Source organism: Pelobates fuscus, chromosome 1 (assembly GCF_036172605.1).
Source record: "Pelobates fuscus isolate aPelFus1 chromosome 1, aPelFus1.pri, whole genome shotgun sequence".
Lineage (NCBI taxonomy): Eukaryota > Metazoa > Chordata > Amphibia > Anura > Pelobatidae > Pelobates > Pelobates fuscus.
In genome coordinates this window covers 278,336,874-278,481,052 of record NC_086317.1, presented here as the reverse complement: position 1 = coordinate 278,481,052, position 144,179 = coordinate 278,336,874, and the positions used below count along the sequence as shown (strand labels likewise).

Below are 144,179 nucleotides of genomic sequence, written 5' to 3'. Positions count from 1 at the left end.
GGAGGCAATAAGGGAACTGATGGCGGAACACCACCAAAAAATCTCGGGCGATGTGGCTTCACTCAGGGAGGCCTTGCAGGGCCTAGACGGCAGGCTCAGGGTGGTAGACACCACCATAGAAACCCACGGCGGCCAAATAAAGGAGCTGCAGCAAGCTATTACAGAGCAAAACGAAATGGCTGAGCTGAAGCTCGCCACGATGGAAAACAACCGCCGCCTGAAACACTTAAAGATCAGGGGCGTTAAGGACGATATACCTGATGCTGAACTGCCTCATTTCGCACGCAGGCTCCTCACAGCACTGCTGACCCCGAAGTCTGCTAAGGCAGTGACGCTGGAAAGCTTATTCCGCATCCCAAAGCCTGCAACAGCCCCAACCACGGCTACAAAAGACGTGATCCTTCAATTCCAAACCCAGAGGGACAGAACCGCAGTCCAGACAGCTGCCAGAGAACACCCAACCTACCTTTTCGAAGACATGAACCTTGAGTTCTATGCGGATCTCTCTGGGGCCACCCTGGCGTGGAGGAGAGCCCTGCGGCCATTTACTGCCCACCTGCGAACACACCACGTGAAGTACCGCTGGGGCCCTGCGCACACCCTGCAGGTTACCAAAGGCGAATCCATGCACACCATTCGGTCCCTGCAGGAATCAACGATGGCCCTGAGGCACCTAGACCTACCCCTGGACATGCCTAACTTGTCTAAGCCTCCAAAGAGTCTCACACACCCTCCACGCTGGGCAACTGCTAACGCCCCGGAATTTGTCCCCAGGCGGCCATCTGAATTACCGGCAGATGCGGCCACAACCTGAACTTCAATGAAGGCTGAAGGCCCCATAGCCCAGGGTTCTTGCCCATACCCACAGGAACTTTTGCCTGAACAACTGCCTGCATTTCTGAGGTTCTTATGTTCCCGGTCCCGAATGTTCATGTGCCCACTACCAGGGCAATTACCGCCCCACCATATATATAGCACTTCAGGACAGCTGGCTGACAGAACCCTGCGCTCCCAAACACGACCTCCACCACGCTGAGCCACGGACTGACCTACCTACATAAGCGAGCGAATAGTGTCGGGGGACGGCTTGCAGCTCCTTTTATTATTATACAAGCGCCCATCCGGGTGAGAGCAGGATTTATTAAGTGCATATGTAGTTTTTATGCGCTGTATACCTAGCGGCGGTTATGTTCCCTTCTTTTTGTTCTAGCGGTAGGACAGCCTGCCACCACACATCTCACACTGCCCCCTTGCTTGGGAGGCCTGACGTACCTCATGCACCTAACACTGCAAGCCCAATCCTTACACACTATAATCCGGTTTTTATTTATCCCGTTTTAGCTAACGCTTCTCGCTAGCATACTGTAAATATATCTCACTAAATTACTAGCCTAGCCGACTGAACCCCGGACATCATAGCCCAGTTAAACGTCAGCCTGCTTATGACATATAAACGTACAAAGCTTTTCATGCAGCTGCTTCACTAATAAAGACCACTCGGCTTCATTTAAGCCTGTTTTTCTAACATGCATGACATGCCATCTACCCTCTTCCTCACTCTCCCAGACAGGGCACAGCAACACTAGCATTGATAGCGCGACTGTCTACCCGAGTCCAGATGTTACACAGGGCATAACTCTTCTCGTCCACCTACACTGTACTTGTGCATTATGATCGTTGACCTTGCTATTATTTTACCTATTTTATCATCCATCACGACTTGTATATATGCTTTTCTTTAACTTCTGTGTACAAACATTCGACGTTTATGTATTGCCTATTTACCTCTCAACCTAAAAAAATGCTAATATTTAAATGACATACCTGTGAAATGCTGTAATACTTTCCGACTTGCAAATGCTATTGTGGCATAGTGAGTTGCTATGTTTACGTTAGCACACAAAAATAAAGAATTAAAAAAAAAAAAAAAAAAAAAAAAAAAAATGATACGTCTTACCGGGCCTTAGAATGGCCGGACTCAATGTAGTATAGAGAAATGACAGAGTCAGGAACGAGCCGAGGTCAAGGGAACAGAGAGACAGCGAAAACAAGAACTAGCCAAGGTCTGGTACACATCAGTCAGGAAGCCGGCAAACAAGACAAAGCAGGGATGAAGAGAAAAATGGAGGTACAAAGCCAACCTCAAGCACGAAAAAACCTATACAGGACGAAACAAGCACTAAAGGGAACTGAGGCAGAAACCACAATAGGGCAGGGAGCTAAGGTGAGTATAAATACCATAGAGTTTAATTTGATTGGCCCCTGTCACATCCACGCCCCCAAACGTGAGTGTATGTGGAATGACATGGGCCGATGGGAGACCGTTTTACATTTCGGCTCCCACTGTCCCTTTAAAAGTGCGCCCGAGACGCGCGGCGCGCTCCCAGAGCCAGGCGAGTCACGTGGCCCCGTCTCACGAGCCGCGCGCGGCTTGTTCAGATGCAGGACTGTGTGCGACAGGGACAGAGGACCTCGTCCGGCCCCCGGAGAGGGTAAGTACCACTACAGTTCGTATAGGTGGACTGAAAATAGAACGGGCAGCAGTCTAAGTTTTACTGGCGTTTCACGCGAGTGCCTAGCCAAAAAGAGTTCCAGGCACTCGACGACCAAGTAACGCTGCCCACATTCGGGAGACAAGGTGGCCTCCACTCTTTTATCTGCCATGTGTTCGTTATACGAAATGGCAGCCACCCAGAGGAAGCACTCATTCATTTCTTCACTTGCGGTTTAGCACTTAAGTGTTCAGTGTCAACGTTCTAATGGGCTACAGGAGTGGTCCTCGTTCAGGATACAAAATAATTCTGTCCGTATAAAGTCTCCCGAACGGAAAAAGGATGAAACATGCTAAATAAAAGGGAAAAGTATATATAAAAGCATTAGGAGTTCTCCATTCTGCTACAACTGCTGCATGGTGCTACAACTAGTGCAAGGAAGTCTAAGCATCACTGTACAAGTTAAGTGGTTATGGTGCCAATAGGCTGCGAGAAGCAAGAGGAATTTGGCTGCAGTATAATGAGAGTAGAGGGGAAAAGTATGGTTAGTAAGAGAAATAAGGGGCGCGAGAGAATAGAGTTGACTAAGATTTCTGGAAATTAGTTTAGAGCGAACAAAGCTGCCAAAAAATTTGAGGCGATGTAACAAAGACTAGGCAAGTAATTGAGTCTGATCACTCTAAACAATTACACCTTTTAATTTTTTAGTTACATATGATTTAGAACCCCAGCTGGTTGGTTAAAATCTAGTCCACATAAGTAAAGAAAACTGGCAAACTGGGATAAAGTTTACTCACAAAATTCAGAATTGTAGCATTGTATCTGAAAGTAGTGATGTCGCGAACATGAAATTTTCCGTTCGCAAACAGCGAACGCGAACTTCCGCAAATATTCGCGAACAGGCGAACCGGGCGAACCGCCATAGACTTCAAAAGGCAGGCGAATTTTAAAACACACAGTCCTTGTAGGGGACTGGGCATAAAAGCCGTGTGTGACCAAATAAAGTTCAATTGTACTCCCAGAACTGTGTGTCGTCCAGTTGCTGGGGAGAAGGTGGGATATTTATTCTGCTCTTTTTCTTGTTCCTGATAGTACTTTGATGGATCCAGCCGAAAAGAGTCCCTGCCAGGACTAGGGCTCCACTACACTATTAAACTAATGTGCAATGCAGAAGTGTAATATGCATATCTAAAACTGCGGCTCCATCGGGTGGTCCATGCACTTAGGGCCATCCAATGGGCAAGTGTCTTTAGGGGCCCCGTTGTGCATTTCAGCCCTTTTACAGTGCCCTTTAAGGGCCCCTGTAATAATGTAATGGCAGCGCTTGAAGGAAATGAAAGCCAGTAATTTCCTCCTAGTTAATACAGAAACATGCAGGAGAGATAGAGAGGATAAGACGCAGATTGGGAGAGCCAGCACCTAACTCCCAACAACATCAGCCAGCATAATCCATCCTCCTGCACCCAAAAGGAAAGTAACAGCAGAGTGGCTGAAAATGTGTACATTTTGACCTGCATATGCGTCATTGTGTATCAGTCTGTGTACCTGTATGTGTATCAGTATATGTCAGTGTTTGTGTAACTGCATGTGTGTGTGTAACTGTGTATCTGCATCTATGTCACTGTGTGTGTCTATGTATCTGCATGCATCTGTGTATTTGCATGTGTGCCAGTGTGTGTATATGCACATTAGAGATGTCGCGAACACAAAATTTTCCGTTCGCGAATGGCGAACGCGAACTTCCGCAAATGTTCGCGAACCGGCGAACCGCCATAGACTTCAATAGGCAGGCAAATTTTAAAACCCACAGGGACTCTCTGGCCACAATAGTGATGGAAAAGTTGTTTCAAGGGGACTAACACCTGGACTGTGGCATGCCGGAGGGGGATCCATGGCAAAACTCCCATGGAAAATTACATAGTTGATGCAGAGTCTGGTTTTAATCCATAAAGGGCATAAATCACCTAACATTACTAAATTGTTTGGAATAACGTGCTTTAAAACATCAGGTATGATGTTGTATTGATCAGGTAGTGTAAGGGTTACGCCCGCTTCACAGTGACAGACCAAACTCCCCGTTTAACGCACCGCAAACAACCGCAAACAGTCCATTTGCACAAACGCAAACTCCCCATTTGCACAAGGTTGGATACCAAGCTAGCCATGTCCCGTTCCTTGTCCTCACTGATGTCATTGAAGGTCTCTTCCTCCATCCAGCCACGTACAACACCAAGGGTTCCCGAAAAGTAACAACAAGCCCCCTGTATTTTTTTTCAAATGTACACTACTGTTACACCAGATATGAGTTGCACTGGTGTGACACTGTGCCCTGGCAGGCCCTGAAACACATACGTGTGAAGGAAACTGACTGCTATTATATTACAGTCAAAAAAGTTTTTGTTTTTTTTTAAATGCAAGCTATTGTGACACCAGATATGAGTGGTGGCACTGGGACCACCTTAAAAATATTGGATATCGCTAAAAATCATGATCATTATATACTAGACATGTGCAATTCGTTTCGGTCTGAATTAAAATTCAGATAATTCGGACATTCGGGTGCTTCCGAATGTCCGAATAGTTAAATTGCCGAAGTGCCGAATTGCTGAAGTCCTGAAGTGCCGAAATTACCGAATTTCCGAAGTGTAGTAGTGCCGAAGTGCCGAAGTGCTGAAGTGCCGAAGTTCCGAGGTGTCAAAGTGCCGAAGTTCCGAAGTTCCAAAGCACAGTATTGCCTAAGTACGAATATACTTACCCAGTGAAAGAAGAAGAATGTTACACTGTATACAATTTCAAATAAAAAGTATACAAACATAGACAGGATTCAGCTGTAAGCATTTGCAACGTTTACAACAATCAAGTAACACACATTCATATAAAATGTAAATTACTAAGCCAGTCAGTGTAATGACAGGAATTAATAAGTAGATAACTCCCTAATTCCCATGGTATTAGGGAACTATCTACTAAAAGGCTGAAATACCTAAATTGGTCTTTCAGCCAAATGTACTAATACTAAGTAAAAATTACTTAGTATTAGTAAATTATGCAAAGAGATAGAAAATAAGTGGAGCACTGAAATACCTGTACAAATGTATAAATGATGTATATGGATGACACAGACCCATTTGCATCTTTACCTTTCCTTTGGAAGTGGAAGATACCAGGAGGATACAAGAAAAGGGTAGTGGATCCCCTTTAAAGATCCCGAGGCGTATACCACTAGAGCCAGGTGACCCTGTGGCTCTATATTTGTGAGTTTAAAATTCATATGCGTTCTGTACTCTATTTTTCTTTTGTAATACATATATCTGCACTATGATTTGGTTGTCTGTCATTTGCAGGCTGTAATACAGTGTCATCCATATACATCATTTATACATTTGTACAGGTATTTCAGTGCTCCACTTATTTTCTATCTTTTAGTAAATTATGCCCCTATTCGCTATACTGCGAGTAGGGGCATGTCTATTAAACAGTGAGCAGTCTGTGGCTGCTCACTGTTAAAAAAAAAAAAAAAAAAAAAAAGTCCCCCCTCCCTGAGCGGGTGGGGGCCCTAAAGGAAAAAAAGGGAGGGAGGGCCTATTGTCCTCCCCACCGGCTCCCACCCCTGAGCGGCAGGTGGGGGCCCTAAAGTAAAAAAAGGGGGGAGGACCTATTGTCATGTTTAACATGACTCTCCACATTTGTTTGCTAAGATTTTAAGTAGCACCACTACTTAGAAATGCATGTTCTGGTTGTGCCCAAAATTCCCCTTTTTTCCTGTGTTAGAATCCAGACCAGATTCCTACTGGTACTGGGCTGAGCACTCCACCCATCCATTTTAAGCGTGCTTAACACAATATGGCCATATGGTATAACAAATTGACATCGCACGTACAAGAATATTTAGGGCACGGCTGTCTTGTCAACCTTGTGCCTTGCAAGCAACACACCAGAGGATGTTTACCTGCTGCCAATCCATTGAACCAAACACGGTCTGATGAAATAGCCAAGCGGTACAAGTTGATAGTCCAATATTCACGCCATCGTCAAACAGGGATGAGAGAAAATTGCCAGTCACCAACTATCCAAAAAGCGCCAGGCTGTGTGGTAAAACTTTTAGGAGCCCATGAACCTGCCAGAATTTTGTCGAGTACGAAATTCCTGTGGAATCTCAAGGTCCCCTGAGATGCTCCTCACCAGAAGGGACAAGTGTCAGGAGAGGGTGAGGGTGACCGTTCGGGTCGCGCAGGAGAATGGGATGAGGTGGGAGCAGTAGGGGAGGGTCTAAGGCCAGTCCCATAGATGTGGAAACCTTGTTTGAGAAGACCAGAATGGTCAATCAGTAGGGCTTTTGTCATTTGCTGCCTGAGCTCGAGGGGAATCCTGGGAATCGTGGAAAATGGGGGGAGGCATAATGGCAGTTCCCTAATCAATCCTGAACTAAGGAGTCTAATGCCATTGCCTCCAGATCTGGGTGCCAGCTGTACAATAAAGGCATCTTGGTGTTCAGTTGGAAGGCAAAGAGATCAAAGTGAAAGTGAGCCCATAACTGCAAGAGGGCTGTAACGGTTCCTTTAAATGGTTCACTTCACTTTCCAATCTATCACTTTAAGAGTCTAAGTGAAATTTATGGATCCACCTATTTAAACCTTCAACTTTAATGTCTCAGTGCACAATTAATGTGTCTCTACCCGTGTTCAGTTGACACTTATTTACTCTGCTACAGGTACTTTTCTACCAAGTCCCAGTGACTCTTCCAATTCCCCTCAAAGTTAAATACCAGTTAAAATTATTTGCTTATTACTTGTTACCGACTCAGATTGGACTTTGACACTTCTTACGGATTCTCCTTATATACTTTTTAATTTTTGCTGAACCAGTTTAGATTGGACCCTTCTCCTGGATATTCCTATGGACTGATTTACTGTTGCCAAACCGGATTAGACTTTAACAAACCTTCTTGATTTTCCCTATTATATTCAAAGTAACCAGATTCTCACCTAAACATCGCTCTCAATCCTGGTGATTATCCTCTATTTTCCCACACCGACCTCTCATATTGGTGAGTAGTCTGTATTTTTAATTTGTTTGACAAATATATTGTTTAAAATATTACAAGGCCATTGAAAATTCACAAGATCCTCATAGTAGCAAACCCTGGCAACCAACTGGAGGAACTCTAGTTGCCTGTAACAGAGAAGGTGTCACTTCTCCCAGTTGATCAGGCAACCCAAGTGGGTCAAGTGATCCATCGTCCAGTCCAAGTGTTAAAGAAGCTTTGCATGAGCTTGTGATAAAAGAAGGATGTCATCAAGGTATATTATTTGATGAAACCATCTGCTGCGGAGGAGCACCAAAACCGGTATGACTGGGATACGTGTCCTTCATATCCAACTTATCTAATCCTGAGATAGGAGAAGATCCCACAGTAGATTTACTCCTCCTTTTTGAACTGTCAATAGCGCATGGTGCCATTTAACGAGCAAAGATTGGAAACCAGATGCATCTGCCCTCCTTTTTTCTGTACCAAAAAGATGTTCCTCCAGGGGTACCGTTCTATGGCATTTCCCCCCAGAATTTGGACAAACCTGCGTCTATGAGACTGGCCAACTAGTCAGAGAATACAAGTCTGGGAGACATGTAAGTCTGAATAGGCACCTGGACAAAATCTATATGATAACCCTGCACTGTTTCCAGAACCCAGGCATCTTATGTGATTGTTACCCAGGTGAGAGTTCCCCCTACAGGATACCAGAAAGAAAGGTGCATTAGATACAGACTCCCCATTAGGACATCTTGTGTATTGGCATCCATGAAATTCCATGGCATGACATCTTGTGTATTGGCATCCATCTAGTGTCCATATTTATTCTATGAGCTCTCCAAGGGAATTCCCTCTGGATGAATGAGGTAATCTTATTTGGAAGTGGCCTTGGGAAGGCAAGAGGCTTCTGGTCTGTCTGAATAAAATGGAAGCTGCAGTGTCTTGGAATAAAATTCAGAATTGACATAAGATCAGGAAGCAGGAGGGTGGCTAAAATATGGATGCTGTGACATATTTCTGTGTGTATATATATTGGTATCAATTTATGTATCAGTGTATACAGGGAGTGCAGAATTATTAGGCAAGTTGTATTTTTGAGGATTAATTTTATTATTGAACAACAACCATGTTCTCAATGAACCCAAAAAACTCAATATCAAAGCTGAATATTTTTGGAAGTAGTTTTTAGTTTGTTTTTAGTTATAGCTATTTTAGGGGGATATCTGTGTGTGCAGGTGACTATTACTGTGCATAATTATTAGGCAACTTAACAAAAAACAAATATATACCCATTTCAATTATTTATTTTTACCAGTGAAACCAATATAACATCTCAACATTCACAAATATACATTTCTGACATTCAAAAACAAAACAAAAACAAATCAGTGACCAATATAGCCACCTTTCTTTGCAAGGACACTCAAAAGCCTGCCATTCATGGATTATGTCAGTGTTTTGATCTGTTCACCATCAACATTGCGTGCAGCAGCAACCACAGCCTCCCAGACACTGTTCAGAGAGGTGTACTGTTTTCCCTCCTTGTAAATCTCACATTTGATGATGGACCACAGGTTCTCAATGGGGTTCAGATCAGGTGAACAAGGAGGCCATGTCATTAGATTTTCTTCTTTTATACCCTTTCTTGCCAGCCACGCTGTGGAGTACTTGGACGCGTTTGATGGAGCATTGTCCTGCATGAAAATCATGTTTTTCTTGAAGGATGCAGACTTCTTCCTGTACCACTGCTTGAAGAAGTGTCTTCCAGAAACTGGCAGTAGGACTGGGAGTTGAGCTTGACTCCATCCTCAACCTGAAAAGGCCCCACAAGCTCATCTTTGATGATACCAGCCCAAACCAGTACTCCACCTCCACCTTGCTGGCGTCTGAGTCGGACTGGAGCTCTCTGCCCTTTACCAATCCAGCCACGGGCCCATCCATCTGGCCCATCAAGACTCACTCTCATTTCATCAGTCCATAAAACCTTAGAAAAATCAGTCTTGAGATATTTCTTGGCCCAGTCTTGACGTTTCAGCTTGTGTGTCTTGTTCAGTGGTGGTCGTCTTTCAGCCTTTCTTACCTTGGCCATGTCTCTGAGTATTGCACACCTTGTGCTTTTGGGCACTCCAGTGATGTTGCAGCTCTGAAATATGGCCAAACTGGTGGCAAGTGGCATCTTGGCAGCTGCACGCTTGACTTTTCTCAGTTCATGGGCAGTTATTTTGCGCCTTGGTTTCTCCACACGCTTCTTGCGACCCTGTTGACTATTTTGAATGAAAGGCTTGATTGTTCGATGATCACGCTTCAGAAGCTTTGCAATTTTAAGAGTGCTGCATCCCTCTGCAAGATATCTCACTATTTTTGACTTTTCTGAGCCTGTCAAGAAAGGAGGTTGCCTAATAATTATGCACACCTGATATAGGGTGTTGATGTCATTAGACCACACCCCTTCTCATTACAGAGATGCACATCACCTAATATGCTTAATTGGTAGTAGGCTTTCGAGCCTATACAGCTTGGAGTAAGACAACATGCATAAAGAGGATGATGTGGTCAAAATACTAATTTGCCTAATAATTCTGCACTCCCTGTATATATATATATATATATGTGTCATGTGTATATCTTTGTGTGTGTATCTGAGTGTGTCAGTGTGTGTACGGATCTGTGTGTAAGCAAATGGCTGGTCCACAGCTAGCATTGTGCGAGTTGTATGATGACAGTTGAGGATCTACGTTTTGGCCATCCATGCTCTAAAACATGATGTCTTGTACCCAGGCCCTCTCTTTGGTAGTTCAGCTTATGGGGGAAAGGGAAGATTTCAAGCATGCAGCCCAGAGGTGACGGAGAAAAGACTTTAAACTGAAAGAGAAGGAAGGGAGACAGCATTTGAGTGGAAAGCTGACTTCAACAATATCATGTAATCAGTGGAGCAAGGGACAGGGTGACAGTCTGCACAGCTATGCCCTTAAACATTCAACTCTGGCACTGCCTGTCATTGCTCCGTGGTACTGATGACGAGGACTAGTAGCGGACTGGCAACATTTTGTCCTGAGGACTTCCCTAATAGGATATAGTAATGCTATAATTAATTAAGGGAAACAATGGCCATTAATTTAGCCTAAACTGTGTAAGTAATCAAATAGATAATGCATTAACAATTATGTAAACAATATTAATTGTCTTTAATGATCTTAGGTAGATGCTGCAGCTGGAAGACTCCATCCTTAGCAAGAACCAACTCCAGAACTGCTTTATACGATGATAGCAGCTCTTCCAATCCTTATACAGTGATTTGCAATTTTGTAAACCAGTCTCTGTGTAGCAATCTTTACATGGCCATGGCTTTGGCTCTCCTTAGTGAAAGAAAGAGGTATGTCTTATTTGTGTGGTGAGCACATTCTGTATGCACAAATTAGAGACCCACTGCCATCTAGTGTTCATATTCATGTGTTGCAACCTTCACGAAATTATTTTATATACTCTTTTTCTATCGCACATCACCAATCCCCCTACATGTGAACCGCTCTGGACACCATTTTTTCCCAAAAGTGATCTCCCAGTCAAAATCTCACATGGAATATCTTAAACTTTCCTTGCTTTACAGTAGGAAAAGGACATTTACTTTGAATTCAATACAATTCTCAATTTAGTGAATAACCTGGTGAGTGGTGATTTCATGTCATAGCCTAGTCCATCTCTCTATGTCTGCCTCCCAAACGCCAGAAAAGGATCTCAGGAACTGGTCTGTGACCAGCTCCCTTATTGCATTGCACCACTACACCACTAGATATGAGAGATTATTAAAGTGGGCGGTAATCTTGGTGAAATCAGATTAGTAATTGTTACTGGAACTGGATGTGATAGAATTAAAGATGGGTAATGTGATCAGGGCTGACAGTGATGATTTTGAGGATGGGTAATGTGATTGGGGGTGGGAGGGCGAGGATTAGGGATGGGCAATGTGTTTATGGTAGTGACAAGACGGAAATCTTATTTTGGCATGGTAGTATCATTGAGGATGGAACGTGATTGGTGTTGGGAGTATTACGATTATTGCTTGAGTTAATGTGTATGAGAATGGTGGCGGGGAAGAGATTATAAAAATAGGATAATTAGGGGATTTAAAGACTGTGGTGAGGGAAGAGATTATGGAGATAGGTGTTTGTGGTTATTTGAATTTTGATGAAGGAATTATCGGGCTGTGTTGAATGACATTGGGGTGTGAGGATCTTAGGGCTGTGTGAAGAGATTAAGGCGATAAAGAGAGGGATTATGATGATGGGGTAATGTGATAATGAGTGTATTTTAAAGGTGGGATAATGTTATTGGGATCTTTGATGATGAAGGATTACAAGGATTGGGGTGAGGTTTTTATTTATAAATTGAAAAGGATTAAGGTAATGTGATGAGGATTCATGGGGAAAGAGTAATGTGATGTTAGAGATTATAAAGGGTTTATGAAAAATTAGTGATGTGGTGGTTGGTTGAGGGTTTGGAGGGATGGGGCTAATGATGGGATTAGTGGTATTATTTTATAAAATTATGACTTCTGGATGGGAGATGAGGACGGTATAAAGGAGTTAGGGGGACTTATGAGACAGATGGAGGAGGGGATTGTAAGTCTCATATTGGAACTTTGCCTAAGGCATAATTATAACTAGAGCTGCCTCTGATCCTTACTATGTATTTGTCTGAGTGCTCACCCCTTGTAATGCAGGCTGCTATTCACAAGTGCTGTCAAGACTGAGCTGTGTAGATATGAAATGGGGTGTGTGGCTAAAGAGAAATTCTTAATGTGACGGACTGCCTGGCACCCCGACTGGGTACCTCCGTCAATCGCTGCTTCCTAATAATCCTTGAGTACCATAAGCACCACACCAGACACCATAACCACCGTGAACCCCACAAACTGCCGCAGCTTGGTTGGGGTCTCGCTGTCCTCCACCAACCCATGGCCAGGATCCAGCTTCCAGTAGGTAGACCTCTCTTAGTCCAGAGAGGGAATCAGGCTGCTCTTACAAGAGCAATTGTGGTGATCCAAGGGAGTATAGTGATTATTGCAATCCCCAGAGTGAATATAGCTCCCCAATCCCCCAAATATGAGCCTAGACTTCATGAAGGGTAAAACAAATCTTAGTTTAATGGTAGCCACAACTGGTCTTTTATGACTGTCCCCATGCAAGGGGCACATCTTCCTGGACCTGAGAGTAAACTACAGTAGAAACAAATACACAATCACATTGGCTCTCAGGTCCAGGACACTCCTATACAAAATAGGTAAATCCTTCCCCTATGCCTGGGACATAATTGAGTGAAGCACTATATGAAACTCAATTATCTCCAAACACAAAAAACACACATTTTTACAAACTCCCAAAAATACCTTAAAGCACACAAAACCCCCAGTTACATCCCCTGATAGCCCTGATCTGGGTGACCAACATATCCAAAAACCACCCAGATCAGTTCAGGGTTTCAGGAATTTCCAGGAAGTCTTATTTTTGACCGACCGCCCACCCACATGGTACCATGCCCAAAACAGTTCCAGAGAATCAGGGCTTGCGGTTGGTCTAGTTCGGTAGTTTAAAAACCGAGAAAACAACCAAACATAGTCAATGTTCTTACCCTGGAGCTTGTTTCCCTCGTCCAGGTGAACGATTTCACCGAACAGTGCCCCTCTAAATCGTATAGAACTGAACGCAGGTGATGATGGAAGTCCAGCGGTGTTCGGGAGTTTCTGTGTCTGATTTTAGTTCCATGAGATTCATGCCCAAACACCGCTGCCTGCATTCATGCGAACAAGACGGCCACCACCTCGTGGTTGTCCATAGGAATTGCGGCCACCCAGACGAAGAATTAGAACACCGCGTGGTCCCTTGTTCGTGCTGTTGTTCGGTAGTTGAACGGGACAATGTTAGAATAGGAGGGGAATGCAATCTACCGAACAGAATAGCAAAAAGGCACGAACAAGGTCTTTTATGAGCCTTTTTGCATGACTCATAGTCCTGAGACAGGAGGCTGGCAAACAGGCCCCTCCAAGAACACATGACGAGGCTCAGTTCATCACACTTCATCTAGTGTTTCTGGTGTCTATAGCATGTACCTTCAGGCTAAGCATTGTAAATGTTGCCTCTTCAGAGAAAGGCTGCCTAGTGACACCTCTAGTGGCTGTCAATCAACACCTTGTTCCAAATTATTATGCAAATTCTATTTAAGTGTCACAAAGATTAAATATTTTGTTTTTCAGTTTAACTCATGGATGACATTGTGTCTCAGGGCTCTTTTGATCACTGAAAACAATCTCGGACACCTGTGATAATTAGATTGATAGGTGAGCCCAATTTAAGGAAAAACTACTAAAGGAGGGTGTTCCACATTATTAAGCAGAGCACCATTTTCATGCAATATGTGGAAGAGAAAGGATCTCTCTGCTGCCGAAAAGAGTAAAATAGTTCAATGCCTTGGACGTGGTATGAAAACATTAGATATTTCACAAAACTTAAGCGTGATCATCGCATTATTAAGAGATTTGTGGCTGATTCAGAGCACAGACAAGTTTGTGCAGATAAAGGCACATTGAGGAAGATTTCTGCCAGATCCATGCATTGGATCAAGAGAGCAGCTGCTAAAACACCATTATATAGCAGCAAACAGATATTTGAAGCTGCTGGTGCCTCTGGGGTCCCACAGATATCAAGGTGTAGTAGAGTCCTCCAGAGTCTTGCAACTGTGCATAAACCTTGTATTCGGCCACAACTAACCAATGCTCACAAGCAGAAACGGCTGCATTGGGCAGAAAAATACATGAAGACTTATTTTCAAACAGTCCTGTTCACTGATGAGTGCCATGCAACACTGGATGGTCCAGATGGTTGGAGTAGTGGATGGTTGGTGGACGGCCACCCTGTTACAACAAGGCTACGACATCAGCAAGGCGGTGGTGGAGTCATGTTTTGGGCCGGAATCATGGGAAGAGAGCTGGTCAGCCCCTTTAGGGTCCCCAAAGGTGTAAAGATGACCTCTGCAAAGTATGAAGAGTTTCTGACTGACCACTTTCTTCCCTGGTACAGAAGGAAGAACTATGCTTTTTCGTAATAAAATCATCTGCATCATGCTGCAAAGAATATCTCTGCATCAATGGATGCTATGGGCATAAAAGAAGAGAAAGTCATGGTGTGGCCTCCATCCTCCCCTGACCTCAATCCTATTGAGAACCTTTGGAGCATCTTCAAGCAAAAGATCTATGAGGGTGGGAGGCAGTTTACATCCAAACAGCAGCTCTGGGAGGATATTCTGACATCTTGCAAACAAATTCAAGCAGAAACTGTCCAAAAACTCAAGACTTGTGAAGCTGCTATCAAATAACTTTCTGCAAAAACATATTTGTTTATATTCCAAAAACCAGATAACCTGTTAGATCCACAAATATTTTGTTGATGCCTTAAGTGTCCCTTTAATAATACCCCCATTCCCTTTCCATTTACCTAAATTCAACAACTGCCTATTGTTCTTTTTTTTTTTTCTTCTTAAATAAAATACTATTTTACATTGAATACTGGTTTGTTTAATTACACTTTCATGTGTACAATTTCCATGAAATGTCCACTAATGTCCAACTGAATTTAAAAGTTTAGGTCAACAAACTGGGAATAAAATCAAAAAGCATAATTTTCATTTTGTCTAAAATGTGGAGTCTTTATTTAAAATGAATCTTCCACAAGTCGTGTGAATGCTTTGTTTATATGCAATTACAGTGGCAATCAAATTTATTCAACCCCCATTGAAAATCAGGTTTATTGTCTAAATTGCAGACTTTCAGCTGTTTGCAGTGAACAGATCAAATAAAACAATTGAAATCGCTCAACACAACTAATTCTTTAAGTGGTTTCGCCAAATTCAACTGAAAATGCAACTTACAATGACTTCTCCAGTCTCAAAATTATTCAACCTCTTCATGGCAAGCATCTTTAGCATTTCATTGAGCAACCTTTTGATGTAATGACCTGGTGCAAGCCAGATGCATAGCCAGACACCAGCTTCTTAGAGTGTTCTTGAGGAATCTTAGCCCATTTCTCATGAGCAATGGCCTCCAGTTCAGTAATATTCTTGGGTTTGCATGCTGCAACCTCCTTCTTCAAATCAAACCAGAGATTTTCTATGGGGTTCAAGTCAGGTGTGTCAGGGCTTACCTGGGTGTGGGAGTCCGGCAGGCAGAGAAGTATGCTCACCCTTGCAAGAAAACACAGGCCAAGGTGATCAGGCAAGAATTCACCTGACCTGTGAGTCGGTGCACGGGGGCTGTGCAGGGTAAATCCAGAACGCGGTACAGGAACAATAAACCAGGAGAATAGTCGTGGGAAGCCAAGGGTCAAAGGAAGCCAGAAGTCAGGATAATCGGTGTACCAAGCCAGAGGTCAATAACAAACTGGAGAACAGGAAACAGCAGGATGATCACCAGAGTCAAGGAACTGACACTGCCTTCTGGGAGAGGCAGTGTTATATACCTGGCTAACGAGACATCAGGCTCAGGTGTAACTTGAGTGACAGGAGAAGTTCCAACAAATGTCCAGCTTCAGTACTAAATACTAGACAGGGCTAGATACAGGAAACAGAAGCGGAGAGATGGCTCAGAGGTAAGCCAAAGCACCAGAGCTGCCAAGGTCCCAGGTTCGAATCCTGACAAGGTGACTGTGATGGCCACTGTAGAATTTTCCAGTACTTCTTCTGCAAATTCTACAGTGGCCACCACAGTCACCTGACGCCCAAGCTTCAGCTTCCTCACACACAAAATTATGTTTTCTCTTAGGATTTCATGATACTTTAATAAATCTATCTTGCTTTCCACAGGCTGCAGGTTTGCAGTGCCAGAGGATGCAAAGCAGCCCCAGTGCATCACTGAGCCACCACCATGCTTAACTGTAGGCAGAGTGTTTTTTTCAGCATATGTTTCATTCTTTTTCCTCCAGACATGCCACTGATCCATTCGGCCAAAAAGTTCCAGTTTTGCTTGATCGATTCACAGAACAGAACCAGAAAACGTCTATGTCTAATGAATTTGATTTGAGCATATTGGAGCTGAGTTTTCTTTTGCTTTTGGGTCAGTAGTGGTGTTCTGGCATAAAAACCATCTGTATTTAGTACACACCTTACTGTGCTCACTGAAACCTCAGTACCTGTTGCCACCAAGTCTTGCTGAAGGTCTTTTGCAGTCATTCAATATTTTTTTAAAACCTACCTTCTCAGAAATCTGGCTGCATCCATTGATAGATTTCTTTTTCTGACCCATCCAGGTAGTGTAACCAATGTTCCATCAACTTTGAACTTGCAAACTAGGCTTCCACTGGTGTCTCTAGCAACATTCAGTGCATTCTCTATCTTTTTGTATCCTGTTCCTTGTTTGTGAAGGGTGATGCTCTGTTCTCTTAACTTTGTGAACCATTAATTTGACTTAGCCATATTTCTATTATGTAGTCAATTGTGACACTCAACAAACCCCAAGCTAGGTCAGGTATTTCTGGTGTTCTAGATTAAGCACACGAAGCCCTTGATTAGTTGCATCAGGTGTGCTTGAGACTGCACCTGTTTTGCAAATTTGTGCAGTTGTGAGGGATTCAATACAGGGGGTTGCTCACTTGCATTTTCAGTTGAATTTGGGGAAACCACTTGAAGCATTAGTCGTGTTGAGCTATTTCAATTACTTTTGATAGATTTTTTTTTAATTGCAAACACCTGAAAGACTTTAAACGTCGACAATAAACCTAATTTTCAATGGGTGTTGAATAATTTTGATTATGATTGTAAGTATAGATTAAGTCTATACTTTAGATTTGCAAAATTAATTTGTGACACCGACACAAGGGGACTCATTAACATGACAACAAAATCAAACTAATTTACATATAATAACTCCATACATTGGCTCACAATCTGAGTAGCACAACATTTGTCTTATATAATATAATACAAGTGACCATGTGGTTATGATTTTGATTCCTAAAAGCATAAAATAGAATAGTTTTTTTTTATTTTTAAAAAATAATTTATAAAAATTTATAAAATGAATGAAAATAAACCAAGGGAGTTCTAATCACTTTACAGCATGTTTGACTTGAAGACAAACTTCACAATTTTAGATTTAAAAACAACTGAACTGGGAAAAACTCTATGTGTGCCCACACATCTAAATATACTTTTTCTTTTAAGTTTTGGTCACAGAGTGCCACCCTCAGCCCTGGGAATCTGTATTTCATTTTTTCCATGCATTCTCTTGGGAATATGTTCTCTTGAATAAAATATTAGCTGCTCTGCTCCAGCCAAGAAGGGAAGCAACCATTACCAGCTGGTGAACCCCAGACTTTTTAATGGCGTGTTTAACATCTCCTCCCTTTGCATTAGTTTGAGGGGTTGCTTTTTTTTGTGAATACTGTGGTTTATTTATTTTTAAAATTTCAGCATATGTCCAAGAGGATGGAAATAACACTATAAATAGCCAGCTTTTTTAAATTACATTCAGTAAAGAGAAAAAAGCTACAACTTTCACACCTCCTGTATTCTGAAAACAAAATAAAACATGTAGTAAAAAGTGATATTACTGGAGACCAAAAAGTTATATAGTATTTGCTAGTTCCTTTGATATAATTGAGGCCAAATATACAAATATTTGCATTATTTACACACACACATTCACTGACAGACACACAGACTCACTGACAGACGCACACATACACTCAAATATACAAATATTTGCATTATTTACACACACACATTCACTGACAGACCCACTCACACATTCACTGACAGACACACAGACTCACTGACAGACACACAGGGCCAATGCAAGCATTTTTGGCGCCCTAGGCAAAACACACTGACTCAAGTAGACACACACTGACCATGCAAACTGACACACACGCACTAACCCATGTAGGCTGCCCATCACGTCCTTTCTCTGCACATTTCCTGTTATGCTCCAGCCCACTTCTCCCCACGTACAGAGGAAGCGGTGAAGCGAGCAATTGAAGCGTCTGCGTGCTGCCGCAATGCATGTCTGGGAAGGGGGGCCTGGCTGAGCGGGCTGTGGTGGATGCCGCTGGACCTGTGTTCTACCGGGCGATAGTGAGCAACAATATAAGTGCTTCCAAGCGCCCGGTAAAATGGCCGGCGGCATACTCAAAATAATCGAATTTGATGATGGGGCAGCCGCGGCACCAACATAAAGCCAGGGCCTGCAGACACACACTCAGTAACAAACACAAACACTCATTCACTGACAGACACCGCCCCTAAATGCTTGTGCAGATGCTGTGTAATCTTTGTGTCATGAGAGGCCCAAGAGCTGACTGCTGACCACCTTAAGGAGGTGAGGGAGCACTATCCATTGAGCAGAGCAAGAAGTGCTCAGTGTAGCAGAGCCCTAGTCCGGGCAGGGACTCTTCTCTGCTGGATCCACCAAAGTACCATCAGGAACAAAAGAATCAATATATCCCACCTCCTTCCCGGCAACTGGACAACACACAGTTCTGGAAGTACAACTGAAGTTTATTGTCACACACACGGCTTTTATGCCCAGTCCCATACAAGGGGTTTTCCACACAATAATACAAGGGTTTCAATCCCAAGATCCTTTGTGTTGTGAGATAATGGCGTGAGAAAAATCCTCTAATTTAATTATCTCTCAGGTACAGAAAATCCAACAACATTTTCCAATGTGAACACCATGCAAGGGAATTTCTTCATTTCAGAATACGAATGCTCCCCCTGTTTGGTAGTTCATATCTCCCGAACGTCGTTCATATAGGTGGTCTGGAAATAAAACAGGCAGATGTCTAAGTTTTACTGGCGTTCGCGCGACTGCCTAGCCGAGAGGAGTTCCAGGTACTCGATGACCAAGTACCACTACTCACGTTCGGGAGACAAGATGGCCACTACGCTTTTGTCTGCCACGTGTTATCTGTTATACGAAATGGTGGCCACCCAGGGGAAGCATTCATTAATTACTTCCCTTGCGGTTTCGCACTTAAGTTGTGGTGTCAATGTTCTTATGGGGTACAGAGGTGGTCCTCATTCAGGAGATGAAAGAATTCTGTTCGTATGACGTCTCCCGGACAGAAAAAGGATGAAACAGGCAAATACAAGGGGAAAGTATATATATATACGTATTTGGAGGTCTACATTCTGCTACAATCAGAGGACAGTGCCCCTTGATATATATATTTTCAAACCCTTAGACAGACCTTAAAATGTACAATTGTAAACTAATATCCGGTATTAAAATGTATTAGCCCAACAAGCATACAAGGCAAGTATTTTGTCACTGACGGGGACTGGTTATTAGGATAGTGTCATAACCAAACTCTCACAGCAGCTCTTCTACTTCTTTTTCTGTTTCTTTTCTTCTCTTTTATCTCTTTCTTACCCTTTTTTTTACCCTCCTAAATGTGAAACATCATTGAATTTCTGTTCCAGTATTTGCTAAACTAATCTATAATTTTCATAAAATTACAGTGATGAAGTGCAGTCTTGTTTGACCATCTTGATAATCATTGTTTATGTGAATATACTTCTGGCTGTACTGTGTGGTTGTCCATAAATAAAGAATAAAAAAGACAAAAGAATTTTGGTTTTCAATCACAGTTTGTCTACAAGATGGCGTGTCAGTAATGGTTTTTCTCACTAAACTTTAGCTAAATAGAATCCAAAATATTTGCAGCAACAGATAGTTTACAAACCTTTCTCCATTCAGCATGGGTATTTTAGCCTACATTTTGTCATTTGAAATATATATTTTTTTCTTTTATTGAGTTTTTTGAATAATCCCATGTGTTTGTGCATGCAAGAGTGCTTTGTTGAGTGACACAGTCACTACGCCGCCAACTAATTGTAAACTGTAGCAATCAGACCCTCAGTTACTGTTCCCTCTTGTAACTATCCTTTTCTAATTGTCACAGCCCCAGCTGTTCTCCTCCATAACATCCCTTCTCCTCTAACTGTTAAATCCCCACCACCTTCCTATTAGGGGTCTCCCTGCCTCCACTACATTCAACAAAGAGCTGGATGCTCTCTGTCTGAGCTACGCCTGGCAGTGTAGAGCTTCACTTATTGATTGAAAGCCATCAGCCTATGCTCTCAGGCAATGAGCTAATTCTGCACTGCGGGGCTTAGGTCATGAAAATTAACAGAACTCCTAAGCAGGAGCTTCTGGATCTTTATTGGATGTAGAGGTGGCAGGTAGCAGCAACCAATGTACCCCAGGTAAAAATTCAAACCAATCTAAAAGAGTTTATTTACAATTGTAGAGTATTTATACTACTCCTGGCACCACAACTTCCTGTAACTGTCGCTGTCCCCACTCTAGTTGCCTTGCCATTCTAATTTGTTCTCTATGGTAGCAATGTAGGAAATGCCTTTCTCAGAAAAGGCAATGTTTACACTGCTGATGCTGCAAGGACCATCTCTATGGCCCAGAACCACTACATTAAGCTAGAATGGTTCTGGTGACAATAGGGCTCCTTTAACGGCAAATCCCCTTGTCCTAGTTCATATAATTTCCAATAATAAAAAAGATAACACCTGTGCCTACAAGTTGCAGATCAATTTCAATCTACTCTACTCTTCTTTACGTTACTCTTCTTCTCTCTACTTACATTTCTTAGTAGCTCACAGACAAAATTGTTCTCTTTGATGCCCTTCATTTTCCCTAGCTGTGAAATAATTTTACTCTACTGCCACCTTTTCATGATAACCCACGTTAACCTCAGATAATACACATCTGGGTTTGATTCCTAAACATTTTGTATAGTGCAGCTACAAAGTGGTTATAAAACGTATAAAAGCTGGAATCTCTATTTCAGATTTACTATTATGATTTATTATTTTCTCTGTAACTTCCCTTGTTGTGAATCATTTATAAATTCTGTAAAGCACCCTGAATAATGGTGCTATACAAGAAATATTAAGTTAATTATCAAAATGATGTTTGGAATTTAAGCACAGCTTACGCAAATGAAACCATCCCCTGATAAATATAACAAAGAAAATTCACATTCTAACTCTGCATTAGTTAAACATCAAATGGCTGCATTCATTTGTCATTACAAAAGGTGACAAAAGCTGCGTTCAGTAGAATTCAGCAACTGTGGGTGACCTTTCATAAAATATCAGATCTCTCAACTGGTATGTATTACTTTGTTTATAATTTCTACGACTTGATGTTACTTAACAGACTGTTATGTCTTCATTTGAAAGTGATGTGTCTTCTGTGTCTATGTCTAATAGTTTATTCTGTAAAACCTTACAAACACAAAATAAATAAATATGAGATCTTTGTTTTATCTAAACTAAAATTGCAACTCTACTCACAAACATTGTTTTTTTTAAAATTTGTTTTCTAATTTTGTTTGAATATCTAACCCTGCTCTCAACCATGTATATGGCCTCAAGCACAAACTTGAAAATGAAACAGAACGTTTTGTTGTCGAAGGACACTTTTCAGAGACTCGGAAAGTCAAAATTTTAAAAGCGAGCACATCGAAAACCCTGCACATTTAAAGGGTAATGCTAATGACATCTTAATAAAATAAATACATTTCTAGAAAGCTCCATCTTTTCAATTGTATGCTAATCCAATATCTAAAATGTTACCATAACTGTATTACTCACTTCTTTTTCATCTGGCTTTGTGAACTAGAGGTTTCAGTAATTTAACATGTTCTATATGTTCTTTTTTAAGTACTTTGTGTTCAGCCCTATTTATTGTGTGTGTATTGAATTTGGGCTATGCAATGAATGTTTAAAGTGTCACTCTAAGCACTGGAATAATTCCTTTACATTGGTTAGAGTGCAACGACAAAAATATACAAGTAAGAGTCTGTGGTGCTGGTGCCTAGGAGTAATCTTTAAACTTATTAAAATTGATTGTATTAGAGAGTGCAAAGACCATGCATCCTTTATTTTTTTTAAAACAACCCTGAATATGCATTCAGGAGATGCATATTTTTTCTTTATTTGTGTGTAGGCCCACCTCCCTAGGATGTCAATTAGCTAACTGGAATACTCTCTTCCAGCTTAGTGCAACATTTGGTGCTGGAGTCAGCATATGCAGCAGACATTTTGGACAGACTGAAAGAATGTTTACTAGCCGATATACTATTCCCCCGAAGACTTATAGATGAAAGTTTAGAGACCTGTAGAGAAAGGAACAAGATTCATGTGGAATGGGCTTATCAATTACACAAGTCTTGTCTCTATTATTTAGGAGGCATGGCAACAGAGTCTGCAAACCTTTGTGCTCAGAGTTGAATCACAAAAACAGTGTTGGAAGAACCTAGAGGAGTTATGCCCTGCCTGTAAAAATTGAGTTGTCAGAAGAGGTGCTATCTGCCTGTTGAGTGGGTAGAGCACAATATCTTATCTTGAAGAATTATGATGGTGGTTGTCAGACATAAGGACATGGGGGGGGGGGGGGACACACAAAAGGACTGGGGGGAAGAGACACACTAAGGGGCTGGGGAGAATGAGACATGCAAAGGGACCAGTTACGGAAGCAACACAGAAAATGACTGGGAGAGAAGGAGACACTCAAATGGGAAAAAGAGACACTCAAAAAAACTGGGGGGACAAGACACACTAAAGGGGCTGGGAGAGAAAGGGACACACAAAGGGGCTAAAGGAGGCAAGAAAAGGATGAAAGCAACTTAAAAGAGAGGCTAAAAGTGAAAACACGTTTCAGAGGGTGGCAAAATGCATCTTTGCCTGTGTAGCAAAAAATCCTTGCACAGACCTTGGTTCCTAGAAGAGAAATGCATTCATCAACAAAGTGCTAATAATTCCTGGAGAATAAATCTTGCTAAAGGAGACTTCAATTTAGTTTTGTAAGGCAAATTAAAAATACATCTATACTCAATATTGATAGTGAATGAGTTAAAGCAGGCATCAGATGGTACTAATTAAAATATACGCATTCATGTAAGAACACTGAATTTCAACCAATGATGCCTTTATTTTAAAGGGACACTATAGTCACACAGACCACTTCATCTCAATGAAGTGGTTCTGTCCTATTAAACCTGTACTATGAAAGAGTTTTGGTTAAATTCAACTCTAGTGAATGACAGCCACTAGAGGAACTTCCACTGCACTGACCAAGTAAATCTTCACATCACGGAAGCCCCCATAGATAATTGATTTTATACATTCCCATGGGAAAGTTTGAATTTGACACACATGTGCCTTAGGTCCTCAATGCTCGTCTGTGGAGAAGGCCATGCCATGACGATGTGGGAAACAGAAAGGTGGGCAGCACCAAGGTACCTTAGCAATAGAAGAAGGTAAGTAAAACTTTCTCCATTAATGCACATGGGGGAGGGGGAGGGGGAGGGGGCGGGGGTGTTAATACAGTAGCACAGGTTTGCATTCCTGGCACTATAGAGTTCTTAATCAAGTTTGTCTCTCTGATATCTGTTTGGAGTAGTGGTCACTGCATGTGGGGTGACTGTTTGTGATATGTGTGGGGCTGGCTGTGTGGTCTCTGTGTGTGTGTGTGTGTGTGTGTGTGTAGGCTGTGTATGCTGTGTGGAGAGGCTATGTGTGCTGTGAGGCTGTCACTGTGTGTGGGAAGGCTGTGTGGGGTGTCAGTATATGGGCATTGATTGTCGTTTTGTATGAGGTGGCTGTGTGTAGTGTTTGTCACTGTATATGTGGTGGCACTCTGTCTTTTGATGCTGTCACCGTGTATGGGCTGTCTCTTTGTAAGGGTGTGTCACTGTGTGTGGAGTGACTGACACAGTATGTGGGGTATTGAGCAAACAAGGGTGTGATCATAGTGATGATGCAGACCAGGTTACCAGCAATCTAGATATATATGTCCAGGTCTCAGGCATACCTATCTGTTCTGAGATGGGTTGGCCTGGGTAGCATTTAACTATTTAAGGGGCCAATAATGACCCCTGGGCCAGAACTGTGAGAGCCCTGTTTTTAATAAGAACTTAATAAATAATTGCTATGCTTTCACATGGGTGTAACAATGTTACTTTATAAAAGTATATATTGTAATCTGCACTTTTTGTAACATGAAAAGGGAGGACACACTTTTACACATAAAGCACTGCATCATGCTAAAGTGCCTTACATATTGGGTGTGTTCCTTTAGATGACATTCTCTATTGCAGGGAAGGGTAAGAGCTATGTTTATTAAATTCTAAATCTAAAATGATTTTAGTAAAATTAAATAAGATTTTTTTTTTAAGTGCACGCTTATATATAGTGTAAATCTATATAGCATATTTAATTAAGAAAATCGTATATGTGAATCATACTAAAAAACATGATTTATAAATGAGCGTTCTCTGTCCTTAATTTTATGTGTATCAATCCTAGTCTGTCTCTGTCTGTCTGTCTATCTATTATTAGTAGTAGTAGTATTTATATAGCGCCAACTAATTCTGCAGTGCTTTACAATATTATGAAAGGGGGGCAAATTTACAATAAATGAGACAATTACACAGGAACACAGGAACAATAGGTAGATGAGGACCCTGCTCAAAAGAACTGGGGTACAAATACACAACAGGGCATCTATGATATATTATCACCTTGCAGAGCATACTATTGCCCATCATATGGCTAGTTATGGCATGGTATAGTGCAGAAGTCTAAGGAAATATTGGTCAATCTGCTATTGTGGTTTTCTTGAAATCCGCCCTCCCTCTCGGTTTTCTGCACAAGAGCAAATCTGGGAAACAGAAGCCTCCATTCTCTGCTGCCTCATAAAAACAGCTGGATTCCCCTCCTCCCCTTGACTGCTGCTCTCCCCTCTGCTTCCTCTTTTGTTTCATACATTCAGTAAAACAGACCGAGTCCATAGCAGCCAAGCTAGGAGGAAGCAGCAGCTTCAGCTCAGCTCTCTCTCTTTCCAAGGCTGCTCCTACGGCCAAGGCTAAGCATCAGCCTCCAGCCAGTTATCCCTGCACTGATACTGTTACAATTCTCCGTTCCAAACACCACGTTCTACGTTCTCAATATTAAACAGCTTCTGTTTGTCCACGAAGCGGATACCCTTTACTCCCAAGAAAGCAGGGGGTGTAAGTTGGGATGTGTGGCCGTTGAGGGCTGCTGCTGTCATTGCTTTGCCCACTCTGGAAACTGGTTTCCTCCCCCACTTTCTCTCCTATGCCTGCAGGGAGTGGCTGATCACAGAGCTAAGGCAGACTGCAGGGCAGGGCTGATGCTAGGATCCCTCTTCTAAAGTGGTGGCGGTGGGCGCTGGCATGCCAAGAGGTAAGGGGAAGGGTATGTGGGCATTGTTGGGGTGATGGTGCTGGCGAGGGGTGTGCGTGGATGGTGGCCACATCACTGATGTGTAACAAAAGAGGTAGGATTACAGATCCAGGTTGGCATGGCTGGCCAGCTCCATGCTGCCTGTCACAGATACAGGGAAGGGTGCATAGTGCTAAATACTAGCAAGCCAGAACACACAGACACCCATCTGCATCCTCTGATGCACACATGCTTGTCAGATGAATGCATTGATTTATGTTGTAGGTTACATTATGTTAGTGCATTAATATATTCAATAATCAATATCATCATGTGCAGCATGTGGTATGAAACAATGATGCTTAAAGGTAATGTTGTCTGTATTCGGTGTAATGTGACAGAATACTCTGATGCACACGTTAATCTGTACTAATAGATGGCAATTTAACGTACCATAGAGTGCATGCTATTTAGACATGGTTTGTACAGACTCCATTTGTAAAGAACAATAGATGCAAAGGCAGTTGTTTTAGCTCTCTTTTAGCTTTAGTCAACTTGGCTAAGCGTGATGGGGATTGTACTATATGTCTGAAGGGGTGTCAGGCCATTTCCATCTGTCTGTACCCCTGCGGGTTCATTAAGTGGATCACACTAAATGCTGCATAAAGAAAATGGCAAATAGCATGCATGGGTTATATCTAGTGTAACCATAACCGAATGACTTCCAGTATTTTTCTATGAGTTCTTCTGATCCCTGATTTTTATAAAAAGGTATAATATTTACTATTGAGAATATTTTGCTATTATGAAATTTTTTTATTATGCTAGCATTTGCACTTATGCAGGCATATTAATGAGCAATCACACAGATAATTCAATTATTTGGGTGTCAAAGTTCAAAATTCTAAAAAGGATGGATTTGCAAAGCTTACTGAAAACTGACAATTCAGTATAACCAAAAAAATAAAACTAGGGAGGAAGGGGGTCATTGTCCCAGTTCTCATTTACATGTTTTCTATGAAATGCATGTGATGGAGTATACATCTCTTGTGTTAAAATTAATTTCATTCTGCTAAACCCATTCTCCAGATCAGATCCATAATGTGTACATCATTATTTATTATATATTATGTTTATATATGGGTATATATTAATGAACAAAGGTATGAATGGAGAGTTGTCCATAGCCATTTGTTTATACAGGCTAGTCTGAATTTTGATATTCTTGTAAAAGGCCACCCATAGTATTCTAAGCAATGAGTCAAACCAATGCCCTCCATTGCATTCCACTCTGATATCTCATTGGTGTTAATAGAGTTGATGACAGCCCAAAGCAGACCACATACTGGCCTGGGACTGAGATATTAGGAAATGCATGATTCTACTGTTACTCTTCCAAATTGGGTAAATAAATGTTTGTATTTTATTTTTGTTTTTGCCTGTGAAAAATGTTTTTCAAAGCTTAGGGGACTATTGGCTTTACTCAGAATAGTGAGGAATTGGAAAGGGAATTGCACATTGGAGGCCAAATAAACTGACAAAATAGTTTAGGTGGTGAGTTTTGACTTGATCTTTTTAACATAAACCTCCTGCTTTGCCAGTATGTTAGTTCTGTCAAATAAAGTTTTATTATATTACTTCACCTATCCAAACTGTTGATGAACTTCAACTACTGTAAATCACTAAAATGAAATTATAAACTTTGTAGTTGGACAACTCCTGTTAAAATATATTCATTGTAGCTAGGGCTTTACTAATGATAAAGCCATATAATTAATATCACCATTAACAATAAAATCTCTTATTATAAACATGCACTACTAATTACAAAATGATATACTGTTTTGCTTCTAGAAAATCAAACTGTTTATTACTGTAGTAATTTGAGTGGTAATTCATTCTTCACACCCAGTACCAAGAGAATTAAAAAATGATAACAAAAGTAAATTTTAGGAAATTTGTAAACATCACTAATCATTCATACATTTCCCAATAAACACCATAATTAGATTTATTATATCGGAGGTTTATTCACCAGCTGCCAAAATGCAATCAGAGAAATTCTATGGATTATACAGTGCATTTTTGTTTTCTATAATTACAGTTTGTCCTGAAACTCTTCATCTGAACATCTAAGAAGGAAGCTTTAGAGAGGCTTTAGCTGTATCCAGGGTAATGCAGTCACACTCTGAGATTTCAGTTTGGAGACAAGCACTCCCTCAGGGTGTGTGAAGTCTGCAGTGTACTGTGTGTTTTATGACATTACCAATTTCCTGCTGAGGTCCTTAGATTATTGGATTCTTTATCTTTCATATGTTAAGTGGTTTTCTTAGTTCTTAACATTTGTTTGAAGTTGAATGTACATTTATTTATTGGAAATAGGTATAGTGTATGTGATTTCAAAGTGTATCCCAAACATCAATGCAAACCGGATTTATAAAACACATACAATGTGTATACATAGTGTATACATCCATTTTTAGTTTCATCAAAGGAAGACCAAATGCTTTGAAAGGATTAGAGTCTTTCATTCTGGTAGCTCAAGCTATAAACACTATAAACTGTAAAGTAAAGGCAAGACACTTTTTTGTGTTTAACCCATTAAGGACCAATGGTTGTTTATGTAGTAATCTTATCAATTTGCTTTTAAAGGATCTGACTCTAAACAGTTCATTTCATACTAGACCAGATTCTTGTAATGGTGAAGTTCAATGTTTTATCTTAAAGGGACACTATAGTCACCTGAACAACTTTAGCTTAATGAAGCAGTTTTGGTGTATAGAACATGCCCCTGCAGCCTCACTGCTCAATCCTCTGCCATTTAGGAGTTAAATCCCTTTGTTTATGAACCCTAGTCACACCTCCCTGCATGTGACTTGCACAGCCTTCCATAAACACTTCCTGTAAAGAGAGCCCTATTTAGGCTTTCTTTATTGCAAGTTCTGTTTAATTAAGATTTTCTTATCCCCTGCTATGTTAATAGCTTGCTAGATCCTGCAAGAGCCTCCTGTATGTGATTAAAGTTCAATTTAGAGATTGAGATACAATTATTTAAGGTAAATTACATCTGTTTGAAAGTGAAACCAGTTTTTTTTTTCATGCAGGCTCTGTCAATCATAGCCAGGGGAGGTGTGGCTAGGGCTGCATTAACAGAAACAAAGTGATTTAACTCCTAAATGACAGTGAACTGAGCAGTGAAATTGCAGGGGAATGATCTATACACTAAAACTGCTTTATTTAGCTAATGTAATTTAGGTGACTATAGTGTTCCTTTAAGGGGTTTAATGCACACAAGGTATCAAATAAATAGCCCGTGTCATAGTACTAATCACCAATATAGTACGGTACATGGGATAGTTTCAGACAGGTTCTTTATCAAATGTGAATGTCCCTGTTCTAGGTGTAAACATGAGTAAGACATTTAAGAGATTATTGTCATTGTCCTTATTTTTTATTTATAAAGCACCAATATTCAAAATGACAAGTTTGATTAGCATGAAAAAAACAGATAGCGAGGGCCCTGCCTAAATGAGCTATCTAAAGGATTGCTTTGTTCCTGTAGTCAAATGTATTGCTGCACTTGTAATTTAAATTGTTCAGTTTTTTAAAAAAAACTAATCTTGCTGGAATACTGCATCATGGAAACCTGCAGGGCATATGTGTCAGCCCTTGTTACTGATAGTTTGTGAAATACATTTCTCCTAATGCTTAGCCATCTTTTAGGAAGGACTATAAAGAAATCTGGATATCGTGGACACAAATAAAAATGAATTTATTATTTTACAAACCCATTAAAATGTTTTAGTGACGTTTACTTTTAAAAAAAAAATCATCTCTGTGTCGCTGTTGGATTAAAATTGTGTTTAAATCCAGCAAGAGCTGATATGTAAAAAAAACAACAAAATAATGTAATAGGTTACTTACTCATTCATTATCAGAAAACAAAATCTGATACATGTACTACACATTTAATAAGTGTGATAAACAGGGGTGATTTGTTTTAATTTTGTAGTTATTTATAATGCTTTCAATAGTTCCTTGTGTAGTGTATACAAAGAAGTTTGACTAAAAAACAGCACCTTGCATACTCCTTAGATAATGTGTACATTTCAGCTTCATCTTATCAATCCAATGAAGTCTAAGCTAGGTTGGCAAACAGGTATAAAGTGCTAATTTAGACAATTAGAAGGTAAACTGCATTATGTGTGGGGCAGGTGTTTTTTCAAAGCATTTCAAACAGTTTAAGTATAACCAGCAGGGTGACACCCAAAAGACTAAGCTAGTTGTTGCAATGTTTACAGTGTCCCTTTGACATATACTACACTAGATCAAAAGTGATGTTCAAGATGTTTCACTGTTAAGTCGCTTTTCTATAGGCATCAAATAGTTTCTTTAGAGTATTCAGTTCAGTCACTTTAAATGCTGTAAACATATTTTAAGCAGCACTTTGTGTAAAACCTACAAAATAAGCTAAAGTTATTTTTTTCCCTTTACTTACTCTAATTTCTAATATTGGCATGCTGCAATACTATTCATGACTTCAGAAGTGGATTTGATGATGTGGCACACATTAACAGCTTTACAAGGAGACAGAGTAGGAACACACATCTGTATCATTTTAATGGAATAGTAAAGCTACATTCTAAATTTGGAATTGAAAAGTGAAACCGTTCATGTTTATTTTTCATTAATGGTAAGATGCATTTTGATATGTGGAGGCATGACTGCTATGAGGGAGTCAGCAAACAGATATGGGATTTGCTGATTTCTGTGACTTGCTAGTGTTATAAATGTGTGTCTCCCCTTATCAGATCAGATTAATAAACTACAGAGGTGTGAATAGCTTGCTGGTTGATACTGAGAGGCCCTTTGGTATACCTTTGTGGCTCTGGCAGTGATTTCATATCCCTTCCTTACCATGGAAGCCATTCTACATTTAAGAAGAAAGCAGCTTACAGTGTATGTGTGAGTCTGGTATTGTGCATTTGTATGTGTATGGCAGTGTGTATTTGTGTGACAGCGTTTATGTGGAATTGTGTATCTTTATGTGTGTGTGTGTCTGTCAGAATGTATCTGTGTGGCAGGGTGTGTTTGTGTGTATCTAACAATGTGCAATTCTATGTAAAACTGTGAAAATGTATGTGTGAGTTTATGGATCTGCATGTGGAATTGAATGTGTGAATGTGTCTGGGAGTGTGTGTCAATGAGGTAACCAGTCAGTGGTTTTGTAAGGGGCCCTGAGTTCTGAAGATCATATTACCTCTGCCTCCTGTATTGAGTGCATTGAGTGGTTGAGTATGAAATATCATTTACGCTTGTGGTTGAAGCTCTGCTTCAGCCATGTATCACAGGTGTGTCGATGTGTGTGTAGAGAGAGTCATATAACTGTTGTATTTTTTGCAAATCACTGCATCTCTAATTTATAAAAAACAGACACAGGTATTTAAGTATTTATGATGTTTCCCGTTAATAATGCCTTGATAGATTACCCTGCACAACTAATATACTGTTCCTTGGGGCATGTTGTCAAGAATTTGAACCTGGCATTCAAAGGACCACTAAAGGCACCTAGACCACGTCATCTCAATAAAGTGGTTTGGGTGCAGTGGTCATGTACTTTTAACCCCACTATGTAAAACGTTGAAGTTATGTCGAAGCTGCAAAGTTTCCATTGAATAGTTAAACACACCTCTAGTGGCTGTAGTGGTTATGGTGCCATGAGTGCCCTGCCCCGCAATGTAAGTAGTTTGCTTACTGTTTGACAGCTTACTTGACAGGTTTACCTGTGACTTCCTCTATTGAGAGCAGAAAGCTCCTGCATGGATTTTAGCTCTCTTGACCAAAACCCTCCCAATACAATTCCAGCTCATTGGCTGAAAGTGTTAACGGTTTGACCTGCCCCACCTGGTTTAGCTCAACACAGAGAGCTTCCAGCTCTCATGGAAGAGGTGACTGGCACCCGGAGGAACCCAGGTAGGTTTTAAAACTGTTTGCAAAATGTTTGACTACTTACATTGAGGAGGTTGTCTGTGAACTCCTGGAACCATAACCAGTACAGCGCACTGCAAAGTTATGGTGCTTGAAGTGTTCATTGACTTTGCAGTTTAAATAACATTGATATATCTCTTTTACTCTTATTCAATATGTGAAGCCATGCAATGTATGCTACCTAGGACATCTCTAGGAAATATATATCCATAGCTTGAATCACAATGTTGAAAGCTAACTTAGGTCTTTGTACATTCTACTTCATTTGTTTCTTGGTAACCTGATAAATTGCATCTGTGAGACCTTGCTCTGTGCTGCATAATGGTATTTTATGAAATGAACAAGCAATAAAAGTGCAGTTGTTCGAAGTCTTGTATTACCTAGTTTGCAGAATAGATCAAATAAAGAATAATCCAGGACGTTCGAAAGCTACTGTGTTATGCCAGTTAAAAAAAAATATATATATATTTTATATATTTATATGTTTTTCATATATTTATCTCTTGAGGGTTCTGGAGATGTTGTGGACTGTAATTCCATTACTCTCAGGCAAGCATTTAGACTTTAATTAACCTAATTCTAAGTCTCCTACCCCTAATCTTTTCTGTATTACATTCTTGACAATAGTGAAGTTTAAAGGGTTATTCAAATCACCATGACCAATTCTGCTTTTACAAATTGTCTTGGTAGTTGGAATTGTTAAGCGCAACGTTTCTGCTTGAGAGATGAAGTTGCACCCCCGGCACAAATGACTCAGTTAGCCCGGAACTCTGTGGCGTCTAATATGAATTCTTTACAAAAATGATGTTTGTCATCAGTGCACATTGCAATAAGCTTTTATCCTTTAAAGGCAGTAATGGGAGTGCGCCTGAAGCTTCATTCTCCTCTCTCCCATTTGCCATCCTAGCTTCACTTTATTTCTTATGTTTTGCCCATTTATTTTAGTTCTCCTCCCTCCCTTGTCCACCCTCATCCCACCCTCCCTTAACTGGCTCAGAGGTCATGTATGTGGTCTGAGTTTGGGAGAATGGTCCAATCAAATGCTTGCACCGAGAAGCACTTGATTGTACCACAGAGCGGGAAGTAGTGACATCATACGGGGCATAGAATGAGCTAGGGGAGTTTCATCCAGTGATGGATTCCTGGTAAATTATAGATTATAGTACAGGTTTCTAAAGGGTGGACCTAATTACTAATGCCCAATAGCGCTAGTAAATAAAATAAATTGTTAGCCCTAGCTGTCTGAATTGATCTGTTTTTAAATCCCTCTGTTAATGACTTCTAAATCACCAATTCTTCGTAGAACCATTACCTGCTGCTATTAATGTTTGTTAGAACAGTTCCTCTGTATTTGGTAAGGCATCTCTCATGTAGCAGGATATGAGGGTCCTGGAGGATGGCGTTTAGGGTTTATGAAGCAATTATTCTGGCAGGCTACATTTCCATTCAGACTTTTAAATAGTCTCCACTGCTCCTGGGCAAAGGAACAGATTGTAACAGACCGTGCTAAACCATATGCATTGTCTGGCATGTTACAACAGCAACATGGCCCGTCAGAGCTCCAGGGTTTAAAACTTAGTATCTGTACTCGCATCAGGCTGCTTGCTAAAATAAAGTTCAGTGACTTGAGTTGTGAGGATAATTTAACTGTACATTCTTTTTGCCATTAGTCCTGATTTTATTCATAACTATTGACAGCTGCTTGCATTAGCATGATAGGTTTTGAGACCCCAAACCCAAATATGTATTTGTAGAATTTTGCTTTTAATTCAAATAAGTATAATTTATCGTAACAATTATCAGAGAACAATTCCTCCTGCAGAATTTCAGAGGCTTTGTGTTCAAACTGTCATAGAGAAGTTAGAAGCTATTGGAAAAGATGGAGGCATTTGTATTGGGATACCTAGATAAAAATGTCTGCACTGATGAGCAGAACTGTATGTAATATTAAAACCTTGAGGGCCAGAAGGAAATAATAATAACAAAGTATTTAAGCAGGAAAGGTGCGTTCAGATTACTCTGGTTTCTAAGTATGTCTTGGGCTTGTTACTGTTACCCAATTTAATGGTACTCATTTTATCTACTTCAGAATGATGAAGGGCTGAGACAAGCCTGCAAGAATTTGAACGCTCAAGGGCTGAAAAACTTCCTCTGATGGTGCAGTAGCCCACTGAGCTGTCTCAAGCAAATTGTTTATATATAATGCAACATTTAACAACAATAATACATGTACAGTAAAACACATAAAATAACACATATCTCACATAATTGCCCAAAATGTGTCAATAGATTATAGACTGATACAAATGGTAATTAGATCATCGGCAGAAATGATTGATTTGTTTATTCGCTACTCAGTTCTTCCTTAGCAGCTCGTGCTTTCTTCATGTTTGCAGGTATTGTCAACCTTGTTGACATGGTAACATGTGGCAAATCACGAGTCTTCTGCTTGGTGTTCAGACTCCTCCTCTGGTGTGTAGATGTGGTCCGTATCACTTCCATTTTGTGTAGGTAGATGAACTATTTATTAAAATGTTTATACCATTACCAGATATGATGATATGAGAGTTGAGTGAATATATAAATTACTCAGTAGTCATGACATATAAATCTTTAATTACAGGGATGGCTTGTATCCTCCTGTATCCATAACAATGGTTAATGTCTGATATCGCTTAGTCTGGTGTATTTGCTTGAGGGGACTGTTTCAAATGCAAGAAATAAAATAAAAATAGAGAGCTTGACTAAGCCTGATGAGTTGCTCTTCTAGCTTTAGCCTCTTTATAGGTCTTGGTGTTCAGGGGGAGCCTTTGCATTAATAGCTGCAATATTCCGTAGGATGAGCCCTAAGGGTATTGTGGCCATTGGGAGTTTGCAGATGAATGATTTAGTATTTAATTGAAGATAGAGTATACTTTTAGAGTGCCCTGTCATTATATCCCATATAGGGTGCTCTCATGGGAGTGTTGGCCACTAGTACGAGGGGTTGTGAACTAGTGCCTTGCAGTATTCCTTTGATGATAATAACATGATAATAAAATGATAAAAAATAATAGGAGCTGCTGGGGTATCTGTTGGCAGAGTACAGCAGGAGTGAGACAGCAGGCAGGATTTGTGCAGGTCTTTGCCAGCCTAGCACTGTATTAATTTGTGCATTGGCTGGTTGCCCGTAATCTAGTGCTCTGCAGACCTGGATTGACCCATTGGGATCTTTCCCAGGAGACTGCAGTATCTGGGGTTGGCCAGGCTGTCAGTCTATGATGAGTATTATGGGGTTCAGGAGGTGTTTAAAGGTGACTACAGGATGAGATGGGACTTATGACTCTTATAACACAATAATTGTCACTGGTCGTGAAAGAGTCAGTGGAAAAAAAGCATGTGTATCTTAGGGTAGCACAGATTTATATGGTCTTTCCTGAGTCCTGCTACACGTCCTACTGATGGAACTTGCAGGAATATGGTGTCACACCTCCTGCAGCCCCTGTCAATCAATCAAGTATACAGTCCCTGTATGCAGGTTATATTGGTGTCTACCTGCACTGAGTGAATTGCTAATGGTGTAATTGATACAAGGGACCCAACCAGATCACCTGTGCTGATTTCATCTTAAAACAACCATTTTGTCACAAGTCACAGAGAAAGAACTTCATGGAGTGATTTATAATTGTCAACAGCCAACAATGTATTCACCACTTTCACACTTCCCACTATTTTGAAAGGACAAATAGGGACACTTTAATATTAGGCATGTGGGTGTGGAAAGTAGTGGGACTGTTCTGAGAAATTGCAGGTGACTTACTAATAACAATTTATACAACTAAAATGTAATTCACAACAAGGACAATGTATCTTATGTACACAGATTGATTTCTGAACACATTTATTGCAGCATAAAGACACATTACTGTGAGTATTATTGTTGTATACTCAGACACACCAACAAAATGGAGCTCCTACAAAAGAGGGACAATAGGACAGAAAAGAGGGACTGAGAGATTTGGACCCAAAATAGGGACTGTATCTCCTAAATAGGGACACTTGGTTGGTATGTTAAGGGCGAATGCAGCCTGAGGAGATCTCAGGAGGTGGTGAATGTCAGTGTAATAATACTCAGGCCTCACTAGGAGTTACAGAAACAAAAGTTAAAGTTACTCTGAAAAACTAGTTTAATCTCTTCAACAGCTGCCCAAAATAAAAAACAGTAATATATAGTAACTGCTTTGGCGTGCAGAAGATGCACTGTTTTGGAAGTTACTCAAGAAAGCTTTTGACTTTGTACCAATTTACAATGTTGGTATACCTTCGATAGGACGCTCATTTCTATATAGCTCATGCTTACTATCAAAATTTACAGAAAATGCATGCTGCAGGACAGCTTCTAAGTTGCCTTGCAACTTTATATTTTAAGGTCCCATGTTGCCATCCTATTCATTAGATACCATATGCAAATTATAACCATGTTAGACTAATGTTGTTTGTTATATTAATGTTGATATCTCCACAATTACATGCTTTTCTTACATAATTCATAATTTTTAAAAAATTATTATCGTGTGTTTGTTTGTTTTCAGTTATTGAAACAGTGCATTAGTCGTTAAGCATCTGCAGTGTAGAATGGCATAAATCTGGGTCATAACCTGCTTGCTGAATTCTACGCAGCCAGCTAACTCCAGTGTTATCAATTACCGGAGAAGGACTTTGTTGGGAAGCTATTTTTAGTGGACATTATCAGATGTGTATTTTATGCTTCCTGTCTGCGTGTGAGGAATTCCAGACGATGTAGATACTATGAAAGCTGGGCTCCATTTTTGTTAACACTTTAGGGATTATTCACTAAGGACTCTTTTTCAATGTTGCCTGTAAGTTTCCGTGTAGTGGTTGTTTCCCAGTTACAAAATCTCTGCCCTAGTGACTCTGAATTAGCAGCTGGTGTTACTGTTAATGCCTCCCATCGAGTATAGTGAGTGGAACATTCAGCGCATCCATGTAGAGTATGGAGCGAAAGGATCTAAGTGACTTTGACAAGGGCCAAATAGTGATGGCTGGACAACTGGATCAAGGCATCTCCACAATGGCAAGTCTTCTGGCATGTTCCCGGTATGCATTGGTTAGTACCTACCAAAAGTTGTGTAAAAAAGGACAACTGGTGAACCGGCGTCAGGGTCATGTGCGCCCAAGGCTCATTGATACACGTGGAGAGCAAAGGCTAGCCAGTCTGGTCAGATCACACAGAAGAACTACTGTAGCTCAAATGATTAATTGCTGCATATGGGGCTGCATATCAGCAGACTGGTCAGAGTGTCCATGATTACCCCTGACCACTGCCAAAAGTAACTTCAATGAGGATGTGAGCATCGGAACTGGAGCAATGGAAGAAGGTTGCCTAGTCAGATTTTCTCTTAGATCAGGTGGATGACCAGGTCTGTGTGCATCCATTACCGGGGGAAAAAATGGTAGCTGGATGCCATATGGAAAGAAAGCAGGCTGGCAGAGGTAGTGTTATGCTTTGTACTCTTGTGGAGTCCGTGGCTTGATGCATTACAGCTGTTTTTGCAGCACAAGGGGGAAATATTATATATTTGGATTATAGGTATGTATTATACCTTTGTGACTGTTTTACTTACAGGCACTTTCAATGTGGCCATCCAGGGTGGAGAATAGCCAACATTCTTTCAGTCACTACATTCTGGACTCCTATTCTCATAAGGGCTGGCATTTATTTTGCAGCTTTGAATGCTGCAGGATAAAACGAGCCAGTAATTCACAATGCAAAAGCAATTCGTTTAACTGTTTGGAATTAGTGATGTCCCGAACAGTTCGCCGGGAACTGTTCGCCAGCGAACACACGCGATGTTATAATGGTGGTATTTTAATACAGAGGTATGCTTGTATGTAGTTTTAATGTTTGAATGCAGGAGTGTAGTGTTTAGTGTTGGCAAGATGATGAGAACATCTCAAGGAGATGTATGTGCATTAGAGATGTCCCGAATGGTTCGCTGGCGAATAGTTCCCGGCGAACATCGCGTGTTCACGTCCGCCGCGGACCGCGAACATATGCGATGTTCGGTCCGCCCCCTATTTGTCATCATTGAGTAAACTTTGACCCTGTACCTCACAGTCAGCAGACACAGTCCAGCCAATCAGCAGCAGACCCTCCCACCTCCATGACGAATAGGGGGTGGACCGAACATCTCGCTATGTTCGCCGGCGAACGGTTCCTGGCGAACTGTTCGGGACATCACCCTTTGGGATGCATTCCAGTACCTAGTGTCTGTTCTTTTAAAGTAGCAAAATAGCACATAAAATTTATGGATAAGATGCAGCGGACATATGCAGAAAATGCTTGTTTAAACCTTACACACAGCTTAAGTATTCCTAATGGTCTGGCTTACCGGGACACTGTAATTGCTACAACCACTACAGTTTAATGTAGTGGTTTTGGTGTCCTTTGCCTATCCTGACGGGCTCAGCGCTGTAAACGCTGCGATGTCAGAGAAAAGGCTTGTTTACATAGCTGCCTAGGAACCCCTCTAGTGGCAGTTACTCAGACAGCCACTAAAGGGTGCTTTCAATTTCAGTGCCGCACATTGTGCAGCATTGACGTTCAGCGTCTCCACTCTCTGCATGGAGGTGCTGAACGTTCCCCATAGAAATGCATTAATTTAACGCATCTCTATGAGGAGATACTGATTGGCACAGCCCAACGCTTTGCCTCACATGTGCAATAGCCTCCCAATGCTTTCCTATGGGTAAGAAGATCTCTGCCAAGGAAACCACAGTGGGGACTGTGGACATCCACCACAGAGCTCCAGTGTACTAATATACTTGTTTGCAACACCTTACTATTAGTGTGGAGGCATGGAGGCAGAGCCAGACTGGGCCAGCCACGGCAAGACTGTCATGGTGTGAGAAAGAAAGGTACATTTAAGCACCTTTCCCATGCAATCAGAGGGGAGCTGGTCGCCTAAATAGTTAGTTAAACACTATCGTGTCAGAAATAGATGTTTTATACACTATAGTATTCCTTTAAGCCTGTGCTCATAAACATAGGGCATTGATGCTGGACATGAGTGAATCTGACTCCATTTAATGGTGCTTGGTGCGAATAGTTCAGCTTTATTAGCTTTCATTTGTATTCAGTGTGAGTGCCCTGTGACTGCATTACACATTCACAGCCTTCAATCACAGTCTGTGTGCAGCACAGACCTCTCTATGGGCTGATACTCACCAATTTAAAAACAGTTCCGGCTTGCAGGTCATTTGAAATGGAGAAAGGTCATTGTAGTCAGTATCACAGTCTGTGTATGGTTGGAAGTGAACTTAGTTAAAGTGGCCTTCATGATTAATTACATGCTTTTCTGCTACTGCAAGTATAACAATACCTGTTTAAAAAGTGAAATATTAACCTGGGGGGGGGGGGGGGGGGGAATTCCTTTAAAACAATTCATGTGACCTTTGTAACTCTAAGTAACGTTATTTCATGTGACCACTTCAGATTAGTTTGGCAAAAACTGGGTCACAACACTGCCACTAGATTACTTTCCACCACAGCTGTCATTCGGACACCTAAAACTCTAATTTCTGGGCTTCCTGTATTAAAGGAACACTATAGGGTCAGGAACACAAACATGTATTCCTGACCCTATAGTGTTTAACCCACCTTTTAGGTGGCTCCCCAATCCCCACCCCCCCTTTGCCCCCCTATAAAAGTTTACAACTCACCTTATTTCCAGCGCTGCGCTGGTCCCCTGGCGCTGGCTTCGCCCCCTTTGTGACATCATCAAAATGGCCGATTTTTAGCCAATCCAATGCTATCCCATCGAGGGTCCCAATCAGGACCTCCTCATAAAGATGCATTGAATCAATGCATCTCTATGAGGAAAATGCAGCGTCTCCATGCAGCAGTGACCCAGGAAGCCCCTCCAGTCGCCATCTAAGGAGTGGCCACTTGGAGGTGTCCGTAGAGGCAATGTAAACACTGCCTTTTCTCTGAAAAGGCAGTGTTTACATGAAAAAGCCTGAAGGGAGCTATTACACTCAGCAGAACAACTACATTAAGCTGTAGTTGTTCTGGTGACTATAGTGTCTCTTTAATGTTGTCCATTTGTCCCAATTTTGTGGGAATGAGTACTCTCTTCTACTGTGAGAAAGAAACTTGGTTTTGGACCCTGCATTTCTAGACCACAGCTCTGCTGCTTGGTGGATACAGCCTGGTTCACTTAGCAGTGAACCTGGCTGTGTGTATACTATTAGCAGCCACGTTGTGGCTGAAGGCAATTTGCAGAGTAGTTACATTCACCCCACTGTATTTGACAAGGCTGGTACTAGGATTCTTGGCTATAGAAAGGCCAGATAATGATGATCCAAGTCCACCTGCTGTGCATGGACACAAGGCTCTGCCAACAGCAACAGTAGAAAAAAAAAGTCCAGTCAGTCCCAATCTCCAAACCTCAAGTTTCATAAAGACCATGTTTAGCCAAACGTTAATATCCATAATCCACAAAGGATTTATCGCTACACAGACAAAGATGCATGCTGCCGCCTTCCCCCAAATACATAGTGCTTCACCAAATTCAAAATCACAGTAATATGCATAATGTATGCACACCCTTAATTTACACATTGTTGCAGAGGCAGTGTACCAGACTATGTTAGAATCACTCACATCACACATAGATAAATGTTCTCTGGTCTGATGAGACAAAAATTAAACACTCTGAGAACACCATCCCCAGAAAGACGCATGGTTGATCGAGCTTTATATTGTCATGATACCTTTCATTGGGACTGGTAAACTGGTCAGGATTCTAAAAGGAAATCTGTTTCTTATGGAAGACTGTGGCAGATATTCACTAAATAAAAAAATATTACTCTATGGAGATTGCATGGTTGTGTCATTGATTTTATACAAAAGTTAAAATCCAGAACTTGCTAACCCACTATACTACATGCATTGTACACCTTCTTTTATTGGAAAATAGTTGAATTTAATGGCATGTATGAAAACTATGTAGGAAGGAGAATCATAGTTCTTGTGGTAGTAAATAAAATGGATATGGAGTAGATTCTGCCTTATATCATTAGAAGGTAAAGAAAATGGTGGTAAAAAATATGGTAAGGGGCCATTTTAAAGGACTGTAATAAAAGAGTGAACAACGGCAAAGCAAACATCTCTGAAATCTTCAGTTTCCTCTGAGGCTTCCATTTTGCAGAGATTGGACTGTTGTGATTGATTTTCTTGTGCACTGTAATCTCAAACCCATCCCTAGGCCTATATGAAGCATTTATAAAGTTTGACAGTTTATCTCCGATGATTCCTTGCATCTTCTTCTATAAAATCAGTACATATTGTACAATTATAGATAGCATTACTAGACACCCTGGCCAATTAGTAACTGCTATTTGTAAATTGGTGGTTGGGCAGTGATGTTTTTCTCAAAGCTATACTGAGAAAGATTGTTTTAGTTGCAATTGCATTCCACCCCAAAACTAGTCTTTTATTTGAGTGACTGTGAGTTATAGATAGTGACTGGGAAAGTAGTGTAAAACTCATTGCTATACAAGCACTGGTCATGCATATTCTGTTATGAGTACATTTAGAGGAATGCTACAAGTAATTTATTTAGAAGGCAAGGGCTGAACATATCAATAGTTCAAGGTCAGAGCATTAATTTCCCAGAGAAATTAGTCTTGCATCAACAGAATGCTTTAGACTTCCTCAATAGTGGATTATCTATCACAGAGTGCAGACAGAGGATGTGGAGAACTGAGTGGGAGGGGGCTGGATTACACTTACTAAACTGGTTCTTATTTATTGTCTCTTGTATTTGTGTTTGGTGACAGGATAAACTATATTTTATTGAAACTAACATGGTTTAGGAACCTGCTCAAAAGGTTCATTAAGATATATTAATTATACAAAGCACCGTAGTGAATAAAAACCCAGATTTTAAAATCTAGACAAAAAAAAAAAGATTTGGAAACACATCTCAGGCTCAGCTATAGTCTCAACTTGGTTATTTTAGTCTAAATTCTGCAATTTTGCTTTCAAATCACAACTGAATAAACTCAATAAGTGAAACCTAAATTAAACAGTTGAATCCTCAGTGGATACAGCACAAACTTTATTTAAGTTCAAGAATCATCACCTGTCACTTGTTCAAACTAGTTATTCATATTTTGTTTCCTGATTATAATGAACCCTACACATATTCTGTAGAGCAGTATGTATTCAGGGCTAGCAGAAGACATTATGTTGCGTGCGTCAAAGAACAATTTGCTGGCCCCACCACTTCCCAATGCACTCATCAAAACCCACTCTCACACATCCTGTGTCTCCTGTTGTTTCAGCCAACATTTGTGTCTCTTCCCTACTCTACTGTTTTGTGTAGCAGAGCTGAGCAACAGCAGAGTGTCCAGTTTTGTCAGAATTCTTCATGATAGGTGTTGAGTGCTAGGTGGAGGGAATGGGGATGGAATATAACATTATATCACTGCTCCCTATATAGACACACACACAGCACCTTGGTACTTACAGGGGCAGGGGGGAGGGCAGCATTTGCTTCCTTATCCAGGGCACCTTGCCCTGAGGTGGCATTCACTCTGAGAAGGATGGCAAAGACAAGAACCAAGTGGGACCCTTTATGGTCTGTCGCTGAGTACAATGGAGAAACAAATCATATAAGTAATTGTGTCAAAACATGTTTAAAAACATACGTCCACATGTGGTGGGAATGCCCACAGATGAGCACATTTTGGAAAAGGGTGCAGACACTACTGACACAGGTCTTTGGCAGAGCACCAGACCTGGACCCATGGCTATTCCTTTTAAGTAGGTCTCTGGACGGCTGGACAAGGCAGGAACAAAAGCTTCTCCATAAGATTACCTTAGCAGCAAGGAGGGCCGTAGCCTCAGACTGGCTTAAGCCTATTGCAGGGGTCATCAACAGAATAAAAGAAGTCCATCTAATGGACGACCTGACAGCTAGAATAAGGGGCACCCAAAAAACGTTTCAAAAGATCTGGGAACCCTGGGAAAACTCCAACCTGAGTAACTAACACTCAACCTGACCCCGATGGCAACTTACCGGCACCAGCAGCGGATCCCCCCCTACCCTTCCCCTCCCTCCCCCACTATCCCCCTTTTCAATCTGTTCACTATCTCTTTCTTTTCCTCCAAGCCTACTTGGCAATATCAAAATATTTGACCAACGTAATGCATTCACGGGAGCAGACACATGGGACATACGGAAAACTGACACTTCGGAAGAGGGAAATGGTTGTATAGCCCTTCACAACACCAGGTGACTTGCCATGGGCAAGGCGCAAACTTTACCTAACACTAGCAAGACAATAATTGGGTCGTAATGACCAGTGATACAGTTATGTATGCTAATGTGGAGCAGCCACATAATAACGAACGCAACAAAACGTGTTCACAAGATTAATCCAGGGACCCCACGGCATGTCCGTGGAATGACCATGTTAAGTCCACGTTACTCTCTGTTAACCCATGTCTGAACCATGATAACCCTTGTTTAATCCGTGCAAGTTAATGTATGTAACATGTCGTGTCAAGACAAAATAAAGAATAAAAAAAAAAAAAAAAAAACATGTTTGAAAGATGGTGAGTGGCCTGTGCAAGGAAGCTTACAGTCTAAAGGTCCATTAGCGTACTATCCTCACAATAGATCTTATTAAAAATTAACTATTTCTATATATCTGATTTCCACATTTATGTTATGGACAATGGGCAGACATATCTGGGGCAAACAGGTGAATCAGTCCCAGTTAAGACTATAGTCCTAAATTTGCACTATATGTGTACAGTCGTTATATAGGGCCTGCACTTATGTATAGAAGGCCGACTCTGTGTCCATAATGAAAGGAATGCTATAAACTGAGATGAGTTTTACATCCTGTGTTTCAGGGAATTGCTACCAATGACATCTTCCTCTAAATTTCACAGGATTGCACCAGAATCTCTACTTGGACAAATGTTTGTGACTCATGCTAACAAAAATGATATGAGGTTTTCCAGGCTTCCTGTAAAAGCTGCCACTCATTTAATTACTAACATATGTTCTAGTCTTGTTTCCAGTAGTAAGAAATGGCAAGCAGTAATGATATATAAATTTGGGGAGAGCAGGCTTGAAAGCTGCAAGAAGAGTATAAATAGAGAAACAACATGAAAATAAAAGACAAAATATTAATACTGTATTTGTAGGTTCATATAATGCCTGCATTTAAACACTAACCGGTGATGGCTGCTGCATAATTCATGCTGTTATTAAAGCAGTTCTGTCACCGACTGGGCATGTTACATTATTTGCAATCACCCCTGACTGTGATATAGCTCCTGGGGGTCTGGTGGCCTGGGAACAGGCAAATGTAAGTGTTACCCTCGCGGGTGTCAGAATCCTCTTCCGGATAGTATTTTTCTGCTCCTGGTGCTCCATCGTCCAGTGACTGACATCACGGCTGTACTCGCTAATTCCCCGGGGGAAAAGACACTGCTTGAAGATGGTAGCTCCGCCCGGTAGTCCCTAGTTTGTCTCAGTAAATCCTTTGACTAAGTTGGAAGTTCAGTGAAATTTCTACCCAGTCAATATGAGTATTTCATAAAGATTCTACATTTAGGGTGGGAGGGGACTGACAGTGCCTCTTTAAATATATCTATGTCATATTCCCATACATGTATTCCCTGCATATTATTGCAAGAGACACACAGGATTATTCATTAAACTCCAAATTTGAATTGCAAAATGAGATAAAAATAGCTGATTTAGAGAAATACTTCAACTCATTTATGGTCATAACTTTGCTGTTTTGACCTACATTTTACCATTTTGATTTTAGCCCACAATTTAGTGAATAGCCCTGACAATTATTCACTAAATTGTAATTTGTTGGAAATCAAAAGGAACACTCAAAGCACCAAAGCCACTTTATCTAAACAAAGTGTTTGTGATGCATGTACTCCTTTTCCAACAATGTAAAACTGCTGTTTTATGAAATGGCAATGTTAACCCCTTAAGGACACATGACGTGTGTGACACGTCATGATTCCCTTTTATTCCAGAAGTTTGGTCCTTAACGGGTTAAAGGAATGTAAGGTAAATAAATCTCTTCTTTTTTTATTGCAAACTGGAGGGGGGGCAGGGGGGAGGGGGAGGGAAGCAGACACCTAAATAGCTAGAAAATACTATAACTTTTAGAAATACATTATTATAATAATACCAACAAAGGATTTAACCAGGAAAGGTACATACAGATCACTATGGTTATCAAGGACATCCTGGGGATGTTACCTTAGTCCAACATGCAGGGGTTGTTACTATTACCTAATTTAATGGTACTCATTTTATCTACCTCGGAAGGACAGATTTTACTGATGATGTATTTGAGCTGATCACCAGACTGATATCCACTAGAGGCTGTTCTTCCTTAAAATTAAAGGTATTCACATTCAGTGTCCCCACCATGCACAGTGTGTTGACATTAGAGGCATCCGGGGGTTACTCCTAGAGAAGCACTGGATTCTGTGTTTTCAATTAGACGCATCTTGATTGGTGGAGTGTGGTAATTGGACAAAAGTCATGATAACTGATGATTTCATTGGAGGTGGAGGAGATGAGTCGAAGAATTTGTCCTAGAGTTGGATTACATATGGCTTATGGACGTTTTTCCTTTTTAAAAAAACAATAACAAAACAAAACAGGAGAGGCACTAGATATTAATAGGATCACTCTTCTGCTTATATTTGTTTATTAAAAATAAATTTTTTTATGTATTTTCAAAAAATAATTATATTTATTTTTTAATTTGAAAATGTTATTGATTGGTTTTTAAAGTGAATTAAATTGGATTTCAAATTTTATGAAAACATAGTAATTCATAGTAATTTGGATTTCATAGTTGGAACATTTTTGCGTTTGGCTATTTTGGCCTAAATAATTTACACTTTCATGTCTAGAGAGGACCTTGACAAAGTTTATATTGGTGGGCTCCATTCTTCTCTTGCTTGTCTGGATTGTAGTGAAATATACTGATAGGATTGCCCATTTGAGGACTGTTTATGATCTTTCTTTATCCATTAGCAGAATACTTTCTCACAGTCCAAAAGGATCATGCTAGGATAATGCGTAAATGCATTAAAGGACCACTATAGTGCCAGGAAAACATACTCGTTTTCCTGGCACTATAGTGTCCTGAGGGTGCCCCCACCCTCAGGGACCCCCTCCCACCGGGCTCTGGGGAGAGTAAAGGGTTAAAACTTACCTTTATTCCAGTGCCGGGCGGGGAGCTCTCCTCCTCCTCTCCGCCTCCGATCCTCCCTTTTGGCTCAATGCGCATGCGCGGCAAGAGCTGCGCGCGCATTCAGCCGGTCTCATAGGAAAGCATTTACAATGCTTTCCTTTGGACGCTTGCGTGCTCTCACTGTGATTTTCACAGTGAGAATCACGCAAGCGCCTCTAGCGGCTGTCAGTGAGACAGCCACTAGAGGATTTGGAGGCTGGATTAACCCTATTATAAACATAGCAGTTTCTCTGAAACTGCTATTGATACCGGAGAAACTGACGGAAGCCAAGCACAGAGAGATGGACACAGGTTTCTTCAGGAAGGAAGAGATTCTTTATTGGATCACCGATCGGGACTCAGAGGGACTAGCGTCACCAAAATACAGCAAAGTCTGAGTACTGAATACATAGAGTACATTCCTTATATAGCACTGTAGCTCCTCCCACAATTAACTACACCCACACATACCCTTAACCTATTTAATAAATAGAGTCTAAACTCATCCATCCGGTCTAACCACGTGGCTCATCTGATACAAAGGAGAGGGACGCGTAATTCCAGTTCTTACATTCCTGCACCTGGTCAGTACAGTGATGACAGTATCTTAGCTACGTGTTATTAACTAACTGATACTACAAACACATATACATACATATGCCTTGTGGCAATCTTAGCCTGCTAAACTTGTATTTTACTGGAATTACATCACATTCCCCCCTTTGATGCCTCTGATATTTCACAATTACTTGAGGCATCACTTAACCTTGGTTTGCATATACCTCAGGTTACCATGAACCAGACCAGACTTATCTTATGATGTGAATCTTTTAACACTCATCTTCCTGCATTGGTTCTCCTTGATCTAGAGCCTTATACTTATATATCGCCATTATCTGTGCAGCAGCCTTCCTCTCTGCTATACTTCCTATCAGGCTTTGCACAGACCTAACTACTAAGGGTATAAGACACGGTAGGAGTAGACACAACAGTAAAATCAGTAGGACTCCACCTACCACTGCCTTAAGCCCTCCAAACCACTCATACCAGCTACCAAACCAACTACTTGGATTGTACCCTTTCCATACCTGAGTAGGCACATGCACTAGTTTAACCATATGGCTAGTAAGCTCAGCTATTGCTTGCCCTTCGTCATCTATTTGAAGACAGCAATTACTTAGGTTAAACTTCCCACATACACCTCCCTCTACTGCCAAAAGGTAATCCAAGGCTAATCTATTTTGGTAGACTGCTGTCCTCATCCTGGTGTTATGCTTCGCTAGAAGATTGAGCGCTTGTGATGTCTCATTTGTGATAATCTCAACCACCGCCTGTAATCTTATAATACGGTTGAGCATATAAATAGGGGTTCTATAACCAAAGGTACCATCCTCAGCCCACGTGGCTGGCCCATAGTAATCTATAATACGCTGGGGAGGCCATTCATCATCTTCCCAGGTGCCTATCTCTATGGGTCCCCTTTTCTTCCTATGATTCACATCATACACTTTAACACCTAAAGTCTCACCTGTTTCAATCGGTAACAAGAAGAAGGATGGTTTGAGCATACCCAACACACATGCCCCTTCCCAGTCCTGTGGCAGCTCCGAATAGGCTTTCTTACCACAGATCCAGTACAAATTTGCTGGGGCTCTCCAGGTAGATGTGATGGATAAATCAAACCACACATCCTTTAAACTGGCATATCTAGCAAACGGGTTAGATGGTTCTGAGACATTTGAAGCCGACCACCAAGTTGTATTTTTAGTATCATCATCATAAGCTTTTTGCCCTAGACAAGTTAATTCTCCTACAGAAGTATTATACATTATTCCTTTCCTTGCTATGCAAACATAACCTATGATGGAGGTCTTTAATCTCCACTCAGATTTACCTCTAACACTCATATGATAATCGGCTTGTGTAGATATTAGTTGGTCAACTGCCTCAGAACCGGACATTACCTCCTTTGCTTCCCAAGGCCATTGGTCTCCCATGTTAGTACCTCCACACACATAGCAGTTGGTAACATTAAGACTACCGGCAATACTTTCAGCTAAATCGATGAACAGGTTTTTAGCATTATGGGGGATCTTATTATCTATACTCATCTCTTCATAAAAGGAATGGTATACTTGATGAGTCTGGGAGGATACCGTATCAGTCTCTATTCCTATAAACAATAATGTCCCAGGATCTAAACCCGTCCCGTATATTTGAAACCCAAATAAATTTCCATACTTATCTAAGAACTTGTCGGGGTTATTAATAAGTATATGGACTGGGTTGCATTCCATAGACTTACAATAAGGGCTAGTCGGCAACTTAGTCACTATCATGTCTTTGTCTACTGTCTGTCCCCAAGTCGCCCACCCCACACAAGACCAATATGGGCAAAAGTTATAATCTCTATTTGGGCATCTAGGACTTACATATTTATTTTTGCTACTGAGACAAATATATTTATCGTTAGACCCATACGTCCTCTCCCATCTAAGATCCCCACATACATTCCACGGCTTTCTACCACTCGATATCGCTTTACACGCATCAAATAGCAGAACACCCGAAGAATGTACGGATTCTAACACCGTTTTATTAATTAGGGTCCCCTGAGGATCTCCATTCCTGAGAGTCAACCAGATTGTACGAGGCTGATACTCCGGACTGAAGCACTTAGGTTCTCCTACTCTTAAATGGCACACACTATAATCTATATTTAAGTATTTACATCTCGATACATCTCCTTTACATTCGTATTGTGAATGCCAAATTAGGGTTTGGGAAATATGGTTACCTGTTCTCGTAGTCTTAATGCATACCTCACAGCTAGGAGTGTCGGTACCTCTACCTTCCTGAATATAAAAACACATATAAATAAACACTATCAAAAGCACATCTTTCGCCGTCATCCTCAGTCTTCGTCCGTGCGATGGCGCCTCAGCTTCCAGGATGTGAGGGGCTGCAGGGAATGGAGTTCTGCTCATCTTCACAGGTGTCCCTTCGAGACTTGCCTGGCTTATACACTATGTGATGGTAAGCGGACAGGCTTTATTATGGCCTTCTCACTCACACCTGTAACAATAAAATTTGTAATCCACAATAATTCCTCGTTACTCCGACTGAGTAGTGCGTTTTAACCGGATCTTGCAGGGATTCTCTGGATCTGCTGTAACTTGCCAAGAATCGACTGCTGCTGGTTTAACCCTGGAGTGATGTATCCACGGAGTTACTTCGGCTACTTTTATCGCTGTAGGGGTAGACAAAAGAACAACATAAGGACCTCTCCACTTGGGCCCTAACGGTACATTATTCCACTCTTTAATCCACACTTGATCTCCTGGATGATAACTATGAACAGGGGGATAAATATTCACAGGTAATCTATCTTGTACCCATTTCTGTACCTCCTCCATAGTCTTACCCAACTCTACAACCTGCTGCCGGGTAATTCCTTCTCCCAACTGACTCAAGTCCCCCCTTAAGTTACCAAGTACGGGAGGTGGTCGCCCATACATGATTTCAAAAGGAGAGAGGCCCATCCTTCTGGTAGGGGTACTGCGGATTCGCAATAAGGCTATAGGTAAGAGAACGTTCCACTTAAGTTGGGTTTCCTGACACATTTTAGCCAACTGGTTCTTTATAGTTCTATTCATTCTCTCTACCTTACCAGAACTCTGGGGTCTATATGCAGTATGAAGCCTCCACTTTATACCAAGCATATGAGTCAGTTGTTGTAGGCACTGGTGAACAAAAGCTGGACCATTGTCCGATCCTATAGAACAGGGTAGTCCATATCGGGGTATTATTTCTCGTAGCAGGAATCTCACAACTTCTCCTGCTTTCTCTGTACGAGTAGGACATGCTTCTACCCAGCCTGAATAGGTGCACACAATTACCAGCAGGTAACGATGTCCACCCGACTTAGGCATCACTGTAAAGTCTATTTGTAGATCGGACATGGGGAGTCCCCCCATAAACTGAACTCCTGGTGGCTTTACTGGTCCTTGTCTTGCATTATTCTTAGCACACGTTACACATCTGCGTACAATGGCCTGAGTCAAGTTGGACAATCTTGGTATGTAGAAATGTTTCCTGAGAGATTCTTCAGTACTGTCTCTCCCAGAATGTGTCCCGTTGTGATAATTTTGGACAATTTCTACCGCTAGTGATGCTGGTATGACTATTCTTCCATCTTCTAGCTGATACCACTTGTTCTCCAAATACTTTCCCGGTTCAGTCTTTAACCACTCCTCTTCTTGAGCTGTATAAACTGGAGTCCATTGGGACAGTGGAGTTGGTATAAGAGCAGCTATATGCCCCACATACTCCTGTCTTCCTGATTCAGCAGCACGCTTAGCTGCACTATCTGCCATCCGATTTCCCTTGGTTACATCACCATCTCCTCTCAGATGCGCTCGACAATGTATGATACCGACTTCTTTCGGCTCCCACACTGCTTCCAATAGTTGTAGGATTTCGGCTGCGTACTTGATTTCTTTGCCTTCTGAATTCAGTAGTCCTCTTTCTTTATACAAAGCTCCGTGGGCATGAGTGGTTAAAAACGCATACTTAGAGTCCGTATAGATATTTACTCTTAAACCTTCAGCCAATTGTAACGCTCGTGTTAGTGCTATTAATTCTGCCTTTTGTGCTGATGTTCCTTTCGCCAGTGGCCGAGCTTCTATCACCTTGTCTATTGTTGTCACTGCATATCCTGCATAGCGGATCCCTTCTTTCACATAACTACTGCCGTCGGTGTAATATTGAACATCGGGGTTCTGGATGGGAAAATCACGAAGATCTGGTCTACTTGAGAATACTTCATCCATTACTTCCAAACAATCATGTTGACTTTCAGTAGGTTGTGGCAAAAGGGTAGCTGGATTTAAGGTGTTTACAGTCTCTAAATGCACTCTTGGGTTTTCACACAACATTGCTTGATACTTGGTCATACGGCTGTTACTAAACCAATGATTTCCTTTGTAATCCAACAACGTCTGTACTGCATGTGGGACTCGTACATAAAGTTCTTGACCCAGAGTGAGTTTATCGGCTTCAGCTACTAGCAGGGCGGCTGCAGCTACGGCTCTTAGACAAGGTGGAAGTCCGCTGGCCACTGCATCCAGTTGCTTAGACATGTAGGCAACAGGTCTTTGCCATGATCCCAAGTACTGTGTCAATACTCCCACAGCCATTCTTCTTTGCTCGTGTACATATAAGTAGAATGGTCGTGTGTGATCAGGTAGACCTAATGCTGGGGCACTCATCAAAGCCTTCTTCACATCTTCAAATGCCGTTTGCTGTTCTTGGGTCCATAAGAAGGGGTCGTGCCCTGTACCTTTGATGGCTGCGTACAGAGGTTTTGCCAGTATCGCATAGCTGGGAATCCATATCCTACAGAAGCCTGCTGCCCCCAAGAATTCTCGCACTTGTCTTCTATTCTTGGGTATTGGTATTTGGCAGACAGCTTCTTTTCTCTCTGGCCCCATAATCCTTTGACCTTCAGAGATATGGAATCCCAGATACTTGACAGTTGGCAAACACAACTGAGCCTTCTTCCTGGACACCTTGTATCCTGCCTTCCAGAGAATATGTAGTAGATCGTGCGTTGCTTGCTGACATTTTTCTTTTGTAACTGCTGCTATCAACAAGTCATCTACATATTGTAACAATACACATTCTCCTGGGATAGACTCGAAATCCAGTAGATCTTGACTTAGAGCTGAACCAAATAGGGTAGGTGAATTTTTAAACCCTTGGGGCAGTCTTGTCCAAGTCATTTGGCGTTTTGAGCCCGTTACAGCGTTCTCCCATTGGAAAGCGAAAATACATTGGCTTTCTGCGGCAATTCGGAGGCAAAAGAAGGCATCTTTGAGATCTAAGACTGTGAAGTAAGTAGCCCCGCCCGGAATTAAAGCAAGCAGGTTATATGGATTGGGTACAACTGGATGTATACTAACAACCGCATCATTGACTGCTCTTAAGTCCTGCACAGGTCGATACTCATCTGTGCCGGGCTTTTGAACAGGCAGCAATGGGGTGTTCCAGGGGGAAGTACAGAATTTTAGGATACCATACCGTATGAACTTATCCAGATAGGATTGGATGTTCTTCTTAGCCTTCTGCGGAATGTGATATTGTCTTAGGCTCACTGGATAAACCCCATGTTTCAGTTCAATTTTTATTGGTGGAATATTGCGGGCCAGTCCTGGTGGGTTGTTCTCTGCCCAAACTCCTGGTATGTTAAACAATGTCTCATCACTCCTAGGGTTTTGGCTAGTCAACACTGTATAAAGTCGCCACTCTTCTTCCTTTGGTACGGATAAAGTCATAATACCTGAAGGTCCATTAAACTTTAAGGATGTTGTTCCATTTGGTAGGAACGTAATCTGCGCTTGTAATTTTGATAGCATATCACGTCCCAGTAATTGGACTGGACATTCAGGCATATAAAGGAATTGGTGTTTTACTACGTGGCCTCCCAATGTACAGAGTCGACTTTTAAGAACCGGTTTTTCAGCACTTCTTCCAGTTGCTCCTATCACAGTAATAGTCCTTCCAGATGGAGGAGCAACTAGATTAGTCACCACTGAATGTTCAGCACCAGTGTCGATCATGAACGCACTCCTTTTCCCCCCTATTGATACATCGACCATAGGCTCCGCTCGACCAAGGGGGATGGAGCCCGGTCGGTATCAATAGTCCTCCATGACCGTGTCAGCCAATCCTACGAAGTCCCTACCTTCTCTATCGCGGGACCTTTGCGCTGCTGGAATATACCTATCTTCCCTAACACTTCCTCTGTTCCCATTACTCCCTCTATACCCATTACTCCCTCCGGGGCCTCCTCTACCTCTCGCTCTGCCTCTAAAGTTTCCGTAGCCTGCCCTGGGTTGGTCTCTCTCGTACTGCTCTCTTTGCGGACATTCGTTCCTCCAATGCCCTTCTTCCTTGCAATACGCACATTGATCCCTACTCAAAGGCTCCCTACTCCATCTATTATTGCCTCTATCTGGGCCCCGTTTATCTACGCCTGCGATCGCTACCGCTAGCATATCAGCCTTTTTACGCATCTTGCGCTCTTCCTCTTTCTTACTTTCTGTATCCCTGTTCATATAGACCTTATTTGCTACCTCCATTAGTTGGGTGATGGACATACCTGCAAACCCTTCTAACTTTTGTAGCTTGCGCTTAATATCTCCGTATGCTTGGCTGACAAAGGCGGAGTTAACCATTCGGGAATTGTCTGCGTCTTCCGGATTAAAGGGGGTATACAAGCGGTATGCCTCCAATAATCGGTCATAAAAGACACTGGGCGCTTCATCGCTTTTCTGGATCACCTCAACTGTCTTCGACATGTTAATGGCTTTCTTTCCTCCGGCTTTCATGCCAGCAATTATAGCGTCTCTATAGGCTCTGAGTTGAACCATATCAGCACCATTTACGTTCCAATCGGGATCAGTGTTGGGATAATGTGTTGCGGCCCATGCTGCTGGATTAGCTTGGTTCAAAGCACGGGCTCTATCCTCTAATGCTTTAATGGCTGCTTGATTTATTCTTGTCCTTTCCTCATTGTTAAATAAAGTCATTAATAACTGCTGGCAATCAGCCCATGTCGGATTATGCGTCTGTACTATTGAGGTGAACAGATCAGTCATGGCTTGTGGTTTCTCAGTATACGAGGAATTGTGGGTCTTCCAGTTTAAAAGATCGGTTGTAGTGAAGGGAACATATACGAAGACAGGGTCAGCTTGTGCCATTTGACCTGCGGCATTAATATAGGCTGACCCGGGATTCAGACGAAGAGGCATCTGATAGTGTCTCAATTGTTGGGCACCGGTCAACTGTCGGGTCTGTATGGGGCTACGTGGAGGGGCGTCAGTCATGGGTTCCGGTCGGGGAGAGATAGGGTATGGGGATGTGGGAGGTTGGTTTTGGGAAAAGGTGGTAAATAGAACACTTCGGGCCGAGCTAGATGAAGCTTGACCGGAAGTCTGAAGTGGCGCCAAATCAGGATATTCGTTTCTAATGGGGGTGGGTTCTGGTTCCGGAAGGGGAGATTTAGTACGAGGGGGGGTGGATCCTGTACTGGAGGAGGAAGCGGAAGTGGATGAGGGTAATGAGGGAAGGGTTACAGGACTTCCTGTATTTGCGTCACTTCCTCTTACCGGAAAGTAAGGGGGCGGCAAAGGGATCTCGGACTCAGGGGGCGTGTCCAAAATGGGCCTAACACCAGTCCTAGTGGACGAGCAAGTCCTAGCTACCATGAGGCGACACTGCTCCTCGTGGCATGTCTGGAGCCATTTTGGCGAGTCATTTACGGCCTGTCTCCAACAGTCAATATAAGGAAACTGGCCGTAAAGTTCAGGCCTACCCGATACAGCCACGTGTAAGCGCTGTACCAGAGTTGGATCCAAACTGCCACGTGGCGGCCATGCCGCAACCAAAGTAGGCCACTCCCTAGTACACAAAGTGACCAAACGTACAGGAGACATCTTTACCCCAAAATCACAAACTTTGAATCCCTTTTTAAAATTCTTAACCATACATCCTAAGGGATCCGGAATCGTTGACTGCGACGCACCCATACTTAACAATGGAACGTCGTCGACAACGAATACTATACACGCGTACTATTCAACAGTCACACCCGTTTCCTCTGGCAACAGCACCACGTGGTACGGTTACCAAGTGAAACGTACACAATAACAATAAACACTCAGGGAATTCCCGTACACACACAGCTGTTACACCAGTCACTATATAATCAATATTATGCCCTTTGGCGTAACTATACAGTCACCCACGCTATAATTCTCTATATACGAATTACCCGTCTATAACACACCCCAGTAACATCGTCTTTTACAAATAGCGGTTACAGTACGGTTAGCATAGGTCAAAGCACAAGTTAAGGTCACAATACAATTATTAGTGGTTATGGTGTTAAACATGCAATGGACGACAATGATTAGTACTTATTATATAATGTCAGTAAATATACAGGGTTATGGTACCGTGCACTATAATACAGCAACACACTATTAACACTCTCGCTAGACGGCTGAGCTCGCGCTATCTAACAAGATATACACTTTACTAAAACAATCGTTAACACATTTACAATTCCCAACTAAACTATTGGCCAGTACCTTGAATGGACTACCTAAAACTATATACACCCGTTTTGGTTAGCCACACTGCCCAATCACCACATATATAGCGAGCTAGAGAACCGAATTTACACAGGCGCCTCTTAGTCGCACTATCAAAAGTCTAGTGGGTTCCAAATTTACACGCCTTCCCACTTAGCCCAGATAGGATGAGAACTAGCGAACCGAATTTACACAGGCGCCGCTTAGTCTCCCGGTCCCTCCGACCTAGCGAACGTAATATACACCCTAGAACGCTAGTCTAGACAAGACACCGGTGTCCGGCTAGGGCTATCTTACACCAGGACCCCGCCTGACTAACCAAATCAAACGGTCTGACTAAAGAGCGTTCGATCGAGCGGTGCGCCTTCGCTCCTTCCCTCCGACAGAGGGGGCAGATACACAGATTCAAAACCCCTTTGGGCCTACCGCACAATCGGTATACCCCTAGTGGGTCCTGCCGTCTAAAACAGCAGTTGTCTTACCTCCTCGTTCCTGAACCTGAGTTCACACTCATCGACGGGGACACCCCAGCACTTCTCACGTAGAGGCCGATGAGCTCCTGGACAACAGACCAGTGGCGCCGAGACGAAGGGAGGTCCACGCAGAAGTTCAGGGGTGCAGCCGTAGAGAACGTGGGCAAAGATAGACCGTCTCACGCCTCTGCCTCTCAGCTACCGTTGAACGATGAGCTTCCCGGCCAATGCACCAAATGATACCGGAGAAACTGACGGAAGCCAAGCACAGAGAGATGGACACAGGTTTCTTCAGGAAGGAAGAGATTCTTTATTGGATCACCGATCGGGACTCAGAGGGACTAGCGTCACCAAAATACAGCAAAGTCTGAGTACTGAATACATAGAGTACATTCCTTATATAGCACTGTAGCTCCTCCCACAATTAACTACACCCACACATACCCTTAACCTATTTAATAAATAGAGTCTAAACTCATCCATCCGGTCTAACCACGTGGCTCATCTGATACAAAGGAGAGGGACGCGTAATTCCAGTTCTTACATTCCTGCACCTGGTCAGTACAGTGATGACAGTATCTTAGCTACGTGTTATTAACTAACTGATACTACAAACACATATACATACATATGCCTTGTGGCAATCTTAGCCTGCTAAACTTGTATTTTACTGGAATTACATCACACTATGGTTATAAAAAAAATGGTTAATCCTAGAGGGACCTGGCCCCCAGACCACTTCATTAAGCTGAAGTGGTCTGGGTGCCTAGAGTGGTCCTTTAAGACTGATGCTTGTGACTCTGATTGCATGTGTACAAAGCAGGGTAATGAAAGCAGTTTAATAAATGCAAAAGGATTGTTATGCATCCACAAGACCAAGTGAGCATTCTATAGTTTTGTAAGTCAGTCAGCTTACAAGTGTCAGTTGTGGGGGAATTTAAAGTGAATTTTAAATATATTGATGTAAAATAACTCAACTGAAAACATAGTTGATGTGGCTGACTTGAAGTGTTCGTCTATTTTGATTTAAACATTGGAAATCTCTGTTAAAGGAACACTATAGCGTTAGGAATAAAAATATGTACTCCTAATGCTATAGAGCCCTAGACACCATTAATTAACCATTTATTTGCTTACTTTAATCCAGCGCCGGCGCTGGTGACCTCTCCTCCTCCATCGACATAAGCTCCCGAGTGGAGCCAAATGCACATGCGCGGCCAGAGGCGCACGCATATTTAAACCTGACCATAGGAAAGCATTACTCAATGCTTTCCTATGAGTATCTTTTTTGACACTGGAGGTCCGTGAAGATGTCCAGCGTCAAATAAGTGCGATTTACTCAGTGCAAATTCTCAGAAGCTGCTGTTTTCAGCTGCAGGGATAAAACTAGGGGGACCTGGCACCCAGACCACTTAACTGAGCTGGAGTGGTTTGGGTGCCTATAGTGGTCCTTTAATTCACTCTGAATTGCCAACAATTTACAATTTAGTGAATAAATCGTTTAGTACAAACACAATTTCATTACTGTCAGGGTGCTTGTGGTATTCAGGTCAGAGGATAGAATATTACCCACCTTGTCATGGGCAATGAATAAAAAACCTTGTTTGCCAGATTGAAAATGAATACTTTACAATGAGATTTCAGCAGCTATATTTGTTAAGGAATGGTACCCAATTCCTCAGGCAGAGATACATATCTCTTTCCTGATTATCTGCTTGACTACTTTGGGAGGACCGCCTTTTTCTGATTCAAAAAGCACATTTTTTTTTACAATATTTTTTCAGATGTTAAACAAAATTGGTGATTATTAATACTTAGTTGTTTAAACTCCATTTTAATAGAGCCTTGTAGTATCTCTGAAAAAGTCCAGCAATCCAGATTTGTCATATAATCAAGAGTTTTGATCATCACCATAGTAACCATGTTACTGTGATACTAAGTTAGACTCCCTCATAGTTGGCTGGTGTGTGTTTATATGAGCAAGCAGCGAGAGTTTGTTTTTACAGAGCATTTCAAATTATAATAAATAACACTCCCTCATTTATTGGCTTGTAATATGGTACATTTACTTTGCTTTGGACCATAATGTAGCATTTGGTCATAAGATAATTTGGCACATTAATAATAGTATTGTTTTCTGACGTTGAAGTTGGAATTCATTCCTTATCTAATGGCCTTTGTGGAACTATATAATTTTTCTTCCCATCCTTAAATTTTGTTAATATACACAACTTAATTTTTTTATGATTTGTTCTTCATTTACAGAGATATATTGAGGGGATTGCAGCCTCTTTGCCCATCTCAATCCAGACTGTCTTAGCACTTATTCTAGGCATTCAATATTTCAGAGAGTGTCTGATAAATTAGCAAAGAAGAAGAAATATAATTTAGGCAGTTCTTCCAGATATTATTCTTTTTAATTCTGAGGACTTTCGAGGAATTTCACAAAATGCACCACAGAAAAGCCGAAAAATAACCTTGACGAGTCACCTTGATAAAATCACACAGAAGGTACCCACAATACCCTGAGGTTACAGTGTCTGAATTATACACAGCTGGCTAGATAAATCAAATATGACATTCTGCCTAGCATCTCTGCCGTCTGCTGACAGACCTACTAACCCAGTGTGCACCAGCTAAATGAACAGCATTTTTAATAGAAGCTTTAAATAATTCAATATATTCTGTTATTTCAAAATATTTCTAAGTGACTTTATGGCATTCAAGTTCAAAAATGATTATTGTCCCTGTTTCATGATAACTAGAAAAGCTCAAGGACAGGTAAAGTTAGAATAGTGTGGCAGTAAACTGAGTTCAAGTTGCTTGCAACAGATACAGTGTGTTCCAAATGTCCAAGAGACTGTGAATTGAATATGGTGTTATATTGTGACAAGGAACTGGATGGAATTTAAAGCGGCACTGTCATGCCGAACTTACCTTTCCTCAATCTCTTCCTCTTCTCCCCCTCTCTCGGGATCTGTTATTCTTTTCTTCCTGTCTTATTTAGTTTTCTTTAAAATTATAAGACAAAGTAGGGACTCTTTGCCTTATGGAGGATTCCTCCGCTTGACCAGCTCTGACCAGCAGAGGAGCAAAGTGTGCTTCATTTCCGCTGGTCAGAGCAATTTTCCCATAATTCTTACCTTTCCTCTGTATTCCCGCGATGCTTCCTGTAATTTTAGATGAAACTGCCGAATTGCGTTCTAACTGAATGAGAACAGTATGTTCGTTTGTTTTAGAACGCAATTCGGCACTTTGTTCGGATCGCAATTTCATTGTAATGAATGAAACTCCGATCCTATTCATTGCTGTGGCTGCATCTTGCAGCTGCTTAGTAGATAACTCCCTAATTCCCACGGTATCAGGGAGCTATCTACTAAAAGGCTGAAAGACCTAAACTGGTCTTTCAGCCAAATTTACTAACACTAAGTAAAAATGACTTAGTATTAGTAAATAATATGCCCCTACTCGCTATACCGCGAGTAGGGGCATGTCTAGTAAGCAGTGAGCAGCCTGTGGCTGCTCACTGTAAAAAAACACCTATTGCCCCCCTCCCCTAAACGAAGGGTGGGGGCCCTAAAGTAAAATAAGGGAGGGAGACCTATTGTCCCCCCCCGGCCCCCACCCCTGAGCGGTGGGTGGGGGCCATAAAGATAATGAGGGAGGGGGACCTACTGTCCTCCCCCCGGCCCCCACCCCTGCGCGGTGGGTGGGGGCCATAAATTACAATGGGGGGACCTACTGTCCTCCCCCCCCGGCCCCCACCCCTGGGCGGCGGGTGGGGGCCTTAATGGTAAAAAGGGGGGGGGACCTACTGTCCTCCCCCCCGGCCCCCACCCCTGGGCGGCGGGTGGGGGCCATAATAGTAGTGGGGGGGACCTACTGTCCTCCCGCCCAGCCCCATAAGGGGGGGGGACCTACTGTCCTCCCCCCCCCCCGGCCCCCACCCCTGGGCGGCGGGTGGGGGCCATCATAGTAATAAGGGGGGACCTACTGCCCCCCCCCAGCCCCCACCCCTGGGCGGCGGGTGGGGGCCATAATGGTAATAAGGGGGGGACCTACCGTCCTCCCCCTCCGGCCCCCACCCCTGGGCGGCGGGTGGGGGCCATAATAGTAATAAGGGGGGGGGACCTACTGTCCTCCCCCCGCCCCCACCCCTGGGCGGCGGGTGGGGGCACTAAGTAAAAAGTAAAGGGGCCCGATCGTGGTCTTAAAGGGCCGCGGCACCCGACCGGGCCCCAGTTCAGCAGTTATTGTTTCCCCGGTGCTATAATCATAGCATCGGGGAAACATTCTGTGGAGCCCCTGTGTTCACGCATTATTATTAATATTATAGCAACGGTTCCCAAACTGTGTGCCGCGGCGCACACAATTTTGAAACCGCTGCTAAAATACTGTACATTATAACTCACTCCTTCAATTCAGTTCAAAAGATTTTCCAAAGTTTCTAAGTGACAATTTGCTTTAGATTAGATGCAATGTTTGAAAAATAGTGAAACTTCTAGGTCATTCAGCTTACCGTATATATGGTTTAGATGGGGATAGAGGTTATTACACGTATTATATGTGTGCAGAGTAGGTTGCCCCTAGTCACCCACCCCCCACCCAAATAAAAATGCTCCTACCTACCCCCCTCACCCTAAAAATAGTGAGGGGGGAATACAATTGCTAACCTGTAAAGTAAAATTAAACTTACCATTCGACGTCTTCTTTTTTCTAAAATCTTCATTTTTCAGCCCAAAAAAAGGCCAAATAAAAAACCATCATACCCGTCGAACTAAAAATAAAAGAAAAAACCCGAGCGCAAAAAAAAATAATCCATCTTCACCCATGGAGGGCTCCGCGCAGACTGAGCTTCGCAAGGCGGGGGCCTTGCCCCGCCCTGCAATTAGGCTAAGAACACTCTGATTGGTGGGTTTAAGCCAATCAGAGTGCTCTTTGTCATTTTACAAGCGTGGGAAAGTTCTTTGGAATTTTCCCACGCTGTGTAAAATGACACAGAGCACTGTGATTGGGAGTGCTCTGTGTCATTTTACAAGCGTGGGAAAATTCCAAAGAACTTTCCCACGCTTGTAAAATGACAAAGAGCACTCTGATTGGCTTAAACCCACCAATCAGAGTGTTCTTAGCCTAATTGCAGGGCGGGGCAAGGCTTTATAAGCCTTCCCCCGCCCTGCGGAGCTCAGTCTGCGCGGAGCCCTCCATGGGTGAAGATGGATTATTTTTTTTGCGCTCAGGTTTTTTTCTTTTTCGTCGGTTTTTTTTTTTTGCGCTCGGGTTTTTTATTTTATTTTTAGTTCAACGGGTATGATGGTTTTTTATTTTCCCTTTTTTGGGGCTGAAAAATGAAGATTTTAGAAAAAAGAAGACGTTGAATGGTAAGTTTGATTTTACTTTACAGGTTAGCAATTTTATTCCCCCCTCACTATTTTTTAGGGTGAGGGGGGTAGGTAGGGGCATTTTTATTTGGGTGGGGGGTGGGTGACTAGGGGCTTGGGGACCCCTAGTCACCTTAATGGGGGGGGGAATTTACTTAGTGCCCCCACCCTCCGCCCAGGGGTGGGGGCCGGGGGGGAGGACAGTAGGTCCCCCCCATTACCATTATGTCCCCCACCTGCCGCCCAGGGGTGGGGGCCGGGGGGGGAGGACAGTAGGTCCCCCCCTTATTACTATTATGGCCCCCACCCGCCGCCCAGGGGTGGGGGCCGGGGGGGAGGACAGTAGGTCCCCCCCCCCCTTATTACCATTATGGCCCCCACCCGCCGCCCAGGGGTGGGGGCCGGGGGGAGGACAGTAGGTCCCACCCCCTATTACTATTATGGCCCCCACCCACCGCCCAGGGGTGGGGGCCGGGGGGGAGGACAGTAGGTCCCCCCCCTATTACCATTATGGCCCCCACCCGCCGCCCAGGGGTGGGGGCCTGGGGGCTGGGGGCCTGGGGGGGAGGACAGTAGTTCCCCCTCCCCTCATTCCCATTATGGCCCCCACCCGCCGCCCAGGGGTGGGGGCCGGCGGGGGAGGACAGTAGGTTCCCCCCCCCCATTACCATTTTTTTTTACAGTGAGCAGCCACAGGCTGCTCACTGTTTAGTGGACATGCCCCTACTTGCGGTATAGCGAGTAGGGGCATTGGGGAGATTTGAATCTCCCTTATGCTATTATGGGGGTCATATTGACCCCCATAGAGTGAGGGGGGGACCTGGGGGGCTTATGAAGTGTTGGGGAGCACAGCTCCCTGCCGCTTCTGTCTTTACATATTACAAGGAGGGAGCTGCACGCCGGTAGCTCCCTCCTTGTAATAAACCGAACAAACAAACGAACACTGATATTCGGTGTTTGTTTGTTCGTTTGATTTTTTTCTATTCATTCATTCGTCTGTCTGATGAATGAATGAATAGATGAAATTCCCGTTCGCATGTCCAGGTGTTTCACTGGGCATGTACGGGAATCTCACAGTCTGTCTAGTGTGGGCAGATGACGTGTCCCACAGGGACATCATCTACCCACACAAAGATGGCGGCGCCCTGAATATAGATCGGGGCAGAAAATAAAGAATAAAAAATAGGTAATGTGGGGGGCTTAGGGGCATTTGTGGGTGACCCAGGGGGTCGATTGGATGTAGTGGAGGCGGGAGGGGGGTTAAAAAAAAAAAACGGGATTCGGCATGACAGTGCCGCTTTAAGGCTATATTACCACAGTATGCTGTGAACATTTTAAACAAAGTTAAATCCATGATTGTTCATTTTATCCATGTTGGTATAATAAAGTTGTTAACTGGATTAACAGAGATCTGGGATGCTCCTTTTTACTGACGAAGGTGTACTGATGGCTGGTCCAATACATTTACCTGCCTTGTACCTAGAACAAGATGCTGTCACTCTTTCTTGGAGAACATGACTAAGTCACATCTTTGATGCACTGTTCCTACCAAATGTATCCTTCGGCAAGAGGTCCAATCTCTAGCCTGATTAGTAGCAGCATATGAAACTTGGGAAACATGTTTAGATTTCAGTTTGAGAAGACACACCTAGGAATCTGAGTTGATTGCAAATGAAGAAATGTTTGGTCTATAAGATACATGTTTTTTTTCTTTGTTACTCATACATGAATTGTTTTATTCAATTTCTAGATCTCTAAATATGGAAGGTGGTCTCCACTGCAGAGAAGCCTGACAAACCCTAACTGTTTGTGAGCTGGACTGAGACCGATTGCGTTTATTGCTGTAACAATGCTGAAACCAAGTGGACTTAAAATCCCAGGGAGGGGAGCGAAGCACTCCAGTCCGGTCGGCAGGTCTTCTGCAGGAGCAAGTGTTACAGGTGGCACCAGCTCCAAGGAAGGTAATTTTTTTAAAGTAATGTCTAAAAAGATGCCCCTTACTTGAGCTAAATGGCGTTGCAATGAGCATAAGTCAACATGTTGAACCCGTATAAGAATATCAATGGAACACAGATATTTCTCCTTTAACAACGCAAATTCAGCTTGAATAAAAACTAGTTATACACTGCTGCAAATTTCTCTAATTCATCTTCTTTTGTTTGCTTTTCTGACTTGATAATATTTTATTGTGTTGCTAATAATACCAATATGTTTTCCAATGCATTTGTTGCTGATATTGCAGTAATTGCTTTTTAAATGTTGATAATTGAATTCTTTGTAGGTTCACAGGGTGCCTTACAGCAAATTCAACCCGTAATATTTATTAAATGGGAAATTGGCCCTGGGACTTCATATTTATGGACTTTACCCTTTAACTGCTGAAGAAATTATTTGCTGCAGTCAGTGACTCACTAGGATTGACAGGCTGTCTTGGGTCTTCTCTGATAGTTCACTGAATCCTCAGAACATATATAATCTCACATACATGAGACCTCCCTACACTAAATATATATGACTTCTAACATGTTTTACAATGTATTATTAAAACTTCATAAAACCCCTTCAGTGACTTACCAGAGTCCAGCGCCCATGTCACTTGGCGCTGGGTTAGGCTACGCCTACTCTCCAGCGGGGGAGACCAATACGCATGCGCGGCAATCATTAGACCTCCCCATAGGAAAGCATTATTCAATGCTTTCCTATGGGGATTTCGGCGTCGCTGGAGGTCCTCACATAGCGTGAGGACATCCAGCATCGTATAACACACTTTTCTTGTTCTAAGAACACAGAAGTCCCTCTAGTGGCTGTCTGATAGACAGCCACTAGAGGACGACTTACCCTGCAAGGTAATTATTGCAGTTTATGAAAACTGCAATAATTACAGTTGCAGGGTTAAGGGTAGTTGGAGTTGGCACCCAGACCACTCCAATGGGCATAAGTGGTCTGGGTGCCTGGAGTGTGCCTTTAACTTATGGCCACAGTGTGCAATTGCTCAGCAGACATATTCCATACAAGTACTTGACGGCAAAGAGGAAGCATTAGCTTCCTTCTGTAATATCTCTGAGTGAGGGGATGTCTTGTAACTGCAGTAATTTTTGCAATTCACATAAAATTTGAAGGAACATCCCAGGCACAATAACCACTACAGAATGCTGTAGGGGTTGTTGTGCCAAGAGTGCCTTGGCTTCCCCAATGGTAGGTAGAGACTTCTTAGCTGAGGTCCGCCAGGGCACCGCCTCCAAACTTCCAATTCACACTCTCTCTATTGGCTATAGTGGAAGTGTGGAGATAGTGTACTTGGCCAGGGCAACATGCTGTAGTGGTTATGGTGCTTGGAATGTTCCTTTAAGCCTCTGTGTGTCGGGAGGCAGGAGGAAACACCTACTCGCAGTATAACAAATGCAATAAGCATAGGTTGTTGTGGTGTTTGGCGTGTTCTGTTGTGACAATTCAGTGTTTACTAGGGTTGCTAAACTAATAAGTAATATGTTTACGTGAAACATATTTCATGGTAAGATTGAATCATTTCTGATATCAGTATGTGTTTGTTGCTTGCATTACTAGACTAAATCACACCAAAGCTGACTCAGAATTTGGCTCTATGACAAAGTCTTTCTGGCTGATGGGTACAGTTTCCCTTTTGACCTTTAGCATAATTTAATGCCATTTGACCACCAACACAAGTTGTTCCATTTCCCCACTGTTTCGTCTTCTAGAGTTCCATTGTACATATTTACACAACACCCTTAAATGAAAAAGAGTATGCTCAAAACCAACAATACAGGGTTTCCTATTTCTCTAGATTTCCCTTTAATTTTACTGCTAGTGTTATCTATAGATTGTCATGGGTCAGAAATGGAAGTGCTAAAGCCTTCATGATTAATGTCAGCAAAAATATGAATCAGGAGAAAAACTTAGCCTGCCATGATGTGGAACGTCATATATGGCAATTTTTAAAATTAAGATAAAACAGATTTTCTAAATATTTACATTATGCTGCATCCAGCACTTATAAAACTAATTACACACAAAAGGCACAATTACATTGCTGCCGGAATCTGAAATGAGAGCAATTTAGTTTCTCTGTTACGTTTTTTTATTTTTATTTTTATTACATTACGAACTCTCTTCCTAAAATAAATATATAAAAATACACACAAAGCTGAAATTGCCTCCCCATTTAGATATAATACATTGTAGATACATAATACATTCACCAATGAATTTTATTATATTTTTGGTTTCAGGGTTTAACTGCAGCTTCTAAAGGGACCACAAACGAGCTATGTTTTTATGAAATCTGTTGTTCATCGTTCAGAAATAAGTTAATTATTGAAAAGTTATAAATTAGTCATGCTCATCAAAGCCACCATGCAGCTTCTATTAGTTTGCTATTGAATTAGGTTAATTTTTTTTTTCCAGGAATAAATCTATATTCAGCTGCACATGTGCATGGCTGTTTATACACTTATGTTTGAATTGTCAGAAATTCACCAGAGAAATTAAAATTTTAGGCTAAGATAACCAAACTGGAAACATTCTCCAATGCATCGAGCGCAACTATTTTGGCCTTAAAGGGACTCCTCTTTTCATCACTACTTTGCAGATGCATAAATGGCAGTCTGTTATTTTACCTTTAGATCACAAACAGTTTTGGTTTTGGAGCATTGAGGTAAAGCAATGATTCTCAATGAACACCATTACTTCAGCCCTATAAAAGTCAGTAAGTGACAGATCTGGAGCAAGGGAAGACATATAGCCCTGTAACTAAATGTCTGCATGCCGAATCCCTGCCAGATATCAATGGCCACATTCTGCTTCATAACAGAAACCTTTACGTGAACTACATTAAAATCATTCAAAATACCACATTTTCCTTCTCCTGCTGGCGGCGTCTCCAATGATTGTCATAATGTAGCTGCAGCATATTTCACCACTGCCATGTTGCAAATGGTTACAATGGTGCAATAGATGTATACGGGCATAAATCCAAACAAGACAACACACTGAGCCTGAAAGAGGTAACTGGTTTAAAGTTGACATCTAATAACATGCATTTTCCTGCCCCAACCTTAAACTAAACTAGAGGGTGTAATACAGAAAACAGACACAGAACAGAAAATGGATTGCACCCAGGTCAACGGGTAACATTGGCCGAATACTCTAGCATTAAAGGGACACTATAGTCCAACATATCACTTCATTATTATGTTATTTATATAGCGCCATCAAATTCCGCAGCGCTTTACAATGGGTGGATGAACAGACATGTAGTTGTAACCAGACAAGTTGGACACACAGGAACAGAGGGGTTGAGGGCCCTGCTCAATGAGCTTACATGCCAGAGGGAGTGGAGTAAAATGACACAAAAAGGTAAGGATAGTATTAGACTAGTGACAGTTGCAGAAGAGGAATCAGTCTGGAGCTATTAACAGTTTAATTGATACGCTTTTATGAAGAAGTGGGTTTTTAATGATTTTTTGAAGGAGTGGAGACTGGGTGAGCATCTAACGGAGGAGGGAAACGAGTTCCACAGGAACGGTGCAGCCCTCGAGAAATCTTGAAGGCGAGCATCAGAGGTGGGAGTACGGACAGAAGATAGACGTAAGTCTTCAGCAGATCGTAAGGGCCTAGACGGGACATACTTGTGTATAAGGGAGGATAGATAGGTGGGAGCAGCATTATGTAGAGATTTGAAAGCAAGAACCAGAATTTTAAATTGAGCTCTATATTTTAGAGGAAGCCAATGTAGGGACTGACAGAAGGGTGAGGCATGGGAGGTGCGGGCGGACAGGAAGATGAGCCTCGCTGACGCATTTATTATGGACTGTAACGGCGCAAGTTGGGAGCACGTTAGACCACTGAGAAGCGGATTACAGTAGTCAAGGCGAGAAAGGACAGTGGAATGGACCAACACCGTAGTCGCATCTGGCGTTAAGAAGGGGCAGATGCGCGCAATGTTTTTGAGATGGAAATGACAGGATTTGGCGATAGATTGAACATGAGGCTTGAAGGAGAGGTCAGAGTCAAAGAGAACAACTAGGCAGCGAGCCTGCGTGGTGGAGCTGATGGTAGCACCGTAACAACACTTGAGGGAGGAAAGACCAGAATTTCAGTTTTTGTCAAGTTTAGTTTAAGGAAGTGGGCAGCCATCCAGTTAGAAATAGCAGAGAGGCAGTCAGAGACACTAGTCAAGAGGGACGGGGAGAGATCAGGAGAGGACAGGCAGATTTGCGTGTCATCTGCATAGAAATGATATTGGAAGCCAAAGGAGCTAATGAGTTTACCAAGGGAGGCAGTATAGATGGAGAACAGTAGGGGACCAAGGACTGAACCTTGGAGGACACCAACAGAGAGGAGTTGGGGAGAAGAAGCAGAGCCAGAGAAAGAAACACTGAAAGAGCGCTGGGAAAGGTAGGAGGAGCACCAGGAGACAACAATATCTTGTAGACCGATATTGCGGAGGATGAGAAGAAGCTGTTGATGATCAACAGTGTCAAAAGCCGCAGACAGGTCAAGGAGAATTAGGATAGAGTAGTGACCACGAGATTTTGCAGCGAGTAGATCATTGGATACTTTGGTCAGTGCCGTTTCCACAGAGTGCTTAGCGCGGAAACCAGACTGAAGCGGGTCTAGCAGAGAGTTGAACTCGAGGAAGTCTGTTAATCTCGCATACACAACTCTTTCAAGGATCTTGGATGCAAAAGGCAGTAGCGAGATAGGACGATAGTTGGATGGGGAGTTAGGACCAAGATTGGGCTTCAGTTGCATGTTTAAAGGGTGATGGAAATATACCAGAGGAGAGAGAGAGAGATTGAGAATTTTAGTGAGAGGTGGAAAAAGAGAAGAAGACAGAGTACGGATGAGATGCAAGGGAATTGGATCTAGGGAGCAGGTAAGTAGTCTGTTTACATTGCAAGGTTACGTCTATCTTTAGTGGAGCTTGCTGCTGCACTGACCTAGTAAAATTTAATTATGTGATGTGGAAGCCCCTGTAGGAAAGCATCGACTTAATACTTTCCTATGGGGAAAGTGTGAATGCGCTCAAGGCACTTGCTAAGTATGTGCATTATGTATTGGCCTATGAGCATTGAATTGGCCTATTGCAGAGGAAGGGGTGGATTTTACCACTAGGGACACTATAGCTTTAGGAATACAAGATTCTATTCCTAACGCTATAGTATTCCTTTAAATGCACCAGGGAAAGGATGTCAGTGAATTGTAAATGCAGGGATTAAGAGAGTATAGAGTGTTCTTCCAGTGCATTTACCTCTGCTATATCACAGTTTCTTGGCATACATTTTTCCAATTAGGGTTTCACCACAATTCAGTGAGAACTTACCTAGAGAATATCTAATTATAAAAATAAATTGTGGACTATGTTGTGCTGATAAAAACTAGCTTTGTTTTTTTATTTTAAGTGTAGAATAAAACATACGTATTCCAGGTCCCAGTTTCCGTGCATAAGGAGTTGAATATTTAAAGCTATGTAATGTGCTGCTTAAAAGTGCATTAGCATGACGTATTGCAAATCCCTTTCCTTCTTTCCTTCAAACATACAAGATTTATGGTTAGCTCTATTTTATGTTCATATAGTATCTTATAAAGGCCTTTGTTTAATATTTTTGAATAAGCTTTTCACATTATTTAATATTTTGATATTTAAAAATAAATAAAATAGCTAATCCAAAAGTATTAAATCAAGTCCAAAGTATGATACCAACTCACAGCAAATTGTAGTTAAAAAAAAACAGAATTGGAAAATGTAAAAAAGTCTCCCTTCACAAGCTGCAACAGCAGTGCTGTCAGTTCCCACACTTGCCTTATGGACCCTCCGGACTGTCGGCAGTGCACAGAGGTGAGTATGGAATCCCAGGCGGAAGTTCCCACATGCCAGAGGGGGCACTGTACTGGGAGGAACTGCTGGGTCATCGAGAGCAGCGCAGGTGAGAGACAGGAAGAGGAAGCTTAGTTGCACAGAATGTGGGGGTAATGAGGCACCCAGGCAGCTGCTGGTAAGTGTTAGTCAGTGTGTGTAAATTAGTCTGTGTGTGTGTGGGGGCATGGGGGGGGGGGGTTAGTCTTTATGTGTGTGTGTGTGTGTGGGGGGGCAATTTGTGCGTGTGTGGGGGTAAGTCTGTGTGTGTGTGTGTGTGGGGGGTGATGTCAGTCTGTCTGTGTGTGTATTGTACAGTCTGTGCGTGTGTATAGGTCATTCAGTGTGTGTGTGTGGGGGGGGTCAGTCTGTGTTTGTGGGGGTGGTCAGTCTGTGTGTGTGGGGGGGGTCAGTCTGTGTGTGTGTATAGGTCAGTCTGTGTGTGTGGGAGAGTCAGTCTGTGTGTGTGGGGGGGTCAGTCTTTGTGTGTGGGGGGGAGCAGTCTGTGTGTATGGGTCAGTCTGTGTGTGGGGGGGGTGTCAGTCTGTGTGTGTGGGGGCAGTCGGTGTGGGGGTGTCAGTCTGTGTGTGTGGGGGGGGTGTCAGTCTGTGTGTGTGGGGGCAGTCTGTGTGTGTGTGTGGGGGTGTGTCAGTCTGTGTGTGTTTGGGGGGTGTCAATCTGTCTGTGTGTATTGGTCAGTCTGTTTGTGTGTGTGGGTAAGTCTGTGTGTGGGGGCCAGTATGTGTGTGTGTTGGAGGGGCTCAGTCTGTGTGAATGTCAGTTTGTGTGTGTGTGGGTTGGTCAGTCTGTGTGTGTATGGGTCAGTCTGTGTGTGTGTTGGGGGGTCAGTCTCTGAATGCGGGGTGGGTCAGTCTGTGTGCGGGGGGGCAGTCTGTGTGTGTGTGAGGGCCAGTGTGTGGGGGGTCAGTCTGTGTGTGTATGGGTCAGTCTGTGTGTGGGTTGGGGGAGGGGGTCAGTCTGTGTGAGTGTGTATTGGTCAGTCTGTGTGTGTGTGTGTATGTGTCAGTCTGTGTGTGTGTATGGGTCAGTCTCTGTGTAGGGGAGCAGTCTTGAGCTCCATGAGAGATACCTGTCATCTTGTGACCTCCCCTGTACCCAAGCTTGTCTGTAGCGAGCTTGTGTGTGTCACTGAGCTTGTCTGTAGTGAGCATGTGTGTGTCAGTTAGCTTGTCTGTAGTGAGCTTGTGTGTATACCAGTAAGCTTGTCTGTAGTGAGTTTGTGTGTTTCAGTGAGCTTGTCTGCAGTGAGCTGTGTGTGTGTGTCAGTGAGCTTGTCTGTAGTGAGCGTGTGGGTCAGTGAGCTTGTCTTGTCATTAATAAACTCAGCCATGGAGGCGGGTCCAGTAGCCACAAAACTGGCACAGTGTCGGAAAAAAGGTTTGTAAAAACACCTTACTCATGCGATCAAAGGAGGTAGATACCTAAACATGCACTCACTGACAGGCACACAATCTCTGACAGAGGCACACACATTCTGACAGAAATACACTGACAGGCACATACTCTCTAACTGACACACACACACACACACACTCACAGAAACACACATTTGTTCACACACTCACAAATTGCTATTTTTATTTAAATTTTAATCCACCCAGCTTCCCTACCTTTGGGACAGCTGAGTGGATCTTTCCCTGGTGTCCAGGGGCTCCTCTCTAATCTTTCTGCAGTTTTTGCACGCTCTCTGTAGTGATGCCCAGGCCAGAGTGACGTCATGTCACTAAACAGCATGCGAGGGAGCAGAGAGGAATTGCAGGAAGGTTACTGCTCCCCGCGGCGGCCAGCTTCAGTGTTTCCTGCGCGGCTTAGCAAAGGGCTGACAAATCACAGGCACCAGGGAGAAATACATATACACGTTTTATAACTACCCCCATACTTTTGTCCTTGGCCCCTCATGTGCCCCTGCCCCCCACCCCCTCAATATGAATCCTGGAGATGCTACTGGCAGGTATATGCAATGCATGATCATATACTTTAACGAAAAACCCATTATTTTTGACTAGGTTAGGTGTTTGTAAAAAAAACTTAACTATTGCAATCTATGATCTTTTAAATTGCTGTTTAGTGAATGAGTGAGTGTGCTGGATCTTGTTTGTTATACATCCTATGACATCATCATACACTATAGTGGCTTGCTTTTCTCAGTGGACATACGAACATTCTCGTATGAATGAAGTCAATTAATTCCCAGACTTTTTAGGTTTGTTCTTTATATTTTAACTTGTGTCCTATGCCAACACTAAACATATAAAAAGTATTTTAACTGCACAGTTGGCTGTACAAGGATACATAATTTATTGCAGACTCATTTTAATGCAAATGTGTATTTTCTTTTCATGTGGGAACAAAAGATTCCCTTGTACCAGTGAGCACCAGCCTTTTAGCATGGAAGCAATGATTATAGCATGCCGTGAAAACTGCAAGGAGAATAGAACAAAGAGCTTTTAACAGCTACTAAGATCCAGTACTCCGCTCTAAAAAAAAACAGCCATTTTAATTTCCTCTTTCTGGCAAATTTAAAATGTAACAATAACATCACGTGGAATAAAAAGAGCAGATCGTTAAGAAAAAGAGAATCATTATTTCATCAGGGTAAAATGTTCATAAGCTAGAATTGTGTGCTAAGGCAATCATATAAAATAAAAATAATAAAAATAGCAATGGATTAAAATGATGTAAAATAAAGATTTGTTGTATCTTTTAGGGTGCTTACTCTGATAATTCAAAGGGAATTCAAAGTGTATTTTAAATTTAAGGCCAGAGTAGACAAACTGAAATCATAGCTGAATTTTTCCAGTTAGACTATTTTGACCTTAAATTTGAAATTCACCGAATTAAAAAGTATATAATTAATAAGTGGCCTGTTTGCTAAACAGTGAGTGGTAGTGAGCGCACAGGAATGTTGTAAAAAAAAAAAAAAAAACTCCAACTGAAGCTGAGAGGTTGTTTTTTTTTACCACATGTATATATTTAAAAAAAAAAAAAAATTGTAGTGCATTGACACCAACACAGTTAGATAAAGACATGTCCTCATAAAACATATGAGTGTCAACAAGGTTATGCAATACATGTCCAAATTTCTGCACAATTTGGAAATTATAGAATAGTACATGTAGAACAGCTCAAAACCACGAAATGTATACCACTGGAGCAAACAATTAGCAGCTGCACTTTGGCCAAAATACAGCAGTAAATAAAGAAAACGAAAATAGGGACATAATGCAAAAGTGGTGAGTATACTTTTGTAACATATGCTGTCAGGAACTCAAATTCACCCAATTCCCGACTCTGTGATATTGCTCAGCCTCTCTGGCCAGAGTCCTGAGTACACCCCAACCCATGAGTCCTCTCTTCCACTGGCCCCAGGCCAAAATATGAGCAGGCCCATGATGCCCACAAATCCGTTGACTCTTGGTACACAAATCTGCTTCCCAGAACAGTCCAACAAGGCCAGTCCTCCGAGGGCGTGAGTGGTCCAGAGACCACGTCACTCTGGAGGTCACCACCCCCTGGGCTTTGGACTTGTGTCAGAAAAGCGCCTTGATCTGTAGGCTGGTTCCATTGTAAAGCAGGGGAACCCTGAACTACCTGTGCCCAAAATCGCATGCATAATGTGTTGAAAGCTTTGTTAAAGGCCATCCATGCGTGCGGACCGCTTAAAGAATGTTCGCTGGAAAGCAACAGGTGAACAGACACCAGTTGAAAAATTACCCAGGAAGGATCTCTAACAGCTATCTGAGGAGTGGCCAGTGAAGTTATCACTAGGCTGTAATGTAAACACTGCATTTTCTCTAAAAAGACAGTGTTTACAGCAAAAAGCCTGAAGGTAATGATTCTACTCACCAGAACAAATTCAATAAGCTGTAGTTGTTGTGGTGACTATAGTGTCCCTTTAATTATTTTACACTGTGGAACAAAATTCTGTGAGTGGATTTCTGGAAGTGTGTTGCTGTTTGCTGTTTAGAAGACCTTTAGGGTGTTAGGAAGTGTCAACTGACAATTTTGATCAAATTTAGTCGATTAATACTAGACTAAAACTAACACAATTCAGATGACTAAAATACGACTAAAACTAAAATGGCTTTTTTGACAAAAGACTGACTAAAACTAAATTGAAATTTGCTGCCAAAATTAACACTGGTGTTAGGAGCATAGGTTAGTGCGCTAAACATAGACACCTTTTTGCTTTTTCCTTTATGTTGGATAGCTTTCTAGAGACAGAAAACGACGATTTGTGAGTTATATTAAATGCCCTGCTATGCTGGTTTCTTTGCTAGCACAAAGCAGGTAGGTTTTCAAGTAAATTATATGTTTCACACAGTATGTAGCATGAAGCAGCGGGGTTTGCTCTGCTTATGTGCCATATAAATATAGTTAAGCAGACAGGCAGATATACAATACATTCAGTATACCATTGCCACCTACAATTTTACCTACGATTTATTTAATTTAGTATTTTTAAAAATATATATATATTTTTGCAGTGTATGAAAATTTCAATGGATCTCGTAGCGCCACAACAGCGATAACAAGCATGTGTAAGATTACAGAAAAGTACAAATTGCATAAAATATGCAAATGCTTCCTAAAATACAATGTTGTGTGGCAACTTAAGGGTATGACACAATTTTGTAATTAAGGTGAAAATCAGGCTAGACAAACATGTTGTAGGATTAGTAAGATTTTCATACATATAAAAAGAAAAAGGCCCAGACATATAGATTACGGACAGTTATGTGCTAAAGTACAAGAGTAACAGGTAATGTATGAGAGCCACTGGATGCCCCCGCATTCAGGTAACGGCATTCCGCTCTGCAATATGCATGTGTAATAGGGTGAGAGAAATCATAGGTAAATGGAAACAAATCATAAGAGTATAAGAGCAAGCAGTACAAGTATTAAAGATGCCGAACACCAACAATATGTAAGCCACCCTTGTCAGGTGAATCACAGGCAGCAGACACAGTATCTGACTCAACCTATCCCTGTCAGTGGCTGAAGTGGTGTGTGTACAGGGGTTATCAGGTAGTGTTTTGCTGAAGTACAGCAGATCAGGGTTTTCCCTCTGCCCCAGGCCTGTGTGAGAGCCAACATCCTTAGTCCACGGATTCGGTAACCCACATGAGCCAAGTCCTTCCCCCTTCCAGGGTAAACAGAGGACACTGGTGGTGTGCGCTGTTTTTGGCGAGTAATCCTCCGTTTGGTGGTTGATGCTTGGAGGCAGTGCCTCGGGGGGCTCTCGGCCCAGGCAGGCGTGCGGCAGAGTTACCGGGTGCTTGCTGTGTAATTGTGTCCAGGAGACGTTTGCCCTGCTCCAACTGCTTGCAGCACTCCACTTCTTCCAGCCACTTAACTAGGGCCATCCACTCGCGCTTCAGAATCCACAGCCAAAAGCTTTGAAATATTTAATCTAGGCACTGCACTGTTGATTTCGTTGAGCCATGGTACGGTGCGTGCAAGCCCTATTCATCCTGCTGAGAGGCAGGTGCCGTGTGCAGCCATCGGTGTTCTATGCAGAGCATGAGGTATGTGCAGGTTACTTTGCCCCAGTGTGTCCAGTGGGGACAGGGATATCCCCCACCGGTCCAAGTAGCACAGCAGGATCAAACAGTGCATCCAGGAGTGAAAAGATCGTCCACTTCTTCCACTGTAGGCCGCAGCAGGGTGACTCGGGGCTCAGCTGAGCAAAAATCGCGATTCCAGGATCTGAGTAGTTGCCCCGTGCCCCTCGGATCAGGATAGTGCCTTTTAGCTTTAGCTGCTGCTAAATTACCAAGATTATCCTCACAAAAGCAGCACGGGAAGCGGGAGCTCGAGCCCAGCACGTCTGCACAGAAGTCAGGCTCCGCTCCCGAGCAAAATTGAATTGTTCTTAAAAATGTCAACCTATTTGTTGTTGGCATTTGTAGTGTTTGTTGGGCAAAAGTCTTTGGTAGCAGTATGTTAAACCATTTCTGAGCAGTTTCACAAACCCTGGTGGTGTTATTCACTAAACATCGGAAAGACAAATGAAAGCCAAATGAGGTCGGAATTTGGCCCAAGTGAATCTGCAACAATCGCCCAGATGCATTTGGTATCCAGATTAAAATCAGTACTTTCACATCTAAATCCTATATGAAGTATGGGATTCAGAGGTTTCACAAAGCACCGGTTTGAATCCAGTAGGATACAATGTATGCAAATTATCATTCACAGCATTAGCAGCTAGCAGGAAATAGTTTTAAAAAGCCTTCTGCGGTGCAAGGTTTAATTGCTAGATAGCCTCTACATTAAAAAAATAAAAAAAAATTGAATACATTTATTAAATAAATAAAAAGTCTATGGGGATCAATAATAAACTACATATTACTGTAATTGAGGTTTGATAACTCCCTATGTCTCTACTGCCATGCGGCTGGTGTGGATATACCAAAAAATAAAGGAGGAAGAACCCTATTCCCCCTCTGACCACTGGTGGGGGCTAGTATAATATTCAGAACGGAGGACCTAGAGTCAACCCGACTTCCACCCATTGGCGTGAGTTTGGGGGTCCAATTAATAATTATCAAGGGGAGAACCTAGTCCCCCCCACCCCACTCATTGAGAAGTGAGATTTCTCTTAAGTCTTGGCTGTCAGAGGGTTCTAATTTGTTTGTTTACTTTCCAACCGATTAGAGTGCTCTTACTTATATTTCAAAGCGTGGGAAATTTTCCAGTTTGCAATAGCTGACATAGAATGGGAAAGCCTATATAAGGGCTTTCCCCGCTATCATTGCTTAGTCTGTGCCGAGCCCTTCATGGTTGAAGATGGATGAACTTGTTGTTTTCATTTTTGCAGAGTTATTTTTACTATTTTAACATTTTATTAGTTGTATCGGGTATAATTTTTTTTTGAAGGTCAGAAAAATTAGAAAAACGATTACTTTTGATGGTAAGTATATATTTTTAATGCCATACTATAATTGCATGGAGGAAAAAACACTATAACCACTATTCATATCCTTAGGTGAAATCCACATGTTATCTACCCCTGGCATTGACCAACATTAAATAGGTAATTGGTGTATAAACTGCAAAAATGTGATGGTTTAAAATATAATGATGGGGATCCAATGCAACCAGGAGAGACACTTGCATTATCTGCTCATTTGTAAGCAGAAGCTATCTTCAGGTGAGCATAGTTTAGTTCTGTGGGTGAAAAACATGTGTACACCTGGTAAGGACATTGTTGTCCACATTTTATGTCTGTGACAACAATTTTTTTAAACTTCAGTTATAATCTGCTTTATTTAAAATTTTGCTTGTGTTCCTGTAAAACGCTGTGGCATTAAGTTGACGTCCTTCCTTAATTTTGTACAGGTTCTCCCCTCAAACAGGGTTCCACCTCATCAGCTGGTCCTGAAAAATCAAGCTCAAAGATCACTGAAGTAGGGGATGAGTTCCTAGGAGACTTTGTAATTGGTGAGCGTGTATGGGTCAATGGAGTTAAGTCTGGAGTCGTACAATACTTGGGAGAAACCCAGTTTGCCCCAGGGCAATGGGCAGGAGTTGTTCTCGATGACCTTGTAGGAAAAAATGATGGGTCTGTAAGTGGAGTTCGCTATTTTGAATGCCAACCGTTACAAGGGATTTTTACACGGCCTTCTAAGTTAACTCGACAGCCTGTAGCAGATGGTACTGGAAGTGACTCTCATTCTGTGGAATCCTTGACAACTCAGAACTTATCCCTGCATTCTGGAACTGCCACACCACCCCTGACTACCCGTATTGTGCCTTTGCGGGAAAGTGTGCTCAACAGCGCCATTAAGACAGGAAATGAGTCAGGATCAAATCTCTCAGACAGTGGGTCAGTTAAAAAGGGAGACAAGGATCTACGGACTGGAGATCGTGTTTTGGTGAGTTTATATTTTTTTTAAATGTATCATGTAGTAACAAGTGCAATTCTCAAGGAACTTATAGCTCAGTATATATCAATGTTTGGTGTAAGATCTTATATAGCATTACCATTATCTTCTTTGGATTAAACTAAATTATTTGATAATCAGTCTGCTACCCAAAAGACCACCTACTCAATTTGGCCAATTATTCTTTACAATCTTTTAGTAGAAGAAAATATATATAAATATAAATAAATATATTAATTAGTAACATTTGTAAGCATTTTAGTATTAATAAAATTATGAAAATTTCTTTGAAAGGAGCAGTATTGCTTTAGGAATACAAACTTGTATTCCTAACACTATAGTGTCCCTGTCACTCGCTCTAAATAATTCTCAACCCCTTTCCCCTCCCCCCCAAAAAATAAAACAATAAGAGATTTACAGACCTTTTTTCTAGCATCGAGGCTCCCTCAGCATGATGGTCTGTTCCTGGACCAGTTTTTAATAAACTGCAATATCTTAGATTGCAGGTTTAAGGTGACAGGGATTCTGCACGCAATGAGATTAAGTGGTCTTTGTGACTATAGTGTCCCTTGAAGGAATCAAATTTTTTGTCATTCTGTAAGAATCAGGCATATAAAAAACCGTAAGCAAAAAAAATATCAATGTACATTATAGCTAAACCCTTTATTTTGTATTCCTATCACAGCCTTCACTGATTCACAGTGTCAAGCAGACACAGAAAATTACAATGATCGCCAAGCACAAATTTTCCTACATTAAACAGCCTAATTAGTATCATTTTCTCAGCTATTATAGCTGTCAGCAAATTCACAGTTTTCAAATGCTTCATTTATATTTTTATAAAAGCAAAGCATCATTGAAACTCCCAAAAAAGGTAATGTTGGAAAAAGAAAAAAAAAATCCTTTATTCCCTGATATTTTCTCTTTCTGGCCTTGCCCATGTCCATTCTCCTTGTCTGTTATTCATTTTGCTCCTGCAGTCAGTAATACTTAATTGCTTTGTAAGGAACATTGAAATGGTGTCTGGGTGCATCCAAATTACTCAAACTACCAAAAATGCTTTACTCATTACTGGCAGGAGGAGCAAGCATTTTCATTGCTATGACATCTGTATTTATTACTACATCTGAAATGCAGATATTTTCTGGAGGGAAGAAAAACAGGAAACAGAAGAGCAAAGGTTAAATGAACACATTAAAGAGATACTGTATACATTACACTTCTTGTTGCTGTCAGTGGTCTTGGCACAGAGGCGGCTCTCTAATTAGGCGATTTAGGCGGCCGCCTAAGGCCTCGCGCAGTCAGGGGCCTCGTGGCCGCCTAAATCGCCTGAGGGCAGACTGACATGTCGGGTTCTCGGTCTATGACCGAGGACCCGACACAGGAGGGGGCCCGGCGGCTTGCCCGGTATGCCGCCGGGTGCGAGGCCCCTCCTGTCAGGCCGCCCGGGGAGAGAGCCAGCCTCAGTCTGCAGCTCCGCCGGGTGTGAGCTGCAGACTGAGGTCTCGCGATCTCCAGCCAATCAGAGCGTTGCCACCGGTTACCACGGTAGACTTTGCCCATGTGGTCTGCAGCTCTGCATCCGGCGGAGCTGCAGACCGGAAAGCCCACTGGACCACCAGGGAGCCATCCAGGACACTGGACCACCAGGGAAAAGGTTTGACCAGGGACAGATTGACCCCACTGGACCACCAGGGAAAAGGTACATTTTGACCCCATCTCATCCTGTCATCCCCATATCACCCCCCCTCAGCCCATCTCACCCCCATCTCACCCTGTCACCCCCCCTCACCCCATCTCACCCTGTCACCCCCCCTCACCCCATCTCACCCTGTCACCCCATCTCACCCTGTCACCCCCCCTCACCCCATCTCACCCCGTCACCCCACTCACCCCATCTCACCCCGTCACCCCCCTCACCCCATCTCACCCCCCTCACCCCATCTCACCCTGTCGCCCCCCCCTCACCCCGTCGACCCCCCCTCACCCATCTCACCCTGTCGCCCCCATCTCACCCTGTCGCCCCCATCTCACCCTGTCGCCCCCATCTCACCCTGTCGCCCCCTCACCCCATCTCACCCTGTCACCCCCCCTCACCCCATCTCAACCTGTCACCCCATCTCACCCTGTCACCCCCACCCCATCTCACCCTGTTACCCCCCCCTCACCCCATCTCACCCTGTCACCCCCTCACCCTGTCACCCCCTCACCCTGTCACCCCCCTCACGCTGTCACCCCCCCCTCACCCTGCCACCCCACTTCTCACCACCTTCTCACCCTGCCACCCCACCTGTCACCCCCTCACCCTGCCACCCCACCTGTCACCCCCTCACCCTGCCACTTCACCCTGTCACCCCCTCACCCTGCCACTTCACCCTGTCACCCCTCTCTCACACTGCTACCCCACCTGCCACCCCACCTGTCACCCCCATCTCACCCTGCCATCCCACCTGTCACCCCCTTTCACCCTGTCACCCCCTCTCACGCTGCCACCCCACCTGTCACCACGTCACCCTGCCCCCCACCTGTCACCCCCATCTCACCCTGCCACCCCACCTGTCACCTCCTTTCACCATGTCACCCCCATCTCACCCCGCCACCCCATCTGCCACCCCACCTCTCACTCTGCCACCCCACCTGTCACCCCCTCTCACCCTGTCACCCCACCTCTTACTCTGTCACCCACCCTGTGACCCCCACACTGTCACCCACCCTGTAACTCCCCACACACTGTCACCCCACCTCTTACTCTGTCACCCCCTCTCACCCTGCCACCCCACCTGTCACCCCCCTCACCCTTCCTCCCCTCTCACCCCACATCTGACCCTGTCACTCACCCTGCCACCCCACCTGTCACCCTCTAATACTGTTACCCCCTCTCACCCTGCCTCCCCACCTGTCACCCCCCTCACCCTGCCTCCCCTCTCACCCCACATCTGACCCTGTCACTCACCCTGCCACCCCACCTGTCACCCTCTAATACTGTTACCCCCTCTCACCCTGCCTCCCCACCTGTCACCCCCCTCACCCTGCCTCCCCTGTCACCCCACATCTGACCCTGTCACTCACCCTGCCACCCCACCTGTCACCCCCTCTCACCCAGCCACCTCACCTGTCACCCCCTCTTACTCTGCCACCTCACCTGTCACCCCACCTCTTACTCTGTCACCCACCCTGTGAGCCCCCACACTATGTCACCCACCTTACTCTGTCACCTTACCCTGTCACTCCCCACACACCGTCAGCCCACCTCACACTGTCACCCTCTCTCACCCCACATCTGACCCTGTCACTCACCCTGCCACCCCACCTGTCGCCCTGCCACCTCACCTGTCACACCCTCTCACCCTGCCACCTCACCTGTCACCCCCTCTCACCCTGCCACCTCACCTGTCACCCCCTCTCACTCTGCCACCTCACCTGTCACCCCACCTCTTACTCTGTCACCCACCCTGTGACCCCCCACACTGTCACCCACCTTTCTCTGTCACCTTACCCTGTCACTCCCCACACACCGTCACCCCCTCTCACTCTGTCACCCCCTCTTACTCTGTCACCCCCTCTTACTCTGTCACCCCCTCTCACTCTGTCACCCCCTCTAACACTGTCACCCCCTCTAACACTGTCACCCCCTCTAACACTGTCACCCCCTCTAACACTAGGTCTCCCCCCTCTAACACTAGGTCTCCCCCCTCTAACACTAGGTCTCCCCCCTCTAACACTAGGTCTCCCCCCTCTAACACTAGGTCTCCCCCCTCACACACTAGGTCTCCCCCCTCACACACTAGGTCTCCCCCCTCACACACTAGGTCTCCCCCCTCACACACTAGGTCTCCCCCCTCACACACTAGGTCTCCCCCCTCACACACTAGGTCTCCCCCCTCACACATTAGGTCTCCCCCCTCTTACCCTGTTGCCCCCTCTTACTCTGTCGCCCCCTCTTACTCTGTCGCCCCCTCTCTCTCTGTCACCCTCCCTCTCATGCTGTCACCCTCCCTCTTTCTCTCCCCTCTTACTCTGTTACACCCCTTACACAAATGTAACCCTCTCACACTAATGTCACCCCCTCTTACTCTGTCACCCCCCTTACACTAATGTAACACTCTCACACTAATGCCACCCCCTCACACTATGCCACCCCCTCACACTATGCCACCCCCTCACACTATGCCACCTCCCTACACACTCTGTCACCTCTCTCCACACACTCTGTCACCTACCTCCATACACACTATCGCTCCCTCTAAACACACGGGCACCACTCTGCGCACTCTGGCACCCTCCTGCTCTTTTACACTCACCCTGCCACAGTTACTCCTTTACTCACCCTGTAACCCCTAAAGGCAATCATTCTACACACTGTCATAAAACATAGCGTCGCCATGAACTTAATAAAGGCCACAGGCAGTACACAAACATACACATGCTCAGGGAAACATACATACATATACAAAGATACTCACTGGCAGACACACACTCTCAGGCACACACAGGTAGACAATGCAACAATGTATACAAAGACTAGTTCTCTATATCCAGTACTGCAAGCTTCCCCTTCAATATATCTACAGCTTCTTATACACACACACAAGTCAACTGCAATTTTTTTCCAATAATGGTGTTAGTGGGGGCCTCATGTATGAATTTCGCCTAAGGCCTCGCCAAGTCTAGAGCCGCCACTGTCTTGGCATCATGATGAAATGTTTCTCATAAAAATATATTAAATTCAATGCTTCTCTTTGAGACACCTTGGATGGGCAAAGTGTGGAAATTGCAGCAATGTGCTCAGTCTCCCCAAATGCTTCTCTATGAGAATTATTGGATTGGACGAAAGTCATAACAACTGATAACTTAATTGGAGGAGGGGCAGCTGCTTCCAGTTTTGAAATAAATGTAGGTTTAATGGGACCAGTAATCAAAACTAAACAAGGAACACTTTAACATTAAACAAATACATTTTTTTTTTTTTTTTTTATAAATGGAAAAATAAATACATGTATTCTACGATTAGAATGTTCTTTTAACTTGTGTGGGACAATGACAAGTGGGAAGGGGTAGATATATAAAGTATACACCTATACCATGTAATATCACCTTTTATCTCTACACTTAGGAAATATGGAAATATTTGTGATAATGTTGTTCCACCAAAAAAACAAACAAAAAAAACTGCCAATGGGGTTAGAATATAATAAAGATTTTGAAATAAAGTTTCTTTTGCGAAAAAGGGTTGTTTAAAGGAGCAGGTAGACCAGCATCTCTAAGCATGGTTTGTCCTCTACATTTTACATATTTTGTGTATATGTAAAACAAAAAATATAACATTTTAGCTGCTTTAATCCCTGTCTCTGACTTATTGTTTTCTTTGCACATTTCTGATGTTGTCCTTTGTTAAAATCAGTCTCACTGAAGTTATAAAGAAAGCCTTCTCTTCCTATTGTCAGAAAAGCTTGCAGAAAACTTGCAGAAAAGATTTGCTGAAATACTCCTTCAAACAAAAGGTTTTTTTATTAGTTTTTTTCCGTGTGACAGCCTAGTGACAAGTCAGTGTGTATCTGTCTAGAATTGGGAACATTCTATTTTCTTTATAATGTGCTCAATTGACTAGGAGGCTGGTCATGTACAGATAATAGACGTGGATTTGTGTGACTAGTCTAGGATTACTTGGAATGCGCGCACATAGTATACAACAAAGCTAATGTTTTCCTATTTGATGCTTATGTACCAGCATTAAATGGGTACACTGGGCTTGAAGCTAATGTATATGCATTTTATTTATTTTAGGCTATGTATTTGTACATGTGTATCTCATTGTCTTGTTGTGTTTGTATATTCCAGGGGTTGTCTATAAAATGCATTCAAAAAATGGGTCAATTTTGATCTTGAGTTTCCAAGTATAGGAAAAATGATAGGGAACCTTTCCAGGGTCACTTTATCTTGCATGTGTCTGTTTATAATTAGATGATTTATTGTGGTGTTAAATTGTTACCGAGTAAACTAGCAGAAGCCAAACACAGAGAGATGGATGCATACCGATCGGGCCTCAGATTAACTAACTTTCCAAACAGATCTGAGAGACCAACACATGGTGTTCATTCCTTATATAGCACTATAACTCCTCCCATTAATAGCTACACCCACATATACCTTTAACCAATCAATGAGCAGAATATAGACTTGTACATCTGGTCAAACCACATGGCCTATCCAAGACAAAGGAAATAAGTGCAATTTCAGTTCCTGCATTCCTGCACATGCTCAGTACATTGATGACAGTATCCTAGCTAACTGACACAACATACACATATGCCACAATCTTGGCCTACTAAATTTACATTCACCGAAATTCCACCACAAAATCAGCAAACTATGTTTTACAAAACATGCGGCACAAACACATCACATCACAAAAACAAACTGAGTTCTCTAAGAACATAAGCAACTGCAATGTTGTAAGGCAGAGACTGAAAACTATTGGTATATATTTACTATTTTATTTTTCAGTTATATCTAATATACAAATGTCTCACCAGAACTACTCATTAAGATGTGCATAAAATAAACAACATCTGTATATCAGGCTCCCCACTGGAAGACATAAAACTGTGGCTTCTTCGTGGCATTCTGCAAATGCAGATGGAGACCAGAGCTTTTCAGTCAGAAGCAGGGACATTATGTGTTTTCACAAGCAGTTTAAAAACAGATAATTTACAAAATGGCCCAAACATAAATGTATAACCCAAACAAATATATTAATACTGTTTGGGGTCATATAAATCATACATTCAAATAATTCTGTATACAGACATACCTCGCTAATATGTCAGGTTAGGTTCCAGCTACTGCATATAAAAGACTTAAAACATGTTTACACTACCACATAACACATACCACACAATACATACCTCTAAATAAACTACCACATACCTCCCAAAACCACCCAATACATACCTCTCAATACACTACCACAGGTGTAGGCAACCTTCGGCACCCAGGATGCTGTAGACTACATCTCCCACAATGCACTTACACCCATAATGCTGGCAAAGCATCATGAGAGGTGTAGTCCAAAACATCTGCAGTGCCAAAGGTTGCCAATCCCTGTACTACCACATACCTTTCAAATTGGGATGGGTGGGCAGAGTTCTGAGGGGGCGTCACCAGTGAAATGAGACACATTGATAGCGGCATCCACAATGGGCAGTTACGTTTGGAAAAGGGTCGAGCTTGCCCACTGACAGCATTCAGGACCATGCAGAGAGCATTGCTCCTTGCATGGTCCTAGTGCCCAATTCACAGCGTGAGTGCGTCTCTATTGATGTGCTCGTGTTGTGCTGCCTGGGGAGAATTCTCTGGTGTCCCCAGATGCGGTACACAAAGAACTACACGGTGGCACAGGACCCCATAATCATGATTGTCCCGCCAAAAGCAGGACAGTTGGGAGGCATTCTTTTTAAAGTTATTGTGCAATTAACATACATTTACTCTATGGTAATACAATATGTTATTGATTACACAATAACTTTATAAAAATAAATATTAAAAAGTGCAAGTAATATATGAAAAATGTATCCATTGTACGTATTGCTATCTTAAAATAGTGGTGATACATCCTCTGAATATAATTGAAAAGGTCTGTGTAATGCAGTAATGCAAAGTACTACAACACATTTAAAAAGGTTGCAGCCATGGCTCCCTCGCTTCTGTGTTTGCAGTACCCTGTTGTAAAGAACATAAATGCATTCAGAACAGGCATGGGATTTCAGTGTGAAACAGATGTTGAAAAAAAAATTCTTGCAAAACGTCTGGGACGCTTGTGGGATGATTAACTGTAATATTGCATTGGCATTAATGAATGACATCTTTGTTTTTAGCTTGCCAACTATATGTTCTAGTAGAGATTATTTAACTTTTGTTCTAAATGATGTGTCCTGCTTGTGATGAGTGTTGATTTTGTTATATAGGACACTTTAACACGTGGCATTGACAGTAAGATGTAAAGGGTCCTTTGGGAGAAACAGACTTGTAATTATCATGGCATTCAACATATCTTGTCATCTCATTCCGACCAGATCACGTCTTGCTAAAAATATTTTAGGTCCTGTCAACAGCTTATTACACTCAAGTACATTGCAAATCCCATCCCTCAGTGAGTTCCATCCTTATCACTTTAACACAGCCCATATTTTACAGGAAAAGAATACAATTTCCAGTGACGTTTCTTTCTCCCGTGCGTGTAAATATGTATTGCATTATGCTTTATGATCCCTTTTCATGTTATGTTATTATTTATTTGGACCGTATGATCCTTGGCGGTAGTATGACCTCATTAGACACATCAGAAAGCTTTGGGGATTACAGTAGATATTTAACTTTTGAACTGTATGTTGCAGATGGCTTATTGAAAGTGCCAGCATTTGTTCAGTTGCAGCTATGCTTGTTGTCTCTAAACCCTCATTGTATTCTCATTCATCTTTGCCAATATAATTATAGTATATATTTCTCTACTAAAGCATTAATCTCAGCTATGTTACCCTACAGCTACAGCTCTTATTTTATCTCATGGATTTTAAATTATAACCAAGATTTGGGCAGAAGCAAATGTAATCTAAAATATGTTACTTCTTATGTTACTACGGAATGTAGTTGGCTGATAAAGTCACACCTGGGAATGTATGACCTTGTGTCTCCATACTGATACAGAATCAGGGCGATTGTTCATGGTGACACGGATAAGGCTTTGTATTTTTGATATAGCAAGTACAGACGAGACATCCAGCAAATGTATAAAGAACTTTGGTTATCAGTAAATACAGGGTGAGATAGAAATATAATGACAATTAAAACAGGTAGGCACACTCGAAATGCTAATAAGAAACAAAAAGTATCCAAAAAATAAAAAACTAGTACTGGGTGCTCACTTGTGTAAGGCCATATTCCCAAAGGCCGAGAAAATTACATATGTTACTTGAACAAGGGGAACAACCACAAATATATATATAAACAAAAAAAAAATTATTAGATGGGTCACAGTAATAGGCTCTCATTAATTGTATCAATGAATAAAAAAACACACCATATCAAAATGGAAAATGCAATGCAATAGCTATAAATTCCGCAATTACAAATAAGCAGACTACATAATACATGAATCTCTTAATACAAGTATACAAAATAATTATAAGAGATACCTGATTTTTCAAACCCATAAATAGTTATATTTACAAAGAGAAAAAAGCATACCAGGCCTAGTGAGAAGAAGGACAAGAGTCAACCAATAAGCCCCCAACGTTTCGGCAAAATTACTTTATCATGGGAGCCTGTAGAGAAAGAGTGAACAACACCCTTATATACCCATAAAAAGACAAATAATAAAAAACACCTGAAGGAATGCGTGGTCACCCATGATGATTGAGATCCTCCCAACCATAAACAGCTGTTTAGTATGGTTGCCAAGGAAATCAATTAGAGGAAATGTCAACAGAATTTTTTTTTTCTTAATCAATATCCAACAAGTTCAGAATACATAAGCATATAGAAATAACACATGATATATCCAAATGCAAATAACATAGCTGTTTATGATGAACACAAAAAAAAATCTCATAGTAAAGGCATGTATCAAATCTATAATGTATATTAAATTCCCCAAAATAATAATAAGTTTACCTAACTGTAAGAGAGACCGGAATCCACTTCAATGTGACGGAGGACTAATAGTTGATAGAGCTCAAGGCTCACCGAAAAAATAATAGATATTTCTCCAAGTTCGCATTAGTATGGTGAACCCAAAGTGAGGCTTGAACCTCACAGTGCGTCTCAATACACATAGGTGAAGGAGGAGCACATCTGGTGGAACGCACCATGCGTTCCAAACCAGATCAGACGCAAGGACATCCAAATGATAGAACGCGCAAGCGCGAAAATGGTGCCTGGAACGCATAGTGCGTCCCAATGGGACAGATCGCACTGCAAAAAAGTAGGAGCAATCAAAGCAGAAAAGTAAAGTGCACGAACACCTATGGGGGTCCCACAAGAGCCCGTTTATACAATCACAGGGCCTGTTCATTTCCTGTGTGCTTTTTGCACTAGATTGTATGAACGGGCTCTTGTGGGACCCCCATGGGTGTTCGTGCACTTTACTTTTCTGCTTTGCCTGCTCCTATTACTGTGACACATCTAATAAAAATGTTTTGTTTATATATATTTGTGGTTGTGCCCCTTGTTCAAGTAACATATGAGATAGAAATATAAGCTGTCTTCAAATATGTATGCCACTATGGAGAGGTCAAAGGTTTTCTCTGCAAGCTGGGATACTCCAAAGTCGATGTTGATTGTTCTGTTATGCTGTGGGAGAAATAGGAAATATAAGGAAAAAAATACTGGGCAGCAGTAGACTAATGACAGGAAAAAAATATGAAAGGAAGAAATTATTAAATGAAAATAAGTCTAAAACAGGGTGGAAAACATATGAAACTGATATGAAAATGTGTGCTTAGTGCACGCCTTTAGTATAATCACCTGAATACCAATTCCTCCTGAATTGTTAAAGGGATTCTCCAATGCCTAGAAAACAAACCCATTTCCCTGGCACTAGAGTATCCTGGAGTGCCCCCTCCATCCCACATCGCTGATGCCAGCCGGTGGGGGAGACCTAACGCACATGCTTGGCAATGGCCACGCGCGCATTAGACCTCCCCATAGGAAAGCATTATTTAATACTTTCCTATGGGGAAAATCTGACGCTGGACGTCCGTGAGGACGTCTAGCGTCAGATAACGGACCAAATGTCCGTTATGAATCCGGAAGCACAGAGGGCAGACTTAGAGCTGCAATGTAAATATTGCAAGTTTCTGAAACTAAGTGCAAAAGCGACACAGCACCCAGACCAATTTGATTAGCTGAAGTAGTCTGGGTGCCTACAGTGTCCATTTAAGTGGTGATCCAAGATGATGGTGTAATTATTTAGTCAGTCTATCTACCTAAAGAAAAATTTGCAGGTTAAAGCATAAGTAGGAAGTGATTAATTGCACAAATTCTGATGGAAGAGTCCTCATCAGCATTTCAAATGGACAAAGAGGGACACTTTAATTTTATGAGTTTGAGTGGAGGTTTGGCCAGTGAGGGGTTTGAGAAATTTTAGGGGACACTATCGTCATCCAGAACATTTCATCTCATTGAAGTGGTCTGGGTGCAGTGTTCCTGTCCCCTGAGGCCTGCAATGTAAACCATTGAGGTTTCAGACTATCCCTGGATATGGGGCTCTTTAGCTAGATCACTACAACAGGAGAAGGGGACTGTGTGATATTAGTGTTATTCTTCATTTTAAAGTTTATATCGGGCAGCTGCTTTGAGAAGCATCTGCTTATTGTAAAAACAAAGATTAGTTGTTTAAGTGCCTCCAGGTGACTGTCGAATGCTAGGGAACAGAACAGTGCTGTACTCCCCTCTATTAGTTAGGTAGCATGGCAGGTTCACTAGTCAATGCTTGAATCCAGCATGTGCTTGTTTCTGGCTATGCTTTCATCGAGGTCCCAGAGAGCATCAGCAGAATGCTATTAACAGATAGAAGGGTCATGACATATCCCCACTTCTCTCTTAGTGTAGCGGTCATGAAGTTTTCTTTTGGGCTTAAACCCTGATGTTTCTGGAACCCTGCAGGTCCCGTGACAACTGTCATGGTGTTGTGCATTTTTTTAAATAAAATACATAATCATGCCATGCCCAACAGTTATTGAGTTATGAGTTTATTTTTAATATCTTCTCTTCGAATCTCACTGTTGTATGTACAATCAATATTCAAAATGTAACAGTTAAAAATAAGATAATGTAGAAATTAAATTTTTTTTAATATAACTTTAAAAAAAATATATATATATTTTTAAAAACTCTTTATTTTTGGCACATTGCGACATATGCATGACATTATGCATATAGTTGGAGTCACAAAATAAATAAGGAACATTGCTACATACACATAGCAGACAATAATACGAGAGTAAACATGTTGAACTGTAAAAACACAAAAAACCCTATCCAAAATATACTCCATGGAGAATGTATGATAAGGTTCATGGTTATTGCCAAAAAACAAAACAAAGGAAACCGGAAACAGAGGATAAAATTAACAGCTCCTAAAATAAAAAGTACTTATGAGAAAAGTATCCAGGAGCTCGGGAGGAAGAGGTTTGTCAGTAAAACAGGAAATAGAAAAGCAATAGGTGGAGTAAATTGGGCACAGTACAAAGCAAGGTAAGGGTCAGCTTAGCATATAAGATACTCAAGTCAAGTAACGTTGACCCTAGGAGCGGTTCTGGAATAAATAGAGTGATTTGTGCTGGATGCCAGGAATGAGTGGTTCACCTCTTTAGCTCTGTGGTGGTTGAGAGAGAGTCTGGGTTGAGACCTAGTTTTAACAGGACAACATATTTTTCAGATATGTCAAACACTCGTAGCCGTCTGACGTTGTGTTTAATGATCAGTGATCATGGAATACCCCAGCAGTATCGCAGGCCACAAGAAAAAATACATAGCGTAAGAGGGTGACAGGATCTCTTCCAGAGCTGAGTGGATCATAATAAATCTGATAAAAAGTTATGTTGATCCCCTCAAACGTATAGGGAGTTTTCCCTTTAATAGTGCTTAAAAATGCAGCTGGTCTTGACTATTCTAGAACTTAACCAGGGGGTAGTTTGTTGCTGAGGTCGAAGTGCCTGAGGTTTTGGTAGGCAAAACAAGCCATCTAGATATGTTCCCTTTACTTTTATGGGGGGGGGGGGGGGGGGAGGCGGCGGTTAATAATTATCCAAAAAGTAAATGTGGCCATTTGGCCAAGTCTGTGTCATCAGACAAACCTCTTATTTTCATATGTTTCCACTGTCATTTATATTGATGTCCTCCAGTAATTAACAGATCTCGGCAGATATATTCTGGCACAGATCTGCCAGCACGATCTTAAAAATGCCAATGGTCACTTGGAAAGTTTCTCCAGTAACAGGAGGGGGAATCCTGGAGAAGACTTTTCATAGATAGGGTCCATTAGCTGCTCATCGGTGAAGATCCAAAGCAATTTTGGTTGGGTTTGTTATCGATGGCCTTTTAAAAACGAATCCCCGTTATCCACAGAATGATGGGGCTGATCCGATTTATTTTTATGTACCATGGCTTTAGGACTTCTGCAGGTATGAGAACAAGTAACAAAATTCAATAATACACACCCAAAATTCACCAACTAAAAAGATTAGAAATGGAGCACTGCAGCTATGTGACTGTACCAGTTGGGTGCTATCTCTGCCTCTCAAAAGAAATGGAATATTTAATTGCAAGTTCATCTTTTATTAATACATAATTAACCTTTATTGAAATTCAATGCAACCAGGTGCACTTTTGAAAAGGACACATCCACTGAAGCATGAATTATTCATACTTATATTTAGAATATATCCTAAGTAAAGACCAGAAATACATATAATGTACAGCATGGTGGGGGTAAGAATTTAACAGATATCAAGATTCTCTCTTTGATTTAATTTGTTCTTCCCATCTTTGCCAAATTGAAGTCGAAAGGGGTGACAAAATGTCTTCCCTTCTTGTGTTTGGATAATGTTTTGCAAGTCTATGATAGAGAACTATGGGGTTTGAGAGTTTTACTTGAAGTACACGTGATGTGCAGTTCCAAGCCACTGCACTAAATCACTTTAGAAGATTTCTTGGTTTAAGAGTAATACATATATATATTCATACAAGTGTGGGAAGGAGGGGGATTTTTCTCTGCTCTAGTTAACTAGAGAAGACAAGACAAAACAAGATCTGCACATTATTTAAATACTCTGAATGCTCTCAGTAAGTTCTTTAAAAAGCAGAAACCAGAGATAATTAGATAATTGGGTAAAAGTGCTGCTAATGTCAAGGTTACTTACAGGGTGATTTGCTCTAACTGATTTATAGTAAAAAAATATTGACTGGTTAGTACACAGCACACTATCTGTAATAAACCTGGTTTGGTTTAGTTATTATCCTCCCTTTGATTTCATCCTTATGGATATATCATGCATCTTCTTTCAACTCTGTATTAGCTTTGAATTTGCATTACAGTCAAATTAACTTCTTCCCTATAGATGTAATAGGCTGAGCCGGGCTGTGTTAAAGCGTAGTTCATGCCATTACTATTGCAATGCCCTATTAAGACAGCTGCACACTCTGCTATTAAGAAGGAATGACACAACCAGTGTGTATGCCTCACTGAACAGACTTGTCCAGACCAAAGTGCAGTAGCTTGAGTGGAAGAACTAGAAATGGCATTTCTGCTTTGGTTTCAGTTAATTCAAACTAGTGATCCTCTATGGAAAATGGTAAAAAAAAAATTCTGTTCATAGAGAAAACCTTGAATTTTTTCCTTATATATTTTATGCTGTATTCTTCTTTCTTTCTTTCTCTCTCTCTCGTAATGTGGCAGCTGGGATCACATGTCCCCCACATCCTGCTTGATTTTGTTATGTCTTCGATTGTTTGGGAGAAGTCACAGTTTTTAATGGATATTTAAAAGCACCTCATTATTCAGTTGTCTGAAAGCTTTCACAGGAAAGATGAGTTTACCAATGAAACCCATAAATTAAGTAATATTCTGTGCGCGCGTAAACCAGTCTGAACAGCCATTAGTCATCATACAGTGAATTGGCATCGACTTTTAAATGAACATTCATTATGTCCTTACATTAAAGCATTACATGTTATACCTCACTATAAAGAATATATGCAGCATATGACATTATTTTATGTTTAGTTATGTTTTATTTTAGTGTACAGTATTTAGAATGCTCACTTACCTCTGCAGACAACAAACATAATTTGCTGCTATTTTAACAAAGTAACTTATTACTGTAATGTTCTCCTTTGGACTATAGTCTGTCTATTTCAATTGTCTATTTCCGGCCCTCCAGATGTTGCTAAACTACAACTCCCATGATTCTATGAATGAAATAGATAGGCTCAGAATCATGGAAGTTGTAGTTCAGCAACATCTGGAGGGCCGGAGTTTGGGGAAGCCTGCTCTAAATGGTCTTTGGTGTATTGGACATCATAGGTGCCCACCTCTATGGGCCTTCATAGAGTATTTTAACTTATTAAAGGTAGAATGAAGGAAGTATGTCTTGTCGTCACCATTAAAAGTATCAGGCCTGGCAAAGATCTGTGCATAATATAGTACTGAACTGATCTATCCATCAGCTAAGATCCAGGTGTCCTTTAAAAACAGATAATATTTAATAATATATCAAATTAGGTTAATATAGCAAAATAAAAATACAGATAAAATATATATTTTCAATTGCTAGCATTTTTACTTACCTGAGCCAAGACATTAATGTCTTTATGTATATCTATCCTTTCACATTTTTTATTTACATTGCTCTACATTATCATATATTTATAATATGTTTAACCCTGACAGGCCTATTTAGATACTACCGTTACTTTCCCAGGTATTTTCGTGAACATCAAAAAAAACCAAAAAACTCCAAACATTTAGGCACTAGCAGTAATGGCTGTAGAATTCTAGAAGACAAATATTTGTCAAGCAATTTTCTACCATTACATAAACACATTTGTTTGAGATATCATATCACTGTGATTTTACTCTTATCTGTTCTACTACTAACATTTCATTCAGGATTAGTTACATACATAATTTGGTTGAAAAAGGAAAAACCATATTTCAAGTCCAAAATTTCTAATTACTTGCCTCCAAAGCACAGAAGAGAAAATAGCACAGTCAGTAAAAAAGATAAAACATTTTTTAGATACATAAATGAGGAAAGAAAAGTAAAACAAGTATTAGTTAGATTAAAAACAAATTAAGGAAGGTATGTTGAAGAGGATAAAGAGCATGGCCCTCATCTGCATATTGTTCCTGTGTCAATGTGTAATTGTCTCTTTTGTTGTAAATTTCCCCCACTTTTATAATATTAAAAACCGCTGTGGAATTAGTTGGAGCTATATAAATACCAATAATAATAGCTGACTGCCTCAATGAATATTTTTGTTCAGTATTTACAGCTGAAAATGAAGGAAAGTGACCTCAGTTAGGAAAAAGGACAAATTAGTCATTTGTTACATGTGAGTTTAAAGAGGAAGAGGTTCTATTACAACTCTCAAAAGTAAAGACAAATAAGTCGATGGGGCCTGATGCAGTAGGTGTTTCGTCTGTGTTATTTGTAGTTTTCACTGATTATTTTATTGCTATTTTCACATATTACAATGTTGCTTGAGGTTAGTGCATTAATTTTCTTTCACTATGTGTTTTGGCAGATCTGGGTCCTATATTTTTGAGCCCCAGAATATGTTATGTATTTATGTACAATGTACATGTTCAGATTCCACTGTAAGGATATGGATCATACTTTGTTTTTCTTACAGGTGGGCGGCACAAAGACAGGAGTGGTTCGCTATGTTGGAGAAACAGATTTTGCAAAGGGAGAATGGTGTGGAGTTGAGCTGGATGAGCCTTTGGGCAAGAACGATGGTGCAGTGGCAGGAACCAGGTATGCCAGACTCACAGTATATTTACTATCTTTTTTTAATAATATATATTAATTTAAATTATATTAAAAAAAAGGGAGAAGGTGATATTGCATGCCCCATCTTCTTCACAAGATATTCCCAGGAGTTTCTAACACCTGCTGGAGGTGTAGTCAGAATATTGGCACTCTTCTTTTTATATGCTGGATTTGCTAAAAAAATTATAACATATTGGCGACGTCTAGTGGGAGAGAGCTAGTTGTTTACCTTGATGGTTATGCTGCTTAATCATGTTCTCCTGTCCATCTCCAATTTTAAAAATCTCTCATGAGGCATGAGGGTGCTGATGCCTGCTCTCAATTTTCTCATCTCACTTTTTCTAGTTCTATGTCTTATAGATCTTTTTAATTTTTTAAAGAACATTAGATGCAATTAAATTGCTGTCACATACAATGGGATTGTGTGGGTAATTTAAGGGGGTAACCCTATCTTAAATATTATATAAATACAAATGAAGAATAGTCTCACTGGGGGACCAGACCTCAAAGAAATAACCAGTATTTTCTTATCACCTAAAGGGACCCTCCAGTGCCAGGAAAATATATCTGTGCCCCTCTCCCTCCCACCCCCCATACCATGTTGCTGAAGGGGTTAAACCCCCTTCAGTGACTTACCTGAATCCAGTGCAGATGACCCTCAGGGCTTTGTCAGGCTCCGCCCACACTCCACCCCTCCCGACGTCAGTCAGCGGGGGAGACCTAATGCGCATATGCGGCAATGGCCGCACGCTCGCATTAGACCCCCCCATAGAATAGCATTATTCAATGCTTTCCTATGGGGATTCCGGCAACGCTGGAGGTCCTCGTGCATAGCGTGAGGACGTCCAGCAACGTTTAGAACACTTTTTGTGTTCTAAGAACACAGAAGTCCCCCTAGTTGATGTCCGATAGACAGCCACTAGAGGAGGACTTAACCCTGCAACGTAATTATTGCATTTTATAAAAACTGCAATAATTACACTAGCAGGGTTAAGGGTGGTGGGAGTTGGCACCCAGACCACTTCAATGGGCAGAAGTGGTCTGGGTGCCTGGAGTGTGCCTTTACTTAATAGAGTCACATTATAAATTTAAATCAACAGGAGTATAACAAAACACATGCAAAAGTGAATGTGAACAAAAAAACAAACACTAACAGGTGAAGCAAACACTAACACCGTGAAATTGTGTGTGCAATCATTAAAAACTGATGGACAATGAGTTAAGTATGTTTTTGATGCCCAATAAACAGATATTGTCTCCAGCACTACACGTATATATTTGTATAATTACAAAAGGCACATCCACTGTTTATAAATTATATGGTAAATGAGATACATCTCTAAGGGATAGATACATTCTGTAATAATTACCAGTAATTATCTGTATCTAGATAGCCATCATTATGAGGTTGGTCAGGATCATATGCAAAAGATTAGATGTAAGTGCAGTAAAGGAGACATCTAAGAAAATAAGAAGCTAATTAGAACAAAGTCCCAGATTTGTTCCTATAGATAATTTAAAGAGGCATTTGAAGTTTATTTTAATGAAACCTGTCATCAAAGTAAAGGTTAGTAAAATAGGATAGCCCTTGAAAGGGGTTTTTCCCTAGCCAAGGTACTTAGCAATACGGGGTTCCCTTTCAAAACAAGAGATAATAAATAGTAAATATTAATAATAGTTGAATGACCTTTGTGAGAGGTCAATTTTAAAGGTAGAATTTAAAATTGAAGTCACTCTCAATGAATTTCATTAACTTCATCCTAATTCGTAAAGATAGATAAAAGAAAATAGACTTTAAATAAATAGAATGAATAGGTTTGCAGTTCACAATGATTGGAACACTGGCAGCAAGTGCTTAATGACAAAAAAGCAACTGCTACTATTCTTGGTTAGATAGGTTAAACTGGTTCACTTACAGCAAAGAACCCAGAAAGTACCACGGAACCGATATATCAGAGGTATGTGTAAATCATAATGCCTAAAAGTATATAGTCTTTCAAGGCTGAATAATAGGTACGGTTCTCTCTAGAAATAAAAAGATAAAATAAAAGATCTATCTATTAATAACATGAGAGAACAGTATTATAGACTCCAAATATTGGTAAAGTCTTAGAAATATCCTAGATTAGATCAAGTAAAGTGCAATAATACAAGTGGATAGACCTACTTATATAGTAGTAGTATGAGGGGGTCATGGCACTACTCATGGTGAATTAGGATATAATTAGCTGGTTACCATTTATTTGGAGACTGCTACTAAGCAGTAAGAGGAGAGGGTAGGCATTCACTCCTGTATAGATTGCTATTAGAGTACAGACCCATTCAAATTACTACTACCTTTCTAGTGAAAAACACAGTTCAAAGGCTATCCTGTATTACTATCTTTTACTTTGATGACAGGCTTCATTAAAATAAACCTCAAATGCCTCTTTAAATTATCCATATTAACAAATCTGAGACTTTGTTCTAATTAATTTCTTTTTTTCTTAGTTGTCTGCCTTACTGTGCTTACATCTAATCTTTTTTCTGATCCTGACCAATCTCATAATGATAGCTATCTAGATGCAGTAATGGTACTGGTAATTATGGCAGACTGTATCTATCCCTTTTTGATGTATCCCATGTAATACATCATTTATAAACAGTGGGTGTGCCTTTTGTAACTATACAAATATATACCTGTAGTGCTGGAGACTGTATCTGATGAAATATACCTCATTGTCCATCAGTTTGTAATGATTGCACGCACCGTTTCACGTAACACCTGTTAGTGCTTGTTTTTTTGTTCACTTTCACTTCTGTATGTGTTTTGTTATACTTCTCGTGATTTAAATTAATAGTGTAACTCTAACTATTACCTAAATTAAGTGATAATAAAATAGTGTGTTGTGCCTAATCATTACATTCATGAACGCCAATATGCAAAAAGTAATAATCAATAGCTAATAAGGTTCAAAAAACAATATTGGCGGGCACACAACTCAGTTCGGAATGAGTATATCGAACTATAGGAAAGATAAATCATACAGAGACCAATTTGAATATAAGAATTCACACCACACTTTATTGTTCACAAAGGGACCCAATGCAAAGTAAGTTTTACTCTCATTTAAGTTGTTGCATGCATTTACTTCAAACAGCTTAGTATCTAGATATATCAGCTTAAGTATACATCACCATTAGAGAGGCTTGGTTGTCTCCTCACTGCACACAACTGGGGGAACTCAGGCAGTCAAACTTGGAGGGATCCTCTCTTCTGGGAACAGCAGAGACCAGCAACACGCGTCTGTATTACCGGTGGGTAGTTCTCCAAGGGAGTGCTAAATCCCCTTAGTCTTATTTACCTTTTTCTTGAACAGTGTGTACTTCCATCAAGGTTCCTTATTAGTGAAGCCTAGCAAAAGACCTTGTACAAGCAGCTGGATGGGACTGGCAGTTGGCCAGACTGTTCAGGACCACCAGCAACGCCATTTCAGGTCTGTGCTGTTAATTATCTCTTATCTATAATCTATAAGCTATCTCTGTACTATTCTTGTGATGGTACGCATACGTTTTTAACCAGCTGTTGTAGTGCTGTGTATTAATAGCTGTGACATCCAGGCCTGCATCTAGTGATACTGCCTATGTGTGCTTATGTGCTTACCAGCGCTATCTTAACTTTCTATAAAAGTTTGATTTGCTCAATAGTGATCAATCAATCATTCTTAATTAATATGGAATATTATTATCACATAGTGGTAATTTCTTTGAGTTCTGGTCCCTCAGTGGAATAATTATTTTTCGTATTCTATCTCTGCTCTCATTTCTAGACTCAGATCTCTGTTCCTTCCTTTAGTATTTACTCAGTACTTTCTTAGATCATTTTATCTAGGCCCATGGGGACATGGCTGCCATCAGGTTGTGACAACCATGCTTTGGTTGGTCCTCAGGGGCCCGGACTGCTCAAGGAGACAAAGTCTCCCTCTGATCTTTTAATCTGTCACTCTTGCGAGCCCCTGGCTGTCAGAGCATTGCCATGGGTTATGTAGCTTGAGCTGTGTAAGGGTCCTAACATTTCTGATGGCAGCCATGATTGGGTGCAACAGGGATGACTTCTCAAATGCAGAGTTAAAGGAAGGGAGCGATGCAATGCTCAGCAATCGGGAGGTGTAGACGGTTGTGTGTGAGATCTTCTTTTGACTTGAGGTTTAAGCAGGAATGGCAGGGTTTCTATACGATCAAACTTCCGCTGATATTTTAAAAATCATATACAAAATATGAGTACACTATTGAGAGCTCAGGAGATGAGGCTGACCGCAACTGATTCATGTATGGAATGGAATACATCAAGTTTGATCTTAAGTGGTAATGAATAATATGTTTTCTTTCTTCTTTTGCTGTCAAACTAGGTATGCCTGAAAAACTTTATGTAAATAAGATTGTAAAAAAAAAAAAAAAGAGGAAAAACTTCTAAGAAAGCGATTATATATTTTTTTTTTTTATCACGTTATCATATTAATAAGAATAATAAAAAAAAAAATTAGGTAAGCTTAATAATAACCCTTTTACAAATTTCACTTAGAATTAAGAGGATAGATCATAAAGTTAAAGGATAGCAGGAGTTTGCATACGTCTTCTAGTATAAGAGTTGCTTGGAGTAAAATCTATGTGAATTGGGGTTGTGGCAAATGGCTGGGGAAAACATGTCACTGACATAATTGAAGTAAATTGGGAAATATAAAACTAGCTGCATGTTGATGATTAGGACTCATTGTTTGTACCTTTTATTAGGTGTCCTGGGTTCTGATTATAGTGTGTGTGACGTAAACACCATCAGTGGCTGATGAATGGGGCTCTCCTGGCTGCAGTTCAGCGCTTAAACCTCAACCAAATGTTATTCTTCCCTCCTCCCAACTTACACGTATAGCATTATTGCATGTGCATTTTGTAGTTGATACATTTTCCATTAATCTTGTGTCATCTGTACCTGAGTACTAACAAAGGAGTCAAAACTGAGACACCTGTTCCTTCCTGTTTGACAAATTAGGGAATCAGTGCAGCACTTACACGGCTGTCCAACCTGCGGCCCCCCAGATGATGCTGAACTACAACTCCCATGATTCTTTCAATAAACCAGATAGCCAGGGAATCATGGGAGTTGTAGTTCAGCAACATCTGTGGGGGCACCGGTTGGACAGCCCTGACTGCTTAGAAGGCCCCTAGGTGTGCCCCAATTCAGGACCAGGGTGCACCCTCTGTTCCCTGTTTAGATCTGTATGGACACTTCTGCATGAGTTTGGGTTAGCTTACTGTCAGGGACTCACTAAGCTCTATCGTCCTGTAAATGGGTAGAGAAGGTTGACAGCACCAAACATCTTAACAGAGCAGTTTTGATGTATGGATCATACATGTTTAACCCAGCTCTACAAGGATTAAAGTGCAGATCAACAAAAGCTATATAATTCTCTTTGAATGTATTAGATGTGTTACAATCACTAACCTACACAGAAGAGATAATTACAAGTGTGTACTTTTCACTTATAAGTCTGCCCTTCATGTGTGTCTGCACAGTGGGTTGCAGAGAGCTGTTAATGTGTAGATTCCAAAGCTTTCTGTGCTCAGCCTCAATTCTTCTCATTGCAGGACTGTATTGGATTCATAACTCAGATTATGGATTTCAACTTTTGAAAACCTTTAGCTAAACTTCTTCCTTATGAAACCTTGTTGTGCCTTTAAACTGTTAAAAAATGAATATGTAGAAAATACAACTACTTTTACAGCTATTTATTTATCTGATCTTATTTATCTAAAATCTGTAAAATACTTCAAAAGTTGTGTTGATGCTTGAACTAATTAAAACCTTTGAAATTGCCAAAAAAATACAGCATAAGACCAAATGTTAGCAATCCATGTCTTAACCGTTACTTCACTACGCTGTGACCAAACACCTGTCATCTATGACTGAATCCGTGGCAGAACTTCCCTGACTAAGAACTCTTGTCTAATCAACATCTTTAGACCTGGCAACAAAATGAGGAACATTGCATTTGTATAGAGCCAGTTGGCTGATAATGATTCTTCTGGACATTTCATGAGATTACTGTATCAGATGTAGAAAGAAGAAATTCAGTTGCATTTGGGAGACATCCAGTACAGATGGGATTTTATTTAAAAAATAAATATTTGTTGAGCAAATGTTGGGGATATGTGAATTAACGTCAGAGTTGACGAATAACTAAAGTCACACCAGTGTTATAGTAGCAAATGGCCTGACATGTCCTGCCCAGATGGACTCTGTGTGATGAACACTGTGCAGTTTATATGAAAAATATTCCTGTGTGGGAAATCATGATATAATCTTGTCACAAAGTCAGCCAGCAGTCCTGGATAAGTAACCTGTATGCTGCAAAACATGCATTTGACTTAAAAGAACACTTTACTCACTATCTAAATTAAGTTGTTATAGTGCCTACAGTAGTTCCCCGCTCTGTAGTGGCTCCAAATGCCTTTATTTTAATAATTAGAAGACTTTAAAGTATGTATACAAGCCACACCACCAAGCCCTCTGGGTAGCAGAGCTGGGACTGTTACTTCCCCTTCTCTCATACCATAGCGTACCATGACATCATGTATGCATATTCATTGCTGTTATATACGGTCACTCATAAAGAATAATTGCATGCAATGATTCTCCAAGGCAGAATCATAGGTGCATCGCACCCTGAAACGAACTATGGACATTAAGACTATAGCGTTAGGAATAGATATGTATTTCTATCACTACACAGCCCTTTTAAAGAGATATGCTGGAGATTAGTTAGCATTTCTTATTTACTACAAATTCACAGGATCTGATGCTTGTACGGTGATTTCTGCAGAGACCAGGAATTTGCAAAGATCTCTCTGGTAATCAACATTCTGACACAGTTCTGTGGGATACTTAGAAAGCAACCTGAAAAGTTTCAAGTGCTTTGCTTCCTATTCATAAACTAAACGTTATGTAAAACACTGTTGAAAGTTCTTCTCTTTCCTTTTTACTCTCAACTGAGAAGTGAGAACATCTCCCACAATTATGTATAATTTGCTTTATAATCTGTCCACAATTTATAATGGAAAACTTATAGGCGGTTCAAAATCTCTGCACCCTTGACAGAGGTTACATGAACAATACAGCTGGATTTTCTCTTCTTGTTCTTATCTCGTTCTCAACTCCTGGAAGGCAGGGACAAGTTTGTGCTAAAATCCTGCATCTAGCACCTTCAAAATATCAGTATGATTTATGTAATCCATTTTTTGTGTGTTGTATTCAATGTACTTGTGAATGTGTGAAACAATTGCTGATAATTTTTGCTCATATAAGAGTAAGTTCACAGCCTTGTATGCATGTGCAGTACTGGTCCCTTGAATAACTGTGCATTAGCTAAGCATTCCAACATGCCCCCTCTTTAATTGTGTCTACCCTGTATTTAAAGGAATACTATATCATTAGGAATACAAACCTGTATTCGTGGGGGTCCCCCCCCACTTTGTCTGGTTAGAAAGGTGCTGAATGCTAACTTTGTCTGGTTTGAAGGGGAACTTTTAGCACTCGCCATGCTGATCTCTTTGCTGACACTCCACCTCTTTGGCTGCGATCATTAATGTTGATGATCTCAGCCAATTCAATGCTCCCCATAGGCAATACGCCACACTATGAGCAGCATTTAATATATAACCAAGTTTATCTTGGTTACAGGCAGCATAGGAAGCACTTTTAGTAGCTGTTAGGAAGACAGACACTAGAGGCATGTTAAACCTGCAATGTAAACTTTGTCATTCTTTCATTGTCATTCTGTCATTCCAGGCTTGAACAGACAGGGGCAGTGCACTTCGGACCACCTTATTCAGATGAAGTGGTCTGGGTGCCTCTAGTGTCCCTTTAAGTAGTGATACATGTTGCTGATTCTCTTTTTTGCCACATAACATATAGGGAACATGGATAGTTATGTGCAAATGAGGCTCTCAATGTTTACAGCAACCTCTGTATATGCTGAGCCAGGGCCGCCACCAGAACGTTTGGGGCCCCTAACTGAGCTGAGGGTCTGGGCCCCTGGGGGCCCGCCTCCAAAACCACCCACAGAGACCGCCTCCAAATCCCGCCCACATGAATACACACACAGACACAAACACATTCACTGATACAAAAGGACACAGATACACACACACACACACACTGATACATACTAACAGACACACATACCGATACGCATATAGGCATACATACTAACACACATACTGAGACATACACACATATACAGACACACAGGCGTACATAGTGACAGACACATACTAACATACAGACACAAATGCATAAGGACATACAGACAGACATTCATACTGACATACACACATTCATAATGCCATGCAGACATACATACACTGACATTCATACACACATAATGACATGCATATAGATAGACATACATGCGTACAGGCATGTATACAGACATGCATACAGACATACATACAGACATACATTCATACTGGCATACATACATTCATACAGACACTGACATCCATACATACACATATTCATAATGCCATGCAGACATACATACACTGACATTCTTACACACATAATGACATGCATACATATAGACATACATGCATACAGACATACATTCATACAGACAGACAGACATACGCACATTCATAATGACATGCAGACATACATACACTGACATTCATACATACACACATTCATAATGACATACAGACATACATACACTGACATTCATACATACACACATTCATAATGACATACAGACATACATACACTGACATTCATACACACATAATGACATGCATACAGATAGACATACATGCATACAGACATACATTCATACAGACAGACAGACATACGCACATTCATAATGACATGCAGACATACATACACTGACATTCATACACACATAATGACATGCATACATAGACAGACAGACATACATACAGACAAACACACACAGACATACACACAGACAGACAGACATACACACAGACAGACATACACGCAGACAGACAGACATACACACAGACATACATACACACACACACAGGGCCGCCGGGCCCGTGACAACCGTTATGGTTTTCACCCCCTGATGGCGGCCCTGTGCTGAGCTACCGTGTGATCTGACCAAACGAGCTAGCCTTCACTCCCCACATGCATCTTTTCGCTTGCACATTTCTCCAGTTTTAACACATGAAACAGCCACATAAGAACTGACTGTTCACTTGCTGCCTAATAAATCCCAACTCTTTACAGGTACCATTTTAACAATATAATCAATGTTATTCACTTTCCCTGTCAGTGGTTTTTATTGTTGTGGCTGATCAGTGTACATGTATCCATTTTATACGCTAAAGCGCTCACTTTGCCAAAGTTAGCCATGTAGAACTACCAGATCAACATGTACACCCAGCTTTATCCATGGCTATGGCCTCTGTTTTCTGTCAAACTGCATGGGATGTTGTGTTTATCAGCGGTTTAATCATTGACCAACAAATTGCAATAAATGTTAAACAGAGTTGCAAAATGTATGCAATGATAGCTGACTTGGAAACAGTATCCGTCACAGCTATAGTCACAGCCTTGGTTTCTCAATTCATTCTTCAATACAATATAATTCACTGTCTACTGAATAAACTCAATCTGAATTTAATTTACACTATGTACAAAGATAGCAATATCATATACTATTAAGTTACATTTACTTAATTTGTGGAGTTTCCAACAAGCCATCAGCCATAACATTGTTCCTCATCAATGGGACCATTTTTAGAATAACGCAGATTTCTTAACCCTCCAAGGCCTAATCAAGACCTTCTGCAAAGTGTGTAAATAGAGGCTGTGTTTGACAGCATGTGCAGCTGCAGAAACAATCATGTGACACTAACACCTGGAGAGTGAGGGCTATTTATCAGCTATAAGTGATTATACTATAGAGTATGTCCCAGTAGGAACATTTGTAGACACTCTGTGTGGTTTGTGTCCTCACCAAAAGGGCTAAAATACACAAAGCTGCTGTGTATTGTTATTCTCATACATTATGAAAACATTCTAACATTTGGATTCAGTCATAATATATAAATATAAATGGTTCTTTACCTAAATGAGGCACTACAGCTGGCCCAGTGCACTGTGACCACATGTGCTTAAAACCCTTATATCTGTAGCACTGGATGTCAAGGTTCACTGGCTGGGGTTCATAGGAATTGCCCTTTGGTGTCAACCTTGATGTAACCACTAAGTTTAGCAGCTGGCACTCTGGCCCAAGGCTGACTAACTTGTTGTGTTGGTCCTTCTTCCTTCATCAGGTCTCGAAATCATAGTCAATACACTTCAGTGGTGATAGCGTACCGGGCTAGGAGCTTTTCTTTCACCCAGTCATAGTCTTGGCATCTGGCATGGTACGCTAAACCTCGGCTACCCAACCCGACAGCTTGCTCACCATCCTTTGGCAGCTGTTGCAATCCACATTGCCTCTCAAAGTCGTGTAGCTATCCTTCAATATCGCCCTCCACATGTTCAAAGGTTTTTAACCCCTTAAGGACACATGACATGTAAAGCATTATAAGGCACTCGTTTTTTCTCTTCCTGTTCAGTCTGTCTAGGGACCTGCAGATACCCTGCGGTTTGCCTCTCATCTGTCCCCATCACAGCTGCCAAAAGTTGCATCTGAGTGATTCGGACGATAGTAGCACAGCAGTTGTTGCATTAGTTGATCAAATTTGTCAACCTCTGGTTTGACCACTCCATTCTTGCATGCCTGGTCACCCTCCATAAATATCCCAATTAGTGCTGCTGTCCAGGTTTTTTAGAGTAGCCCACTTGAAACTAGTGTATTGCTGGGCCATCCACTCCTGGTTCCTCACTGTCTGTTGTGGGTCCTAATGGTGGTTTGGATGCTCCTAATAGCAAGGAAGCAATCCCACTTATGCCACTAAATGTGACTGAACTCCAGTACTCCAATCCAATTGAGTACCTCTGCCAGGTCAGCTTCCTTGATGGTACTAGGGGACTATGGGGCATATCAAACTCACGGAAGCTTCACTGGGGTCTCTGTGGACCTCTCCTTCCAGGCAGGTATCGACCCGTCTGCCTCTCCTGCATCTCCCAGGCAGGTATTGACCCCTCTGCCCTTACTTTGCCACCCAGGCAGGTATTGACCCCTCTGCCTGTCCTGCTTTCAACTACTGCTATAACAAAGACACTTGCGGCTCTCAGGTCTAGCTGTTTCTTAATATGTCACCTGGACCAGTGCAAGCAGCAAGAAAGTCTAAATACTCTGCTACTGGAGTCTTCAAACAAACCATACAAGGGACATAGTTCCCAATGGATCTAGCACACACTACTTTTTATTTAATGTACTTGTTTATTTTGGACATGGACTAGCTTTTGGTGTCCTTAAACATCTGGTGATATCTATATAACTATAAACAAACATCCATAACTTGAAGCTCAACCAACATAATAATGCATCAAATATAGGATACAATCACACTTTCTCACCTATGGAAAAACAGAGGCATACAGATGTAACTGGTTAGTTGTTTGCAATTTCCTAATTTGCATATTGCAATTATATTGCATTTTTCGGTTTCACCAACAGAGTACGCTGGAGAGTAATCACAGGAACAATTGTTACAAGTTAAAAGACAAAGGTATAATGCATCTAAGAGACAATACACCGTTTGACAAACAAATACAGGACAAGTTGAATACTCCTGTGAGGACTTACAATGTAACATTACAGTGTCTAATAACTAAAGACTAACTTGTCAGTCATGTTCTTAAAGGGGAAACTCTTATTAGTTTATATAGTTTATATTAAATCACATTGAGGGTTTTAAAATATAAAGTACGACCCCAAACATTAACCTATATAGTATAAAGTAAAATGAATGTTGAGTAGTGATTACTGAACCACTGGTTGAACAGGGGTTCTTTATAAAGAGCAATTATTGAGTAATTAATGACAATGGCATTCTATTGGTTTCCATGATTGCATTACATGTAAACCCCATCATAATGCTATAAAAACATGAGTTGAATATCTCTCTATCTCTGTTACTGTCTGTTTATCTATCTATCTATCTTACATCTAAAGTAAAACAATAAGTGTCAGTGCTTTAAAATTTTATTCAGCAAATATAACCAGGTATTCTTGTGATAAATGTAATTAAAAAATTACTGGGGCGGGGCCGGACCGCCGAGCTGGACGGTCGCACTCGACACCAGCTCCTGCACACTAGGCCCGAAAAGGCACCAAAACTGCAACTTTAGGCAAAAAACAACGTCCAGCACTGGTGGCCCTCAGCGGGTTAAGAGCCCTGGATCTAGGGAGAGGCTGGCCAAACGGGCTTCAGTCCCCAGGAGGAGGGTTCCTCATCGGCACCTTACGGCCTACTCAGGCGGTGCGAGGGGTGGACGGCCGCTGCCCCACTGCCCGCCGAACAGCGCTTAGCCGGGAGTCGGACCTGCGGGGAACTGGCCCCTAACCCCCCCCCCCCCTGGACCGGGGGGGTGATCCCGGTCCTCACCCTCAGGACCCGAGCAACACGATGCGCAGTAACTGGGCCGTCAAGATCCGCAACCCAAGCAAAATGGCGGAGGCCACATGCGATGGCACAAAGAACACAAGCAGGCCGAAACCACCTGCATACACCAGCGAACCCAAACATGCTACTCACCTCCGCAAAGGCTGGAAACTCGGTGGCCTTCTTCTTCTTCTTCCTCTGGGCAAAATACAGGAAGACTTACTGATCCGCCGGCTGCCCGCAACCGCTACCACGCCACGGGGCCTACCGACACGTGGTGAAGCAGCAGTCAGGCAATCACCCAAACCCCTGCTGCCAAGGAGTGTATCACAGGCTGCTAACACCCAGCAGACTACCAGTATAGAGAACGGCACCCAGCGACTGGAAGCAGACCGGACACCCTGGTACGCCAAACCGATGGCTGACAGAGATCTACTCACCAAAGGCTCCAAACGGCACCGGCTACAGGTGGCACCCCTTGAACAGAGACTTTCCATCAGAAGTGGACTCTGAATTGCGAGAAGCGCACAACTACCCCCAAAAAAGCATTGGATGTGTCAACTCAAGAAGGGGACTTAATGTCTGTTTCTCTCTCCTTGTTTTTATAGGACTCAAACCTGTGTATTATAAATCGCATTGGGGGCCTCCCATAAGTCCGCACAGTCTCTACTCACAATTCAGTGCTACTATAGGTACCAACCATAAGCTAACTAAAGGCTAAAGCATGTTATAATCCACTCACAGGAGTCTGACATATATGGTTTACTTGAATATGACACATACACATAGTTAAGCGGGGAACCTGCATATAACTACATCTTTATCAGTAGCCAGCACTGTACACCCTGTCATGCCCTGAAGTAAAGTGACCTAGACATAGCCTGAATATAGCGTTATGCATTAGAAGCACTAGCCTGTTACTATAACTAGCGATGTGTTCCTGCTCCATTATGTTTTTTGTTTTTTTGTTTTTTGTCTATTTGCAAAGCTTTACTGTTATTACTACTATGCGACCGTACTATATAGCAACGTAACAACCCACTAGTTTTGTTTAACGCGAAAATGTCTAATCAGTTATATTTTAATCTATACATACACTCACGCCACTATTAAACATGAATACGCATATAGGGACGTATCTATGGCGTAAGGATAAGCCTGTACCTAAAAATCTAAAAATGCGCATGTATCGCTGCCACTGTTTAATTTGTTGATATGCTCATATACGCTGTTGTGGCGTTCGTCAATAATTCTGTACCCACCTGCGCAACAAAAATAAAGAATTTCAAAAAAAAAAAAAAAAAAATTACTGTTTTTTTATTTAAATGTTACATAAAAATTTTAATAGTTTCATGACATATTTATTACACAAAATTTGTTTGGACGTTGATTTATTATTATATATATCTATTTTACAGTAGGGTGTTTTTAAGTGACTGGGTTTTTTCTAAGACAGCATTCCTTTCGATAGGTATACGAAACAACCCAAATCCCTAAGTGCTGCCTAGCAAACCTTTAGCATGAGTATTTTTCTGTGTACCCAATATGCCAAACACTTATTTATATTTATTTAGCTGTTGTATAGTGCATATAATACATTTGAAAGTTATGTTTCAAAGTTTATATATATGTTAGACAAAGAGATGCAACTCTGGATTTTTCTCTGAGAGTGAGAAAAATGCCTCGAACCTCATCCAGGTTTTTCAGAGTAGCCCACTTGAAACTAGTGTATCGCTGGGCTATCTACTCCTGGTTCCTCACTGTCTGTTCTGGGTCCTAATGGTGGCTTGGTCCTGCCAATTCTGTACTGTAAGATTAAAATTGATAAATAGGTGTTAGAATGTAAGAATAATCCAGAATACTACTGGTGCTAACATAATCTACCTCTTTCCTCAGGTATTTTCAGTGTCCACCAAAATTTGGGCTATTTGCCCCCATTCACAAAGTCATCCGCATTGGGTTCCCATCCACAAGCCCTGCAAAAGCCAAGAAAAGTAAGAGAATGGCAATGGGAGTGTCAGCATTAACACACAGCCCCAGCAGTTCCTCCATCAGTTCTGTGAGCTCTGTGGCATCTTCTGTTGGTGGAAGGCCCAGCAGGAGTGGCCTGGTAAGTGCCCATTCTGTTTCAAATAAGTTGTATAAATGTATAGGATGTAATGTCTAGGCTTCATATTTTTTTATTTTTTTAAACTAATATGAAAATAAATGTCCTGGAATGCAAAATCACAACTTTGTTATCAAATGTTGTTACATGATCAATGTACATGTAGAATCAGGCAAGCACTAAAATATATTTTCAATGCATATTACTTCTTTGCTAAGAATTGTGTTCATTACACAAAAATTGTTTAGCAACATCTTCACCATCTCTACTGCTCAGATTATCACGGGGATAAAACATAAGCGGGCCCAATGAACAATTTTCCCAGAACCCATGTTAATCCATAGTTGCCCTGTGAAAGTGTCCTTGTTACCTCAACCACCAATGGTATAGGGTTAAATATCAATAAGATGGGTCTGTATCTACCCACACACTTTTCCATCAACATTTTGGCAGTGGTATGAAGGGACATTATATTATAAATACGGGAGTCACCTGGACACTCTAACAATAAATAGAAGGGAATTATGGAATTCCTATTGGTTCAGCACAGTGCATCTGTATGACCACAATCTGGCACTGTATTTTTAGTGAGAGACAAGTTCACGTATATATGAGTAAGTTGATTGTGAACTTCGTGCCATTCAGCCTTTCAACAGAAAAGGGCATGTAGGCTGCTACAACTCGCATACTCTGTAAAATGTGTTTGTACTCCACTGTACATGGGATTAGGAAACAGAAAGCATTTTTGATCAGCAATGGAGATTACAGGAAGAATATTGTGTCCTAGAGAAATTGCTATGAACCATTAAAACAATGCATTGGCGTTTTGATATGTAATCTTCTGCAGTCCCTTTGAAAATCACTACTGGGTCTCTTTTTATTGTCCGTAGCTCACAGAAACCTCATCTCGGTACGCACGAAAGATTTCAGGAACTACAGCCTTGCAAGAAGCTTTAAAGGAAAAGCAGCAGCATATTGAGCAACTGTTGGCAGAGAGAGACCTGGAGCGAGCTGAAGTGGCCAAAGCCACCAGCCACATTTGTGAAGTGGAGAAGGAGCTCACACACCTGAAAACTCAACATGAGCAGGTAACGAAACAATATTCTGTCAAATCTCCCACTATATTTGTATGTAAGAGTAATACATGAGTTCTATATTAGGTGTTTAATATTCCTTTTATGAAAGCTATATCCCGATGGTAATGTTTCCCTTTTTCATTCTCTCCATGACATGGTAATCATATAAGCCTTGCCCTATTTTCACACATGACCTTGTTCTTGTAACAGTATATTACAGAGGCAGAGAGCAATCTCCAGCGTGCTCGAGCACTGGTGGAAACAACACAGAAAGAGAAAATTGAACTACTCAATCAACTAGAAGAAGAGAAAAGGTAATCCAAAATACAAAATGTGTGCATGTGTGTGCCCCATTAAGGCTGTTACACCTCCTGCCCATTCAACACTTCTCACTCATCTTCTCTCCTACAGTCCTTCCCCTTATCTTTGATTTCTCTTTTCCTTTTCTCTCTTTTCTCTTTCCTTTGACCATTTTTCTTTTTTCATTCCTTCTTTACACGCGTTCTGACATTTGTCACACTAAAGTTCAATTTCCTTTAGTGAGACTGTGTTCTCCCCCTCCTTTTTGGTTTATATAGTACCGCTTCAGTGCAAAATGTGTTGTATATAGGTGGATTGATATGTATATGTACGGAGCACATTCTATCTACATGTTATGTTTGCTATTTTATCCATTGTATTATTATTATGAAAATCATTATTGGAAACAATCTCCTCTTAAAAAAAAGATATTTTTCTTTAAAATGTCAAAGTTCGCTACACCTCATACAAACTGTATGGGCTCCTTACTTGTAGATTTAGGAGTCTTTCTTGAATAATGAATTACGGTCAGTTTCAGCTATCGTACTGCTATGGTTATATACGACATAACAGTGCTTTACATTGTATGTTTTTGCATTTGTTCTATGTCATTTTATTGTCTCTGTTCTGGCAAAAAGTAATAAGGTTAACACAATAGATGGACTGCACTCATGTTAAAGCAATGTTTTCTTTGTGAAACTGTGCTCTAGGCTGCTGGGGTGGCAAAACTCATAATATTGTGGGTTAAAACTGGTAATAAATACAGGCACTCAAGATTTTTAAGACTCAGACTTTAATAGTAACATCCAAGCATGGGTTTTCCTATTAAAGTCTAAATCTTATAGAATCTTTAGTGCCTGGACTTACTACTAATTTCAAAGTCAATAAGGCAGACACTCTGGTTAATACAGTGAATGGCAAGTACCAAATATTTATAATCTAAAATAGCATCCTTCTATGGTGTCGTATTAGACACTTTATATTTTTCTATGTTGTTCTATTTCTGGAAATAGTATGTTTATGTGCCAGGGCATACATTGTAATAAATACTCAGCAGCAGGCCAGTTTCATCGTATAAGAGAGCCAGCAGGATCCATCAGCTGTCATAATTACGGTAGGAAGTCACTTTCCAACATCATGCTGTTCTGTGTGTAAAAAAATGGCAAAATGCCTTTCACCTGCATTATTAACACATGCTGTTGCTGTGACAAACACACAAGCATTTTTTTTGTTTAATAACAATGTATTAAGCATTTCTTAAATACATACAATATAGAAAATAACAATTTAATATTACAAGATTATACCTCATGGCTCAAAATAATAAAGTAAAATAGCACATTACAATTTATATAAAATGTATGATATATTTAAAGCACAGCTTGTATAATGAATATTAATTTGACATTTTTCTTTTCCTTAAAAAAAAATACTGTACATCTGAATCCCCCAGATCAGTCTAATGGCCAAATCCAGAACATGTTCAATGAATATCATAGTATATAGAAAAAAATGATTAAACAAAGATAAACATGTCAAGGGGAATAATAGAGTGAGTTGTGCAATATGTTAAATAATGTTTGAATATTAGCTGCTGTTACCTGTGTCATAATTGAAGCATAATACTGGTTTATTCTCAATACAGGAGAGTTGAAGATCTCCAGTTCAGAGTGGAAGAGGAGTCTATCACAAAGGGAGACCTTGAGGTATTGTTAGACTTTAGGAAGCTTTTAAGTAGTTTGTGTGTTTATTAAGAACTTTTTTCTAACAGGCCGAGATTTTATTTAATGATGGATTTAAAATAAAATAAAACATTTGAATTTTCAAATTGAGTGCTAAGTATTTTTTAATTTTCATTATACTATTTTTGTGTATTGTACTCCATGAGTGGAGCTGTAAGCCTGTGTAGGGCAGAAGGTTCGCCAAATACCATGAACCAAGCACTAGAAACCATACAAGCTCTTGTACCAGTATGGGATTGAGTAACTGAGAGACTTAAAACTGCAACTATTGTTGGAATTTGGTGCAGGTATAAGCATCAGAATGTATGGAGAGATACACAACATGTATTATTACAAGGGTAGTGTTGCCACGGTGCTCATAGTTTAACATTTTATGGTTTTACAAGTTGAGACATCAAGAAAAGCGATCAACTTTGCTTGCTTGAAAAACTTCTGCTACAAACTGGGGCTTAAAGGAACACTATAGTCACCTAAATTACTTTAGCTAAATAAAGCAGTTTTAGTGTATAGATCATTCCCCTGCAATTTCACTGCTGAATTCACTGTCATTTAGGAGTTAAATCACTTTGTTTCTGTTTATGCAGCCCTAGCCACACCTCCCCTGGCTATGATTGACAGAGCCTGCATGAAAAAAAAACTGGTTTCACTTTCAAACAGATGTAATTTACCATAAATAATTGTATCTCAATCTCTAAATTGAACTTTAATCACATACAGGAGGCTCTTGCAGGGTCTAGCAAGCTATTAACATAGCAGGGGATAAGAAAATCTTAATTAAACAGAACTTGCAATAAAGAAAGCCTAAATAGGGCTCTCTTTACAGGAAGTGTTTATGGAAGGCTGTGCAAGTCACATGCAGGGAGGTGTGACTAGGGTTCATAAACAAAGGGATTTAACTCCTAAATGGCAGAGGATTGAGCAGTGAGGCTGCAGGGGCATGTTCTATACACCAAAACTGCTTCATTAAGCTAAAGTTGTTCAGGTGTCCCTTTAATAAATAGCTGTTTACTAAGGTTTCCAAGTATAAGTCATCTTGAACCAAGCTGGGCAGAGGGAGTCATTAGATTAGGTGACTTCACATCTGACTTGCTTTTAGTGAGTAGTGAATTTATAGATTGGGATTTCACTCAACATGAAACAAGCTGTTTGTAAACTTGGTGGAACTCAGTACTGAAACATTAAGAGGGTGGGTCACTAAACAGTGAACTGTGAGCAATTGTAAAATAATAGTCCAACATAGGCAGACTAAAAAAAATAAGGCCATTTCAGCTATGTTAGCAATATTTCAGTCAGTTGTCAACTCACCAAAACTGTTAATTAACCAGACTCTTACATTTCTTTATATTTCTTGTTTCTGAAATTAGACATCCCTAATTAAAATTACAGAATTAATAAAAAAAAAAAAAACCCTCAATAGCACACAAGCTACCATACAAAGGTTCAGATAGAAACACGTGGATGGTACCTGAGAAAATCCTCTCATTCATTTCTCATGCAGAGATTACAACTGCACACATCAAAGACTATCTGAAACATTGTGAGATGAGATACATCATATAAACTCTAAAATATTTAGCAAAATTAAAACTGATCAATGTGCCATTATTTAGTATTTATAAAGTGCCAACGTGATCCACAGCATTGTGCAATAGGGGGATTGCAGGCATTCAATCATCCCAGGTTGCTGAATCTCTTGTGCAGTGGGTAACTTGCCGGCATTTCATATCTGGACTGTCCTTATGTCCTTATGGTGGGATCAGTCTGATATGCAAATAGAACAGGCTTTCTCTGTATTGGAACAAGTGAGCAAAACGTTTTTGAGACCAAAGCAAGTACTAATTCCATACTTCTGTCCATTCTCAGAGAACTCATATTCAATGTTTTTGTTGCAATACAAATATACGTATCCGTGCAAAAGGAACATAGGACTCTGTCCATTAGCTTAATATCTTGCTTTCATAGCACTTTTATGCAAAGTACTTAGTGCTAAGTACAAAGTGCTAGAACATTGTAATAGAGAGTCGACACAGGATATAGTAAGGGGAATTTGAAGGTGATGGACAGACTTTTAAGGGCTTATGCAAATACTGTTTAGCTTGTAAGGTACTTAATTAGTGAGTATTAGAGGCTCGTTAAACATCACGCTGTAAATGATCTTAAACAAGGGTGGGTTAGTGGTTGCAAAAACTTGGATGGATGGTAACTGAGGAAAGGGGCTGAGGGTTATTGAACACATTCATTTTAAATAAATATGTTTTTTTACGTTGCCCTGAAAAGCAATTGATTGCTGTACAGTCACTCTTGAGCTTTTTTGAAAGGTTTTAACTACAGTAAAACAAGAAAATCCTAGGAGAGAGACTAGGCACATGTTGTGCTTCTTGCTTACTTATTTATTAAAAGAGCTTAGTAGTGAAGGGGTCAGTCGATGTTTACTTTTTTACGGATGTGGTTTCCATAGAAAACTCTAGGATGTAAATATTTAGACATTTGAATGTTTTTAATGTCAACCACATTATTATAAGGCAAAAACGCAATATAAAAGCCACAGTTGCTGTGATATGATAAACAGTACAAATTTTTGTATCATTATTATGCTTACTTAATACAATCTTGTCTGTAAGTTTGTCTATTAGTAAGATGTTTCCTATAGTTTAATGACAAGATATTGCTTACTTGTTTTGCAGAGGTTATTTATTTTGTGAGATTATGTTTGGTAAGACCAGTATATTTGGTTACTTGTGTTTTACGTTATGACAGAATACATTATATGAAAGCTGTGTCAGCCATTGTACATTGCCACTTTGGCTTCAGTAACAATATACTCATTCTCTGCAGTTCGTTCTTCTCGGGTGGCCTCTTTCATTGACATTCTCTGATATAGAAACACATTGTGCAGTGACATTAAACTGTCCTTTCTTGAGTCAGGCAGAGCGATTACATTTCCGGCCTGTACCGTTGGTTTAAAGTGCTGCGTTTAAGAATCAACAAATTCCAACTGTTCAGAGTCAGAAGTGTCTTTTCAGAGAAAATTTAGAGGGATTTACTCGCATGTAACATGACAAAATCTTTTTCAATTTATACATTGTGCTGGTTTGATGGCCCACAATAAAAACAGGAGGTAACACAATGTGCTGCTTAGTAGATAAGCCCTCTTGTGGAACCATGCTCTTATTTGAAGAGCATATGAAAGACAAGCGTTTTGGTACCCCTGTCCCTTACTCAGTGTACAAATGTCCTTAAAACCACAGTGCATTAACCCCATAGTGTAGTATTTATAAACCAGACCCTCCACCAACTAAACACCAGTGAATTGCCAACAAACTAGAAATACAGATATTGTAAAAATGACATATTTACTCTGCCTCACCTAACATCTTCTGTAACCTGAAAAGTGTTATAAATCTATCATACTGATACCCTACAGCTAGCATGATAACAATTCTTTATGTTTACATTGATTGTCATTTTTATAAGTACAATTATCAGGAGATGAAAAAGGGATATTTTTATGTTATGCGTGCAAATAAAAGAAGATGAACCCTATAACAGGGTTAACTAAGCTGTAAATTGTCAGGTAGTGATCATGGGATGGCACATTTTAGACCAGAACAGCTAAATGAGATAATATACCCAAGCCTGCTGTATGTCTAGCTCATCTGTTTTGGTTTCAATTTAAATTCCCTGGTGAATTCACAACAATTCGCACTATAGATGTATACTAAAACAGTCAAGCCATGACTGTGCATTGGGAAATATTTCCAATAAGTACTTTTGCCTAAATAGTGCAACTCAGTTTTTTTTAATTTACTACTATTCAGTTTTTAAGAAATGAATCTCTCGTTGTTTATTATGTTTATTGATAAATATTCCATCAATAATAAGGATTGGTCTCCCCTCTGTCGCAAACAAAATGTAATCTATACGGTGCTGAAGAATATGTTGGTGCTTTATAAATATCTGTTAGAATGGCAGATCAATAATAAGCAGACAGTGAGGCTTTGCTAGGCCAGCAGTTTGTAACTGTGACTCAATTCTGCACAAAGGGGAGGCTTTCCATTTCTCGGTGTCAGCATGTTTTAGAAAAGGGGTGTTTGCAAGGTAGGTCTGTGCCAGGAAAAAACATTGCAGGATAAAAATGAACAACATTTGAACAAATTTGTCAGAGAATGCAATGCAAGTTTATGGGATCTGAATATTTTTTCATATAATTAAAATGTGAAATAAAACCCTTACCTTTTAGTGAGTAAATACTGTATGATTTGACCTCACGAGGAATGCTCTAAACACCATATGATGACTGCTAGTATAGCGCTTTCTTATATCTAAATAATTATTGATTCTTTGTAACGTGCTGTTGTAATGATTAAAGGAACACTGCAACGTTAGAAATACAATGTTTGAGTGTTCTCCTTTTAAAGTTTAGATTACTTGGCTCTTCCCTAGTCAACAGAAAAGCTGTTACCTGTAATTCAGCATCCAGAGGGTCTCCTCATCACAGGTTTGCTCTGCCTCCTCGAAATCATCATTAATAAGATTGTAGTCTAATAAATTTCAGAAAAACATTTGTATACTGGATTAAAAAGTGCTTCTAGTTCTTCTCACCAAGGTGAGCTATATTTTGACTATTTCAATTAATACAATTTTCTTCAGTGGATAAAATCCAAGACATGTACGGAAGTGCAACCGTCATAGGGATTTTACATTAAGAATTTCGTTTTCAGGATCTGTTACATCAAGAATGCACACTAAATTTCCATGGGACTAGAAATGCCACAGTGATTGGCTGAGGTATCTCAGCCACTTCTTGTATTCAGGTTGTGAAGAGGGCTGGATATGTCCATGGGAAAGTATGAAAAATAGACACCCCTAGAAAAAGAGGGTCAACAACTCCAGTCTAAAGGTGTCTTCACTAATGTGTGAATTGTCTGGAATTCACAAAATTCTAAATATGAATCTGCACAACAATTTGATTTTCTTTGAATTCATTTTGAATTCCGGACTATTCACACTTAACCAACATTTTAGAAACAATAGCTTGAAACTGTCTTAGTTTAGGAAACATCGTTTTCATTGTCTGTATGATAATGTTAACACTGAGACCACAACGGAGCTGCTTTAAGTTGCATATCACTTATATAAACTTAGTAGCATTGAGTTCTAGAAATAGCTGCAAATGTTATGAATGATTACTAGTTCTCTGTCCCTTTTGTTATACTGGCTGACCGACCGAACACAGCATGCTATTCAATATTCTTCCCTCTAGACTTTGTCCGCTGTTCTTTCTTATAGATGTTGGATGATATTGCATCTGTTCTTTTTCTGCTGTCTCTCTGTTTCCTGTTCCATGTGTGCAGACTCAGACGCAGTTGGAGCATGCCCGAATTCGGGAGCTCGAGCAGAATCTACTGTTTGAGAAGTCAAAAACTGCAAAGCTTCTCAAAGAATTAGAGGACAAGAGGGTAAACTGGGACAAATGACCCTGCCTGCAACACAAAGCATTTACCAGCCTCATTTATATCCCAAGGCCCCAACCATTTTGCTTTATGTTGCTTTAGTCCATTTTGGCTTCTGAAATTTTTATTTCTGCTTTCACTTCTTATGCCTTCCGAAGGATTTATAATTTGCTTTGCTTTTTTCCAGGCTTAAAGCAGTAGTACTCCTAGAATACGCATTTATCCTTAAAAGTGTTTAATTTCCTAAATGGCAATTATTTTGTTGCGTACATGCAGTTTGACTATTTCATTTTTTTCACATTTGACTATATTAGAAACATCAGAAATATTGTATACCATAAGCAGACAAATATATTTCTGATTATGTAAGGAAGAAGACAATAAATTAATATCAGAGGCCTATGGTATACTGCTGCTTTACGTCTGCTGTAAAGCACACCGGACCATTGTTTGTTTTTTGGGGGGCTTTTTTTGGCACTTACCTCGTCTGTTTCCATGTAATGATTACTGCTTCTTCCATTTTTTAATCATGAATGTTCATTTTGAAATACTGGAGCAAAGGAAAGTTAACTGCATGTGGTTTAAACAGTGATCCAAAAATAAATTCACATCTACTTGGAAAGTTGTTTTAGCATTTTTCAACTATAAAAATGTAGAGCAACCTGAAGACTGTCTATCGTTGCCATTAACAGTGTTTGCTGGATTTTTAAAAATTAACTTGATTACATCATGAAAATAGAGAAAACTGCTCTGTGTTAGACAATAATTATGTAATTTGTTATGTCTAGTCCAGGGATAGGCAACCTTTGGCACTCTAGATGTTGTGGACTACATCCTCCATAATGCTCTTACACCCATAATGCTGACAAAGCATCATGGGAGGTGTAGTCCAAAACATCTGGAGTGCTGAAGGTTGACTATGCCTGGTCTATTCTATCACATTCGCATGTCTACCCTAGAAGACTTTTTTTTTTTTGGAGGGGGCTTTGCAGAGTGGGGCTGTTCATAAAAACAATTAAATATAAATAAAGTAATTATTTAATCTGGCTAAATTAAAATATATTTGAGTAATTCTTTATTAAGAAAAACTTGATATACCTACATATGCTATCATATTAATGTGTACTTGTATTTCATATATCATATATATCATATATAAGGAACAGTAGTAAACACCAAATCCTGGTTTTAGATCCACTGAAATGATGATCACATTTAGAGATGGTGAATTACAGTTGCCACATATTTTGTCACTAAATAGAATTACGAAAGTTTACTCATATTTTAAAATAAATTACGTGTAAATTAAATAGTATTACCTGGCATTAGATAGGTGAATATGAGAAACCATAAAACGGGTCACAAAAACCAAAGTCATACACTGAACATGTAGGTAAGATAAGTGTAAAGCAGAGCTGATCAAGGTAGATCCCCAGCTGTTGTAGAAACTATAACTCCGATGGTGCTTTGACGACCTTAGGATGGTGGAGCATCATGGGAATGGTATGGTTCAATATAAATAATATACTTTTTAACAGGTTGCAGCACTAATGATGTAGATCAAGGGTGTCCAAAAGGTAGATCCCCAGATGTTCTAGAACTACAACTCCCATGATGCTTTGCATATCTTTAGAATGCTTTTAAAATGACAAAATATCATGGAAGTAGTAGTTTTAAAACATTTGGGGATCTACTTTTTGGGCACCTCTGATGTAAATGCTTGACTCTATGCACAGTTACATTCACTGTGATTTTTCACAGTAGTCACTTGACATCACATTTAAGTAGGGATGAGATCAACCATAATTAAAATGGAATCCATCCTGTGTTCTTAAATTCGGAAGAGATATGTCATCTAGGGGTCACATGTTTCTTCTCTTTGACTTTAAACACATTATAAATATGAACTCATTTGCTAGATATGATTAGAGAAACAAATCAACTTACATCTTCAATATGTTTTTGTATATACTGTATATATATATATTTGATTTATTTTATTTTTGTTTGTTGTATTTGCTAACAAATGACTGCTAACATTCATACGTCATCGATGATTACTTTTACACCAGGACATATAAGCCTCTGATTAAGTCTCTAATGACATGGTAATCTGTCATGAGTCCCAGAGTGTAATTTATCAAATAATATATAGAGCAATACTATAGTGATCTCCAATGGACTGTTCCTGAACAAATAAATTACTATGCTCTAAAGTGATAATACAATAGCCATAGGTATCATGACTTATTCAATAATAATTTCTGTATTAATAATAAGCATTATTCTCATATGCAAGAGTTTTATACTTGGTGTAAAATAATTTACTAAAACATTTGCTTGTTCATATATTTTAAGTATTCAGAGCTTACCCCTGAATATATTAATATGTTCTAGTAGTTGCTAAGTCTGTTTATGTGTTTATTATATTTCTACAGCTTACAACTGTAGCAGAGCAGTCTAGGATCAATCAGTTGGAAGAGGAACTTAACCTTCGACGTAATGAGATTGAGGACCTACAGCACTGCTTGTTGAACTCAAGTCAAACAGATATTCCTGAGCACAATCTTGGTTTGCAATCTGAGGCCTTGCGTCTACGTGATAAACTGTTGTCAGCCAGCAAAGAGCACCTAAAAGAGAGCAGTCAACAGAGAGACAAGTACGAAAAAAACATGAAACGATATCAGCAAGAAGTTGAAAAGCTGAAAAGCTTGAATGAGAAACATGTCCAGGAGATTTCAGATTTGAGGAAAAAACTTGAGCAAGCTACAAATGAGAATATGGGAATGATGGACAGTTGGAAATCTAAATTGGACACCTTAGTCTCTGATCATCAGAAATCTTTGCAAGACTTGAAGGGGTCCTTGGTTACTAGTCCTGACACTCAATGCAAAGAACTTGTAGAGCTCAAAGCCAACATAGAAAGTCTAAAAATGGAACATCAACTTGAGTTTGAGAACTTGAAAGCCAAGCACGAGATTGAATTAGCAGTCCATATTAAGGAGAAAGAGAATCTAAAATCAAAAATGCAAGAGATTAAAGAGGAAGTTGAAGAAGGCAATGATAACTGGAAAACACAGCTAGAATCAAAAACCAATCAGCACCTCAAAGAACTCCAGGATGTTAAAGATAAATACCGGGAAGCAGAAGTACGAGTGCATGAACTTGAAAAGCTACACATTGAATACAATGACCAGACACAATCCATTGCCTTCTTAAAAGAACAGATCTCAACTGCAGAAAATAAAATGCAGGATTATGATACCCTTCAGAAAGCAGATATACGAAATAAGCAGGAGATCCAAAAATTACAGGAAAAAATACTGGTATTGGAAAACAAGTTGCAGTCCATGGAGGATCTTCATTCTTCTCAAAATGCAAATGTATGGTCTAGTAATGTTATTCCAGGCTTGGTTCTATTAGCTTCAGTTTTATGAATATATACTGTCAGAACACCCAGTCTCTTCCCATGATAAATGATCTTGTAATTAGTTATTGTCAAACTGGGGGATACATATAGAATATGATTACTACTTTCATATAATTATCTTGTGGGTCGATCCACATTTTGAGATCTGGCAGAAAGGTAATCGCATGGTTTTGAACTGATTCTGTACAATACAAATTAATATTAATGGCATATAACATAGAATATACTTAGAGACATAGAATATGATAGGAACTGTTTGGCCCATCAAGTCTGACAAATTTTCGAAATAATTTAATTAGTCCCTGATCTTATATCTAGGATAGCCTTATGCCTATCCCACGCATGATTAAACTCCCTTACTGTGTTAACCTCTACCACTTCAGCTGGAAGGCTATTCCATGGATCCACTACCCTCTCAGTAAAGTAATACTTCATGAAAATATTTTTAAACTTTTGCCCCTCTAATTTAAGGCTATGTCCTCTTGTTGTGGTAGTTTTTCTTCTTTTAAATATAGTCTCATCCTTTACCGCGTTGATTCCCTTTATGTATTTAAATGTTTCTATCTTATCCCCTCTGTCTCGTATTTTCTCCAAACTATACTTCAAGGACACTTTGAATAGAATAATCTCCAAAAATCCAAGGAAAGTGTGCATGCAATTTTGTTCATTAGAAAACCAGTACACTTTGAGAAAATGTATTTTTCTTTTATAGAAACACAGTTTATTTTTCTTTTATGTAAGAACAATTTAGATTGTTTTGTACTTTTTTGGGAAAGCCATATATTTATCTACTTTTTGAGACTTTTTGCTGCCCGAGACTGACTACAATGGCACTCTCTGAGGTGCATACACATTTTTGTAGTAGATATGGATTATTGAACTTGAGTAATTACTTAAGTAATCCTCAGCACTTACTCTATTGTTGATAATAATTCTGTTTCTAGACTGGAATCTCTATAGGTCAGTTCTCTGTTCACATATTAAGTATGTAAATGCTAATGCTCTTAGGGATTGTATAGTAAGTGTTTGCTTATTTTTTTATTTTTTTTAACAATTGAATGACTTTATGCTGGGTTTTCTATTTCTTTCAGATGATAGAAACCAATGATATTTCTGAAGAAAAAATAAAAATGAAAAATGCACTAGAAGGTATTTGTTTTTAAATGTTCTGTTTTTACTACAAGATGATCAATACGTAATGAATCTGCTTAAAGGGGCATTCATACTTAAATTTAACAGGGTTGTAATTTTAGATTATGCTTCTGCTTAAAGGGGCATTCATACTTAAATTTAACTGGGTTGTAATTTTAGACTATCCTTCCTGCCTGCTACCTAACACGTGTTTCGGCGCTACTAAACGCGCCTTCTTCTGAGGTTAAACCTGCCTGCTACCTAACAGAAGAAGGCGCGTTTAGTAGCGCCGAAACACGTGTTAGGTAGCAGGCAGGAAGGATAGTTGAGAACCTGGACTCCTACTAGTATTGTCTCTCTGCATGATCAGCCAGTTAGTTTATTCTCGACATTTTCGTAACAATTCATTAGAAGAGAGAGTGGGGTGGGAGGGTGAAGGTGTGGTTGACGGGGAATTTCCAGTTTTTCGTCAGACAACGGTGTGTGTATCGCTGAATAGCTTTTTTCTAGGGCTATCTTCCAATTCAAACGTTTTCTGTGCAACGCCAATTTCCCTCTATTTTTCCCCTCTCCTAGATACAGTGTTTAACCCCTTAAGGACCAAACTTCTGGAATAAAAGGAAATCATGACATGTCACATATGTCATGTGTCCTTAAGGGGTTAAGCAGTTGTCACGTAACCTGCTACACTGTATCTATTTAGCTGTCTGATCCTGACGAGGGGCTGATCACATTGTATATAGACCTCATTTATCACCACTTTGTGCTACCCCTTTTCTCCCAAGTAGACAACTGTCTGCAACTTTCTTAACCCCACAGACTGCTTTTGTCACTGTCAGGGGGTGTTGAAGGGAGTGGTCTGGAGCATCTGTGGTAGGAATTTTTCCATATTAAGGACATTCTCCTGAGGTACTATTACTGAGTGACAGACTCTACAGGATAGGGGGATTTTTTGCCATATTCTTAAGGTGACTCCCTTGGGACAAATATCCCCGTCCAGGCACGTTCTCTTATTTTTATCCTCCTGTGTTTTTACATATTTTCCTTTTTCTTTCAAGTTTCCTATTATAGGCATGATTATTTTATTACAGCAACAATTAAAGGTTATGTTCTAATATTTTTTGTATATATGTATAGTTATCAACTAGGGGGCGCCCTACCTGTTCTGACTCACCAAGTCTGCTTTTCTATTTATACACTTATGTGAGGGTTACCCCCTGTTCAGGTCGCCCCTAGACACACACCCAGTTGCATCCCTTTTGGGTATCCAACTTTCTTTCACATTGAAAATAAACAGAAAGAAGTGAAATGCATCTGAAATGATGTTGCCCATCATACGACAACTGTCTACCACATATGTGAAATTAATACAACAACAATTGATGCTAGCAATGCTAATGACAGGTATATGACAGGTATGGAACAATATAGCATGATCTAAACAGAATAGCAAATGTTAGTGAATATGTAGCCTAAGGCCAGAGAAAGAGAGACACTTCGCGGCGGCATAAATAGTGGATTACCCGTGTCAGCATGGATAACGGTGGCCAAGTCTATAGGAGTGCATCCACCCCCTCGCAGTCCGGTTCCGGGAGTCAGCTGAAATACCTCGGGAGTAGCCTGAGTTCCAGCAGCTTCCAGCTTGCAAATTTGAGCTATCTAGCTACCAGTCACCAGTGTCTCGCCAATGGTGAGAAAATCAGTCCACTATGAGGTTGGTAATTCACGGGAGATACCCTGCCTGCAGCATGATGTTGTGTGAGAGGCACAATAGTAAATGTCCTTTGTTGTTTCCTTGAAAGACCAGACAGTTTGTGTATTGTACTGCAGAGATATTGTCCATGCGGAGCATGAAGCAACAATCTTAAGGGCTTTTGGCTAGGCTGTGTATGTAAAATGATCCAACAATCAACTACAGACAACATATGTGCAACTCGGTCTCCTCCCCTGATCAGGGGCCTCCTGTGGAGGCATATGTGAAATGGGCTCTCCAGCCCCAAAGGCCGGCATCCAACTCCATAACGAGATCCGGCGATGGTCGAAATATTGCTCTGCCATTCCAGACTTGCATGTGTTGTAATCATAGTTACCATATCCTGAGAGGCATATCCAGTGATTGTAGTAGTGGTCCAAGTGTAGATATTTTGCCTCCAACTGTTGTGTAACACGGTAGTGAAAGATTGCCTGGATCGAGAAGGACAGGAGGCCCACGAGGAGTCGCAGGAGGAGCACATCCATGCGAAGGATCCATCAAATCTCCTTTCGGATAGATCCTCTATTCGCTGCAGGCATGTGAAGACCACAATCCACAGGGTCTATTTCGAAGCCAAGGAATTGAGCGGGCTGAGACGGGGAGAGCGCTGACCTGTCTGTTCACCACGGAGTCCTAAGATTCCAGAAAGTGAACGACAAATTTCGAGTGAACCAGTTGTTGGCCAACAGGAGATCCTCAAAGGGATGGATTCCTTCTATTTTGGAATGTCAATAGACAACATCATCATTGAGCAAACAGAGCTTCATGGCTGGTCAAAATTCTTCTGGCTGTGTGTAGGATCTTGGGCCTGTGGAACAAATTTGACTGGTCACTCGGCCATGCTACTGACCAGCCCTCCCAAAAATACCCCTGCCAGGTGGGGGTGGAATACTTGCTTGAGGCATGCTTTGCTAACTTCGCTATAGATGGTTGCCCGAATAGGAATCTCTTCGCCTTGTGTGTCTCAGAACAGAGGGTATCATTCGCGTTAACTAGCAAGCAGATAGAGCACTGTGCCCATTCACGGATGTCACTTGGATCCAATCGTGTGCCCAGGACAAGGGCCAGATCTGCACAATATAGCATCTTTGTCAATGGGCCAAGTAAATCTAGGATTTTGTCTTGCGTACACTTAAGCTCTTTTTCAATATCCTTCTGTGGTCTTTACCAGCATGAGACATGAAGGCCACTACTGTGGTGTCATGAGCTGGGCCAGGTGGTCTGGGAGGATTCAGTCAGACGATCTAGGGCGTCTTATAGTGCATGGGTCATTTTAACAGTGGTACACCCAGCATATCCAGAAAACCGCATCCCCGTGGCTTGGGTCGAGGTGTATGGGTATCTTTTCTGTATAATTGTCACACGTCACAGTTTGAATCACATATTTGGAGCTTGCGTAGGGTAGGTCTAGTCCACTCCACCTTGTTGGAGGCAGATCCTACCACTTGCCATTCGTCCACCACATCGAGAGCATGAGGCGGACAAGAGTCCTCGTCATCTGAGGACCGGGTTTGAGGGGAAGCTGGATCCACCTGTTTAAAGCACTTGGGTGTTTTCAAGGGAGCCTTGTGCTTAGTCTTGGTTCTCATTGGGGAACTGGAATCCCTCTAGTGGTGCTAAAGCCCTCTCTGGCTCCGTAGCGTCATATGGTATCTGGATCCTCACTCCGGGTGGTGTGTCTTGTGTAACAGAGGACACCCACTATGTTAATAGTAACATTTGTCACAATATGTATGAATTCAATGGTCTTCATGAAGTATTAAATATATTAAATAGTTAAGGTACCATGACAACATGAGGGAGTCATCCCTGCAGGGTCTGCTAAAGCAGTGTCAGATCCTGGGGTGGTATTAGGCTCTTGCGACACTGACTCTTATGTATGGGGTAGGCCATTTTAACTGAGTCCGTGACTGCGGCATTCATTTTTGCCTGAAAATCCTGCCTTGGAGGGGGAGCGTCACCCATGGTGTCTTTGTCTGTCCTGTAAACAGTGACAATCAGTGGGTGCAGGATAAGCGGAGACACACGCAAAGTGCCAGACTCCTTGCATAACTGGGGCTCACCCAGGAACCGGCTGTACAGTATAGCCGTCTATCAGAGTTTAGTGCCAAATAAGAGGTGCTCATCCTCTAGGTGTATGAAAAGGGGATTCCCTTAAGTGAAATGGGAGACGTGGAAGTCTCATAATTGTGGGGATGAACCCAAATTTCCCAAATTTGGTGGTATCAAGGAGGGGCTCACCCTCATAAGCGTTGCCTCTGTGGTTAGCAAATATAACCGGTGTAATAGTTCTGCATAATTCGATATATATATGTCCAGGTACCATGAAAAGAAAGGATGGACACAAGCAGAACACCTGATATGATATCTGGGGGCTCACCCCAGGTGGTGTGCCTTGTACAACAGAGGACACCCACATATGGCAACTGGTATAATCAGAACTGGCACAGTAAATATGGCTTATGAAGCAAGGCTTTTAGCCTTAGATATTAATCACATATCAGTGTATGTCACATTTCCTCTATTATTAATAAGCACTCCTAGGCTTTGTATGGTATTGGCATACATGCAGCAGATGATACAGTAGACAGATGTGGAGCTAGAAGTGCAGCTTTTTAGCAGCTAATTATATAAGAATTTGGTCCAGATCAAAGTAAAAGAAATAGACAAAAAATATCCGTCGTGAATCTCACGGTACTCGCGAGACCCAAGTTGGCCGCCACACACGCAATTGTCGCGGTTTTGCAGGCCCGCCGGCAAGTGAGCAGATAGTGCTGGGATCCTCAACCAACCCTGCACGTCCCCACAATAATCCCCAAGAGGTAGGAAAGGCAAAAAGGGGAGCGTGATCGCGGCATTCGCCGACTGTGCAGGACAGACCCTGGCTCCAGTGCAAGAAGGGGGAGCAGGGCCCCCATCAGGGGGTGACAACCATAACAATTGTCATGGCCTGGGGGGCCCGGGCGGCCGGACTGAATAATTCCTGACAGGGAGGAAGCACCTTCTTACAAAGTACATTTAATTTGAACATTTAAAAAAAATTCTCACAACACAAAATATGCATTTGTTAAATATAGTGGATACATAAACATAATGCTAAAAACCTTGTGTCCGTTCCATTTTTCTCTTTCTGCGTGCATGGTATGAATAATATACCTTATAAGAATATATATTTTTCCGTTAGTAGAATGAACATATGTAGTTTAGAGCCAATGTATGTAGGGGCAAAAAAATGTTTGTCCAATTAAATTCATAGGAGAGAAAAAATAGTTTTTGCCGAATGAAGTTTTGTCCATGTGGCTTTTCGGTTTGGACGAGTATCGTATATGTGATCATTACGGGTAAAAATGATTCAGACAAACCAAAATGGTGCAAAAATGCATATTTTGCAGGACATTTTAGTAGCATTTGCATACCATTTGGTTCTCAGATCAAGTGAGAACAAACCAATGGCATACCTAGGGTTTGACAAGCATGACACATGCCCTATGTGTCACTTGAAAGGGAAGCCACATCAGAGTCGGATGGAGCTCCGGCTCTGATCAGGCAAATCCCCTTCAACCTGTCAAATTCACCCCCTAACACTGTCGCAGTCACCCACACTCAAACCTGTCACACTCACTCACCCCCCCAACCCTGTCCTACTCACCTCCCCAACTGTCACACTCACCCCAAAAGCTGTCTCTCCCCCACACATTAAAACACAGCCTGACCATAAACACAACACACAAAAACTACAAACAACACAGTGCAAGCAATTATCCTACACACATACACTCCCAAACACATATATACACATACACACTGAAACAGAGGCACACATTCACACACGAATATGTTTAGGCACATACACAGGTACATAGTGCCAGAGAAACAGAAATACTCCAGCAGAAATGCACACACACACACACACACACACACATATTCAGGCACATACACAGGTACACAACACTCAGCCATTGCACACATTCTCACATCGCTCACAAACACAGAGCCCAGGGCTCTAGGAGGGGGCTCCAATCTGGTTCCCTGGCCAACCTTAATCAGAGCTGGCAGCATTACATTTTCATCTCTGCCAGGTGCAGACCTCAATAATGACTTCCTTGCAATTTAATGCTCTCTAGTAATTTAGAGAGCAGCCACCTGATTTTCCCAATTTGCATTCTGACTTGCTGAGTGCCGAAGTTTGACGAGTTATTACTGAGGTTTTCATCCGCCAGTGGTCCAAATCTCACACTACCCCTCTGGACCATCAATGATTCAGGACCCATCCACAGGACCACCAGGAAGGAAGACAAGCAGGAGAGGGCGACACAGAGCACAACTATACACATTATCACACACACACATCACATAAAGTCAGTACACACATACATTACATACAGCCAGCAAACAAACCTTACATACTGCCAGCATACACCACATACACACACACTTTACATACAGGTTGAATTTGTGAGCTGATTTTATGCTAAGTTATCTAAAATGGGTGTCAGATGTTTGTCTGTGAGAGGCCCAATTTCTGTACTTGTCACAGGTGCTATCTTCAGTAGATATGCCTCTGGAAAGAATAACCAATAAAGGGGAAAAAAGAAGGAGCAGTCACCTAACCAACAATCATCTTTTTTTTGGTGCCGCCTATGGAACTCCAAATCACAAAACAAATGAAACGGCTCATTAATTTCACATTTGTTGCCAGTCACCCAAAATATGAATGAATCGCAATTCGTTTGAAACCAAACCGAAAGCATAAGTCCAATGTAGAGGCTTAAAACTTTTATTTATTTGAGGGAGTAAACTCTGTACCATTAAAAACTGTTCATGCACCTTTTACATTAACAAGCTATTTACCTGGATCAGACTCCTATCTTCCTTCATAAATTAGTTCAAGGCAGTAGAGTATGAGTGATTCTGAGACTTACTAAGTAAAAAGATTAGAAAATCCATATTTTTCATATTTTTCTTTCTCTCCTTTTCCCCATCCAGATTTGCAGTTGAAGCTCACCAAACGAGATAAAGAAGTTTCATCCATGTCTTCCCACATTGAAGGGCTTAGGGCTCAAGTAACCGGTAATTCTTTTTTTATATTCAAATTACACTTCGATTCCCTCTTCCTAAAGTTATTTTTTATTATATTCCTCTTCAATCGCCTCTGTTATCTCTCTTTTTTTTATTTTTTCCCCTCCTCTCTACATGCCTTCTTCTACTTGTTGTCCATTCTGCTCCCTCGACATTACATGATACCAACATAGACTGACCCAACAAATTACATTACAGTCTGCAGAAATTACCATGAAAACTTTACTTAAAAAATATGTATATAAAACCTGAGGTAGATATTAGCATTTTTTGCACTAGTAACCAGATGTTTAGAAAGAAAGTTCTTCAAACAAGCTAATTCAAGGCAGACAATTTGGCCTTGCATAGGGGCCTTGAGTAAAATAATACAAATATAATACGATTTCACACCTAACTTGTAATTAGAGAACAGTTTAAAGTAAATATATGTGTTTAAATAAAAAAAAAAAAAATTTAAATAATGGATATAAAGAAGCTTGTTTTATTGATTATTTTATAGAGAGTGTGTCTTCCCAGTGGTCTTTTGTATGAGGTCAAAGGTCAAAGATTGAAATCCAAAGGAGATCATGGAAGACAATCAGGATTATTATCTATAGTGATAAATCAAAGTGAATTTTCATATTTAAGGCCAAAAAAGCAGAACTGGAAGCATAGGTGATGTAGATCATTTTTTCCAGTTTGCATTCTTTTACCTTGAATTTTAAATTTGACTTCTTACTTTAGTGGATAAAAACCTTGTCAGTTTTACCATTCTCCCCTTGTCCATTGTCCTCTCACTTGTCTTAAATATGTTCCATTTTTACAAACATCTTTCTCTTACTAATCTACATGATTTCTTTCTACATGTTTTTTTCCTGCTGTATTCTATAATCTATCTTTCTCCTTACCTTTGTAAATCCTTATCTCTTTAATGTCCTTGTTTCTTCTGCTTTCTTAGTGTCCTAATCTCCACACTTCTCAATATCATTATCTTGCTACATCCCGTGTATATTCAAAATTGTCTCTATAAATCCTTGTTGTTGTTTTGCATCTTTTCTCTCTCCCCCTTTTCTTCTGTCTACATTTTCTCTCAATATCGCCTGCTCAATTCCCTAATTCTGCATCTCTTTTTCAGCTATCAAACATTCAACTATCCACATTCATGACATCCTTTTTTGCTTCTCAATATCATCATCTGATAAAGTACATTATTTATGATGATGTTATTCATAAAGCTGAATTGTTATTTTTCCCAAAATCTAACTGATTTAAAAACAACAGAGGTAACAGGAGACTCTTAATAATATCATATCTTTCCATTAACTCTAACATTTCCAAAGAAATTAGCAATTTCACTTGTTTGAAATTTGCTGTTTAGGTTTTAATTCCTAATTATATCTCTTACCATCTTGTAGACCAGAAAGCCGCAAACAAAGTTACAATCTCCTTTTTATAGCCCTGTGGGTGTTAGTTATGTTTTTATCATCATTTTTTTAAATAACTAAATGTGGATATTTGCATGTTATCCATGTAAGTAGCTAAATCATTTACTTACCATTGAACAAAGTACCGTACATTATCCTACAGTATTATTGTAATGTATATATATATTTGTATTGGTATTGGCAGCTCTAGAAAACAAATGCCGGTCTGGAGACAAAAAAGTAGATTCTTTAGTGAAGGACAATAAAAAACTGGAAGCGGAGCTAGAAGCTTTCTCTAGAAAATCTCATGATTCTTCTGGGCAGTTTGTCATTATCAGCCATGATTTACTGAAGAAAGAGCGGTAAGTAACACAGATTAATAATATATGCTTCTATAGTCCTTTTTAGGAATCTTTCTGCATTACCCTAACAGTTCCAGAAAGACCAGACTTTAATGGCCAAGGGGTGCCCATTTTTGTAAAACCAGTCTTAAGCTGTTTGACAGAAAATGGGGTATTAACACCAAAATGTTAGAAGTGCCATAACAACTTTGCAATGCTGTTGGGGTTATGGTGCTTAGTGTGCTTCTATAACATACATTTCATTTTGTCACTTTAAGCTTTTCATTGCTTAGGAAGTCTATGCTGGTATTAATAATTTCAATAGCATCAATTCTGGAATCCATCAATATGCATTGTATTTCCGATTCTGTCTTTGTTCTTGTGCTGAGTGTTTCCTGACATTTCAGGAGTCTTAATGAATTGAGAGCACTGCTCCTGGAAGCCAATCGACATTCGCCTGGTCCAGAAAAAGACTTGAGCCGAGAGGTTCATAAGACAGACTGGAGATCTAAAGAACAGAAATTAAAAGACGAAATAAAAGTATTAAGAGAAAAACTAATGGTTTTGGTAAGCAAAAAAATAATTTTCAATCATGTTTGTGCTCCAAAAATAGAAAAAGGATGCACCTTTACTATTTTTGTCCCCTTCAGAGCTCAGTTTTGCAGATAATGCACCTGATCAAAATCTTCACCTTTCAGGCTGAAAAAAATGTTTCTTGAAAACATTTACACATTTAATTAAATTTGCATTTATATAATATATTTACACATACTTACCTTCTGTCATTGTAGGATAAAGAAAAAGCTGTATCAGATCAAAGGCGATATTCATTAATAGACCCTTCCACTGAGTCAGAAGTTCTACGGTTACAGCACCGTCTGGTCAGCACTGAAGATGCCCTCCGTGTTGCTCTGGATCAGGGTCATCAAATGGAAAAACTAATGGAGGCCATGAGAAACAGTACAGAGAGGTCACAGGTATATTCTGTGCAGGCAACATACATAATTTCACAAAGTGTGTAGAGAATACATCCTTTCACTGACTTTGCAGTTAAACTTTTCATGGTGGATCATTACTGATCTAATGGTGGGCTAGAATGCTAGTTCATTTTATTTTTAAACTTCGGTTTTCGCTAAGTATCATTTAGATACACAAAAGAGTGTTTCTGCTTTGAAATTTTTTTTCACTTTAAATGCACAATAAGAAAATTGAAAGAATATGTTTTTTTTTTAAATGGCAACAGTTAAAGTGGCACAAATTGTGCTAATAAATAATTAGCAACGGTCGTATATCTTGTGGCATTACTGAAACATAAAAGTAACAGGGGGAGCATTTTAATAGAACAAGGGATAAGTGCACTGTAGAGTTAGGAATATTGACATGTATTTCTAACGCTGTAGTGTTTCTTTAACTCTACAGATTATCCCCTATGCTAAACAGCAGACACTAGAGGTGGGGTGGATCCTGTCTATTTTGTCTGACTGAGAAATATGGGAGTTAAAAGCTAAAGATTCTTTTATGTATGTGTACTAACTAGTGATGTTGCGAACATAAGATTTTCCGTTCGCGAACGGCAAACGCGAACTTCCGCAAATGTTCGCGACCGGGCGAACCGCCATAGACTTCAATAGGCAGGCGAATTTTAAAACCCACAGGGACTCTTTCTGGCCACAATAGTGATGGAAAAGTTGTTTCAAGGGGACTAACACCTGGACTGTGGCATGCTGGAGGGGGATCCATGGCAAAACTCCCATGGAAAATTACATAGTTGATGCAGAGTCTGGTTTTAATCCATAAAGGGCATAAATCACCTAACATTCCTAAATTGTTTGGAATAACGTGCTTTAAAAAACATCAGGTATGATGTTGTATCGATCATGTAGTGTAAGGGTTACGCCCGCTTCACAGTGACAGACCAAACTCCCCGTTTAACGCACCGCAAACAGTCCATTTGCACAACCGCAAACTCCCCATTTGCACAAGGTTGGATACCAAGCTAGCCATGTCCCGTTCCTTGTCCTCACTGATGTCATTGAAGGTCTCTTCCTCCACCCAGCCACGTACAACACCAAGGGTCCCCGAAAGGTGACAACAAGCCCCCTGTATTTTTTTTTTTTTAAATGTACACTACTGTTACACCAGATATGAGTTGCACTGGCGTGACACTGTGCCCTGGCAGGCCCTGAAACGCACACGTGTGAAGGAAACTGACTGCTATTATTTCACAGTCAAATTTCTAGTTTTTTTTTTTTAATGTACACTACTGTTACACCAGTGATTGGCCCACGTCATGCCTACGCCCCCAAAACATTCGTGTGTGGGGGTGCTGGAATGACGTGGGCCAATGGGAGCCTGAATCAACTTTTGGCTCCCACTGCCCCTTTAAGAGCGAGCCTGTGACTCGAGCCGTGCTCCTAGTGCCAGGCGGGCCACGTGACCGATCACTGCGGTCAGTGCACGCGGCTAAGTCAGAAGAGGAGATCAAGCCGCATGCGGCTCGTGTGGAGGCAGGAGTGATCCAGCCACACGCGGCTCAAGCTTAGGAGCCAGGTCGGTCCCAGGATAAGGTAAATACAGCCACAACCACTTATCCCAATCACACACCTTTCCTAATGTCCTATCCCATTAAAAGCATATTACCGCGTATTTAATAAAACAGATAGACCCCCTACTTCATCCAGGTTACCGATCGATGGTTCGATATTCTGAGCCCTCTCTGATTTACTGTACACGACTATTCGATATTCCCACAAATTTTATATAGCATTTTATGTTTGTTTGAGACCACCTTAAAAATATTGGATATCGCTAAAAATCATGATCACTATATACTTTCTCTACAAACCTCTAAAACAAACCAAACTACTCATCCATCCGCTATACCACTTTATCCCACCTGGAACTAGTGCCCAGTTAAAATACTTTTTTTTAGATGAAAAATATTTATAACACAAATGCATTACAATAAAAAGCCTTTCGGCATCTATTCGGCAAGACAGCAATCTGTGGGATGGTAACAATGAGTCTTTATAGTACAATAAACAATACAGTTGTTTACACATCTATGCTTGCAGATATTGTATGTAACATTAACCTCAATGTCACATGCACCTTATTATTTATTTATTTTTTTTTTTTAATTCTTTATTTAGTCGTGCGCAAATATAACATTTGTGCCTCATCTGCCACAACAGCAGTGTGAGGTTGTAAACATTTATACATTTGTGTGACAAGGATACTTGTATGGTAAAACATTAATAGATTGTATTGGCAGCGTTGCACGTTTTTTTTGTATATGTCTGTAGCGTTGGATAGGACATATCAAAGATTGAGTAGGTGTCTCTCAGGGTGAGTCGGGTATGTCTGTGCTCATGGTAGGTAGTGAGACTTCTGGTCGTGGGCCTGAGGCTAGGTTCGATAGTAGGGTGAATTAGCATTGCTTTGTGATCGCTGGTTCAGGTCACCGTTCTCAGTGGTCTGTGTGTTGGTTGATTGTGCCCCTAACCAAGGGGGATGCGGGGGGGGGAGAGGGGGGGGTTGTAGTCTCGCGATTGGTTGTCGGTTCAGTGGGTACTGTCTGTGGCGCAGCCAAGCGCCCTTATGGGGGTTCCCATTTAGTGTGGGGGGGGTGTATGCGGTGTACCTTGTCGTCGCAGTTGGGGATCTGACCTGTTCTGTGGTGCGCAGCAGGTGTAAATTATAACATTCAGGGTATTAACAAGCAAATAGTGCAATACAAAGTGAAACAGTCACTTCTTTTATCTGGATGCCACTGAGAGTCAGCCGTCCGGTTCCTCCCGTCTCTCCGGTGTTTGGATGTCTGCGGTTGTCAGTCCTAGTGGTTCAAGGAAGGATGAGGCGTCCGCCATCGAGGATAATGTGTGGGTGGTCCCATTATGAGTGGTTAGTAGCGTGCCCGGTGCTCCCCATCTGTATGTTATGTTGGCTGCTCGTAGTTGTTGGGTTACTGGGTGAAACGATCGGCGCCACTGAAGGGTGGCTCTGGTTAGATCCTGATAAAAAGTGAGGCTAGAGTCCTCAAATGCCAGTGGGGTTTTGCCCCGCAGTGCTGTCATTATTTGTCCTTTTTCCGAGGAGGACGTGCATCTTATTATGACATCTCTCGCGGATTGTGATGAAGCCCTAGGGGGGCCTGCGACTCTATATATGCCGTCTATTACCAGTTTTCGGGCCGTCGCTGGGGGTAGAATAGTCGCCAGTAATCTTCTCGTGTAGTGCGGCAGCTCCTCATCTGTGACGTTGGTGGGGATGCCCCTGACTTTGATGTTGTTGCGTCTGTGGCTGTTTTCTAGGGCATTCATATGTAGTGCCATGTTATGGTGGGATTTCTGGAGTTTATGTACCAGATCTTGGACATTTGTTAGGTTAGTTGAGACCTCAGCTATGTCATTCTCAGTGACCTGTACTCTGTCTTTTGTACTTTGTAGGTCTGCCTTGATTCCCGCTAGTTCTTGTGTTAATATCTTGTGAAAGTCGTGTAACAGGATTTGCAGGTCATGCTTTGTTGCTGGTGGCGATCCCTCTGGGGGTGCTGGTGTTAGTATATGGAGGCTATGTCCCCCCGTTGGTTTGGCCGGGCTTGTCGGGGTAGGGAGCGGTTGGAGTGCCTCTGAGGCCTGTTGGAGTCCGGGAGGCCGCTGGAGCGGGAACCCGGTATCTCTCCCTTCCGTCTGGGTTCCGGCTGGGGAGGGCTGGCTTACCTCTGAGGCCTGTTTGGGCCTAGAAGGCTTTTGGAGCATGGCCCCGATGTCTCTCCCTTCCCACTGGGTTCCGGCTTTCTGGGACCGTCGCCCCATGGCAGGCATATGGGTCCCTGGGTCGGCAGAGGGTCCAGCAGAGGGTCCAGCGGCAGTGTTATTTTGGAGGCCCTGGTAAGCTCCGTCAAAGAGTGCCTCCAGGTCGGGCAGTGTATACGCGGAGTAGGCCCCGTTTCGGCGCTTCCGCTTCGGGAGTGACTTTGCGGCAAAGAAGGGCATCTATCGATGCAGAGTGCGGACCCGGTTCGGGATATATGTTTATGGTGGTGGGGTTTGCAGCGATCGTCAGGATTAAGGCGAGATTCGATTTTCAAGATCGGAGCTGCCAGAAATGGCGTCCGGTCAGCTCGGTAGTTGGCTCCGCCCCCCCCCCAGTTAAAATACTTGACTCTTACTTACCCACACTCAGTCATACCACACACATTTCACCACTACTCTCACTGAATCCCTCTGACTACGGCTAAATTCATCTTCTACATCAGAACACTACTCCTAAGATTGGGTTGTATCCATGTCTCGGTTCTTTCATTTAGAATAAGGGGCAGCTCCGGTCTCCTTCAACACTGACACTCCAGTGCATATTATTAAAAGATTGGGCAGATGGAAATCCTCAGTCTACAACCGATATATTCCTCATCCCACAACCGATATATTCCTCATCCCGAGAAAGAAATGAGGAAAGCTTTTAAAAGTTTGGCTTTGTAAATTTGATGCAATAAGTGTATTTTTCTTTAATACCTTTTCATCCTCTTTGCATGAACCCGATTTACATATATTACTAATATGTTTCTGAACATATATGTTATATTATTCACGCACTCACTTACTCACTCTCTAGGCCGGCCTAAGACATCATGCTGCCTAGGTCCAACGATAAAAGACTATGGGGGATAATGTATAATAAACACAGGTTACTGGCTATGGGGGGGGGGGGGGTAATGTATAATAAACACAGGTTACTGGCTATGGGAGGATAATGTATAATAAACACATGTTACTGGCTATGGGAGGGATAATGTATAATAAACACAGGTTACTGGCTATGGGAGGATAATGTATAATAAACACAGGTTACTGGCTATGGGGGGTATAATGTATAATAAACACAGGTTACTGGCTATGGGAGGATAATGTATAATAAACACAGGTTACTGGCTATGGGGATAATGCATAATAAACACAGGTTACTGGCTATGGGGAGGATAATGTATAATAAACACAGGTTACTGGCTATGGGAGGGATAATGTATAATAAACACAGGTTACTGGCTATGGGGGATAATGTATAATAAACACAGGTTACTGGCTATGGGAGGGATAATGTATAATAAACACAGGTTACTGGCTATGGGAGGATAATGTATAATAAACACAGGTTACTGGCTATGGGAGGATAATGTATAATAAACACAGGTTACTGGCTATGGGAGGGATAATGTATAATAAACACAGGTTACTGGCTATGGGGGATAATGTATAATAAACACAGGTTACTGGCTATGGGAGGGATAATGTATAATAAACACAGGTTACTGGCTAAGGGGGGATAATGTATAATAAACACAGGTTACTGGTTGTGGGGGGATAATGTATAATAAACACAGGTTACTGGCTATGGGAGGGATAATGTATAATAAACACAGGTTACTGGCTATGGGAGGATAATGTATAATAAACACAGGTTACTGGCTATGGGAGGATAATGTATAATAAACACAGGTTACTGGCTATGGGAGGGATAATGTATAATAAACACAGGTTACTGGCTATGGGGGATAATGTATAATAAACACAGGTTACTGGCTATGGGAGGGATAATGTATAATAAACACAGGTTACTGGCTAAGGGGGGATAATGTATAATAAACACAGGTTACTGGTTGTGGGGGGATAATGTATAATAAACACAGGTTACTGGCTATGGGAGGGATAATGTATAATAAACACAGGTTACTGGCTATGGGAGGATAATGTATAATAAACACAGGTTACTGGCTATTGAGGATAATGTATAATAAACACAAAAAAAAGAATAAAAAAAAAGAATGCAGCTTCAGAATTAATCTAAATTGTATGCTGTCTAGGAGGTGGGAGGGTCTGGGAGGGAGGGTCTGCTGCTGATTGGCTGGAATGTGTCTGCTGACTGTGAGGTACAGGGTCAAAGTTGACTCAATGATGACGAATAGGGGGCGGACCGAACATCGCATATGTTTGCCGTCCGTGGCGAACGCGAACAAGCTATATTTGCCGGGAAATATTCGCTAGCGAACCGTTCGGGTCATCACTAGTACTAACCTACATTTACCCTTAAAAAGAACACAGGAATTAGGTGGTAGTCTACCCAGTCTTTACCTAACCCACAATTTTAACCAATAGCTATGGCAGGGTATGCTCTAACCTATATCTTTCAAATGGAACTTCTGTGAATGTAATGATGCTCACATTTTTATCGGTACCATTTTGATCACCCAATTTTAAACGTGTACTAGGAGGGGAGCAAATTGTCTTTGCATTTATTCTCCCAGGAACTCACTGCATGATATAATAATAAATCAAAAGCACAAAGTAAAGTAGCTACTACTCCATACTAGCACAAAAAGCATTTTTAATGTAATTGTTTCCATGAATTATGCAGTTGTATGTGCTTTTCTTTATGGTTTTGTATTTAGAGCTAAATAATTTATATTTATTACCGATAGTTTGCCCCGGGGCATTAATGGCAGCAGTTCTGCTTAGCTGCCTCTATATAATAATGATGGTGCAATTTCTGGAGTACTTTCATCACATGGTTTTCAGATTCCCATTGCTTGCTCAAAGCAATTTAATAGATATTGTGATTTAGCTTCTTCTTTATAGTGTAAATGAATATTTATTTTGTTTCATATTCTTGTGGAATCCTGCCATCTTTAGCCTTTTTGTGTCAGTGAGGGTGCAACAATGGTTCATTATTTTGATGGGCCTATAAACTGTTATTTGTTGTGAAATGTTGCAAAGCCACATTGTCAGTGCTGTATTAATTTCATTCATTTCTAGGTTTTATTTAATTTAATATAATATTCCAAGAATCTTCACTGAGTTTATTTAGTGGCAACCCACGGTGATACTGGTGTGAACTTAACTGATCTCATTGCAAAAGCTAAGCAAGCTATGCTATATACATTTGGTACAGTGCTGCAAAATTTGTTATACATTGTAATGATAATGTAATACTTGGGTAGGAGTCCAAGGTCCTGGCAGTTTCATTTTAGGCTGTATAATTTCCCAAACATCTTCCTAAGGTTTATCTATTGGAGGCACAATTTTAACCTAAATCAAAGCTTAGACGTGCAATGTACTGATGTCCTCTCGATGTAAAGATTAAGCAGGCTAAGATATGATTGTCGTGTGGGAAACCACCATCTGGGCATCCCAGGTCCTAAATATTTCCTGTTATATGGGAAAATTCCAAAAAAAGCCCCATAAGGTTTATTTAGAAAGCAATCCCTCATGGAACATTATATCAATGTGAAATTACCTGGTATTGACAGGTTTAAACAGTCTTGTGTGGTAGACTATTGATGATGCTGTATTGTTTACTTGGAAGAGAGTCTCAAAATCTTCTTGGGGATTATTTATTCAAAGTACACATTTAAGGTAAGCCATCATCTGCTGACACATGACACTAAGCCTTTCTGTACCAGTGTGAAGTTACCAGGTCTTGCTAAATTTCAGAAGCTGAAAAGACTTGTCCCTGAATAGGATTTGTATGGGAGACCACAACCGGGTCACAGGTGCTGTGTATTTTATTTGGAAGTGACTCCAAAATCCTCTTTGGGTTTATTTACTGGAGGCACAATATACCCTCATATACTGACATATTTGCCTACATAAACCTGTTTTGGGAGTTTTTCGTGTGTTTTAGCTAGAAAAGTATCCCAAAATTCTCTTTAGAAGCACACTAAGTCAAGTCAAAATGCCAGCCCAAACTAATGTTTTGAGCAAATTTAGTAAGTTCAGTAGGTTAGAATATGGCAAATACTTGCATGGGAAACCAACTGCCCATCCCATGTCCACTTTGGTATAATTCTCCAATAATGTGAAGTGGGTTTATTTGTTTTGAGGCACAGTTTCTCCTACTTCAGGCCATGCCACATTAGTAATGGGATTATTTTATATAATGCCACTGCCCACACCCCTACCCGCCAAAGAAAATCAAATTAGGTTTATTTATTTGATTAAATGTGTACGGAAAGCTGCTAAACCCTAAGGGTTCATAGTGTTTAAAATGTCTGCTAAACAGACTAGCCCCTAATTAGGACTTGTGTAATAGACTAACCTGGGGTACCACAACCTTAGTGTAGCCTTAGTCTTGGCCTAATCACTAAGATTCGCGTACCTTTGACTTTAACTTAAACAAACCAAAAAAAACAAAATACTTCCATATAGTCATAAAACAATAAAGATAAGGTAAAAAAAAAAACAAGATCTGTCAACTTCATCGACACACAATTTTGTAAAAATTAACATCAGCTTTTCATAAACACTGAGCTGCTATCAGCCAATACGTCCATGTAAACTTCATAGCGGCAATGGTGGCTGTATCTTTGGCATATTAAGAAAGAGTCAGATTCTTCAATGGGTGAGATGGTAAGCATGGACGCTAGCATTTTTGCAAAAAAACAGTTGGTGGCATTCTTGGAATTGAATTGCAGCCTATGGATTTGAATATTGTTATCATTAACATATAGATTTTCAAAGTGGAAAAGAATAATGTTGTGTAGTTTATTCATTAGTGTAGGTATGATTAGTTATTTTGTTGCTTAAATGAGGATATTTATCTTATAAATTACAATACTGCCATAATACATGCATAACAATGTATAGACAGTCTGGAGTAGCAGTACTTTCAGCTTCTGTAATACTTTGCGCTTGTAGGTTTATCTAGCCCTGTTTTATATGGGTCAACATATTTATGCACAATTGGTGTTTAACTTACCAGCTGGAGCCTTACTAATAATGACCTAGATTTAATATTTTTTTACAAGTTTTTTTAAATGATTTAATATTTTTTGTTAAACATTTTAACTGATTTATTATTTTTTTTAAAATATTTCAGGCTTTTAATATTTTGATTATTTGTTTATATATTGCTATATTTTTATATATGCTATAAATGACTTTTTCAAAACACTAAGATTATAAGTTTATCCAAAATTCTAAACTAATTTAAAATGTTTATTCAAAAAGAGAGGCCGGTGTGTTTATATCTATTTAAAGATATGGTGTTTTCTGACGATTACATTCTATGTTGGGGTCAGCAACACACCATAAAATATGAACTTATAAGCATGTCATGCTTCTAGTATTGAAAATTTGAATGGATTCCAAGTAAAAGTTTTTGTCTGTTGTGCTGGATTAAAAATCAGTATGCTAATATTGTGTACCATACAGTAATAATAGCTCCATTATGTTTAACATTCCAATGTACAGCACTACGGAATGTGATGGTGCTATATAAATAATAAAATACTAAAATAATAATAATAATTTGAATGTTATTTCTCTGTAATAGGTGACTGGTAACTCAGGTTCAGCCAATGGGATTCATCAACAAGATATAACGCATAAACAAGAGGTGAGTGCACTTCTATTCTGCATGTGCAGATGCCATACTTTGAAATATGAGACTAGTCTCATCCAATGAGCAGCAGTTGTGTGTGCAGGTGTGCAGTTTATTGAAGTACTGAAGATCAGCGATCCAACTGTAATTGATGTGATTTATAGGTCATAGATGTGAGTATGAACTACTCAGAGAAAATGCACAATAACATAAAACATATATAATTATATATAATATATTTTATTGCCCTCTTAGTGTGACTATTGTGATGCACTAATGACATATGTTTCCTTAAGACTGGTCAAACACAAGATCGGTGAAGAAAGAAATATATATCAACAATAATATTTAATTTCTCAAGGTACACCTGATGGCCCTTTAGATACAAATTTTTGCACCCACATAATGGAAAGAGACCCTACAGGGTGGCAGACTCCTGGACAGAGAGAGAAACATTTGAATGGACATTATATTCACCAGAACAACTACATCTTAATGTAGTTGCTATGGTGTGTATAGTCAATCCCTGCAGGCTTTTTAATGTAAACACTGCCTTTTTAGAAAAAAGGGCAGTTTATACATTGCTGCCTAGGGACACCTTCAGCAGTGGCAGTCACTCGGACGGCCACTAGAGGTACTTCCTGGGGCTGCAGCACTGACGTTCAGTGTCTCCACAGGCGGCGATGGAAATAAGGTGTGTTTTACTAGATTTACGGTCGGTCCAAGGGGGCTAAATTGTTAGTTTAATACTATAGGGTCAGGTATTCCGATTTCTGATTTGTTCATGTTTCATTTGAATTTGGAGTATGCATCAAAAATATTTGATAAGGAGGTTCTAGGCTGCTCCAAGAAAAACAACAGTTCTGCATAAGCCACTTTCTTGTAGATCTGCTCCTTCCATAAAAAAATCATAATCCCACCATGTTATGTAATGACCTACAAGAAAGAGGGGTAAGGGGCAACCGTGTCTCGTACCATTATGGATGGAAACAGGCTGGGAAAGGGCACCATTAATCCATTCGTCCCAATCCACATAGTCAAATTCCTTTTCAGCATTTTGTAAGCGTTGCCAACTGTGTTGCAGAGATTGGTATCTATTAAAACCTGGACTATAGAACATTTTGCAATACATACTGATTATACTCAGTTTCAATTCAAATATATATCAGAAAATATATATATATAAAGTGAAAGTTGCTCCTTTTTGTTATAATAACCAAAGTGTATCAAGTGCAAACTAAAATGCTAGTAAACAGATTTTCATGAGCATGACTGTCACTTTAACCTGTATTTTTCTTTATTTCAGGAAAATCATTGATATCCATCAAGAGCACAGCATAATATATGTACTTTTGGCATGTATGGATGGAAACCTTCTAGTATGGCTGCCGTAACAGAAAGAGTTTATATAGTATTTTGGTTTGAAAGACATTGTTGATCATGTAATACTAGATATTCTGAGGACAATCATTTGGAGTGCACCACTCATGACTCTAAACTCATGAGGTACCAAGAAATGAAACATTGGACAAAAGATCATGCATTTTCCAATTCTAGAATTAATCTTGCATTAACCTTGACATGCTGGACCAAGTCACTCTACCCATACGTATTGTATAATCCGGACATGATCTCATTACAAACATCTCAAAATGACCCAGTTATTCTACCTGTTATCTAGCCTTCTAACATTTTGAAGGCTGAATGCATTCAATATTTTTTTGTAGCTGAAATGCAGGAAAAAAAATAAAAAAACAAAAAAACAATGACCAATAACAAGCCTGCTCAAAGGATGAATGTACACAAAAAGTAAAACTACCAGGTTACATTTAAAAAGTGCAGGAGAATAGGTGATAAGAGGTGTTGTCCTCTTGCACTTTAAGATATTTCATAAATGGAACTGCATTACAAATCAAGGGCCCCAATTCATTCTGAAAAAATACCTTCTGCCATTGCAAAGCAACGTTTAATTACAGGAACGGTACACGTGCGTCTTTATTTTATTGTAAATGACTTATATTATTGTTATAATGTCAGTTGTTCAAACTATAAGCTAAACAATGTTCTCTTTTTTTTTTTTGTACGTTACAAGATAAAGTACATTTTATTATTTTGCAAATAAGCAAATATGGTCAGTTATCTCAGTGATGCCTAACACCTGGTTCTTGTATAATTGTTTTTTTTTTCCTAAACACTGCAAAACATTCTTCACATTAATCACTGAGTCTTTATGTAGCCCAAACAGTTGATGTATGTCTTTGCTGTTCAATATGATTCTTCTTTTTTTTTTTTTACACATAGCTTACAGATAAGTGTATTTCATTTTAAAAACTCTAAACACTTTAGATTTTAAACACAAACATATAAACTTTGCTTTTTTATTGTTGTTATTTTTTTCTAGTGTAAAGCATTATTTATCTAATTTAACTTAACGCATCAATATATTTTAGGGTTGGAGCTGGATTCTCTTAGGTGCTTCAAACATAAAATAAAACTAATTATTTTTAATAAAAATAAGAATGTAACTTGTCTTTTGGAGAAGCAGGATTATAAAGATTACAGTAAATTCATACTATAGCTTACATTAGAGCAATTGCTGTATTTGAATTCCATAATGACTACACAGATTAATTGGGATTCTAAGTAAGAGATTGAATAACTAGTTGCATCAAATCATTTTCATTTGACATTAAAATGTTTCTAGGCAGACCTCTATATAACTGTGGGCTAGATATTTGTATATGTCTAGAACAGAAATGTACCTGTCTACAGATTCTGGAATTTGAATGTGTTAGTCCCACAGCAATGGCTAATTATTTGGGCAAGTCATCCCGTAGAGCTGTGACAGGCAATCTTTATATTACTACTCTGTGATACTGCTTTCTCCAAAGAAATAGGTGTTGCATATTCTTTGTTGTAAAATAATACGTATTTAGGCAAATTATCCTTTAATTGCAGTGCAGTTAATTATATGCTAATTACCCAATAAAACTTGAACTGACTGCACGTTAGGGAAAACAGGTTATTGTATCTAAACCACAAAATGGATCAAGTAGCAAAAAGATGTTTGAATAATTTTGGACCACACAAAAAGGAACAGACATTATCTGAATTGCTTATATATAATTTGCTTCCACTGGTTTTATCTTACTCAGAAGGTCACACCAAAGTGTTCTTCAGTTCTTGTTACTATTAAGTATGAATTATTTGAAAAGACAAAATGATATTTTATATCAATGTGATGTTAAGAGAGTCAAGTCCATTTTGCATTAATATGTTAAAATGCTATAAGAAAAGGTCAGTGAGGAATCTGGTGTGTGGGAAAAAAAAACCCAAAAAGAAGTTCTTTAACAACGCAAATCAATTATACTGCATCATGTTGATACATATCCAACCATATTATTAAAATCCTTTTCGTAAAAAACTGTTTCATGTTTTAATTCCGAATAAATAATGTTTTCTCACTGATTCGTCAAGTGTAATAGAAGAGAACATAGAATACATTTGTTGTTTATTTTGTTTTTGTTTTTTATTATAGCAATTGCTGAATACCCTGACTCCACTGTAATAGTTAAGAGAAATCACAGGCTGAAGATGACCCTCATTTTAATACACTATATGAATCATGCGTTAAAATATGGTTATGTCCAGCTTTTAAGCTTTGTATCAACTTATACAACAAAGTGTTGCATGTTGATAATATAATATGAAATATTGGGATGAGCCTTCAGTTTATGCACAGGAAATCTTTGAAAAAGAAATGAATATCCCAATGGAAAAAAGTATTGTTTCTACCTGATTGAAAGTGCATACGAAATTTAGAAATGTAGATAAATTCCATTTGTTAATAACAAAAATGAAAACTAAAGTGGAATAAAAAAAACAAAGTATAATTGCTACATTTTGCATCTATTAATGATGCTTAAAAAAAAATAAATAAAAGTATTTTTTCAAAAAGTACAAATTGCCAAAGTTGTGTGTGGGGGGCAGACCTTGTTAGCTGTCTAATAGGGGAACTATTACTT

General features: G+C 40.8%; 1 protein-coding gene across 2 annotated transcripts; it reads left to right on the top strand.

The window, feature by feature from the left end:
• The first annotated feature begins 25,334 nt into the window (after positions 1-25,334).
• On the top strand, positions 25,335-143,212 carry CLIP2 (CAP-Gly domain containing linker protein 2). Of its 2 annotated transcripts, XM_063457415.1 has the most exons (17): positions 25,335-25,797; positions 62,822-63,032; positions 76,310-76,845; positions 93,268-93,392; positions 107,859-108,072; positions 108,960-109,157; positions 109,356-109,459; positions 111,091-111,151; positions 116,542-116,646; positions 119,079-120,023; positions 121,162-121,219; positions 127,941-128,024; positions 129,642-129,798; positions 130,185-130,344; positions 130,569-130,754; positions 140,107-140,169; positions 141,461-143,212. In XM_063457415.1, the coding sequence occupies exons 2-17, from the start codon at positions 62,921-62,923 to the stop codon at positions 141,470-141,472; spliced, it is 3,120 nt and encodes a 1,039-aa protein (XP_063313485.1). In that variant the 5' UTR covers positions 25,335-25,797; positions 62,822-62,920; the 3' UTR covers positions 141,473-143,212. The 2 variants fall into 2 exon arrangements, with proteins under 2 accessions (XP_063313485.1, XP_063313486.1); XM_063457416.1 differs by lacking the exon at positions 116,542-116,646 and having other exon boundaries at positions 25,336-25,797.
• Positions 143,213-144,179: the final 967 nt, after the last annotated feature.

What these genes read in the sequence shown, in the direction of transcription:
- CLIP2 (XM_063457415.1), top strand. Translation starts at nt 62,921, where the DNA reads ATGCTGAAACCAAGTGGACTTAAAATCCCAGGGAGGGGAGCGAAGCAC. An exon ending in CAACTAGAAGAAGAGAAAAG is followed by an intron (nt 109,460 to 111,090) that starts GTAATCCAAAAT and finishes TTCTCAATACAG; the next exon opens with GAGAGTTGAAGATCTCCAGT. An exon ending in ATTCTTCTCAAAATGCAAAT is followed by an intron (nt 120,024 to 121,161) that starts GTATGGTCTAGT and finishes TATTTCTTTCAG; the next exon opens with ATGATAGAAACCAATGATAT.